The sequence below is a fragment of the Heteronotia binoei genome, chromosome 1 (assembly GCF_032191835.1).
Source record: "Heteronotia binoei isolate CCM8104 ecotype False Entrance Well chromosome 1, APGP_CSIRO_Hbin_v1, whole genome shotgun sequence".
Taxonomy (NCBI): Eukaryota; Metazoa; Chordata; class Lepidosauria; order Squamata; family Gekkonidae; genus Heteronotia; species Heteronotia binoei.
The window spans coordinates 274,167,595-274,311,773 of NC_083223.1; the positions used below are offsets into that span (position 1 = coordinate 274,167,595).

At 45.5% G+C, this 144,179-nt stretch overlaps 2 protein-coding genes and 1 non-coding gene across 3 annotated transcripts; 1 reads left to right on the forward strand and 2 right to left on the reverse strand.

Moving 5' to 3' along the window:
* Positions 1 to 23,263: 23,263 nt before the first annotated feature.
* Positions 23,264 to 23,335, reverse strand: TRNAT-GGU (transfer RNA threonine (anticodon GGU)). Its single transcript has one exon. It is a non-coding gene; the product is annotated as a tRNA-Thr (tRNA).
* An 8,365-nt stretch (positions 23,336 to 31,700) lies between these two features.
* Positions 31,701 to 87,811, forward strand: LOC132584125 (prisilkin-39-like). Its single transcript, XM_060255962.1, has 4 exons — positions 31,701 to 31,827; positions 31,897 to 32,019; positions 58,969 to 59,232; positions 87,282 to 87,811. The coding sequence occupies exons 1-4, from the start codon at positions 31,752 to 31,754 to the stop codon at positions 87,809 to 87,811; spliced, it is 993 nt and encodes a 330-aa protein (XP_060111945.1). The 5' UTR covers positions 31,701 to 31,751.
* A 13,032-nt stretch (positions 87,812 to 100,843) lies between these two features.
* Positions 100,844 to 105,518, reverse strand: LOC132584219 (keratin-associated protein 19-2-like). The gene is made up of 3 exons (XM_060256071.1): positions 105,412 to 105,518; positions 101,236 to 101,333; positions 100,844 to 101,166 (listed from the first exon to the last, which is right to left on the reverse strand). Exons 1-3 carry the CDS (start codon positions 105,516 to 105,518, stop codon positions 100,844 to 100,846), a joined length of 528 nt encoding a protein of 175 aa, XP_060112054.1.
* Between the last annotated feature and the right edge of the window lie 38,661 nt (positions 105,519 to 144,179).

Consider the following 144,179-nt stretch of genomic DNA (forward strand, 5'->3'; position numbering starts at 1 on the left):
ATGTGATGATAACCATTGAGAGCTGTATGGATAAGACATGTTTACACACCTATTGTAGCACTGAAAATTTTTACTGTAATTGTTGGAAACGTGGCCGATGGAAGGCTAGTGGTAACCAACTCGAATTTACAAGCTCTTCCCCAGTGATTTCAAAAGTCAACTTTAACTGCTCCAACATGGTGAACATGTAGTCAAAAATGCACAAATGGCCATTCAGAGTAGGTATTAAACTCATTCACAAGCTTGTTAATATGAAGAAAGAAAGAAAGAAAAAAAAAGAACAGGAGGGTGTTGGCAGGCCTTGGGTGCAGACTTGCCTTTGATAGACTAATAACTCCAAGGTTCAGACGGAGAACAATTAAAACAATTAGAACATTATTACTTTGTGAGCAAGCATGGGACATTGGGGCTCTTAATTAGAGAATTGTGAGGGTTATGCACAAGGGTGGCTCATGATCAAAAGGCTGTCGCGGGGAGAGTATAAAAAGGCGGTCCATCTTCAGTTTCGTCAGCAACTTCACGTGAACCCCCGTTCTTCCATAAACCAAGTAAGTTCCATTTTAGTGCTGCTTCTTGAAATGTCTTTTTGACAGTTCGTTTCTTTTTCTTTTTTCTTTTGTGGTTGTGTTCTCCATGAGAGTTTTTGTGGGTTCTTAGCGTGTTTCTTTCTGTTAAAAACTTCGTGCTCTTAAAAAAGTGACAAAAACGACGGCGATAGCCGTAGACAAAAATGTAGACAATAGAAGAAGTACCTTAATCAGGGCTTTTTTTGTAGCAGGGATCCCTTTGCATGTTAGGCCACAAACCCCTGATGTAGTCAATCCTCTAAGAGCTTCGTACTGGGCTCTTAGTACAGGGCCTAGGGTAAGCTCCGGGAGGACTGGCTACATCAGGGGTGTGTGGCCTAATATGCAAAGGAGTTCCTGCTACAAAAAAAAGCCCTGACCTTAATTCATCTGGCCAGAGAACATGATGATCTTACGTTAAGTTACCTGGTGGCGGGTGGAAAGGACCATCAAGTCACAATCAACTCATTGTCAGACAGTGGATGTTCAAAGTAAGCAGGCTTCCATTGGTTACAATTTGATAATTCCAAAAGCTTTATTTGATAATTCCAAAAGTTCTGGGCAATGATACATTGGAACTGATGCCAGTTGGCTGGAGCATGAATGCTTTATCCAGAATACATCAAAGGCTTTCTAAACAATTCTACATTCTCACACTAGAGTGTTACATGTAGCATCTTAGTTTTCCCTAACCCTAACCGTAACCCTACCTTTACCTTTTTATTTATTCTAAAGCTGCAATCATGGGAAAGTAAAGGATTAACACACAGGGGAAAGCTTTAGTTCTGTAAGTGTAAACCTTCTCAATAGCCAAAAGCATTAGAGCCTTAAGAACATAAGAGAAGCCCTGTTGGATGAGGCCAGTGGCCCCTCCAGTCCAACACTCTGTGTCACATAAGAACATACGAGAAGCCATGTTGGATCAGGCCTATGGCCCATCCAATCCAACACTCTGTGTCACATAAGAACATAAGAGAAGCCCTGTTGGATGAGGCCAGTGGCCCCTCCAGTCCAACACTCTGTGTCACATAAGAACATAAGAGAAACCATGTTGGATGAGGCCAGTGGCCCATCCAGTCCAACACTCTGTGTCACATAAGAACATAAGAGAAACCATGTTGGATGAGGCCAGTGGCCCATCCAGTCCAACACTCTGTGTCACATAAAAACATAAGAGAAGCCATGTTGGATCAGGCCAATGGCCCATCCAGTCCAACACTCTATGTCACACAGTGGCCAACAGGGTTGCCAATCCCCAGGTGGTAGCAGGTGATCCCTCAGTTTAGAGGCCCTCCCCCCGCTTCAGGGTCATCAGAAAGAGGGGGACGGGAAATGTCTGCTGGGCACTCCATTATTCCCTATGGAGACTGATTCATAGGATAGAATTGCTCTGAGGGTATATGGGACTCTGGGGGGGGGGCTGTTTTTTGAAGTAGAGGCATCAAATTTTCAGTGTAGCATCTGGCGTCTCTCCCCAGAATACCTTCCAAGTTTCAAAAACATTGGACCAGAGAGTCCAATTCTATCCATTGGACCAGAGAGTCCAATTCAGATAGCAGCCACTGCCAAATCCGCCTTTTTCCACCTTAGGCAGGCGAGGCAGTTGGCTCCCTTCCTGGAGTGCAATGACCTGGCAACAGTGATCCATGCAACGGTCACCTCAAGGCTAGATTACTGTAATGCCCTCTACATGGGGCTGCCCCTGTGCCGAACCCGGAAACTGCAGCTAGTGCAGAATGCAGCAGCCAGACTGCTATTGGGCCTACCTCAGTGGGAACATGTGCGGGCTGGGCTGCAGGAGCTGCATTGGCTGCCATTTGTTTACCGGGATCGTTACAAGGTGCTGGTTATTACCTTTAAAGCCCTATATGGCCGAGGACCTGTTTACCTTAGGGACCGCCTCTCTCCATATGTTCCCCAGAGAGCACCGCGATCCAGCTCACAAAACCTTCTGGAAGTACCTGGGCCAAAGGAGGCCAAACTAAAAATAACTAGAGAACAGGCCTTCTCTATAAAAGCACCGCAATGGTGAAACCAGCTGCCAGAAGAGGTGCGGGCCCTACGGGGCATTAGCCAATTCCATAGGGCGTGCAAAACCACCCTCTTCCGGCTAGCCTTCCAAGATGGAACCTGAAATAAACATCACGCCATCACTAACATCAATATAACTGAGATAGCAATGAGATGAGATTATTTTAGATTGATTTTAGACTTTTTATATTATGTAAAACTTAATGGTAAATTTAAATGGTTTAGAAATGTATAATTGTTTTATTGTTCAACATGGCTTTTGCCACACCCTGTAAGCTGCCCTGAGCCTGCCCCGGCAGGGAGGGCGAGGCATAAATAATATTTTTTTATTATTATTATTATTATTATTATTATTATTATTATTATTATTATTATTATGAGCCTCCAAAGGAGGTGCCCCTATCCTTCATTATTTCCAGTGGAGGGCAGGCATTTAAAAGGAGTGCAGTCCCTATAAACGTGATGGTCAAAACTTCCTTTGGAGTTCAGTTATGCTTGTCACACTCTTGCTCCTGGTTCCACTACAAAGTCTCCTGGCTCCGCCACAAAGTCTCTTGGCTCCACCCCCAAAGTTTTCTGGCTCCACCCCCAAAGTCCCCAGATATTTCTTGAATTGGACTTGGCAACCCTAGTGGCCCAAAAAAAAACCAGGGGCCATCAGGAGTTCCACCAATGGGGCCAGGACACCAGAAGCCCTCCCACTGTTGCCCCCAAGCACCAAGAATACAGAGCATCACTGCCCGAGACAGAGAGTTCCAACAATATGCTGTGGCTAATAGACACTGATGGACCTCTGTTCCATATGCTTATCCAATGAACATATGAAGCTGCCTTATACTGAATCAGACCTTTGGTCCATCAAAGTCAGTATTGTCTTCTCAGACTGGCAGCAGCTCTCCAGGGTCTCAAGCTGAGTTTTTTCACACCTATTTGCCTGGATCCTTTTTTGGAGATGCCAGGGATTGAACCTGGGACCTTCTGCTTCCCAAGCAGATGCTCTACCACTGAGCCACTGTCCCTCCCCAATCCGCTCTTGAAGCTGTCTATGCTTGTAGCCACCAGTTTGTGGCTCTGAATGCCATGTGTTAATCACTCTTTGGGTGAAGAAGTACTTCTTTCTGTTCTTGAATGCTGAGCTAAAATGGTGTGATGTTGATCTGAGATGTAAATGCAGAAAAGGCTGTTTATTCTAAAGCTGCAATGCGATGCACCCTCATGTGGGAGTAAAGGTAACTGAACTCAAAAGGATTAACTTCTGGGTAAATGCACAACAGGGGAAGCTTTCATTCTGTAAGCATAAGCGTGCTTATCGTTCCATCTCAAGCAGCATTACACCCTTCTAAGTTTATTGAGGCCAATTGGCTTTGAAGTGCATAGCTCTACTTTTGATGACATTGTCAAAGGGAAGCGAGTCACATGGCAATCAGCAAAGCGTCTTCCTCTAGAGGAGCTGGGTAAACAGAAGATGCTACTCCTGAAAAACCCAGCTCAGGCCAAGCATGTGTTAAAAAACCTTGTAGGCAGGTGGGACTCTTATCTGGGAGAACCGGGTTTGATTCCCCCACTCCTCCACTTGCAGCTGCTAGCCTGGCCTAGGGTCAGCCATAGCTCTAGCAGAGGTTGTCCTTGAAAGGGCAGCTGCTGTGAGAGCCCTCTCCAGCCCCACCCACCTCACAGGGTGTCTGTTGTGGGGGAAGAAGGTAAAGGAGATTGTGAGCCGCTCTGAGACTCTTTGGAGTGGAGGGCAGGATATAAATCCAATATCTTCATCTTTCTTTCTTTCTTTCTTTCTTTCTTTCTTTCTTTCTTTCTTTCTTTCTTTCTTTCTTTCTTTCTTTCTTTCTTTCTTTCTTTCTTTCTTTCTTTCTTTCTTTCGTTATGAAAGAAATTGCTTAAACATTTATTTGCAACATAAAAAAACATAAGAACATAAGAAAAGGCATTTTGGATCAGGCCAACGGCCCATCCAGACCAACACTGTGTCACCTAAGAACATAAGAGAAGCCATGTTGGATCAGGCCAGTGGCCCATCCAGTCCAACACTCTGTGTCACATAAGAGAAGCCGTGTTGGATCAGGCCAATGGCCCATCCAGTCGAACACTCTGTGGCACATAAGAGAAGACATGTTGGATCAGGCCAATGGCCCATCCAGTCAAACACTCTGTGTCACATAAGAACATAAGAAAAGCCATGTTGGATCAGGCCAATGGCCATCCAGTCCAACACTCTGTGTCACATAAGAACATAAGAGAAGCCATGTTGGATCAGGCCAGTGGCCCATCCAGTCCAACACTCTGTGTCACATAAGAGAAGCCATGTTGGATCAGGCCAATGGCCCATCCAGTCGAACACTCTGTGGCACATAAGAGAAGCCATGTTGGATCAGGCCAATGGCCCATCCAGTCACACACTCTGTGTCACATAAGAACATAAGAAAAGCCATGTTGGATCAGGCCAATGGCCATCCAGTCCAACACTCTGTGTCACATAAGAACATAAGAGAAGCCATGTTGGATCAGGCCAATGGCCCCTCCAGTCCAACACTCTGTGTCACATAAGAACATAAGAGAAGCCATGGTGGATCAGGCCAGTGGCCCATCCAGTCCAACACTCTGTGTCACATAAGAACATAAGAGAAGCCACGTTGGATCAGGCCAATGGCCCCTCCAGTCCAACACTCTGTGTCACATAAGAACATAAGAGAAGCCATGGTGGATCAGGCCAGTGGCCCATCCAGTCCAACACTCTGTGTCACATAAGAACATAAGAGAAGCCACGTTGGATCAGGCCAATGGCCCCTCCAGTCCAACACTCTGTGTCACATAAGAACATAAGAGAAGCCATGGTGGATCAGGCCAGTGGCCCATCCAGTCCAACACTCTGTGTCACATAAGAACATAAGAGAAGCCATGTTGGATCAGGCCAGTGGCCCATCCAGTCCAACACTCTGTGTCACATAAGAACATAAGAGAAGCCATGTTGGATCAGGCCAGTGGCCCATCCAGTCCAACACTCTGTGTCACATAAGAACATAAGAGAAGCCATGCTGGATCAGGCCAATGGCCCATCCAGTCCAAAACAGACCATCCAGGCCAATATATGTGTGTGTGTGTGTACACACACACACACATATATATATACACCTTGGCTAATAGCCACTGATGGACCTCTGCTCCATATTTTTATCCAATCCCCTCTTAAAGGTAGCTATGGTTGTAGCTGCTACCACCTCCTGTAGCAGTGAATTCCACATGTTAATCACCCTTTGGGTGAAGAAGTACTTCCTTTTATCCGGTTTAACCCGACTGCTCAGCAATTTCATCGAATGCCCACGAGTTCTTGTATTGTGAGAAAGGGAGAAAAGTCCTTCTTTCTCTACTTTCTCCATCCCATGCATAATCTTATAAATCTCTATCGTCACCCCGCAGTTGACGTTTCTCCAAACTAAAAAGCCCCAAGCGTTTTAACCTTTCTTCATAGGGAAAGTGTTCCAAACCTTTAATCATTCTAGTTGCCCTTTTCAGCACTTTTTCCAATGCTATAATATCCTTTTAGAGGTTCGGTGACCAGAATTGTACACAGTATTGCAAATGAGACCGCACGATATGTGCAGGTCTCTCTCTCTCTCTCTCTCTCTCTCTCACACACACACACACACACACACACACAGACAGACACCTCTAAACAAATTAATTAAGCTATCTCACAATTCCCCCAGGGCCCGATTCTAGTAGATTCACGATCCCTACTCCCTGCCCTGCCTGCTTGTGCCCTCCACCCTGTGCAGGAGGTGGGAGAGGAACGCACCGGACTCCATGCAAGCCCGTAAGCTGGAAGGCAGCCCTTGGGAGGCTTCAGGGCTCATGGACTGGGCTCTCCAGCCCAAAGAAGAAGAAGATATTAGATTTATATCCTGCCCTCCACTCCGAAGAGTCTCAGAGCAGCTCACAATCTCCTTTCCCTTCCTCCCCCACAACAGACACCCTGTGAGGTAGATGAAGATATTGGATTTATATCCCGCCCTCCACTCCGAAGAGTCTCAGAGCGGCTCACAATCTCCTTTACCTTCCTCCCCCACAACAGACACCCTGTGAGGTTGGTGGGGCTGAGAGGACTCTCACAGCAGCTGCCCTTTCAAGGACAAGCTCTGCCAGAGCTATGGCTGACCCAAGGCCATGGTAGCAGGTGCAAGTGGAGGAGTGTGGAATCAAAACCGGTTCTCCCAGATAAGAGTCTTTACACTTCACCACTACACCAAACTGGCTCTCCAAAGGGCGGCAGAGCAGTGCAAGTCCTCCACCAACAGCAGGGTCCCTTGGGGCACAGCGGTGTCTGGAAGGGCACCTGGGGATCTCTGAACCTGTCTACTGCCACTTCCGCAGGACTCCTTGGGCAAACTCTTGGGCCTGTGGGCCCCCTGGGTGCCCAGGAGGTGATGAGGAGAAGGAGCTGGAAGCAGGCAGGGGCTGGTGGCGGGGGCGGTGTGCTCAGAGGCTGGAGGGAAGCAACCAGAACGAGCGCACGAGAGTGAAGGGACTGGGAGTCACCCCAGCCAGAGTGCGACGGGCGAGCTGCGAAGGGCACAGCCAATCCATCCCCGCCACTGCCTTTTTGTTTGGTGTAGAGCCAGTTTGGTGTAGTGGTTAAGTGCGCGGACTCTTATCTGGTAAAACCGGGATTGATTCCCCACTTCTCCACTTTCACCTGCCGAGATGGCCTTGGGTCAGCTGTAGCTTTCATAGAAGCTGTCCTCGAAAGGGCAGCTGCTGTAAAAGCACTCTCAGCCCCACCTACCTCACAGGGTGTTTGTTGTGTGTGTGTGGGGAAGGTAGAGGAGACTGTGACCGCGCTGAGACTCTGAGATTCGGAGTATAGGGCGGAAGGTGAGAACTGCTTCTGCAGGGCCGGCGGCAGGGCCTGGAGCCATAGCAGACGCCCTGGGGGCTGGTTGGGGCCTCCAGTCAGGGGGGCTCGCCCAGAGTCAAGGGGCTGTGCCCCCACAGGCCCCCTCGTGGCTACAGGCCTGGTGCAGTGGCCACTCTCAGCATTTCCAGGAAAACTTTATGGTTTTCCCGAATGCTGTAGCCATTTGGGAGGGAAAATTCTATGGTACAATAAGTACTATAGAGTTTTCCCCTCCCAAATGGCTACAGCATCTGGGAAAACCATAAAGTTTTCCTGGAAATGCCTAGAGTGGCCGCAAACAACATTGCCAGTGCAATGATGTCACTTCCAGGTGAACTCTGGAGAACGGTGGGGACTTGGCAACCCTAGGTGTTTTATTTGGACAAATATGAAGCACATTTAGAATGTTTTTTTTTTCTGAAGACCAGGTAAACTTAGAGGGAAGGCAAAAACTGTTCTGCAATTGAGAGAGCCTCACAAAGCAAGCTATTCCTCCCCCCTTCCTCCCCATGGGCGGAGCCTCAGCCAATGGAGAAAATAGAGGTTTTGCTCTGTAGCTCCTGTGCAATTGAGCAAGCCTTGCGAAGCAAGCTGTTATGCAGAAAGAAGCAAGAGAAAGGAAGAAGGAAGCAGATGACAGCCAGTTGCTCGGGGGCATGATAGGAGCCCTTTGGGGGCCTGATTTGGCCTCCAAACTGCATGTTTGACACCCCTGGTCTAAAGGTCCCAACTGGGTCTCAGCAAAAGGAAAACAGCAGCAGAAATAAACAACACAATGTTGAATGTCCAATTAAATTTATTCTATGTTGTATCATTACAGATCCAACCCCTCAGCCAACATGAGCGGCTACAAATATCAAAGACAATGTAGCCCAGATTCCAGCAAAAACATCTCTTCTGGGAGCGGCTCCGGAGGCTACAAACAACGCAGCGGTTCCAGTTCCGGCAGCGGCTCCGGAGGCTATGGGAAGCGCATCCCTAGCTCCCCCAGCTGCGGTAGGGGCTACGGGCAACGCGGCCAAAATATCTCATCCTCTGGCAGTAGATCCAACCCCCCAATCAACTACGGCGGCTATGGCCGTAGCTACAGTCCACCAATCAACTACGGCGGCTATGGCCGTAGCTGCAGTCCACCAATCAACTACGGCGGCTATGGCCGTAGCAGCAGTCCACCAATCAACTACGGCGGCTATGGCCGTAGCAGCAATCCACCAATCTACTACGGCGGCTACGGCCGTAGCTGCAATCCACCAATCTACTACGGTGGTTATGGTAGCAATAGTCCCCCGCTGACCTACTATGGCGGTTATAGTGGTAGTTGCTCCCCACTGACCTACTATGGTGGTTATAGTGGTAGTTGCTCCCCACTGACCTATGATGGTGGTTACGGATCTGCTCGCTGTTATAACCCACCACAGTACTATGGAGGCTATAGTTATGGTGGGCTCTGTCATCGTCGCTCTAGCTGCTACGGATTGGGGTACGGACTGGGGCGTGGTGGCATCTGTTACATCCCCTGCGGCTATGGCGGTGGGGTCAACTACCCTCTCTCTCGAAGGCACAGTTGCAGCAGCATTTACGGACCCTACTAAGATCTGGAAGAGACTTCCAATGGAAACATGACATAGCCACACAGACCAGCGAATCAATCGCTGAGTTTTCCGGACACTGATTTCAAAGACACTGAGTTCTAGGGGTGCGGTTGGGTGCTCGGCGCTCGCCTCAGTCAGTCCCTCTCCTGCCTTTCCCAGAGTGCACTCTGCCTTTAATGAATGACTGTTTCTCTTTAACGAATGACGCTACTTGCATTTTCATGGAAGCCCAGTGCTGTCTTAACCAGGCTCTTTTTTTTAATGGTCAGTGGGACAACTGGGCAATAGAAATGTCCTCCACTTTTCTACCTGTTCTGCAATGTTTTGAATTGAAGCCTGCAGTTGTTTAGTACGGCAATCCGCTTTCTGCTCTCAAATTAAAGAAAAGCTTGCTTTGCATCGCAATTGTCCGTCTGGTTTTCTGTTGTTACCCATTCACAGTGTTCAGTTCTTGCTAGGTTAAAAAAAAAAAATCAAAAATGGAAAACGTATCTTCCCTCTTTCTAGTGGTGTACGATAAGTGTATAATCTATTATCACAGAATCATAGAGTTGGAAGGGGCCCTCAGGGTCATCTAGTCCAACCCCCTGCACAATGCAGGAAACCCACAAACACCTCCCCCTAAATTCACAGGATCTGCATTGCTATCAGATGGGCATCTAGCCTCTGTTGAAAAACCTCCAAGGAAGAAGAGCCCACCACCTCCTGAGGAAGCCTGTTCCACCAAGGAACCGCTCTAACGGTAGGAAGTTCTTCCTTATGTTGAGCCGAAAACTCTTTTGATTTAATTTCAACCTGTTGTTTCTGGTCCTACCTTCTGGGGCCACAGACAACAATTCTGCACCATCCACTATATGACAGCCCTTCAAGTCCTTGAAGATGGTGATCCTATCATATTAGAAGAGCTTTGTCTGTTCTAGTACAGCTTCCGTTCTAATGAGTATCTGGGGCAAATAAAGGCACACTGAAAGCTTTTCACTAACACAGCAGGAAGTTTTATTAATAATGATCGTTCTGATGTGAGCTTTTCAGAGTGCCCGAGCTTCACTAAAAAGAACAGGTACAAAATTCTTTCATAGAATAAGACAAAACAAAGAGGTCAGGGGCTGTTCTCAAACATAATTCACTCTATCCTCTGTTTAAGGCGTATTCTACACAGGGCTAAGAGCCTTGTAATCTTGGAGGATTGGTTACATCAGGGATGTGTGGCCTAATATGCAAAGGAGCTTCTGCAAGAACAACAAAAAACACACCAAAACCAAACACACACACACACACACCCCGATTCTACATGACTAAGAGGAACATAAGGAAAACCAGGGCTTTCTTAATAGAAAAAGCCCAGCAGGAACTCATTTGTATATTAGGCCACACCCCTTGATGTCACCATTTCCCCACATGGCCGTTCTGTAGAGAAAGCCCAGCAGGAACTAATTTGAAGAAGAAGAAGAAGAAGATGAAGAAGATATTGGATTTATATCCTGCCCTCCACTCCGAAGAGTCTCAGAGCGGCTCACAATCTCCTTTTCCTTCCTCCCCCACAACAGACACCCTGTGAGGTAGATGAAAATATTGGATTTATATCCCACCCTCCACTCCGAAGAGTCTCAGAGCGGCTCACAATCTCCTTTACCTTCCTCCCCCACAACAGACACCCTGTGAGGTAGATGAAGATATTGGATTTATATCCCGCCCTCCACTCCGAAGAGTCTCAGAGCAGCTCACAATCTCCTTTCCCTTCCTCCCGCACAACAGACACCCTGTGAGGTAGATAAAGATATTGAATTTATATCCTGCCCTCCACTCCGAAGAGTCTCAGATCGGCTCACAATCTCCTTTCCCTTCCTCCCCCACAACAGACACCCTGTGAGGTAGATGAAGATATTGGATTTATATCCCGCCCTCCACTCCGAAGAGTCTCAGAGCGGCTCACAATCTCCTTTCCCTTCTGCCCCCACAACAGACCCCTGTGAGGTAGATGAAGATATTGGATTTATATCCCGCCCTCCACTCCGAAGAGTCTCAGAGCGGCTCACAATCTCCTTTCCCTTCCTCCCCCACAACAGACACCCTGTGAGGTGGGTGGGGCTGGAGAGGGCTCTCCCAGCAGCTGCCCTTTGAAGGACAATCTCTGCCAGGGCTATGGCTGACCCATGGCCATGCTAGCAGGTGCAAGTGGAGGAGTGGGGAATCAAACCCGGTTCTCCCAGATAAGAGTCCGCACCCTTAACCACTACACCAAACTAGCTCTCTAATTTGCACATTAGGCCACACCCCCTGACGTCACCATTGCGTCACACAGAGCTTTTCTGTAGAAAAAGCCCCATGGGAGCTCATTTGCATATTAGGCCACACCCAAGCCAGCCAGAACTGTGTACCTGTGCATTCCTTCTTAAAAGATAACGGCACAGACTCTTGATAGGATTGCTTAGAGAACTGGACGTCAAAGAACAGGTTTGGTGCAGAGACGGAAGAAAATGCAGGGACATCTTAAAATACAGCAGATCAAGCTCAGGCTCGCCGATCGAAATCATTGCAAGAATCTTAATTGACTTACGATTTCATTAACTAACTCCTAGTGGTTAAATTACCCAATCTGGATAGCCCAGGCAAGCCTGATGCCATCAGATCTCGGAAGCGAAGCGGGGCCAACTCTGGCAAGTACTTGAAAGGCAACCTTCAAGGAATACCAGGGCTGGGACACAGAAGCAGGGAAATATAAAGCTCTGGCAGAGCTGGATTAACAATTAGGCCAAGTAGGCACTGGCCTATCGGCCCCCATGCCTTTTGGGGCCCTGGGTTGGTTTCCTTCCACAGTCCCTCCCCTACTTGCAGCCCTCCCAGTCTGCACACGCAGCCGGCAATTGAGCCGCTCTTTGCCTGACTTGCCGGGTGTGGCTACTGCCGGTATCATTGCCAAGTTTGCTTCTCCCCCCCCCCCCCCGCAGTTTAGTAGAAGGGGCTTTTAAGAAGGTTGTAGCAGGGGTCGTGGGCAACGGGGCAGGGGGGCTCAGACTCTGAGGTAATTTGTGATGGGGCCCCTAAGATTTTGACTGCCTGGGGCCTCCACATGGTTTAATCCGGAACTGCTCTCTGGAGTGTCCTAGCTCCACTAGGGGTCACCAGGACTTCCAGGAACATAAGCGCACACACACGCACAACTACCCCCCCCCCTAGACTTGAACATAATCCTCAGCTAGAGATCAAAGGAGAGCGTCAGCAATGGGTAACTTGAGCTGCAGTAGGAGGCTTTAAAAAATAAAAAAAACTGTAGAAGATAATTGGTGGAGGAAGATGTGGCCAAAATCTGTGATTGATTGATTGATTGAATGTTATCAAAGATTTCAGGTTTTCACGGCTGGTAACATCATTAGGGTTTGTAGAATCTTTCGGGCTCAAGTGCTGTGTTCTACTGGAGAAAGTTTTCCTTCCAGACGTTTCGTTCTCAGCTGCGGAGAACATCCTCACGCCACTGAGGATGTTCTCTGCAGCTGAGAACGAAACGTCCGGAAGGAAAACTTTCTCCAGTAGAACACGGCACTTGAGCCCGAAAGATTCTACAAACCCTAATGAATGAATGAACGAATGAATGCTATTTATAATCCACCTTTCTCTCTTGGATTCAAGGCAGATTACACAGAGTTAGTAATAATAATAATAATACTTTTTATTTATATCCCGCCCTCCCCACCGGGGCAGGCTCAGGGCGGCTTACAACATAAAAATACAATAATTGACAAGATGGGACCTACAGAAAGCAATGGTGAAAAGGTACCAGCTGGATATTAGGCAGACATTCCCCCCCCCCCCCAGGAGTTGTTCAGCAGTGGAATGAGCTATGGAGGAAGGTGTGAGCTCCACCTCTTTGGCAGTCATTAAGCAGCAATTGGATAGACACTTAAAAAAAAATTAATGAAGAACTTGCTTCCAGGTACAGTAGCATTAAAGTTCAACATTGAACATATAAGGAAGAAAAATACAGATGCCACACGGAGTACAATTGTCGTTGTTCAGTCGCACAGTCGAGTCCGACTCTTTGTGACCCCCATGGACAAAGTCACGCCAGGCCCTCCTGTCTTCCACCATCCTCCAAAGTCTGCTCAAATTCGTATTTGTTACATCAGAAATGCCGTCCAGTCATCTCATCTTTTGCTGTCCTCTTCTTCTTTTGCCTTCTGTCTTTCCCAGCATCAGGGTCTTCTCCAGTGAGCGCTCCCTTCTCATTTGGTGGCCAAAGTCTTTGAACTTCAGCTTCAGCATCCGACTTTCCAGGGAACAGTCTGGGTTGATTTCCCTTAGGACTGACTGGTTGGATCTTCTTGCAGTCCAAGGAACTCTCAAGATTCTTCTCCAGCACCACATCTCAAAAGCATCCATTCTTCTGCGTTCAGCCTTCCTTATGGTCCAGCTCTCACAGCCGTACATTACTACTTTTGTTGGACTTTTGGCAGGATAATGTCTCGACTTTTTATTATACTGCTCTGGTTTGCCATTCATTTTATTGTTCAGTATGAAGTACAATACTGAACAATAAAACATAAATCAATATGGCTGGATACAAGCCAAAATAACATCACTGCTAAAGGAAAGGAGGTACCAAATATTAACCAAACACACACTGGTCATAATGTATATCAATGGTAAACCATAATGAGTTAAATAATCAGGAAGAGAAGAAAGTAGGAGGAGTGATCCAAAGAATCAGCCAGTGAATAGCTAGTAAAGTGAAGTATTCCTCTTGTGGGTGAGCAGAGGTTATGGAAGAAGAACCTGGATTCCACCGTAAAAAGGGTTCCCATCTATGAAGGAGAGAGGCATTAGACCTCGACAAGGAATGCAAAGGTTGAGAACTAACAATAAAATAACTAGAATAAAATATGCCCATAATTTGGATGCCCAAACGTGGATAGATGGGGAGTCAGGCTTTTTCCAAGTTAATGCAATGCCATGTTTGGCAGTTGTGAATGGATGAACACTTGTCAGGGATGCTCTAGGTTGATCCTGCGTTGAGCAGGGGGTTGGACTAGATGACCTCTATGGCTTCTTCCAAATCCGTAATTCTATGATTCCGTGGAATAGGATTTGAAGCACAGCGTAAGCGTTCACTCGACACTTTAAACGTTCTAAAACTACACGACGGGAGCAAACCCGCAGCAAGCTGGACCAAGTCGTAAAGACCGCAGTCCCCAATAATTTTTTCCAAGTAAATTTCTGACTTTTGTACAGTGTGACTCTATTAACTACGTAGAAAAGCCCCCATGGAAAATTCAGTTTGGCATAATTTGTAGAAGGCCTGGAAAATGGGAGCCCTTCCCCCCCACACACACACTCACACCCAGTGACCGCCTGCTCCACACCGAGAGGATGGAAGGAAAAAAAATTCTCCAGAATCTCTGGCCAAACTGACCTGGAGAAAAATTGCTTTCTGACCGCAAAAGTGGTGCTCAGCTTTTGGGTGAGGCAATGGGCATCTACCTGTTAGATTGGCCTCCCCTACTGTACTATCTTACTGCACTGATCGGCTGCACTGCCTGCTACACCATCTTATCGTTCTGTTTGACTGGATTTTCCTGTTGTACTGGATATTGTAAATGGTTTTTATTGCTATATTGTTGCAATTTTTTGTGGTATTATCATTTTGTTGTACTCTGCGCTGAGCCCCTAAGGGGAATGGGCAGACTATAAATAAACAAATAATAAGAAGAAGATATTGGATTTATATCCCGCCCTCCACTCCAAAGAGTCTCAGAGCGGCTCACAATCTCCTTTCCCTCCTCCCCCCCACAACAGACACCCTGTGAGGTGGGTGGGGCTGGAGAGGGCTCTCACAGCAGCTGGCCTTTCAAGGACAAACTCTGCCAGAGCTATGGCTGACCCAAGGCCATGCCAGCAGGTGCAAGTGGAGGAGTGGGGAATCAAACCCGGTTCTCCCAGATAAGAGTCCGCACACTTAACCACTACACCAAACTGGCTATCCATTATTAATGGTAATGATAACAACAACAACAGCAACAATAATTATTATTGAGTGTGTAAGAAGGAGTCATGGGAACTAAGCACTGATGCAACCCTTCCTAACCTCCTTCTCATGAACTGCCAAAGTTCACAGAATCAGCATTGATGTTAGGTGGCCATCTAGCCTCTGTTGAAAAACCTCCAAGGAAGGAGAGCCCATAACCTCTCGAGGAAGCCTGTTCCACTGAGGAATCGCTCTAATGGTCAGGAAGTTCTTCCTAATGTTGAGCCAGAAACTCCTTTGATTTAATTTCAACCCATTGGTTCTGGTCCTACCTTCTGGGACCACAGAAAACAACTCCACACCATCCTCTAGATGACAATCCAAGTACTCGAAGATGGTGATCATATCACCTCTCAGTTGTCTCCTCTCCAGGAGATAATAGCCAAGCTGTGGCATTCTGCATCAAAGATCCCTTGGAAGCATAAAAAGGGCATAAAATACATCAACAGTATCCTTTTTAGATTAGACCAGGGTTTCCCAAACTTTTCTTTCCCATGGCCCATTTGCACCTGCTGGAATGGCCTTGGGTCAGCCATAGCTCTCGTAGGAGTTGTCTTTGCTAGAAGAGCTCTCTCAGCCCCACCTACCTCACAGGGTGTCTGCTGTGGGGCGGGGGGAGGTAAAGGAGTTTGTGACCACTCTGAGACTCTGAGATTCAGAGTATAGGGCAGGATATAAATTCAATATCTTCTTCTTCTTCTTTCCCCAGATACTTTCCACTATTGCCCTCCTCCTCTTGTATTTTCTGACAAACAAACCCTATCCTCACTTACAGTGCCACTCCACCTCTCCTCTTTGACCCTTTCATTTTTGCTTGAACAACTCATATTCATCCACTATTACATTCCAGTCATGGGAATCATCCCACCAAGTCTTTTTTTGCTACTGTGTGACACAGAGTGTTGGACTGATCCAACATGGCTTCTCTTATGTTCTTATGTGACACAGAGTGTTGGACTGGATGGGCCATAGGCCTGATCCAACATGGCTTCTCTTATGTTCTTAGGCCTCTGTAATGCCTAATAAATCTGTAATGTTCCCTGCCTGCATTAGAAGCTCATGCTCTTCCTTCTTATTGCCTGAACTTTGGGCACTGATACAATTACTACAATGTTTTCAAGACTGACTTTCAATAAATTGCTGAGCAGTGAGGTTAGAACTGATAAAATGTGGAATTCACTGCCGCAGGAGTTTGTGGTGGCTACAAGCACAGCCAGCTTCAAGAGGGGATTGGATAAGCATATGGAGCAGAGGTCCATCAGTGGCTATTAGCCACAGCGTATTGTTGAAGCTCTCTGTCTGGGGCAGTGATGCTCTGTATTCTTGATACTTGGGGGGTCACAGTGGGGGGGCTTTTAGCCCCACTGGTGGACCTCCTGATGGCACATGGGTTTTTTGGCCACTGTGTGACACAGAGTGTTGGACTGGATGGGCCACTGGCCTGATCCAACATGGCTTCCCTTATCTTCTTAACATTTACGAGGCCAATGCCTGAGGCTGAACAACTTCTTGCAGCTTATTCTGATTCCTCAAAAAGGACTGCTCTCTAAACTTCATCAGATCATATTGGTGACTGACAATAAGACCATCCTTAAATAGCCAGTTTGGTGTAGTGGTTAAGTGCTTGGACTCTTATATGGGAGAACCGGGTTTGATTCCCCACTCCTCCACTTGCAGCTGCTGGAATGCTCTTGGGTCAGCCGTAGCTCTCACAGATGTTGTCCTTGAAGGGGCAGCTGCTGTGAGGGCCCTCTCAGCCCCACCCACCTCACAGGGTGTCTGTTGTGGGGGGAGAAGATATAGGAAATTGTAAGCCTCTCTGAGTCTCGATTTCGCACGCAGCTTACCCCGCGGTCACGTTCCTGTTCTCGACGCAGTGCCCGTCAGATTTCCCACTATCTGCACCAGAGTTACAGGAAGTGCCGCAGCTTTTGCGTAGCAAACATAAACTGGATTTTAGCGGTTTACGTTTGCTATGCGAAAGCCGCAACACTTCCTGTAACTCCGGTGCAGATAGTGGGAAATCCGACGGATGCTGCATGGTAAGCTGTGTGCGAAATCGGTAAGAGAGAAACGCGGGGTATATATCTGCCATCTTCTTCTTCTAAATAACAAACGTTATTGCAGGATGACCTACTTTTGGAACTCCCCAGCAAATACATCAAAGGTGTTTAATATTCAAATTAAAGTCTTCAAACTCACTCCCAGATGGTATGACACCTCAAAAAGGCTGAATCAAACGAATTCCAAGCCGCTGTCTTGGGGAAAAAAACGCAGTCGGTAGTTATTATCGTTGTGGGCAGGACAGTAATACAGTAATTTTGGGAGAATTTATGGCTCATATTGGCAAGATTATTTCCTGCCAAACCAGATCTGATGCTCTTAGATCTCTGGGATTCCTCGAATTAGGATGACACACAAAGAACTCACCTCCTCGCTGATGCTAGAATGGTGATTGCGGCACTCTGGAAATCGCCTACATCCCTGCCTTTTTCCACCTGGTACAATAAAATATGGGATCAGTTCATTATGAGTAATGTCTCCAACACCCTATACTAGGGATGTCAAACTCATTTGTTATGAGGGCCAAATCTGGGCCACGTGTGTACCTATTCAAGATTATGTAGCAGAGATATAAACTTTATAAAGGACACAGACAAACACAATTAAAGATTTGTTAAAATAAAATAAAACATGCTTAAAACATTAGCACTTGTTGGTCTCAAAGGTGCTTTCTTTGTATTTCTGCCATGGGATCCAGGGAACTGGGCAAAGGAAGCTCTGGCTTTTCCTTCCTTCCCCAGGGGACCAGGAGGGGGAGGAGCCTCAGTCCAATGGAGAAAGTAGAGGTTTCGCTCTGTAGCTCCTGCGTAATTGAGCAAGCCTTCCAAAGCAAGCAGAGATGCAGAACAAAGCTAGAGAGAGGGAGAAGGAAGCAGATGACAGCCAGTTGCTCAGGGGACTGATAGGAGCCCCCCGGGGGCCTGATTCGGCCTTCGGGCCACATGTTTGACACCTCTGCCCTATACCAAGCTCAAGCTCAGTCAACTGCAATCTATTCTAAATGTGTTCTAACTTGGGCACTAGTATTGCAGTATATGTCTGAAATGGATCCCCTCCCTTCATATCTAAGTTATCAGACGTGGCTTCATTTTCAACATATTCATTGCTCTTCTATTGAGACTCCTTTCGGTTGGCATAGCTTCAGTGTTTTTGTGACTCATCGAGCTCATAATGGCATACCAGAGCTGTTTATGTTTTAAACTGAAGAAGAAGAAGAAGATATTGGATTTATATCCCGCCCTCCACTCCAAAGAGTCTCAGAGCAGCTCACAATCTCCTTTCCCTTCCTCCCCCACAACAGACACCCTGTGAGGTAGGTGGGGCTGGAGAGGGCTCTCACAGCAGCTGTCCTTTCAAGGACAACCTCTGCCAGAGCTATGGCTGACCCAAGGCCATTCCAGCGGCTGCAAGTGGAGGAGTGGGGAATCAAACCCGGTTCTCCCAGATAAGAGTCCACACATTTAACCACTACACCAAACTGGGGTATGTAAAATGCCTGTACACATGTAACGTTGTTAAAATAAAGTATTTTGTTGTTTTTTTAAAATTAAAATATGATTAACAATTCACACATACGGTTAAACTGCAACCAAAACACACAACTTCCTGAATGCAACAAGGGAAGGTGCTTGGTTTCCAGTCTCCAAATGGGCCTGGATCTCTCCTGTATTCAGGATTTATTTATTTTATTTTTTGGGGGGTGAAAGAGGTGCTGTAACTCTCAAGAAGGAAATGATGGGGGCTACAAGCATAGCCAGCTTCAAGAGGGGATTGGATAAACATCTGGAGCAGAGGTGCATCAGTGGCTATTAAGCATAAGAGAAGCCATGTTGGATCAGGCCAATAGCCCATCCAGTCCAACATTCTGTGTCACACAGTGGCCAAAAAAACCCCAAGTGCCATCAGGAGGTCCACCAGTGGGGCCAGGACACTAGAAGCCCTCCCACTGTTTCCCCACCCCACAAGCACCAAGAATACAGAGCATCACTGCCTCAGACATAACAACATAAGAGAAACCATGTTGGACCAGGCCAATTAGCTACAGGGTATTGATGGGACTCTCTGTCTGGGGCAGTGATGCTCTGTATTCTTGGTGCTTGGGAGGGACAATAGTGTGAGGACTTCTAGTGTCGTGGCCCCACTGATGGACCTCCTGATGGCACCTGGTTTGTTTGTTTTTTTGCCACTGCGTGACACAGAGTGTTGGATGGGCCACTGGCCTGATCCAACATGGCTTCTCTTATGTTCTTAAAGAGAAACATGAACTTTTAAACATTTTTTTGAGAATTTTGTTTCTACAAACAGGTTCTGGAACTCCATTTCACCACATTCCCCCAGAATGGAGGGGAAGCCCTGCCCATATTAACAATGATATCCAGATAATAGAGATCAGGTCCCCTGGAGAAAATGGCTGGTTTGGAGGGTGACATATAACCCAGTGAATTCCCTCCTCAGTTTAAACCCTTTCCTTTCCGGGGGGAATTTCCCAACCAAGGGTTGACCACCCAAAGGCTCCCACCACACCATCTCCTGCAGGTCATTATAGTGGAATGGACACACCACAGAGAAAGCCTCTAATTTAATTGTTGTCAGAAGAACCATCACAGAAGATGGTATCCTTAGAAGAAGGCTGTCTGTGGAGTGCAACTGGAACGTGGAAGTGTAGCAGGAGGTGTGTTTTGAATGAGGAATGAGCTAAGAAAACACACACAAGGTATCACAACCCAAAATTACTAAAGGCACTCTGAAGTGTTTATTTCTTCATATGTCCTGCAGTCAATCAGTAGTCCTAAATAATCCCCAAACATTCAAAGTATACATCCATTAAAAAATATCCAAAGTGAATTTATAATGATTAAGTAGAAGCAGAATTGGCCCAGGGAAAAAGATACAGGTGTATTGAAGTACAGTATATAGCAACAGCTTGGCCTCGTGGAATTATCAAGGCTCTTCATTTTTTTTTTAAAAAAATGTGTCTTTTCCTGTAGGAAAAGTGAGAAAGTGAGAAAACTGGGATGGAGTTAGCCATGAATGCAGTTAGACGATAGATTAGGCATATTATTTTATGCTCACTCAACCCTTCTAAGAATCCAGTTCTTGGCATGTTTCCTCAGATGGATCACCATGATAGAGCTGTTGAATCGTGTTCGAGATCTTCCTGACATTTTGCAGAGAACCTCTCTAATATCTCCTTGAGCTCCTGTCATAATAACAACAGGGGAGGTTGAGTACCTTTTTATGATCTATCTTCCTGTCTCCACAGTGAGATCCTTTCAAAGAAGAAGAAGAAGGCTGCAGATTTATACCCCGCGCTTCTCTCTGAATCAGAGACACAGAGCAGCTTACCTTCTCCTTTATCTTCTCCCCCCACAACAGACACACTGTGAGGTGGGTGGGGCTGAGAGGGCTCTCACAGCAGCTACCCTTTCAAGGACAACTCTCGTGAGAGCTATGGCTAACCCAAGGCCATTCCAGCAGGTACAGGTGGAGGAGAGGGGAATCAAACCCGGTTCTCCCATATAAGAGTCTGCACACTTAATCACTGCACCAAACTGGCTCTCTAGGTCTTTCATAGAGATGCTTTGGTCTTTATTTTGTATATTAAGTGTGAGGGCTTCTTGGTCTTTACTTGAGATGTTCTTCTGCCAATCTTTTGTTCCCTTCTTTACATCAACATTGGTAAAATGGGAGATAGCAACTTTGACAGAGTAGAGACGGATATTGATCAAGGTCATAAGAGAGAGCTGCAAACTGTTATCAATGCTGGGGATAGGGGATGAGAAATCAGCACTATAGTCTCATGTCTTTGGCTTATCGTTGGATGGTCATCTCACAGGGAGAAATAAATTCTGGTCACCGCACCTCAAAAAAGATATTATAGCATTAAGAAAGCACAGATAAGGGCAACTAGAATGATTAAAGGGTTGGAAAACTTTCCCTATGATGAAAGATTAAAACGCTTCGGGCTCTTTAGCTTGGAGAAATGTCAGCTGCGGGGTGACATGATAGAGGTTTACAAGATTATGCATGGGAGAGAGAAGGTAGAGAAAGAAGTTCTTTTCTCCCTTTCTCACAGTACAAGAACTCATGGGCATTCAATGAAATTGCTGAGCAGTTTGGTTAGAACAGATAAAAGGAAGTCCTTCTTCACCCAAAGGGTGATTAACACATGGAATTCACTGCAACAGGAGGTGGTGGCGGCTACAAGCACAGCCAGCTTCAAGAGGGGATTGGATAAACATATGGAGCAGAGGTCCATCAGTGGCTATTAGCCACAGTGTATTGTTGGAACTCTCTGTCTGGGGCAGTGATGCTCTGTATTCTTGGTGCTTGGAGGAGGCACAGTGGGAGGGCTTCTAGTCCCACTGGTGGACCTCCTGATGACACTGGGGTGTTTTTGTTTTTTTGTGGCTACTGTGTGACACAGAGTGTTGGACTGGATGGGCCATTGGCCTGATCCAACATGGCTTCTCCTATGTTCTTATGTGTGACACAGAGTGTTGGACTGGATGGGCCACTGGCCTGATCCAACATGGCTTCTCTTATGTGTGATACAGAGTCTTGGACTGGATGGGCCACTGGCCTGATCCAACATGGCTTCAATTATGTTCTTATGTTAAATTAAGAGGCTTGGCTGAAGCATGAAGGAACCTCAGTGAGATCTTCAGTTTCTCTGATTTAGAAGAAAGCTTTGCTTATTCTCCAAAAAGAGATATTCTCAGGGGGTTTGCCGGATATACACCTGTTCTATTAGAAGTGTACTTTTCTAATCTGATTTGCTTTTTAAGTATGCTTTTAAAATGTAAATTTGTATGCCGTAATTTTATATTGTAATGGCCAATGGCCGCATGCAATAAAACTATTACCAAAACAGCTGTTCCGTAAGATTTGGCACCTTGATCTTGCTGGAGTTGATATGCAGTAGGAGTAGGCTTGGATCATTCCCAATTGCCTTAGGAAGGGCTCCAGATTCAAGGGCAGAAGTGGGAGGTTACCTGCTTGTAGTCCATGGAATTAATGTCTGAACAGTTTCAGCTATGAAGGCTCTAGCTGTAAAGATTTCAAAGAAAGATAAAAAACGTCCCCATTTTCAAAAACATTGAAAGAGTTGTTGACTGATGGAACATTGTTGACTGATGAAATGTCTCCCAGGAGGCATTTTTGGAAGTCTTTCAACTCTCTCAAGGTCAACACGATAAATTTCTACAGGCAGAAGTTGACTCAGGGACTAGAGAATTGTTCTTTTATTTATCTAGAGTTGCCAATCCCCAGGTGGGGGCAGGGGATCCCCCGGTTTGGAGGCCCTCCCCCCGCTTCAGGGTCGTCAGAAAGTGGGGGGAGGGGAGGGAAATGTCTGCTGGGAACTCTATTATTCCCTAAGGAGATTTATTCCCATACAAAATCATGGAGAATTGATCCTCGGGCATCTGGGGCTCTCGCAGGAGGCTGTTTTTTGGGGTAGAGGCACCAAATTTTCAGTATAGCATCTAGTGCCTCTCCCCAAAATACCCCCCACGTTTTGAAAAGATTGGACCAGGGGGTCCAATTCTATGAGCCCCAAAAGAAGGTGCCCCTGTCCATTATTTCCTATGGAAGGAAGGCATTGAAAAGGTGTGCCGTCCCTTTAAATGTGATGGCCAGAACTCCCTTTGGAGTCACTGCTCAATGCACAACAGCCAAGAAGGTCAGAGCGCCTGCTCCGGCTGCAACGCCACTGAGGATGTTCTCCGCAGCTGAGAACGAAACGTCTGGAAGAAAAACTTTCTCCAGTAGAACACGGCACTTGAGCCCGAAAGATTCTACAAACCCTAAAGATGTTATAGTTTTTGCCGGAGCTGGTTGAGTTTATCAGCAATGCTATTCGGTTGCTGAAAAACAGCCAAAACCAGGGGTCGTTTTGTAGAAAAAGAGGTGCTGGAGCTCATTAGCACAGCTCATTTGTATATGAACATATATGAACATATGAAGCTGCTTTCTACTGAATCAGACCCTGGGTCCATCAAAGTCAGTATTGTCTACTCAGACTGGCAGTGGCTCTCCAGGGTCTCAAGCTGAGGTTTTCACACCTATTTGCCTGGGCCTTTTTTGGAGATGCCAGGGATTGAACCTGGGACCTTCTGCTTACCAAGCAGATGCTCTACCACTGAGCCACAGCCCCTCCCTGTGTCTCTCCAGAGTCTCAAGCTGAGGTTTTTCACGCCTACTTGCCTGAACCTTTTTAGTTGGAGATGCCAGGGATTGAACCTGGGACCTTCTGCTTACCAAGCAGATGCTCTACTACTGAGCCACCGTTCCTCCCAACTCATAATTCATTTGCATACGCTACCCACCCCTGACATCACTGGAAGGTTTACTAAATTCTATCAGCTCAGCATCTACCTTAAAAAGCTTATTGAATTATAACTGTCTTAATAAAAGCTTACTCCCATCACACTTTTTCAATTACTTTGTCCTATGTGGCTGCAATGGCACGATGAAGATTTCCATCTGTCTGCTGTATATATTTTGGTTATTTTCCCATTTTTGGTGGGTGTGTGTGTGGAAATTTTAGAAAGTTTGCCGAGAGTTCAGCAAAACTCTCACAGAGGGGTTTGAACAACGGAGCCCAGAAGCAAGTATCTGGGAGGAGGTAAAAAAGAAAGAGCACGGTATTTTTTTTTGTTTCAAACAATTTTATTAGTAACATATGGTAATAAATTTCAATTATTTACATCATTAATAATTACTTTTTTATCTATCCCATATATTACTTTCTACCCACCTCTCCCCCCATTACTAGATCCCCGCTGGTGTTATAAACTTAAAATCTTAATATTAAAGGTACCCTTAATTAATAACCAAAAATTGTCCAATGTCCTTTTATTTTCCACTCTTTTACTATGTATTTTCTGAACTTTTCCCACTACATCTTAAATACTTCTAAATCATAGTCTCTTAAGGTTCTTGTTAACTTCTCCATTTCACTCCATGTCATAACTTTTACAATCCAATTCCATTTCTCTGGTATTTTTTCTTGCTTCCACAACTACGCATACAATGTCCTAGCAGCTGAGAGCAAGTACCAGATTAAAGTTCTATCTTCTTTTGGAAATTTTTCCATTTGCAATCCCAACTTTTTAGGAGTCAAATACCATCTGTACATCATCTTAAAACAATTTTCTTTAATAATCTGACATGTTAAGAGTTTCATAGAGTTCTTCCACAAATATTCCCATGTGTCCATCTGTATTTCTTTATTTACATTAATTGCCCACTTAATCATTTGAGATTTCACTACTTCATCTTCCGTAGACCACTTTAAAAGTAACTTATAAGAACATAAGAACATAAGAGAAGCCATGTTGGATCAGGCCAATGGCCCATCCAGTCCAACACTCTGTGTCACACAGTGGCAAAAAATTTTATATATACACACACACTGTGGCTAATAGCCACTGATGGACCTGTGCTCCATATTTTTATCTAAACCCCTCTTGAAGGTGGCTATACTTGTGGCCGCCACCACCTCCTGTGGCAGTGAATTCCACATGTTAATCACCCTTTGGGTGAAGAAGTACTTCCTTTTATCCGTTTTAACCTGCCTGCTCAGCAATTTCATCAAATGCCCACGAGTTCTTGTATTGTGAGAAAGGGAGAAAAGTACTTCTTTCTCTACTTTCTCCATCCCATGCATTATCTTGTAAACCTCTATCATGTCACCCCACAGTTGACGTTTCTCCAAGCTAAAGAGTCCCAAGCGTTTCAACCTTTCTTCATAGGGAAAGTGCTCCTGCCCTTTAATCATTCTATTTGCCCTTCTCTGGACTTTCTCCAATGCTATAATATCCTTTTTGAGGTGCAGCAACCAGAACTGCACACAGTACTCCAAATGAGACAGCACCATCGATTTATACAGGGGCATTATGATACTGGCTGATTTGTTTTCAATTCCCTTCCTAATAATTCCCAGCATGGCGTTGGCCTTTTTTATTGCAAACGCACACTGTCTTTGACATTTTCAGTGAGTTATCTACCACGACCCCAAGATCTCTCTCTTGGTCAGTCTCTGCCAGTTCACACCCCATCAACTTGTATTTGTAGCTGGGATTCTTGGCCCCAATGTGCATTACTTTGATTTTCGAAATTAATTTTTCATTATCTCCAAGCAGAGCTTTTTCCATTTCTGTTTGTTCTCATCTTATTCCTTCAGTTTTAACATTGCTTTCCACCAAACTTTATTTGTTGCGAGTACAGTAAAATTGAGAGGTTCCGGAGCTCGGCTGCTATCAGCTCCTGCCCAAAACAATGCCTGGCCACAACTATTTCACCAGTAAGGAGTCAGTGCTCTCCTCTAGACTGAAGCAGAAGATCTCTTAGTGGGTCTTCCTCCTAACACCCTTTCTCAGAGATGTTGTCTTCCATCTCTGAGGAAGATGATCAAGGTGACTGTGAGTCTGCTAATCTATTCTTCTTTATCAGTAGAACAAAAATAGGCATCGACCAACACGGCTGCCTGCTTGGATCTCCTTTATTAGTTTTACCTTTAAAGAGGTGAAGGTAGATGGATAATTGGGTGGTTGGCTTAATGTCAGGGTCCAGGGTCTTGTATTTGTTAGGAGTAAGAAAACTGGAAAAATGGTTTATAAATTCTTTCATTGGAGGGTTGTTATCTAAATGAAACTACTTGAACATATGAAGCTGCCTTCTACTAAATCAGACCCTCAGTCCATCAAAGTCAGTATTGTCTACTCAGCCTGGCAGCAGCTCTCCAGGGTCTCAATATGAGGTTTTTCATGCCTAATTTCCTGGACCCTTTTTAGTTGGAGATGCCGGGGATTCAACCTGGGACCTTCTGCTTACCAAGCAGATGCTCTACCACTGAGCCACTGTCCCCTTAATCTCTGAGTTCCTCCTCATTCTTTATGCCCCTCAAATTCCTCTTCTTTTCCCCCAGTTCTGTGGGCTTTTTAACCAAAGCATCCAAGTCCTTTTATCTTCTCTGATGTGTTATGGTTGTTTAGACTGACTCATAGATTTTTTTTTTTAGTAAAATCTTCTCAACATATATTGGATGCTTTGGGGCTAATTAAGCCAAAAGGGAAACTCCTCAGAGCTATTAAATCACTCCACTGTTAAGCTTTATCTAAGACTTGTTTCTGTCATTTGAGCAGACTAGATATCAGGGAGTGGCTGCTAAATAAAATCAATGAGAGCTTCTCCAGGGAGTTGTTATTCTGATACCATCTTAACCGGACGCCCCAATTCCTTTTTCAAGTGCCCGTTCCTACCTCAGATTTCCCTTATCTCACTGTCTCTTGACAAGTTCATATCTGCATTGATTTGAAACAGCCCGGCTCTAACTAAGATCTAATTGTGATCTAGGGGCCATCTGGGCCATACCACTTCAGGCTTCAGATAGGGGTCACGTTGTGGCGGGGGGGACACCTTCCTACATATAGCTAACTAGCATTAGAACAGAAAGACAAAAGCGTGCATACATATCTAAGAAACACTCCAAGTACTCCATCATATCATTTCACACAGTGGCCAACAAGTTGCCCGGACGGGCCAAACGAAGAGGGCATGCCATGGAAGCTGATTGGCTTTGCTGCATTCCAGCAGTGATTTAACAGCCCTGAGGAGTTTCACTGCTCCAGAAGTTTTATGTCTTTGTATATGGAAAGTCACTTCAGTTATCATGGTTCCCATCATTGGTTCCTTGACCCAACGAGCTGTGGTTCAATGGTAGAGCATCTGCTAGGCATACAGAAGGTCCCAGGTTCAATCCCCAGCAATTCCAGTCAAAAGGATAAGGTAGCAGGTGATGAGAAAGACCTCTGGAGACCTGCTGTTAGTCTGAGTAGACAATACTGATTATGACGGACTAATGGTCTGAGTTAGTATGAGGCAGCTTCATGTTTTGATCCTAATATTTTACATAGAGGATGATTTCCCCCTGTGTAAAAAAAGAAGTCATTTGTGCTGCCTTCCACAACTTGAAATGGCCCAGTCTGGAAACATGTGGACCACCTGAAGGAGATAAAAACCAGGTGCCATCAGGAGGTGCATCAGTGGGGCCAGGACACTAGAAACCCTTCTTATGTTCTTCTCGGGAAGGCTTTGGCCACTATACCCTGTTGTTTGCCCACCAGAGGAACTAATTGACCACTGTATGAGCTAGGATGATGGACTAGATGGATCACTCAGCAGAGCTCTTCTTATAATCACAATTGGGAGGGGGGCATGATCAGTAGAAGGCCAGAGGTGACCAATTTGGAATTTTTAAATCTTCCCAAGTGATCTGCTTATTCCAACATGTTGAATGACAAGTCAAAAATGTACTAATGGCCATCCTGAAGCAGGTGTTAAACTCATGCACAAGTTTGTTAATACGGAAAAGAACAGGAAGGTGTTGGCGGGTTTTAGTTGCTGAGTTGTTTTTGATAGTCTAATAACCCCAGAAATGGGAGGAATACCAATTAATGCAATTAAGACGTTGCATCTGTGTGAGTGAGCGTTGCATGTATGGGTAGATAATTAGGATTATAAGATGTTGCACAAACAAATGGGTCATAACCAAAAGACTGTTCCTAGGAGAGTATAAAAGGGCAGTCCATCGTCAGTCCACCATCCAGCGAACTCACCTGAGATCCTTTCTTCAGAAAGCCAGTAAGTTCCATTCTGATCCACTTGCATTAGCACATCTTTACGTGCTTCTTCGACTATATATATATTTTAGTATGTGGTCTTAATGTCTTCCTTTCCTCAAAATGCTTCCTGCTTTCCCTCTGTCTCTCTGTTTTCCTGTCATTTACCACTCTCTTTCTCTGTCTCTGTCTTTCTGTCTCTCATTTCATGAGAATATTGACTGCAAATCTTAGAATGAATTCCTCCTGCTTAGGGACGTAGGGACAGCTTCAAGAAAGGATTGGATAGACATCTGGAGCAGAAGTCCCTCGGTGGTTATTAGCCACAAGGTATAGATGGAACACTGTCTGGGGAAAGTGATGCTCTGCATTCTTGGTGCTTTGGGGGGTAGCAATGGGAGGGTTTCTAGTGTCCTGGCTCCACTGGTGGACCTCCTGATGGCACCTGTTTTTTGGCCACTGTGTGACACAGTGTGTTGGACTTGATGGTCCATTGACCTGATCCAACATGGCTTCTTTCATGTTCTTATGTTTAACTTTGTAACCTTGGGTGACCAAGTTACAATCCCCAAAGTCGATATTCACTCCTTCCTTACAACTTTAAACTTTGAAATATTCATTCCATTTAGAATCTTGAAAGGGCTGTGTTGACTTGAGAAGTAAACTGAGAGGGGTTATTGATAATATCTGCGTAAATATGTTCTGGGTTAGGCTTTAAAGCTCTAAACCAGGGGTGGCCAAACTGTGGCCCGGGAGTCGCATGTCGCTCTTTCACACGTACTGTGTGGCTCTTGACGCTCCCACCAACCAGTTGGAAAAGGCTTGGAAAAGGCATTTCTCTCTTTAAATCACTTCTCCGAGTCAAGCCAGCTGGCAGCTTGGAGAATGCATTGAAAGTTAAAGTTGCTTTCTTTCCACCTCTCCTTCCGTCCTCCCATCTTTTTTTTTCTGCCTGCCTTCCTGTCTTGTGACTCTCAACTATCTGGTGTCCATGTCTTGTGGCTCTCAAACATCTGACATTTATTCTGTGTGGTTCTTACATGAAGCATGTTCGGCCACCCCTGCTCTAAACTTTCTGGACTATCGAAGTCAGTAGGGCGTCTTTGTCTAAGGTAGAAGCGCACGAGGGGACTGTAGTTAGGCTCAAGAATGGGTACAATTCATATCGGCGTGGCATAAAAAAGTGAGTTGATCCTAGAATAAAAATTGGTGTGCCGCACAGGGGTCACCCAGAACACCTGGAGGAGAAGGTAGTAGATTGAGTTTCAATTGAGTCCAGATTTTGCATGTTGGGGCATTCTGCGCATTCTCCTTTGTGGCCTCCACTTTATGGAACGCCCCCCCCCCCCCGATGAGGTTTTGGGAGGGTCCCGCTCTGCTGGCTTTCTGCAAACTATGCAAAAACAGAATTATTCAAGAGGGCTTTTGCACAGGTACCCGGGACTTTAGGTATGAACATATATATGAACCTATGAAGCTGCCTTTTACTGAATCAGACCCTCGGTCAAACAAACTCAAGTCTTGTCTACTCAGACTGGCAGCAGCTCTCCAGGGTCTCAAGCGGAGGTTTTTCACGACTAATTGCCTGGACCCTTTTTAGTTGGAGATGGTGGGGATTGAACCTGGAACCTTCTGCTTCCCAAGCAGATGCTCTACCACTGAGCCACCGTCCCTCCCCTAACTGGCAGTGGCTCTCCAGGGTCTCAAGCTGAGGTTTTTCACGCCTAATTGCCTGGACCCTTTTTAGTTGGAGATGGTGGGGATTGAACCTGGGACCTTCTACTTACCAAGCAGATGCTCTACCACTGAGCCACCGTCCTTCCCCACTGTAACAAAATGGTCAGGAAGTGGCATTGGTAAAGGGACTGCATCCTTCTCTACTGTGTTGCTGCCTATCATCGTGAGAATGCTCCAGACTAGGTAGTTTCTACATCATTTCAGCAGGGCTTCTTCTTCTTCTTTTCTTTTTTTGATCCGGAACGCACAGAAACGGCGTTCCAACTGGCTTGGTGTCAGGAGGCATGACCTAATATGCATATGAGTTCCTGAGGGACTTTTGCTATATAAAAAAAAAGTCCTGTCTTTCAGCTGGTTAATGTTCCATCTAAACTGCAGAATCTTGTGAGCAAAAATTGTACTTTGTGAGCTCCTGGCATTAAAGTGGTGAGCTCCTGCATCAATTACTGTACTCGGAGGTCATCCTTCCTGAGCTAAGACAAAAAGGTGTGAGCTGGAGGCTAAAAATCTGTGAGCTAGCTCATGCTAGCTCACAGAATCGCACTGCTACAGGACCAACCCTAAATCAGACTTTTCCCTGCAGCCGCTGTGGCCGGACCTGCCTGTCCCACATTGGTCTCGTCAGCCACCAGCGAGCCTGCAGCAAACGTGGACTATTGCACCCTTCTTAAATCTTCGTTCGCGAAGCCAAGCCGAGAGAGAGAGAGAGCTCATGCTAACTCAGCTTAGAAGGAACATTGGTTGAAATTTCTGGAAGTCTTCAGATTTCTGTAGTTCAAACCACTGTTCCCTCTAAGCTGAGTTAGTGTGAGCTAGCTCACAGGTTTTTAGCCTCCAGCTCACACATTTTTGTCTTAGCTCAGGAAGGATGACTCCAGAGCACACTAATTTACGCAATAGCTCACAACTTTAGCTGGTAGCTCACAACTTTAATGCTGGTAACTCACAAAGTAGAATTTCAGCTCGCAAGATTCCATAGCTTAGGGAACATTGGATTTCAAACCCTCTTCTACTATTCATTGGATGTCCCATCCTGTTGATTGCTCTTGACTTATGTTGTGTGAATCACCCCGAAAGGCAAACTGCAAAAAACCAAATAATAACAGTAATAATATTAGAAATAAGCATCTTAAGAACCACAAAAAGTGAGTACGCTGTTTCCCTTCCATCTTCCCCATATATCCAGATATTATCTACCTATTAAATACTGCTGAAGGTGCTGAATATTCAACCAGTCTATGACAAATGGAGTAACTGTGAGGCACACTACTAGGTATTCTTAAATTATTTGATAAATCTAAACTAGCTCGACCGATTTAGCACAAACCAGGCAGCTCAGGGCCTTCAGCAAAGTGTAAGAATGGCCCCTTTGGCTGTTGTCCATGCAGTAAAATAAGGTTCGTTTTGGCTGATTTGCTGAAGAGTGATTTCAGCCTATGAAATGCTGGAGGTCTGGCTAGCAGGGACTTGAAGGTCAATATCTTTTTCAAATTAGCTGATGAACTGAATGTGATGGATGCATGGAGGACAAGGTTCCCAGTTTCAAAAGATTTTACCTTCTATTCCACTAGACAACAATCATGGTCGGGAATAGATATGTGTTGGATGTCTCTTGGTTTGATGAAGACATTAGATGAAATTGAAATCCAGCCAAGAGTTACCTCAGATCACAGTCCATTAGCCTTAAAATCGAATGAAATTCCAAAAAGAAGTAGATGGTGTCTAAATAAACAGATTTTGAAAGATAAAGACTTTATCCAAAAGACTTTATCCAAAACAGGCATAAATTCTGTTCACTATTTGTTTTATTAGTACTAAAAAGTTGAATACTTTGACTGATTTATAGATAGAGAGACAGACAGACAGACAGCGAGAGATTGGCAATATGATTTATCTGTGACTTACAGTTATTGTTTTTCTTTGTCATTTACTTTGGCTGATATATTCTCTGTATATGTGCACTGCAGAAATGTACTAGCATATTTTCCTTTCCTTTCTCCCTTCCCCCTTCCCCAATTATACATTTGAAATTGATAAAATGGTTAAAAAATTTAAAAAAAGGTAAATCCCTGCAGAGACTAAACAGAACAATAGTGAATTGATCAGTGGTGTGACTTCATTAGACGTGCAAAGTTTCTGCTTCAGAGCCCAGAGTCCCCTTACATTTCTTCCGTGTTGTTTCATTTCAGATCGAACTCAACCTTAAACATCATGAGCTTCTGCAGACCCCAAAGCTACTGGGACCCATGCCGCCGTGGAAGTTTCTCTTCCGGCAGCTGCTATGGAGGTTCCGGCCAACGCATCTGCTACTACCCATACCGCCGCGGAAGTTTCTCTACCGGAAGCTGCTACGGAGGTTCCGGCCAGCGCATGGGCTATTACCCATCTTATGGCCGTAACTACTACCCACAGAGCTGTTATGGCGGTTATGGAAGTTATGGCGGTTATGGCGGTTACGGTGGTTATGGCAGTTATGGCGGTTATGGAGGTTATGGCCGTAGCTACTACCCCAAATCCTACTATGGTGGTTTTGGGTCCGGCCGGAGTTACTACCCACAACAATACGGTTACGGTCGTCAGTATGGATGGGGATACGGAAACAGGCGTGGCAGCATCTGTTACGAGCCCTGCTACCCCCTGAAACGAAGATACAGCTGCAGCAGCATTGACGGACCTTGCTAAATGCCCAAGTGGACTCCCGGAGAGATGTTAAATGGTAGACCCAACGAATCTCCAGATGAACTTTTTTTCCTTTCCCCTCCCCCAGAAATGCTGAACACTAAAGCATTTGTATGGTTAGTCTTATTTGTTACAGTTCAGCATTTCTCTAATTACTACTCTACCAATCTTTGTGCGCACCATATTGCCTTTAATCGCTGTTGCTCCAATGGACTCTACATGCAAGCTCATGAAAACCCAATGGTTCGCCCCCGCATCTGGCAGGACACCGTGACGACAGAATAATCCATCAACGTTTTATCTGTGCTGTTAATTGGTTTGAATCCAGCAGCAGCTCATTTTTGCAATCCACTTTCCGCTCTCCGATTAAAACCTTTTCATTGCATTAGAATTGCCTTTCTGGATGTCTCTGGTGTATATTCTTTCTGTCTCTAGTTCTCAGTTGTAAAGAAGGGCAGCCAATGTCCTCCGAGCAGGAGAAGAAAAAGAGAAGGAACGGGTTGCGTTTGCAGTGCAGAGAGATGAAATACTGTGTGGATGGCAGATAATATCAGGAGGCGAGTAGGTTGAAGTCAGGGAAAGCCGCTCCAATGAATAAAGCAGTGGTTACCAAACATCATTCCTAGTTGGCAGGATAAGTAATTCTGAAGCACTTCCCCTGAAAGAGTTTTCCCACAACTCTCAACCACCTCCTGCTATAGATAGCTTGAGGAAAGCTTTGCACACATTTCAAATCTTGATTTGCTGGGCTGCAATTATGTGTGCTACCCAAAGAAGACCCATGCCACAGGATAAAGGTTTAAACATCCCCACAGGTGTGAGTCTTTAACTCTGGCTGCAGGCTGGTGTTTTAGCCTGCATATTCATAGGTATAAAAAAATTGATACATACCAAAGGGGGGAAAAAAAGAAAGGGAGGGAGGGAGTCTAATGCTTCACAAAGCAGTCTTTCCAAAGTCTTTACCAAGAATTCAAAGAAGGGGAAAAAAAGAGAAGGAAGGTGACTTTAAGGTCAAATCCAAACTGTAAAACATGAATGGTAGTTCAGAACACAAGAAGAATTCTGCTGGATCAGACCAGTAGTCCATCTATTTCAGCATCCTGTCTCACACAGTGGCTAACCAGTTCCTCTGGAGGGCCAACAACAGGACATAGAAGCCAAGACCTTCCCCTGAAAAGAACATCAGAAGAGCCCTGCAGGATCAGACCAGTGAGGGTCCATCTAGTCCAGCCTCCTGTCTCACACAGTGGCCAACCAGTTCCTCTGGAGGGCCATAAGAACATAAGAGAAGCCATGTTAGATCAGGCCAGTGGCCCATCTAGTCCAACACTCTGTGTCACACAGTGGCCCAAAAAATTATATATATTTATATACACACACACACTCATATACACACACTTATGGACCGCTGCTCCATATTTTTATCTAACCCTCTCTTGAAGGTGGCTATGCTTGTGGCTGCCACTACCTCCTGTGGCAGTGAATTCCACAAGTTAATCACCCTTCCTTTTATCCAACAACAAGGCAGCGAGGGCATGACCTTCCCCTGAGAAGAACATCAGAAAAACCCTGCTGGATCAGACCAGTGAAGGTCCATCTAGTCCAGCCTCCTGTCTCACCCAGTGGCCAACCAGTTCCTCTGGAGGGCCAACAACAAGGCAGAGAGGTCATGACCTTCCCCTGAGAAGAACATCAGAAGAACCAACTGGAGCAGACCAGTGAGGGTCCATCCAGCCAGGCTCCTGTTTCACACAGTGGCCATTCAGTTCCTCTAGAGGGCCAACAGCAAGGCAGAGAGGCCAAGACCTTCCCTTGAGAAGAAGATCATAAGAGCCCTGCTGGATCAGACCAGTGAGGGTCCATCTAGTCCAGCATCCTGCCTCACACAGTGGCCAACCAGCTCCTCAGGATAGGGTCGGATCTAGGTAGGGGCGAAGGGGACACTTGCCCTGGGTGCCATCAGAGGGGAGGCACCAAATTGGGTATGGAGTCCATTCTATTCTAAAGGCCCATAAGATAGAATGGGTCCACAAGGGGGCACCATTTTTTAAAATTTTGCAACGCCTCAAAAAAAATGTAGATCCATTCCTGCCTCTGGAGGGCAAACCACAGGGCAGAGAGGCCAAGGCCTTCCTCTGATATTGCTTCCTGGCTCTGAGATTCAGAGGCTGAGTGTCTCTGAATGTGGAGGTTCCCTTTAGTCACCACGGCTAGTAGCCACGGATAGATGCATCATCTATGAATCTATCTAGACCGCTTCTAAAGCCGTTTATTCGTGTGGCCAATAGTGCATCCTGTGGCAGCGAATCCCATTTTAATCACTCTCTGTGTAAACAAATATTTCCTTTTGTCTGTCCTGAACCTACTGACCATCAGCTTCGTTAAATGCCCTTGAGTCCTAGTATTTGGGAGAGGGAGGGGGGGGAAGTTCTCTCTGTCAACTCTCTCTGCCCCGTACAAAATTTTATAAACCGCTATTATGTCCCCCTTAGTTGTCTCTTTTCTAAACTGAAGTGCCCCAGACTCTTTAGACTTTCCTCGCAGGAAATGTGCTCCCACTAGGCTTCCCAATCCCCAGGTCCCAGAGGGGGATCCCCCGGTTTTACAGGCTTCCCCCCTCCCCCAGCCAGCTGGCCAGCGGGGGAAGCCCCGCCCCCACAACCATCATGCACCTCCCATAGGGAATGATGGGGAATTGATTCGCGGGTATCGGGGGCTCTGGGGGGGATGTTTTTTTGAGATAGAGGCACCAACTTTTCAGTATAGCATCTAGTGCCTCTCCCCAAAATACCTCCCAAGTTTCAAAAAGATTGGACCAGGGGGTCCAATTCTATGAACCCTAAAAGAAGGTGCCCCTAGCCTTCATTATCTCCTATGGAAGGAGTCCATAGGAGATAATGCTTGTCACACCCTTGCTTTTGGCTCCGCCCCCAATGTCTCCTGGCTCCACCCCCAAAGTCTCCTGACTCCACCCCAAAGTCCCGAGATATTTCTTGAATTGGACTTGGCAACCCTAGCTCCCACCCCCTCATTATCTTGGTTGTCCTGAGCAGTAGTATGATAGCGATTCGTTCCGGGTCCTCAAAACATCCGCTGATGGCATTCCTTTAAAAATCGCTGATATCTAACCTAAAGTTTGCCTCAGCGGCTATTCGGTTCTGTTGTTGGCCCTCCAGAGGAACTGGTTAGCCACTGTGTGAGACAGGATGCTGGAGAAGATGGACTCTTGGTCTTATCCAGAAGGGTTCCTCTGATATTCTTATGAGGGGAAGGCCTCCGCCTCCCTGCCCTGTTGTTGGCCCTCCAGAGGTACTGGTTGAGGCCACTGTGTGAGACAGGATGCTGAAATAGATGGAGTGCTTCCGTATGGCTAGTTCAAGGAGGGGGCAGAGAGGTAGACTTGCCAATCTCCAGGTGGAGGCAGGGAATCCCCTGGTTTTGAAGCCTATCCCCCACTTCAGGGTCATCAGAAAGCGGGTCAGGGAAGGGAATGTCTGTTAGGCACTCCATTATTCCCTATGGAGACCAATTCCCATAGGGTATAGTGGAAAATTGATCTGTGGGTATCTGGGGCACTAGTGGGCTGTCTTTTTTGTTTAAAACAATTTTATTGATAACGTATGGTAATAATTTCCATTAATAACTTCTTTTCATCTATCCCATATGCTTCTTTCTAATCACCCCTCCCCCTGTTACTTGACTCCCGCCAGTGTTATTTACTCAAAATACTAACATTAAAAGGTACCCTTAATTCCTAAGAACTAAAATTAATATTCTTCTTTCTTCTAAAGTTTAATCATTATCAAAAATTGTCCAATGTCCTTTTACTTTACACTTGTCTTCTACATAACTTCAAAATTTTTCCCACTCCCTTTTAAAATCTTCTAAATCATAGTCTCTTAAAGTTCTTGTTAATTTGTCCCTCTCACTCCATGTCATAACTTTTACAATCCAATCCCATTTTTCTGGTACTTTTTCTTGCTTCCATAACTGCACATATAGTGTCCTAGCATCTAGTTCCTCTCCCCAAAATACCCCCTAAGTTTAAAAAAGATTAGACCAGAGGGTCCAATTCTATGAGCCCCAAAAGAAGGTGCCCTTATCCATCATTAATTCCTGTGGAAGGAAGGCATTGAAAAGGTGTGCCGTTCCTTTAACTGTGATGGCCAGAACTCCCTTTGGAGTTCAATGATGCTTGCCACAACCTTGCTCCTGGCTCCACCCCCAATGTCTCCTGGCTCCACCCCCAAAGTCCCCAGATATTTCTTGAACTGGGCCAGGCAATCCTATCAGAGTCCAATGCATGTGCTGCTAAGATTAAACCCTTTTGTTACAAAAGTCATTGAGAGAGCGGCACAGGCAGAAGTTTCAGAATATTCCAAGATAAGACAAACAAAGGAAGATTGAAATAATATGATCAAGTAGCAGATCGGGCCAGAATTGTGGACTGGATTAAAACACAAAACGGTAGGGTTGGCTGGTCCGACTCAAAAGATATCTGGGTCTATAATATGCTTAGCACATTTGTCGACTAGAACAGGGGTGGCCAAACTTGCTTAACGTAAGAGCCACATAGAATGAACGTCAGATGTTTTGAGAGCCTCGAGGCAAGCAGGCAGGAAGGCAGGGAGACTCTGACGTTAAGCAAGTTTGGCCACCCCTGGTCTAGCTCTTTGGCGTTACCGGGGTGCACCACAAGGAGGCAAGCTAGAGTCACACCCCAATTGAAGATCTCAGGGAGAACCTCAGAGAGTGAAGGACCTGATTCTCCTCTCTCAGCAGCAACACACCAGGTATTATTGTCCCACTAGAAGAACCTTAGCCTAGTTGTGGCTGCACTTCATCACTGTCTCCCTCTCCCTCCCACCCCCACAATTTTTTTTTAAAAAAAAAATTCTTCCTGATATTCCTGTGAGCAGTGCTGGCTTCCGTTTGGGGTCCGACCATACCCAGGTCCCACTATGGTGGGACCTGAAGGCTCCAGGCCACTCTATTTAACCCCCTCCCTTCCTTCTGGGGAGCCAGTTTGGTGTAGTGGTTAAGTGTGCGGACTCTTATTTGGGAGAACTGGGTTTGATTCCCCACTCCTCCACTTGCAGCTGCTAGCATGGCCTTGGGTCAGCCACAGCTCTAATAGAGAGCCAGTTTGGTGTAGTGGTTAAGTGTGCGGACTCTTATCTGGGAGAACCGGGTTTGATTCCCCACTCCTCCACTTGCAGCTGCTAGCATGGCCTTGGGTCAGCCATAGCTCTAATAGAGAGCCAATTTGGTGTAGTGGTTAAGTGTACGGACTCTTATCTGGGAGAACCGGGTTTGATTCCCCACTCCTACACTTGCACTTGCTAGCATGGCCTTGGGTCAGCCATAGCTCTGGCAGAGGTTGTCCTTGAAAGGGCAGCTGCTGTGAGACCGCTCTCATCCCCACCCACCTCACAGGGTGTCTGTTGGGGGGAAGGAAGGGAAAGGATATTGTGAGCCGCTCTGAGACTCTTCGGAGTGGAGGGTGGGATATAAATCCAATATCTTCATCTACCTCACAGGGTGTCCGTTGTGGGGGAGGAAGGGAAAGGAGATTGTGAGCCGCTCTGAGACTCTTCGGAGTGGAGGGCGGGATATAAATCCAATATCTTCATCTACCTCACAGGGTGTCCGTTGTGGGGGAGGAAGGGAAAGGAGATTGTGAGCCGCTCTGAGACTCTTCGGAGTGGAGGGCGGGATATAAATCCAATATCTTCATCTACCTCACAGGGTGTCTGTTGTGGGGGAGGAAGGGAAAGGAGATTGTGAGCTGCTCTGAGACTCTTCGGAGTGGAGGGCGGGATATAAATCCAATATCTTCATCTACCTCACAGGGTGTCTGTTGTGGCGGAGGAAGGCGAAGGAGATTGTGAGCCGCTCTGAGACTCTTTGGAGTGGAGGGCAGGCTATAAATCCAATATCTTTTTTTTCTGTAGAGTGCCTCCACTGGAGGGCCTCCAATATGCTTTTTTAAAACAGATTTTTATTAACAGATTTTCAATTTACGATAAAGAACGCTGTACTCTATCATCTCAAATAATGCAGCCTTCGTGAGGATCTGATTCACAAATTAAGAAAACAACAACAAGAAAAAGTAGTTCATAAACAAGAGAACCAAGAAGCGGTCTTACAATTATACTAAAGAGCATCTTAAAGAGCTTTATACTAAAGAGCAGTAAATATACATTCTATTGAATGATTTAACTGTAGGAATAAACAAAGAACTGTTCCAATATTGTATCAAAAGATCCAGTTCATCAAACTCAACGATTTAGAGCTCACAGTTTTTTGTATTCAGACCAGAGGAGAGAAAGTGAGCCCAAAACCTATTAGAAAGAGAGCATATCATGATACAAATGGTTTTTTTGGGGGGGAGAATATTATGTTTGGTGAGATATTCCACTATTTGGAACCAGAACACAATACATTTTTTCTGGAGCGCCTTCTATCAGAGCATCAGCGCTAAAAGTTGAGATTTTATTTAGTAGGAAATAATCCCACAGTTGGATTCTTCAAGCGTATATTGAAGGCAGAGCCTTGTCTTTCCAGTGTGCAGCAACCTCCAATCGTGCTACTGCCACAATATGCTTCCAATTCACGCGGCCAGCAACAGGACCCACAGAAATGGGAGGGAGAGAAAGGAAGAGCATGAGAGCGCCATGGCGAGAGAGAGCCACGGAGAGAGACAGAGAGAGAGAGCAACAGTGAGAGAGCACAAGAGTGTAAGAATGACAGCGAGAGAGGGAGAGAACGAGAGAGAGAGAGAGTGTACAAGAGAGAGAAATACAGAGTGTGAGAGAGCAACGGTGGCCCTCCACCAAAAATGTATCCCCTAGCCCCCACCCACCCCAAATTTTCTGGCTGTGAGCGTGACCATGCCCCTTTCATGATCTACTTTATGATGTGTGGATAGGAATATTTTCTTGTGGTGCTGTTTTTAATCAGCATTCCATTTCAGTTGGGGGTTGGGGGTGGGGAGCAGTGGGTATTTTTCGGCCAGTTATTACACTGATTAATAGGCTGTTGCTCTCTCTAGGCTCTAGTGTTAATTTTGGGAAGAGTGTTTCACACCAGCTACTCACCGCAGCCTTAGAGAGAACGCAGGCACGGGGTACACAGAGCTTCCATTTCTAGTCGAAACTAAACAATATCTGCTTTATTGCAGAACTACATGCCAGATAGTGCGGGTTAAGAGCAGGCTCGGTGCTAGGGGTTCTGGTGCCCGAGGCCAAGCCCTGTGCCGCCACCCCCCTCCTGACATCATCAGGCCCCACGTTCTTTATGCAAGTGCTCAGCCCGGCCTTCTCCCACTTCTAAGGGAGCCAGCAAGAAGCCATGCCCTTCTTTCTTGTAAAGAATGAAGGAAGCAGTCTCTTTCTGGGTCCCTCTAAAGTAGGAGAGGGCTGGGCAAGGGGTGGGGCAGGCTGCACATTCTTTCTTCGAGAGCTTGCGGCTCGGCCTGACCCGCCCCTTGCTCAATTCTCCAGTTTCAGAGAGGCCCAGAAAGAGGCTGCCTCCTTCTTCCTTCACAAGGAAGAAGGACACAGCCTCTTGCCAGCTCCCTTCGAAGCGGGCGAGGGGCAGGCCGGGACAAGCCGTGCATTATCAAACAAAGAACATGTGGTCTGCCCTACCCCTACCCCTCCCCAGCCCTGTCCTGCTTCAAAAGGAGCCAGCAAGAGGCCGTGTCCTTCTTTCTTGGCTCTTTCTGGTTCCCTCTGATGTGGGAGAGTGCCAGACAAAGGACCTTTGGGTCAGCAGGGATGGGGAGAGGGCTTCTGCCCTCACACCCCCATCCACCACCCTTGTAATGAAATGGCGCCCCAGGCAGCCACCTACTTCGCTGACTCCCTCGTGCGGCCCTGCTTAAGAGCTAAAGATCTTATGCTAACTACGTGGCAGATGGGATCAGATGCAGAGAGGAGCATCCTGATTCCCCATACTGTGTGCATGGAAGGAAGGTCGTGGAGAGAGAGAGAGACAGACACAGAGAGAGACAGACACAGAGAAGGAGAGACAGAGAGACAGAAACAGAGACACACAGAGAGAAACGGAGAGAGAGAGACAAAAACAGAGACACACAGAGAGAAACGGAGAGAGAGAGAAAGAGAGAGAGAGAGAGAGAGACAGAGAGACAGACAGAGAGAGAGACACAGAGAGAGAAACAGACTGACACAGAGAAGGAGAGAGACAGAGAGACAGACAGAGAGAGGGACACAGAGAGAGAGAGGGAGAGGGAGGGAGGAAGGAAGTTGCTTTTCCTAGAGTAAACAGAAAGCAGCTTTTTGCCTGCCTGACCTGCCTGAGGCTCAGGGACCAGAACCTTCCAACATCTAATTCATCTGTGGTTTCCTCACAGAGTTTCTGCATGTGTTGGGCAAAAGAGTCCCAGTCGTCGAAGGCCACCCACAGTGCCCATGAAGCATAAGTGCCTCTTTTGGAGCTACCAGTTTTAGCCTTTAGCAGAAGTCTTGAAAATGACACTTAGACTGATAACAGGCTGGCATTTGGGTGCGGTTGGGAGGCGTCCTGAATTGGGCCAGCTCAAAAAGAGCTGTCTAGAAGCCTCCACATGCTCCCCCGGAAGGCGTCCCCATCCCATCCTTTCAGGGGAAGTGCCTCAGAAGCCGGACCACTCTTCCCCCAAACACACAAGTTAAGCACTCAAGAACTCCTATAGAAGAAGAAGAAGAAGAAGAAGAAGACTGCAGATTTATTCCCTGCCATTGTCTCTGAATCAGAGACTCAGAGTGCCAGAGGCAAGGAAAAGACAAGTAAAGTTCAGGTTCTTTATTCCAGCATCATAGGCAGATACAGACATTGTCAGAACTGGCTCTCCCACCAGTTCCTTGCACTTATAACCCTTTAGTTTGGCCATTACAATTCAAACCAGGTGCGCCAAGCAGAAGCTCTCCCACTGTGCCTCTCCAAGCACAGAGAATAAAGAGCATCCCTGCCCCAGACAGAGTGCTCCAATGATAAGCTGTGGCTAATAGACACTGATGGACCTCTGCTCCGTATGTTTATCTAATCCCCTATTGAAGCTGTCTATGCTTGTAGCTGCCACCAGTTTTTAAGAAAAAGGCGGAAGCGGCTGGGGGCGGCTTGGCGCTTGCACACTGTCAAGTCGCCTCGCTTGCACCCTTCTGCTTTCAGAAGGCAAGGAGGCAACTGGCATTTAGAACAAAAAGTTGCTATCACTTGGGAAGTGGTAGCGTTTTGAGCTACTCTCAGGATGCGGGAGGATGAGATGAGTGCGGGACGAGAACAGGTGTCAGATGTTTGCGTGTGGAAGGATTTTTGGCAGTCGATTTCTGAGGTGACTCTGAGTCGGCCCAAAGTGTCGGTCTGTTCACAGCCTTAGAATTTGTTGGGGGTACAGTCCCTCAAAGGAGCCAGGCTCTCATATGTTCTGGCCTTTCGGGACAAGCCTGTTCTCAAGTTTGTCCGGGCTCTGCTCTTTCCTAGTAGAAGAAGAATTGCAGATTTATACCCTGCAATATATATATTTATACCCCGTGGCGCAGAGTGTTAAAGATGCAGTACTGCAGTCCTAAACTCTGCTCATGATATTAGTTCGATCCTCAGCAGAAGCTGGGTTTTCAGGTAGTCAGCTCGATATTGACTCAGCCTTCCATCCTTCCAAGGTTGGTAAAATGAGTACCCAGCTTGCTGGGGGGGAAGTGTAGATGACTGGGGATGGCAATGACAAACCACACCATAAAAAGTCTGCCGTGAAAACGTTGTGAAAGCAACATCACCCCAGAGTCAGAAACAACTGGTGCTGGCACAGGGGACCTTTCTTTTCCTTCTCTCTGAATCAGAGAGAGTGACTTACAATCTCCTTTATCTTCTCCCCCCACCACAGACACCCTGTGAGGTGGGTGGGGCTGAGAGGACTCTCACAGCAGCTGCCCTTTCAAGGACAACCTCTGCCAGAGCTATGGCTGACTCAAGGCTATTTCAGCAGCTGAAAGTGGAGGAGTGGGGAATCAAACCCGGTTTTCCCAGATAAGAGTCCATGCACTTAACCACTACACCAAACTGGCTCTCCTAACGATTGAGGTTTCTGTATGCTCGTGGTAGGGTTGCCAACCCCCAGGTGGGTAAATTAGAAAGAAAACACTGTGAAATTAACAAGCTTTGAAACCAATGCGCATGGATACTTTATATAGCCAATTCGTTGGAACTAATAAAAAACAATTATCAGGCAGAAATCAAAGTGGCTCAACGGAGCTCAAAGTTCAGCTATTATTTCTCTAGTTCCAAAGAGATATTTTCAATGCCGTGATTGACTGGTACTATGGCCTGCTGCCTGTAAATTTCCTTTCTGAAAGACTCAGGGATCCCATATGTTCAAATGGTGCAGGGGCAGCAGTCCTCCGTTAAACAGGTGCGGCTACACGAGTCCAAGGTTCTGCTCGTGTTTCATCTGCCACTTCCACTGGCCGGCTGCATTTTTTATCAGGAGCTTAACATGAAATAAATATTAAATAGACTGCTTCCCAAAGTTGAATACAAAAATAAACCAATTATTCCTACATCAATTTCACAACAAGATTCTTACCCCGTGCTAAGGCAACAGCTCACTTCCAATAGCTTACATTCTTGTTTGCACAAACGGTTCTCAATACAAAACCCCACCAGGCATGCATTTAATGGTCTCATACAGCTGTTAGCAATGACATGGATTCAGCCCACTTTCCCAAATAAAGCAATACATACATGCTCTTTTTCACAATTTAGACAAATACTGATAAATCCAGAGAAGCATCCCCAGGTGGGAGTAGGGGATCCCCTGGCTTGGAGGGTCTCACTCTGTTTCAGGGTCATCAGAAAGTGGAGGGAGGGGTATCTGCTGTGCACTCATCATTCTCTATGGAGACCGATTCCCATAGGGAATAATATAGAATTGATCCACAGGGCTCTGGGGCTTTGGAGGGGGGGGTGTTTGTTTAGGTAGAGGCACCAAATTTGCAGCATAGCATCCAATGCCTCTCCTCAAAAGACCAACCAAGTGTCAAAAAGTTTGGACCACGGGATCCAACTCTGTGAGACCGCAAAGAAGCCCTATCCTTCATTTTTTTTCAATGGAGGAAAGGCATTTAAAAGGTGTACGGTCCCTTTAAATGTGACGGCAAGAACTCCCTCTGGAGTTCCATTATGCTTGTAACAACCTTGCTCCTGGCTCCACCCCCAAAGTCCCCAGATATTTCTTGAATTGGACTCGGCAACCCTAGCTCTTGGTATTAATAAAAGGGATTAATAAAAGGGAACACAGACAGTGGCAAATCAAATGCAAGACTGTGATCAGGCAGGCAAAAAGGGACTATGAGGAGCATATTGCAAAAAACATAAAGACCAACAATAAAAATTTCTTCAAATATATTAGAAGTAGGAAACCAGCCAGGGAAGCAGTGGGGCCCTTGGATGACCATGGGGTAAAAGGATTACTGAAGGAGGATGGGGAAATGGCTGAGAAGCTGAATGCATTTTTTGCCTCCGTCTTCACCGTGGAAGATGAGAAGTGTTTGCCCGCCCCAGAACCACTAATATTGGAAGGGGTGTTGAAAGACCTGAGTCAGATTGAGGTGACAAAAGAGGAGGTTCTACAACTGATAGACAAATTAAAAACTAATAAGTCACCGGGTCCGGATGGCATACATCCGAGAGTTCTGAAAGAACTCAAAGTTGAACTTGTGGATCTTCTAACAAAAATCTGTAATCTTTCATTGAAATCTGCCTCCATTCCTGAGGACTGGAAGGTAGCAAATGTCACCCCCATCTTTAAAAAGGGTTCCAGAGGAGATCCGGGAAATTACAGGCCAGTCAGTCTGACTTCAATACCGGGAAAGTTGGTAGAAACCATTATCAAGGACAGAATGAGTAGGCACATTGATGAACACGGGTTATTGAGGAAGACTCAGCATGGGTTCTGCAAGGGAAGATCTTGCCTCACTAACCTGTTACATTTCTTTGAGGGGGTGAACAAACATGTGGACAAAGGAGACCCGATAGATGTTGTTTACCTTGACTTCCAGAAAGCTTTTGATAAAGTTCCTCATCAAAGGCTCCTTAGAAAGCTTGAGAGTCATGGAGTAAAAGGACAGGTCCTCTTGTGGATCAAAAACTGGCTGAGTAATAGGAAGCAGAGAGTGAGTATAAATGGGCAGTCTTCGCAGTGGAGGACGGTAAGCAGTGGGGTGCCGCAGGGCTCGGTACTGGGTCCCATGCTCTTTAACTTGTTCATAAATGATTTAGAGTTGGGAGTGAGCAGTGAAGTGGCCAAATTTGCGGATGACACTAAATTGTTCAGGGTGGTGAGAACCAGAGAGGATTGTGAGGAACTCCAAAGGGATCTGTTGAGGCTGGGTGAGTGGGCGTCAACGTGGCAGATGCGGTTCAATGTGGCCAAGTGCAAAGTAATGCACATTGGGGCCAAGAATCCCAGCTACAAATACAAGTTGATGGGGTGTGAACTGGCAGAGACAGACCAAGAGAGAGATCTTGGGGTCATGGTAGATAATTCACTGAAAATGTCAAGACAGTGTGCGTTTGCAATAAAAAAGGCCAACGCCATGCTGGGAATTATTAGGAAGGGAATTGAAAACAAATCAGCCAGTATCAAAATGCCTCTGTATAAATCGATGGTGCGGTCTCATTTGGAGTACTGTGTGCAGTTCTGGTCGCCGCACCTCAAAAAGGATATTATAGCATTGGAGAAAGTTCAGAAAAGGGCAACTAAAATGATTAAAGGGCTGGAACACCTTCCCTATGAAGAAAGGTTGAAACGCTTAGGGCTCTTTAGCTTGGAGAAACGTCGACTGAGGGGTGACATGATAGAAGTTTACAAGATAATGCATGGGATGGAGAAAGTAGAGAAAGAAGTACTTTTCTCCCTTTCTCACAATACAAGAACTCGTGGGCATTCGATGAAATTGCTGAGCAGACAGGTTAAAACGGATAAAAGGAAGTACTTTTTCACCCAAAGGGTGATTAACATGTGGAATTCACTGCCACAGGAGGTGGTGGCGTCCACAAGCATAGCCACCTTCAAGAAGGGGTTAGATAAAAATATGGAGCAGAGGTCCATCAGTGGCTATTAGCCACAGTGTGTGTGTGTGTGTATATATATATATATATATTTGGCCGCTGTGTGACACAGAATGTTGGACTGGATGGGCCATTGGCCTGATCTAACATGGCTTCTCTTATGTTCTTATGTTCTTATGTATTCTAAAGCCAAGAGTTTTGCTCTTCACAAGCACTGCTATGACTGGTGAGGGAAGTTTTTTGACATGAAGTTGGAAGGGGCTATACAGGCCATCTAGTCCAACCCCCCTGATCAATTCAGCCTAGAACATCCCTGACAAGTGTTTGTCCAGGCGCTGCTTAAAGAGCTGCATGGATCCATGTTGTAAAGAGTAGAGCTGTGGCTCCACGTAATATCGGGAGAAAGAGGCTGAGGAAGAACTAACTATTGAAACCGTGAGGACTGTAGGAATGTCACACGACTCAGCGTTGAGGATCTTGCACTAGTCTGTCTCTCCCCTGACAGTGCTAGTTTTATTTTATACATTCTTCTATACACAATCATTTACTAGGAGCATGCAGAGTAAGGAGACCGATGTTTATCTTAGCTTTTTACCCCAAATGTGCATTCCAGGAATGAGGTGAAAGGACAGAACATTCCGAGGCCCTCAGCATTCTTGCATAGGGCAAAGTATATAAAGGCTTAAGGCTGCCTTCTAAGTCTATAGGAACAGACTGCACTAAAGACAGTCGAGGATCTTTTGGAAGGCGATACCAAATTTCTCCAGCAAAATCAGCCAAAGCAATTTGGAAGGGCAGGGACATGTGCATTAACTGATCAAACTCTGCCTTTGGGAAAGGCATAGTGATTGACAGCAAATCACTGCCAATTCGTTCCAGAGATCTTTCTCGGGCTTGGGCACACAGATCCGCAAGTGCTTGTGGATATGGGAGGATACTTCGATGAGACCCATGAGAGAGATAAAGCCATCCAAACAAAAACACTTGAGGCCCTTCAAGGGCAGCCAAAACAGCAGTAGGGGTCTGAGGCATGGAAAGGATTAAAAGAGACAGGCCTTTGATGTTAGAGGGCAGGCGATCCACACACTGCTGCCCTAAGACATGGTTAATGTCTTGTAAGGCCTGATGCCTTGATGGGGGCACCACAATCACATCACTTGGATGATGAGCGGTGGTTAACAATGAAAATAATGGGCTCAACAGGCTGGTGGATAACGAAAAATAAGGTCGGACCCAATTTAAGGCTCCCAGCAATTGTTGTAGAGTGACTAGGGTCAGTGGAGAAGGAAACTGCAAATGGGGGACCACCGGGGCTGCAAAGGAGTGCAGCATTCGATGACCCAAATAGAGATAAGGTTCTGCCATTTGCACCTTTTCGGGAGCCACCCTGAGACCAAAAGACTGGAGGGACTGGATTAGCTCACCAAGCCATTCTGGGGGAATTTGGGGGGCAGCCACAAGGTTATCATCCATATAATGATAAATTCAGGCATTAGGGTGCAGTTTCCGAAAGCCTGATCCACAAAATGTTGGCAAAAAAGTTGGGCTTGGGGTAAAACCTTCCAATGGTAATGTTGTGTGGGGTCTTGATGATTAACTACGGGAACTGTAAAAGCAAACCGTGGACGATCGGCTTCACTGAGAGGGATTGTAAAAAATCAATCAATCCTTAAGATCCACAATAAATATCTGGACATCGTGGGGCACCAAATTTGGATTTGGAATACCACATTGAAGAGGACCCATTGGCTCGATGCAAGAATTTACAGCTCTGAGATCGTGTAACATTCTCCACTTTCCACTTTTCTTTTTTATCACAAAGACAGGGGCATTCCAAGGGCTGGTTGTCGGCTCAATATGACCAGCATGAAGTTGCTCTTGAACCAAAGAGTGCAATGCCTGAATCCTTTCAGCAGGCAAGGGCCACTTATCAACCCACACAGGTTCATCAGTTAGCCAAGTCAAGGGCAATGTAGTTAAAGACATGGCTCTTCAATACTCAAAGTAGTATCGAATTGACCAAGAAGATCTCGGCCCCAAAGATTTACATGAATATTTAATACATAAGGCCGAAATTGTACCTGATATCGTGAATCTGGTAAGGAAGCGGACAAAAATCCTGAACTTTGGCGTGCTCCCTGCTTTCCTCCCACACCCCACACGCTAGGGCAGTTTTCCGGCGGCCATTCAGGGGGCCATTGAAGGTGGCTGATTACAGTAACATCTGCCCCAATATCAATAATCCGTTCAAAGCGCTTACCCTGAATAATGACACTTTGAGTTGGCCGCTTTTGTGTAATAGTGGAGGTGATGCCCACCACTGGAAGGCTCAGTAGACCCAAAACCACCAGTTCCATGCTCCCGATCTGCCCCCCCCCGTGGGTAGCAGACAGGGAATGAGAATCAGCTGAGCAGGGGCCATGCCTTTAGGCAGCACCTGTGGGAGATTTGTCCACAATTGTAGTTGAAGAATGCCCATATAATCTGAATCTATTACACCTGGAATCACAAAGACACCCCGCTTTCCTCTCGAAGAACGGGGCAAAATTAAACCCACATGACCATCAGGAAAAGGCCCAGTCATTTGCGATGGGGCTATTTGGACCTCCCCTGGAAACTCAAATTTTACATCTTGCTGTAAGATTAAATCCATACCAGCACTACCTGTCATAGCACTGGGAGTATTCATCACAGTCGATGGGGGATATATTCGCTGACAGTCTCTGTTTGGACTAGGGCCAGAGATGGGCCTGCTCAAGAGTTTCCCGAACGACACCTACTGGCCCAGTGAAATCCTTTCCCACATTTTGGACACTAAGTTCGAGGCTTTCCTTGGTTACCGCCCTGGGGTTTCGAGGCTCCTTTCTGGGCTATCCCACCCAGGGCTTGACATTCTGCTTTAAAATGACCAGGCTTCCCGCAGTTAAAGCAACTGCCAGCTGGCCGCCCCCCTTGACGAAGCAGAGAAGCCTGATGAGTGGGGGTCCCCACGTCCTGGCAAGCTTTAAGTATGTCTGCATACTTGCCCTGTGGCACTCAGAAGTAGCATTTTCTTTGGCAAGTTTCATAAGCAACTCGCTCTGTACATCAGGGTTGTCAATTTGTCTTTTGAGAGCCTCCTGCAGATGGTTAATAAAATCAGCATAGGGCTCTGTTGCCTTTTGATGAATGTTAGAAAAAGTCTGAACAGGTTTGCCAGATGAGGGCACCCGCTGAAATGCTCAAAAGGCACACTCTGAGGAAACCAGTAATGTGGCATCCATCAAGACTATCTGATTATCAGTAGCAGAAAAGTCACCCGCTCTGTAAAGTTGCTCAGCTGTATAAGCTCCCCCCGAATTAGCTCCTTGAAGCATGTACAGATGGCGAAATTCACTATCCCATACCACATATTGTGTGGGTGTTAAAAGCATGCGAACAGTGGTTTTCCAATCCTCTGGGACCAAGGTATGATTTCCCATGGTAGCTTCTAGCATGCCTTGCACATAAGTGTTGCTAATCCCCATGCCCCTAATGGCTTTTCAAAGTTCAGTAAGCATTGGGTAAGATAGGGGTTTATACTCCACAATGCGTCTAACTTGGTTGTCAACCTAATCTGTCAAATGAACAGGGCAAATAGACAACATCTCTGCCAATTCTGGGACATCTTCCAATTTAGTTGGAAGGGGCCAAACAGGCCATCTAGTCCAACCCCCTGATCAATTATGCCTACAGCATCCCTGACAAGTATTTGTCCGGCCGCTTCTTAAAGAGCTGGTAGCAGCAAATTAGAGCATGCGTGGATCCATGTTATAAAGAGCAGAGCTGTGGCTCCATGTAATGTCGAGAGAAAGAGGCTGAGGAAGAACTAACTATTGAAACCGTGAGGACTCCTTTTAGAAACGGTTCCTTATTCTCTCCACACCATGACAAGTGGCACACTAAGAATTTAAAGATTTCACCCACGTCTTCATTAAGTCCTGTTTGAAGAGGCTATCATTCTTTGTGATGGTTGAGAGATTTTGTGGGGAAAATTTCAAGAATGTTCAGTGTTCCTTAGTCCTTTTTGTGTTTAACTTCACTAAAAATGCATATTTACACGCATGGCATGAAACTTTTTTTGCTTCCGGTGGTCATCTTATATTGCTTATGCAGCTTAAAGACTGTCTTTTGAGGAGGAGTTCACAACCTCCCTCGGGAGCTAATTCCACTGTTGACCAAATCCTACTGTAAAAAATAAAAGTACTTCCTCTTATCCAGCTGGTATTTTCCCACTCTTAATAGAAACCCATTATTACGAGTCCTCTCCTCTGCAGTCAACAGGAACAACTACCTGCCCACCTCTAAGTGGCAACTCTTCAAATGCTCAAAGAGAACAATCATTAGTCTCTGTGATGGACTCAGGAACTTAAGCTGAATAGCTGGGGAACAGGTTTGCAGTGATTGGCTGGAATATTGCCCAAGCAATGAAGAAGTATCCATTTTGGAGGTTGGCTTAGCTGTGGAACATTTCAGAATTGGAGATTTTGCCAGGGAGTCTTTGAGAGAAGTCTTCAGAGAACCAGTCTGAAGTGAAGATGGTGGGCTTAGGCCGGTCAATTGTAAAGGCAACTGCACAAGGAGCTGAGACCAGCCAGTGAAGCTGGACTCCTTGTGAGAGACAGAGCTGAGTGGTCTCTGTCTGAAAGAGGGAGTTTTCAGGCAGTTTGAGACTCTCTGAGGGAAATTTTGCCAGCACATCGGGCAATCTCCAAGTACAAACTAGATCGCACAAATACACACTGAGGGGAGAACTGGATTCTGGTGGTCAGCAGGGTTACCGAAGACTCAAACCAGAAGACTTGCTGTGGAGCTGACACGCATTGGTATTGAGGGGTGCGAGTCCTGGAAGATAGCTAGTGTGAGAGGTCTGTGAGGGAGAATATACTGACACCAGTCAGGAGTTCTCTATGTGTGTGTCTCTGTATTTTGTAATTGATTCATTCTACCAACCATCTGTCAATTGATTCGCCTTTTAATATTGAACAATATTGAAAAATCAATATTATTTTATTTCTCTCCTTTGCCTGTTGTTACCTAATAAACATTTTGTGGTTTTTGACTTTAAAACCATCTGGTGCCAATTATTAAGAGTTCTGACAGGATTTCTGTGACTCTGACGGAGGGAAAGTGACTGGGGAGAAATTTAAAGTGGTTGCCCTCCTGAGTAAGCCTCTGACTGGATCCTTCACAGCCTCCTCTTCTCCAGACTGAACATTCCCAAGTTCCTCCAACTGTCCTTATAGGGCTTGATCTCCAGGCCCCGAATCATCCTCATTACTCTCCTCTGCACCCGCTCCATAATATCTACATTCTTCATGAAGTGAGGCCTCCAGAACAGTAAACAATACTATAAGTACAGCCTGACCAATGGAACTAAGAACTCTTGCAATTTGGATAAGAACATAATGTAAGAAAATAAAAGAAGCCATGTTGGATCAGATCAATGGCCCATCCAGTCCAACACTCTGTGTCCTATCGTGGCAAAAAAACCCACAGGTGCCATCAGGAGGTCCATCAATGGGGCCAGGACACTAGAAGCCCTCTCACTGTGGCCCTCCTCCCAAGCGCCAAGAAGACAGAGGATCACTTGCCCCAGAAAGAGAGCTTCAATATTATGACATGGCTAATAGCCACTGAGGAACCTCTCCTCCATATATTGGTCCAATCCCCTCTTGAAGCTGTCTATGCTTATAAAACTGCAATCCCATGTTGTTGCTGTTTCCACCCAGTTTGGTGTCATCTGCTAATTTAATTAGTAGCCCCTCCATAGCCCCATCCAGATAAGAACATAAGAGAAGTCATGTTGGATCAGGCCAATGGCCCATCCAGTCCAACACTCCACACACAGATTTCAGGTTTTCACGGCTGGCATCATCATTAGGGTTTGTAGAATCTTTCGGGCTCAAGTGCCGTGTTCTACTGGAGAAAGTTTTTCTTCCAGACGTTTCGTTCTCAGCTGCGGAGAACATCCTCAGTGGCATTGCAGCCGAAGCAGGCGTTCTGACCTTCTTGGCTGCTGTGCATTGAGTGAGGCCAGGGCTGCTGGAGGGGGTGTGGTGAGAGGGCAATTGGTTTGTGAATGTACCCATTGTTTGGTGGGGCTTCCTGAAAGGGTGGTGATAAGGAAACTGGCTGTAGAATGTGACCATTGTTCTGTGTTGATTGCTGGGAGGGTTGGAAGGGGTGTGAAGATAAGGAAGATGGTTGTTGATTGTGCTGATTGTTCTCTGAAATGTGCTGGTTGTTCTGTGACCTTCTGTAATTTCTGCAACTCCATACACACAATGGCCAAAAAACCCAGGTGCCATCAGGAGGTCCATCACTGGGGCCAGGACACTAAAAGTCTTCACACTGTTGCACCTCTGAAGCACCAAGAATACAGAGCATCACTTGCCCCAGATAGAGAGTTCCAACAATCATTGATAAAAATACTGAAAAGTACGATGTCCAGAACCGAAGCCTTCAGCACCCTACTTGACACCTCCCTCCATTCAGAATAAATGCTATCCTTTTAATACTGTTCCCCAACCAGTTTCCTATCCACCTAACTATCCTAGAGTGCAGTCCACAGGCTTCTAGTTCACCCATCAGATCATGCTTCCCGTCAAGCTTGTCAAAAGCTTTACTGAAATCCGGGTAAACGACATCAACAGCATTCCCTTAATCCAGTAAGCTTGTCATTTGATCAACGAAAGATATGACGTTGGTCTGGCAGGACCTGTTGGGGACAAATCCATACTGACTTCCCCGGATCACCAAGTTGTCCTTCAGAAGCTCGCAGGTTGATCCCTTTAAAATCTGCTCCAGTATCGTCCTTGGGACAGAGGTCAGACTGACAGGCCTGTAGTTTCCCGGGTCATCCCTCCTCCCTTTTTCGAAAACTGGGATAACATCTACCCTCCTCCAGTCTTTTGGCATGTCTCTCATCCTCGAAGATGTCTGGAAAATGATGGACAAGCTCTCTAGAATGTTCCTTGAGCACTCTTGGATGCATACAATCTCTACAGGGGAATTTGCACTCATTCAGTGCAGCCAGGTGCATCCCAACTGTGTCTATGTCCACCAGGATCCTGGATGCTATGTCTTGCCTACTACCATCTATAGATGAGCCTGTACCCTTCTTTTGGGGGTGGGGGGGGTGGGACTGAGGCAAAATAGGCATTACACCTTTCTGTTTACTCTCTGTCTTCTGTCAGAGTTTCTCCATTTGTACCCAGCCGTGGGTCGATGCCTCATCTTACATTTGCTCCTCACATATCTGAAGTTTGTCTTGTTGTAGGAAACTTCCCTGGCCAGCTCTAGTTCACCATGAGCTTTGGCCTCTCTGATGGCTGACTTATGGAGTCTAGCAACCTGCAGCTACTCTTCTTCAGAGGTAGGTCCTTGCCTCCATTTCTTGAACATTTCCTTTTTCTCCCTTAGCACATCATGGAGCTCTCTGTTCATCCACATTAGCTTTCTGGATCCCCTACCAAGTTTGCTTCTTGTTTAAATAGTGATGGCTTGAACTTGCTGGATTGTGAGCACTCTTATTTTAGGAGAACCCACCCTTCAATTGCTGCTTTCCCTTCCAGCAGTCTTGCCCATGGAATGATTCTAATCATGTCTCTGAGTTTTTTAAAATCTGCCCTACTGAAATTGTTTGACCACAAACTTTCTTGGTCCTTCACAGCAAAAGGAATTCTAGCAGGAAATGGTCATTTCCCCCTAAATTCCTCATCACCTTCATCCCATCTACCATCTCTTTTCTGTTGGTCAATATTAAGTCAACTTTGGCCATTTGACAGATGAAGTCGTTGTACAGACATGTTAGAAAAGTGTGTGACTCTAAATGCTTTGCAGAGTTTGTCTCCCAGCAAACAGAATCATAGAGATCGAAGGTACCTCCAGGGTCATCTAGTCCAACTCCCTGCGCGATGCAGGAAATTCACACAAGCAGTGGTCATTTTGTAGAAAAAGAGGTGGTGGAGCTCATCCAGGGATTGTTCTGTAGCTGCACCTGCTATTCAATGGACAGGAAGGTGGAACTCTCAGAAGGAGGAGGTGGAACTCTCAGAAAGGTTCAGGAGCTGCGCTCCTGTGAGCTCCCACTGAATCTTGCACACAAGTACCTCCCACTTAGTCACACACCGGTGTCCCATGCTCCAAGCGAAGAAGAAGAAGAAGAAGAAGAACCACCTCAGGCAAAACTGGCTTGGAGAAAAATTGCTGACCCTCCAGTGGTGAAAAGTGGCAATTAGCATTTATCTGGGTATGTAAGAAGGGCAACAAAAACTAAGCACTGAAATAACGCCTCCTGCCTTCTTTCTCATGATCTGCCCAAGTTCACAGAAACAGCATTGCTGTCAAATGGCCTTCTAGCCTCTGTTTAAAAACCTACAAAGAAAGAGAAGACACCACCTCCTTTGTAAACCTCTTCATCTTAGGAACCTCTCTAACTGTCAGAAAGTTCTTCCTAATGTTTAGGCAAAACCCTTTTTGATTTCATATCAATCCACTGGTTCTGGTCCAACCTTCTGAGGCAACAGACAACAACTCTGCACCACCTTCTATATGACAGCCGTCCCAGTGCTTGAAGAGGGTGATCATATCACCTCTCATCATCTCCTCTCCAGGCTAAACATTCCCAGCTCCTTCAACCTTTCCTCATAGGACTTGGTCTTCAGAACTCTCACCATTTTTGCTTTCCTCCTCTGGACTCATTCCAGCTTGTCTAGATCCTTCTTACATTGTGGTGACTAAAACTGAACACAATACTCTAGGTGAATTCTAACCAGAGCAAAGTGATACCATCGCTTCACTTGATTTGGGAAGAAGAAGATGGTGGTGGTATTGGATTTATATCCCACCCTCCAAATTTCAGAGTCTCAGAACAGCTCACAATCTCCTTTATCTTCCTCTGCCACAACCGACACATTGTGAGGTGGTTGGGTCTGAGAGAGCTCACCCAGAAACTGCCCTCTCAAGGACAGCTCTTGCGAGAGCTATGGCTGGCCCAAGGCCATTATACTTCCTTTGATCTAATTGTGATCTAGGGGCCATCTGGGCCATACCACTTCAGGCTTCAGATAGGGTTCACATAGGGGTGGGGACCTTCCTACAGATAGATAACTAGCGTTTGAACAGAAGCAAAGACAAAAGCGTGCATACATATCTAAGAAACACTCCAAGTACTCCACCATACCATTTCACACAGTGGCCAACAAGTTGCCCAGACGGGCCAAACGAAGAGGGCATGCCATAGAAGCTGATTGGCTCTGCTGCATTCCAGCAGTGATTTAATAGCCCTGAGGAGTTTCACTGCTCCAGAAGTTTTATGGCTTTATATATGGAGGCTCACTTCAGTTATCATGGTTCCCATCATTGGTTCCTTGACCCAACGAGCTGTGGTTCAATGGAAGAGCATCTGCTAGGCATACAGAAGGTCCCAGGTTCAATCCCCAGCAATTCCAGTTAAAAGGATAAGGTAGCAGGTGATGAGAAAGACCTCTGGAGACCTGCTGTTAGTCTGAGTAGACAATACTGATTATGACGGACTAATGGTCTGAGTTAGTATGAGGCAGCTTCATGTTTTGATCCTAATATTTTACATAGAGAATGATTTCCCCCTGTGTGAAAAAAAGAAGTCATTTGTGCTGCCTTCCACAACTTGAAATGGCCCAGTCTGGAAACATGTGGACCACCTGAAGGAGATAAAAACCAGGTGCCATCAGGACACTAGAAGCCCAGGTGGGGCCAGGACACTAGAAGCCCTTCTTATGTTCTTCTCGGGAAGGCTTTGGCCACAATACCCTGTTGTTGGCCCACCAGAGGAACTAATTGACCACTGTAAGAGTTAGGATGATGGACTAGATGGATCACTCAGCAGAGCTCTTCTTATAATCACAATTGGGGGGAGGGCATGATCAGTAGAAGGCCAGAGGAGACCAATTTGGAATGTTTAAATCTTCCCAAGTGATTTGCTTATTCCAACATGTTGAATGACAAGTCAAAAATGTACTAATGGCCATCCTGAAGCAGGTATTAAACTCATGCACGAGTTTGTTAAAACGGAAAAGAACAGGAAGGTGTTGGCGGGTCTTAGTTGCTTTTGATAGGCTAATAACCCCAGAAATGGGAGGAATACCAATTAATGCAATTAAGACGTTGCATCTGGGTGAGTGAGAGTGGCATGTATGGGTAGATAATTAGGATTATAAGATGTTGCACAAACAAATGGGTCATAACCAAAAGACTGTTCCTAGGAGAGTATAAAAGGGCAGTCCATCGTCAGTCCACCATCCAGCGAACTCACCTGAGATCCTTTCTTCAGAAAGCCAGTAAGTTCCATTCTGATCCATTGGCATTAGCACATCTTTATGTGCTTCTTCGACTATATATATATATATTAGTATGTGGTCTTAATGTCTTCCTTTCCTCAAAATGCTTCCAGCTTTCCCTCTGTCTCTCTGTTTTTCTGTCATTACCACTCTCTTTCTCTTTCTCTGTCTCTGGCTTTCTGTCTCTTGTTTCATGAGAATATTGACTGCAAATCTTAGAATGAATACCAGAGTTCCTCCTGCTTAGGAATGTAGGGACAGCTTCAAGAAGGGATTGGATAAACATCTGGAGCAGAAGTCTATCGGTGGCTGTTAGCCACAAGGTATAGATGGAACACTGTCTGGGGAAATGATGCTCTGCATTCTTGGTGTTTTCCTTCCATCTTCCCCATATATCCAGATATTATCCACCTATTAACTACTGCGGAAGGTGCTGAATATTCAACGAGTCTATGATAACAGGAGTAACTGTGAGGCACACTACTAGGTATTCTTGAATTATTTTATAAATCTAAACTAGCTCGACCAATTTAGCACAAACCAGGCAGAGCAGGGCCTTCAGCAACGTGTAAGAATGGCCCCTTTGTGTGTTGTCCATGTAGTATGAATAAGGTTCGTTTTGGCTGATTTGCTGAAGAGTGATTTCAGCCTATGAAATGTTGGAGGTCTGGCTAGCAGGGACTTGAAGGTCAATACCTTTTTCAAATTAGCTGATGAATTGAATGTGATGGATGCATGGAGGACAAGGTTCTCAGTGTCAAAAGATTTTACCTTCTATTCCACTAGACAACAATCATGGTTGAGAATAAATATGTGCTGGACGTCTGTTGGTTTGATGACATTAGATGAAATGGAAATCCACCCAAGAGTTATCTCAGATCACAGTCCATTAGCCTTAAAATCGAATGAAATTCCAAAAAGAAGTAGATGGTGTCTAAATACACAGATTTTGAAAGACAGACTTTATCCAAAATACTTTATCCAAAACAAACGAATTCTGTTCTTTACTTGTTTTATTAGTAGTAAAAGCTTGCATACTTTGTCTGACAGACAGACAGAGAGACAGTGAGACAGACAGAGAGAGAGAGAGACAGAGATAGATAGATAGATAGATAGATAGATAGATAGATAGATAGATAGATAGATAGATAGATAGATAGATAGATAGATAGATAGATAGATGGAGAGATAATGATGATGGATGGATGGACAGACGATGATAGATAGATGGATGGATAGATAGATAGATAGATAGATTTATAGATAGATAGATAGATAGATAGATAGATAGATAGATAGATAGATAGATAGATAGATAGATAGATAGATAGATAGATAGATAGATAGATAGATAGGAAATATGCTTTATTTATGATTTACAGTTAGTGTTTTTCTTTGTCGTTTACTTTGGCTGATGTATTCTCGGTATATGTGCATTGCAGAAATGTACTAGCATATTTTCCTTTCTCCCTTACCCCTTCCCCAATTATACATTTGAAATTAATAAAATGGTTAAACAATTAAGTAAGTAAGTAAGTAAAATTTTATTTATATCCCGCCCTCCCCCACCAATAACAATACATTTAACAAAACATTAAATTAACCCCAAACCGATTAATCCATTAGTTAAAACAGTTACTAAGTCTAAAAACATTAAGTTAAATCTGACAGTACCGTTATTAATCGACGCTATGCCCGTCAATTTGTGTAATGATGGTGGATCTCCAGACTGGACCATTTTGATGCTTCTTTGTGGACTTGGTCAGCCGTTCATGAATGCCTGTTTGAAAAGGGTGGTCTTGCAGGCCCTGCGGAACTGATCAAGTTCCTCCTCTGGGAGTTGATTCCACAAACATGGGGCCGCGGTAGAGAAGGCCCGTGCATAGGTAGTCCGAAGTTTAACTTCTTCTGGCCCAGGGGTGGTCAATCTGTTTTTACCTACTGACCTCAGTGCTCTCTGGGGCTCATACAAGGAGAGACGGTCCCTCAGGTAGGTCGGTCCTCGGCCATATAGGGCTTTAAAAGTAATCACCAGCACTTTGTACTGGACCCGGTATACAATCGGCAGCCAGTGCAGTTCGCGTAGCCCCGGCCGTATATGCTCCCATCTTGGGAGACCAAGCAGCAGCCTGGCCGCCGCGTTCTGCACTAGCTGCAATCTCCGGGTCCGGCACAGAGGCAGCCCCATGTAGAGGGCATTACAGTAGTCCAATCTTGAGGTGACCGTCGCATGGATCACCGTTGCTAGGTCCCGGCGCTCTAGGAAAGGGGCCAACTGCCTCGCCCGCTTCAGATGAAAAAATGCTGACTTGGCAGTGGCTGTTATCTGGGCCTCCATTGATAATGAAGGCTCCAGTAAAACACCCAAGCTCTTTACCCGCTGCGCCGCCTTCAGCGGCGCACCGTCAAAGGTCGGGAGAGATATTTCCTTCCCCAGAGCGCCACGACCCACACAGAGAACCTCTGTCTTCGCTGGGTCCAGCTTCAGCCCACTCAGCCTAAGCCATGTTGCAACAGCCTGTAGGGCCTGATCTAGGCTCCCCGGGGCAGAGGCGGGCCGGCCGTCCATTAGCAGATAGAGCTGGGTGTCATCTGCATATTGATGGCAACCCAACCCAAACCTCCGGACAATCTGGGCAAGGGGGCGCATATAAATGTTAAATAACATTGGGGAGAGAACTGCTCCCTGAGGCACCCCACAATCTAGTGTGCGCCTCTGGGATTGTTCACCCCCAATTGCCACCCTTTGTCCCCGACCCATGAGGAAGGAGGAAAGCCATTGTAAGGCCAACCCCCTAACCCCTATGTCGGCGAGGCGATGGATCAGCAGCTGATGGTCGACTGTGTCGAATGCAGCCGACAGATCTAATAACATCAGCACTGCCACACCGCCTCGATCCAGTTGCCGTTGGAGGTCATCTACTAAGGCGACCAGGACCGTCTCTTAAAAAAGAAGGTAAATCCCTGCAGAGACTAAACAGAACAATAGTGAATTGATCAATGGTGTGACTTCATTAGACGTGCAAAGTTTCTGCTTCAGAGCCCAGAGTTCCCTTACATTTCTTCCGTGTTGTTTCATTTCAGATCTAACTCAACCTTAAACAACATGAGCTTCTGCAGACGCCAAAACTACTGGGACCCATGCCGCCGCGGAAGTTTTTCTTCCGGCAGCTGCTATGGAGGTTCCGGCCAACGCATCTGCTACTACCCATACCGCCGCGGAAGTTTCTCTACCGGAAGCTGCTATGGAGGTTCCGGCCAGCGCATCTGCTACTACCCATCTTTTGGCCGTAATTACTACCCACAGAGCTGTTATGGCAGTTATGGCGGTTATGGAGGTTATGGCCGTAACTACTACCCACAGAGATGTTATGGTGGTTTTGGCAGTTATGGAGGTTATGGCCGTAACTACTACCCACAGAGCTGTTATGGCGGTTATGGCAGTTTTGGCGGTTATGGAGGTTATGGCCGTAACTACTACCCACAGAGATGTTATGGTGGTTTTGGCAGTTATGGCGGTTATGGCAGCTATGGCGGTTATGGAGGTTATGGCGGTTATGGAGGTTATGGCCGTAGCTACTACCCCAAAACCTACTATGGTGGTTTTGGGTCCGGCCGGTGTTACTACCCACAACAATACGGTTACGGTCGTCAGTATGGATGGGGATACGGAAACAGGCATGGCAGCATCTGTTACGAGCCCTGCTACCCCCTCAAACGATGGTACAGCTGCAGCAGCATTGACGGACCTTGCTAAATGCCCGTGGACTCCCAGTGAGATGTTAAATGGTAGACCCAACGAATCTCCAGATGAATTTCTTTTCCTTTTCCATCCCCCAGAAATGCTGAACACTAAAGCATTCGTACAGTTAGTGTTGCGTGTTACAGTTCAGCATTTCTCTAATTACTACTCTACCAGTCTTTGTGCACACCATACTACCTTTAATCGCTGTTGCTCCAATGGACACTACATGCAACCTCATGAAAACCCAGTGGTTTGCCCCCGCATCTGGCAGGACACCATGACAACAGAATAATCCATCAATCTGTGCTGTTAATTGATTTGAATCCAGTAGCAGCTCATTTTTGCAATCCACTTTCCACTCTCTGATTAAAACTTTTTCTGTGCATTAGAATTGCCTTTCTGGATGTCTCTGGTGTATATTCTTTCTGTCTCTAGTTTTCAGTTGTAAAGAAGGGCAGCCAATGTCCTCCGCGCAAGAGAACAAAAAGACTAGGAACGGGTTGCGTTTGCAGTGCAGAGAGATGAAATACGGTGTGGATGGCAGATAATATCAGGAGGCGAGTGGGTTGAAGTCAGGGAAAGCCGCTCCAATGAATAAAGCAGTGTTTACCAAACATCATTCCTAGTTGACAGTAATTCTGAAGCACTTCCCCTGAAAGAGTTTTCCCACAACTCTCAACCACCTCCTGCAATAGATAGCTTGAGGAAAGCTTTGCATACATTTCAAATCTTGATTTGCTGGGCTGCAATTATGTTTGCTACCCAAAGAAGACCCATGCCACAGGATAAATGTTTAAGCATCCCCACAGGTGTGAGTCTTTAACCCTGGCTGCAGGCTGGTGTTTAGCCTGCATATTCATAGATAAAAAGCTTAATACATACCAAAGCGGGGAAAAAAGAAAGTCTAATGCTTCACAAAGCAGTCTTTCCAAAGTCTTTACCAAGAATTCAAGGAAGAAAAAAAAAAAGAGAGAAGGAAGGTGACTTCAAGGCCAAATCCAAACTGTAAAACATGAATGGTGGTTCAGAACACAAGAAGAATTCTGCTGGATCAGACCAGTAGTCCATCTATTTCAGCATCCTGTCTCACACATTGGCTAACCAGTTCTTCTGAAGGGCCAACAACAGGGCATAGAAGCAAAGACCTTCCCCTGAGAAGAACATCAGAAGAGCCCTGCAGGATCAGACGAGTGAGGGTCCATCTAGCCAGGCTCCTGTCTCACACAGTGGCCATTCAGTTCCTCTAGAGGGCCAACAGCAAGGCAGAGAAACCAAGAACTTCCCCTGAGAAGAACATCAGAAGAACCCTGCTGGATCAGACCAGTGAGGGTCCATCTAGTCCAGCCTTCTGTCTCACCCAGTGGCCTTTCAGTTGCTCTAGAAGGCCAACAGCAAGGCATAGAAGCCAAGACCTTCATCTGAGAAGAAAATCAGAAGAGCCCTGCAGGATCAGACCAGTGAGGGTCCATCTAGCCAGGCTCCTATCTCACACAGTGGCCCTTCAGTTCCTCTAGAGGGCCAACAGCAAGGCAGTGAGGCCAAGACCTTCCCCTGAGAAGAACATCATAAGAGCCCTGCTGGATCAGACCAGTGAGGGTCCATCTAGTCCAGCATCCTGCCTCACACAGTGGCCAACCAGCTCCTCTGGATAAGAACGGATCTAGGGAGAGGCGGAGGAGGCATTTGCCCTGGGTGCCATCAGAGGGGAGGCACCAAATTGGGTATGGAGTCCATTCTATTCTATGGGCCCATAAGATAGAATGGGTCCACAAGGGGGCACCATTTTTAAAATTTGGCAACACCTCAAAAAATGTAGATCCATTCCTGCCTCTGGAGGGCCAACCACAGGGCAGAGAGGCCGAGGCCTTCCTCTGATATTGCTTCCTGGCTCTGAGATTCAGAGGTTGAGTGCCTCTGAATGTGGAGGTTCCCTTTAATCACCATGGCTAGTAGCCGTGGATAGATGCATCATCTATGAATCTATCTAGACCCCTTCTAAAGCCGTTTATTCGTGTGGCCAATAGTGCATCCTGTGGCAGCAAATCCCATTTTAATCACTCTCCGGGTAAGCAAATATTTCCTTTTGTCTGTCCTGAACCTACTGCCCATCGGCTGCATTAAATTTTATAAACCGCTATTATGTCCCCTTTAGTCGTCTCTTTTCTAAACTGAAACGCCCCAGACTCTTCAAACTTTCCTCATAAGGAACGTGCTCCAACCCCCTCATCGTCTTGGCTGTCCTGAGCAGTAGAATGATAGCAATTCATTCAGGGTCCTCAAAACATCCCCTTATGGCATTCCGCTGTCGTCTAACCTAAAGTTTACCTCAAACTTGAGTGCTTCGGTATGGCTAGTTCAAGGAGGGGGGAGAGAGGTAAGCTTGCCAATCTTCAGGTGTGGGCAGGGAATCCCCTGGTTTGGAGGCCCTTCCCCCACTTCAAAGTCATCAGAAAGTGGGTCGGGGAGGGAAATGCCTGTTGGGCACTCCATTATTCCCTATGGAGACCAATTCCCATAGGGTATAGTGGATAATTAAAAGCATGGAGCATGGAGGCACACCATCCACCAGGCTGTCTCTTCCTTTGAGAACGCACGCATAGCTGGTCTTGAGGACAAAAGGAGATTGAGGAAGAATCGCACTGCTGCAGCACCAACCCTAAATCAGACTTTTCCCTGCAGCCACTGTGGCCGGACCTGCCTGTCCCGCATTGGTCTTGTCAGCCACCAGCGAGCCTGCAGCAGACGTGGACTATTGCACCCTTCTTAAATCTTCGTTCGCGAAGCCAAGCCGAGAGAGAGAGAGTGGATAATTGATCTGTGGGTATCTGGGGCTCTGGGGGGGGCTGTCTTTTGAGGTAGAGGCTCCAAATTCTCAGCGTAGCATCCAGTACCTCTCCTCAAAATACCCTCCAAGTTTCAAAAAGATTAGACCAGAGGGTCCATTTCTATGAGCCCCAAAATAAGGTTCCTCTATCCTTCATTATTCCCGTTGGAGGGAAGGCATTTAAAAGGTGTGAGGTCCCTTTAAATGTGATGGCCAGAACTCCCTTTGGAGTTCAATGCTGCTTGCCACATCCTTGCTCCTGGCTCCACCCCCATTGTCTCCTGGCTCCACCCCCAAAGGTCCCCAGATATTTCTTTAATTGGGTCTGGAAACCCTATCAGAGTCTAATGCATGCGCTGCTAAGATTAAACCCTTTTGTTACAAAAGTCACTGAGAGAGCGGCACAGGCAGACGTCTCAAAATATTCCAAGATAAGACAAACAAAGGAAGATTGAAATTATATGATCAAGTAGCAGATCGGGCCAGAATTGTGGACTGGATTAAAAACCAAAAGAGTAGGGTTGCCTGGTCCAACTCAAAAAATATCTGGGGACTATAATATGCTTAGAACATTTATTGACTAGAACAGGGATGGCCAAACTTGCTTAACGTAAGAGCCACATAGAATGAACGTCAGATGTTTTGAGAGCCTCAAGGCAAGCAGGCAGGAAGGCAGGGAGACTCTGACGTTAAGCAAGTTTGGCCACCCCTGGTCTAGCTCTTTGGTGTTACCGGGGTGCACCACAAGGAGGCAAGCTAGAGTCAACCCCAATTGAAGATCTCAGGGAGAACCTCAGAGAGTGAAAAACCTGATTCTCCTCTCTCAGCAGCAACACACCAGCTATCATTGTCCAACTAGAGGAACCTTAGCCTAGTCGTGGCTGCCCTTCATCACCGTCCCCCTCTCCCTCCCACCCGCACGTTTTTTTTTTTAAATTCTTCCTGATATTCCTGTGAGTAGGGCTGGCTTCTGTTTGGGGTCCTACCATACCCAAGCCCATAGCTATGGCGGGGCCTGAAGTCTCCAGGCCACTCTATTTAACCGCCTCCCTTCCTTCTGTAGCGGCCCCGTGGCGCAGAGTGGTAAAGCAGCAGTACTGCAGTACTTTGGGTCTGAACTCTCTGCTCACGACTGGAGTTCGATTCCAGCGGAAGCTGGATTCAGGTATCCAGCCTAAGGTTGACTCAGCCTTCCATCCCTCCAAGGTTGGTCAAATGAGAAGGTGTAAATGACTGGGGAAGGCAGTGGCAAACCATCCCGTAAAAGGTCTGCCGCGAAAACTTTGTGAAAGCAACGTCACCCCAGAGTCGAAAATGAGTGGTGTTTGCACAGGGGACCTTTCCTTTCCTTCCTTCAGTAGCGGCCCTTCCATTGGAGGGCCTCCAATATGCTTTTTTTCCAAACAAATTTTTATTAATAGATTTTCAATTTACAACCGAGAACGCTGCAATCTAGCCCCTCAAATAATGCAGCCTTCGTGAGGATCTAATTCACAAATTAAAAAAAAAAAACAAGAAAAAGAAAAAAAGTACTCCATAAACAATTATACTAAAGAGCATCCAGCCGCTCTGAGACTCTTTGGAGTGGAGGGCAGGATATAAATCCAATATCTTCTTCTTCTGTAGAGTGCCTCCATTGGAGGGCCTCCAATATGCTTTTTTAAAACAGATTTTTATTAATAGATTTTCAATTTACAATCGAGAACGCTGCAATCTAGCCCCTCAAATAATGCAGCCTTCGTGAGGATCTAATTCACAAATTAAAAAAAAAAAACCACAAGAAAAAGTAATTCATAAACAAGAGAACCAAGGAGCGGTCATACAATTGTACTAAAGAGCATCCAGTGAAAATACATTCTATTGAATGATTCAACTGTAGGAATGAACAAAGAACTGTTCCAATATTGTATCAAAAGATCCAATTCATCAAACTCAACGATTTAGAGCTCACGGTTTTTTGTATTCAGACCAGAGGAGAGAAAGTGAGCCCAAAACCTATTAGATATAGAGTATATCATGATACAATTTTTTTTTTTGGGGGGGGGGAAGAATATTACGTTTGGTGAGATATTCCACTATTTGGAACCAGAACGCAATACCTTTTTCTGGTATTCTGTCAGAGTTCTGGCGCGTTCTGTCAGAGCATCGGCGCTAAAAGTTGAGATTTTATTTAGTAGGAAATAATCCCACAGTCGGGTTCTCCAAGCATGTATTGAAGGCAGAGCCTTGTCTTTCCAGTGTGCAGCAACCTCCAATCGTGCTACTGCCACAATATGCTTCCAATTCATGCGGCCAACAACAGGACCCAAGGAAATTGGGGGGAGAGAAAGGAAGAGCAAAAGAGCATGTGAGCACCATGGTAAGAGAGAGCCACGGGGGGGGGGGGGGGGGGAGAGCGTCATGGAGATAGACAGAAAGAAAGAGACAGAGAGAGCAACAGTGAGAGATCACAAGAGTGTAAGAGAGGGAGAGAACGAGACAGAGAGTGTACAACGGAGAGAGAAAGACAGAGTGTGAGAGAGCAACGGTGGCCCTCCACCAAAAATGTATCCCCTAGCCCCACCCACCCAATTTTGGGGGTCTATGAGCCTGACCATGCCCCTTTCACGATCTGCTTTATGAAGTGTGGATGGGAATATTTTCTTGTGCTGCTGTTTTTAATCAGCATTCCCTTTCAGTTTGGGGTTGGGGGTGGGGAGCAGTGGACATTTCTCTGCCAGTTATTACACTGATTAATGGGCTGTTGCTCTCTCGAGGCTCTAGTCTTAATTTTGGAAAGAGTGTTTCACACCAGCTTCCCACCGCAGCCTTAGAGAGAACGCAGGCACGGGGTACACAGAGCCTCCATTTCTAGTCGAAACTCAACAATATCTGCTTTATTGCGGAACTACGTGCCTGATAGTGCGGGTTAAGAGTAGGCTCGGCGCTAGGGGTTCTGGTGCCCGAGGTCGAGCCCTGTGCCGCCCTTTCTTGTAAAGAATAAAGGAAGCAGCCTCTTTCCGGGTCCCTCTAAAGTAGGAGAGGGCTGGGCAAGGGGTAGGTCAGGCTGCACAATCTTTCTTCGAGAGCTTGCGGCTCGGCCTGACCTGCCCCTTGCTCAATTCTCCAGTTTCAGAGAGGCCCGGAAAGAGGAAACCTCCTTCTTTCTCCACAAGAAAGAAGGACACAGCCTCTTGCCAGCTCCCTTCGAAGCGGGCGAGGGACAGGCCGGGCCAAGCCATGCATTATCAAACAAAGAACATGTGGCCTGCCCTACCCCTCCCCAGCCCTCTCCTGCTTCAAAAGGAGCCAGCAAGAGGCCGTGTCCTTCTTTCTTTCCTGCCTCCCTCCAATGCGGGAGAGTACCAGACAAGGGACGTTCAGGTCAGCAGGGACGGGGAGAGAGCTCCTGCCCACCCCCCCATCCCCCACCCTTTTGGTGAAGTGGCACCCCAGGCAGCCACCTACTTGGCTGACTTCCTCGTGCCGGCCCTGCTTAAGAGATAAAGATCTTATGCTAACTACATGGCAGATGGGATCAGATGCAGAGAGGAGCATCCTGATTCCCCGTACTGTGTGCATGGAAGGAGGGTGGTGGAGAGAGAGAGACAGAGAGAGACAGATGCAGGGACAGAGAGACAAAGATGGAGAGAGACAGACACACACACAGATAGACAGAGATACAGAAACAGAGACACACAGAGAGTCAGACACAGACACACACACACAAAGAGAAGAGCGAGAGACACACAGAGAGACAGACTCAGACACACACAAACAGAAGGAGAGAGACAGAGACACAGAGAGACAGACACAGAGAGAGACACACACACACAGAAGGAGAGAGAGAGAGAGACAGAAAGAGACAGAGAAACACAGAGAGACACACATAGAGAGAAGGAGAGAGAGAAGAGAAGAATATATTGTATTTATATTCGACCCTCCACTCAGAGTCTCAGAGCAGCTCTTCCTCCCCCACAACAGAGACACCCTGTGAGGTGGGTTGGGCTGAGAGGGCTCCCACAGCAGCTGCCCTTTCAAGGACAACCTCTGCCAGAGCTATGGCTGACCCAAGGCCATTCCAGCAGGTGCAAGTGGAGGAATGGGGAATGAAACCCCATTCTCCCAGATAAGTGTCCTCACACTTAATCACCACACCAAACTGGCTCTCTACAGAGAGACAGACACAGAGACACAGAGGTAGACAGAGACAGACACAGAGAAGGAGAGAGAGAGAGAGAGAGAGAGAGGGAGGGAAAGAGAGAGGGAGAGAGGAAGTTGCTTTGCCTAGAGTAAACAGAAAGCAGCTTTTTGCCTGCCTGCCCTGCCTGAGGCCTGAGGCTGAGGGACCAGATACTTCCAACATCTAATTCATCTGTGGTTTCCTCACAGAGTTTCTGCATGTGTTGGGCAAAAGAGGCCCAGCCGTTCAAGGCCACCCACAGTGCCCATGAAGTGCCTCTTTTGGAGCTACCAGTTTTAGCAAAAGTCTCGAAAATGACACTTAGGCTGATCAGGCGGGCATTTGGGGGCGTTTGGGAGGCATCCTGAATTCGGCCAGCTCAAAAAGAGCTGTCCAGAAGCCTCCACACGCTTCCCCGGAAGGCGTCCTCATCCCATCCTTTCAAGGGAAGTGCCTCAAAAGCCGAACCACTCTTCCCCCAAACACACAAATTAAGCACTCAAGCGCTCCTGTAGAAGAAGAAAAAGTAGTAGACTGCAGATTTATTCCCCGCCATTCTCTCTGAATCAGAGACTCAGAGTGTCAGGCCCAGAGGCAAGGAAAAGTCGAGTAAAGTTCAAGATCTTTATTCCAGCATCATAGGCAGATACAGGCATTGTCGGAACTGGATCTCCCACCTGTTCCTTGCACTTATAACCATCTGGTTTGGCTGTTACAATTCAAGCCAAGCGCGCCAAGCGAAAGCGGGGGTTTTCTGTGAGTTAGGGTAAAATGAGTACCCAGCTTGCTGTGGGGAGAGTGTAGATGACTGCAGATGGCAATGGCAAACCACTCCATAAAAAGTCTGCCGTGAAAACGTGAAAGCAACATCACCCCAGAGTCAGAAACAACTGGTGCTTGCACAGGGGACCTTTCCTTTCCTTCTCTCTGAATTGGAGAGAGCGGCTTACAATCTCCTATATCTTCTTCCTCCACAACAGACACCCTGTGAGGTGGGTGGGGCTGAGAGGACTCTCAAGGCAGCTGCCCTTTCAAGGACAACCTCTGCCAGAGCTATGGCTGGCTCAAGCCCATTCCAGCAGCTGCAAGTGGAGCAGTGGGGAATCAAACCGGGTTCTCCCAGATAAGAGTCCATGCACTTAACCACTACACCAAACTGGCTCTCCTAACGATTAAGGTTTCTGTCTGCTCTTGGTAGGGTTGCCAACCCCCAGGTGGGTAAACTAGAAAGAAAACACTGTGAAATTAACAAGCTTTGAAACCAATGCGCATGGATACTTTATATAGCCAATTCGTTGGAACTAATCGAAAACAATTATCAGACAGAAATCAAAGTGGCTCAATGGAGGTCAAAGTTCAGCTATTATTTCTCTAGTTCCAAAGAGATATTTTCAATGCTGCGATTGATTGGTAATATGGCCTGCTGTCTGTAAATTTCCTTTCTGAAAGACACAGGGATACCGTGCGTTCAAATGGTGTAGAGGTAGCAGTCCTCCATCCGACAGTTGCGGCTACACGAGTCCAAGGTTCTGCTCGTGTTTCATCTGCCACTTCCACCGGCCGCCTGTATTTTTATCAGGAGCTTAACATGAAATACATATTAACTATCCTGCTTCCCAAAATTATATACAAAAAATAAACCAATTATTCCTACATCAATTTCACAACAAGATTCTTACCCCGTGCTAAGGCAACAGCTCACTTGCAATAGCTTACATTCTTGTTTGCACAAACGGTTCTCAATACAAAACCCCACCAGGCATGCATTAAATGGTCTCATACAGCTGTTAGCAATTACATGGATTCAGCCCACTTTCCCAAATAAAGCAATACATACATGCTCTTTTTCACAATTTAAACAAATATTGATAAATCCAGATAAGCATCCCCAGGTGGGGGGAGGGGATCCCCTGGTATGCAGGGTATCCCCCTGTTTCAGGGTCATCAGAAAGCAGAGGCAGTGGTATCTCCTGGGCACTCATTATTCCCCATGGAGACCGATTCCCATAGGGAATAATGTAGAATTGAGCCACGGGGCTCTGGGGCTTTGGGGAGGGCTGTTTTTTTTAGCTAGAGGCACCAAATTTGCAGCATAGCATCCAATGCTTCTCCTCCAAAGACCTTCCAAGTGTCAAAAAGTTTGGACCAGGGGATCCAATTCTGTGGGACCCCAAATAAGGTGCCCCTATCCTTCATTTTTTTCCAATGGAGGGAAGGCATTAAAAAGGTGTGCGGTCCTTTTAAATGTGATGGCCAGAACTCCCTCTGGAGTTCCATTATGCTTGTCACAACCTTGCTCCTGGCTCCATCCCCAGGATCTCCTGGCTCCACCCCCAAAGTCCCCAGATATTTCTTGATTTGTTCTTGGCAATCCTATCTCTGGGTATTCTAAAGCCAAGAGTTTTGCCTTCACAAGCACTGCTATGACTGGTGAGGGAAGCTTTTTAAAATCCCAGAGTTGGAAGGGCCCATACAGTCCATCTAGTCAACCCCCCTGATCAATTTAGCCTGCAGCATCCCTGACAAGTGTTTGTCTAGTCGCTTCTTACAGAGCTGGTAGCAGCAAATTAAAGCATGCGTGGATCCATGTTGTAAAGAGCAGAGCTGTGGCCCGTGCATGTCGTAAGAAAGAGGCTGAGGAAGAACTAACTATTGAAACCGTGAGGACTCCTTTTAGAAGCAGTTCCTTATTCTCTCCACACCATGACAAGTGGCACACTAAGAATTTAAAGATTTCACCCACGTCTTCATTAAGTCCTGTTTGAAGAGGCTATCATTCTTTGTGACTGTCGGGAGACTTTGTGGGGAAATTTTCAAGAATATTCAGTTTTCCTGTTTTTGTTTAACTTCACTAAAAATGCATATTTACACGCTTGGCATGAAACTTTTTTTGATTCCGGTGGTCATTTTATATTGCTTATGCTGCTTAAAGACTGCCTTTTCAGGAGGCGCTCACAACCTCCCTCGGGAGCTAATTCCACTGTTGAGCAAATTGTACTATAAAAAAAAGTATTTCGTCATATCCAGCTGGTATTTTCCCACTCTTAATGGAAACCTATTATTACGAGTCCTCTCCTCTGCAGTCAACAGGAACAGCTCCCTACCCACCTCTAAGTGGCAACCCTTCAAATGCTCTAAGAAACCAATCATGCCCCACATTAGCCTCTATGACGGAACTTAGCCTGAGTAGCTGGGGAACAGGTTTGCAGTGATTGGCTGGAACGTTGCTCGAGCAATAAAGAAGTAGCCATTTTTGAGGTTGACTTAGTGGTGCAACATCTCAGAATTGGAATCTTAGCCAGGGAGTCTTCAAGAGAAGTCTTTGGAGAACCAGTCTGAAGTGAAGACAGTGGGGTTAGGCCTGTCAGTTGTAAAGGCAACTGGACGAGGAGCTGAGATCAGCCAGTGAAGCTGGGCTCCTTGTGAGAAGCAGAGCTGAGTGGTCTCTGTCTGAAAGAGGGAGTTTTCAGGCAGTTTGACACTCTTTGAGGGAGATTTTGCCAGCACATCAGGCAATCTCCAAGTACAAACTAGATCACACAAATGCACACGGAGGGGAGAACTGGATTTTGGTGGTCAGCAGGGTTACCCAAGATTCAAACCAGAAGACTTGCTGTGAGGCTGAGACGCATTGGTATTGAGGGGTGCTAGTCCTAGAAGATAGCTAGTGTGAGAGGGTCTGTGAGGGAGAATATACTGACACCAGTCAGGAGTTCTCTACGTGTGTGTGGAAAGAGTGATTGTGGTTTGTTATTTTTATGATTTGGCTTTGCCGAAGCTGGGGCTAAACATCAGAACTAACAGCATTCTGAGTGCCCAGAAGGCACAGCCTACCTGTAGAATCTAGTAGGATTCTGAAGCCTGCTTGGTTATTGTTTATTTTAAAAATCTTCCACCAAAACGTTTGTTATATTTTACCTCAGCCTGATAAGTCTCTTTATTTTATAATTGATTCATTCTACCAACCATCTGCCAACTGATTTGCCTTTTAATATTGAACAGTTAAAATCAATATTATTTTATCCCTCTCCTTTGCCTGTTGTTACCTAATAAACATTTTGTGGTTTTTGACTTTAAAACCATCTGGTGCCAATTATTAAGAGTTCTGACAGGATTTCTGTGAGTCTGACTGAGGGACAGAGGGAAAGTGACTGGGGAGAAATTTAAAGTGGTCACCCTCCTGAGTAAGCCTCTGACTGGATCCCTCACAGCCTCCTCTTCTCCAGACTGAACATTCCCAAGTTCCTCCGACTGTCCTTATAGGGCTTGATCTCCAGGCCCCAAATCATCCTCATTACTCTCCTCTGCACCCGCTCCATTATATCTACATCCTTCATGAAGTGAGGCCTCCAGAACGCTACACAATACTACAAGTACAGCCTGACCAGTGGGACTATGACCTCTTGCAATTTGGATAAGAACGTAACATAAGAAAATAAAAGAAGCCATGTTGGATCAGGCCAATGACCCATCCAGTCCAACACTCTGTGTCACATAAGAACATAAAAGAAGCCATGTTGGATCAGGCCAATGACCCATCCAGTCCAACACTCTGTGTCACATAAGAACATAAGAGAAGCCCTGTTGGATCAGGCCAGTGGCCCATCCAGTCCAACACTCTGTATCATACAGTGGCAAAAAAAACCCCACAGGTGCCATCAAGAGGTCCATCAGTGGGGCCAGGACACTAGAAGCCCTCTCACTGTGGCCCTCCCCCCAAGTGCCAAGAATACTGAGGATCACTTGCGCCAGAAAGAGAACTTCAACAGTATGACATGGCTAATAGCCACTGTGGAACCTCTGCTCCATATATTGATCCAATCCCCTCTTGAAACTGTCTATGCTTACAAAACTGTAATCCCATGTTGTTGTTGTTTCCACCCAGTTTGGTGTTGTCTGCTAATTTAATGAGTGCCCTTCCATAGCCCCATCCAGATAAGAACATAAGAGAAGCCATGTTGGATCAGGCCAATGGTTCATCCAGTCCAACACTCCATACACACAATGGCCAAAAAACCTAGGTGCCATCAGGAGGTCCATCACTGGGGCAGGATACTAAAAGTCTTCACACTGTTGCCCCTCTGAAGCACCAAGAATACAGAACATCACTTGCCCCAGACAGAGAGTTCCAACAATCATTGATAAAAATACTGAAAAGTACCATGTCCAGAACTGAAGCTTTCAGCACCCTACTTGACACCTCCCCCCCATTCAGAAGAAATGCTACCCTTTTAATACTGTTCCCCAACCAGTTCCCTATCCATCTAACTATCCTAGAGTGCAGTCCACAGTCTTCTAGTTCACCCATCAGATCATGCTTCCTGTCAACCTTGTCAAAAGCTTTACTGAAATCCAGGTAAACAGCATTCCCTTAATCCAGTAAGCTTGTCATTTGATCAAAGAAAGAAATGAGGTTGGTCTGGCAGGACCTGTTGGGGACAAATCCATACTGACTTCCCCGGATCACCAAGTTGTCCTTTAGATTGATCCCTTTAAAATCTGCTCCAGTATCGTCCTTGAGACAGAGGTCAGACTGAGAGGCCTGGAGTATCCCAGGTCATCCCTCCTCCCTTTTTTGAAAACTGGGATAACATCTACCCTCCTCCAGTCTTTTGGCATGTCTCTCATCCTCCAAGACGTCTGGAAAATGATGGACAAGCTCTCTAGAAAGTTCCTTGAGCACTCTTGGATGCATATAATCTCTACTGGGGAATTTGTACTCATTCAGTGCAGCCAGGTGCATCCCAGCTATGTCTATGTCCATGTCAACCAGGAGCCTAGATGTTATGCCTTGTCTACTACCATCTATAGATGAGCCTGTACTCTTCTTTTTTTTGGGGGGGGGGGGACTGTACTGAGAACTGAGGCAAAATAGGCATTACACCTTTCTCTGGGCATGTAAGAAGGGGCAACAAAAACTAAGCACTGAAGCAACCCCTCCTTCTCATGATCTGCCCAAGTTCACAGAAACAGCATTGCTGTCAAATGGCCTTCTAGCCTCTGTTTAAAAACCTGCAAAGAAGGAGAAGACACCACCTCCCTAGTAAGCCTCTTCAATTGAGGAACCTCTCTAACTGCCAGGAAGTTCTTCCTAATGTTTAGTCAAAACCCTTTTTAATTTCATGTCAATCCATTGGTTCTGGTCCAACCTTCTGGGGCAACAGACAACAACTCTGCACCACAATCTCCTTTATCTTCCTCCCCCACAATGTGAGATGGTTGGGGCTGAGAGAGCTCTCCCAGAAACTGCCCTCTCAAGGACAACTCTTGTGAGAGCTATGGCTGGCCCAAGGCCATTATACTTCTGTTGATACATCAACAGTTGAAGTTACCCATAACTGTCAGGTCATGTTGTTAGACATCCTGTCAAACTGTTCAAAGAGGGCAGCATCCACCTCCTCTTCTTGGTCAGGAGGTCTGTAGCAGATTCCAAGCACGTTTGTTCTTCCTTCCCTTATCCGCATCCAGATACTTTTCGCTGGGCTGTCGGCCTCCTCCTCCTGTATTTCCTGACAAACAAATCCTCTCCTCACCCACAGCACCATTCTGCCCTCCTCTTTGACCCTTCTGGTTTTTGTTGAACAACTCATATCCATCCACTTTGTTGTTGTTCTTGTTCAGTCGCACAGTTGAGTCTGACTCTTTGCGACCCCATGGAAAAAGTCACGCCAGGCCCTCCTGTGCAGAGGGCAGAAGAATAGATGCTCTTGAGGTGTGGTGCTGGAGAAGAATCTTGAGAGTCCCTTGGACTGCAAGAAGAAGAAGAAGATATTGGATTTATATCCCGCCCTCCACTCTGAAGAAGATCAAATCAGTCAGTCCTAAGCGAAATCAACCCAGACTGTTCACTGGAAGGTCAGATGCTTTGGTCACCAAATGAGAAGGGAGCACTCCCTGGAGAAGATCCTGATGCTGGGAAAGACAGAAGGCAAAAGAAGAAGATGACGGCAAAAGATGAGATGGCTGGACAGCGTTACTGATGTAACAAAAATGTCCATCCACTACCACATTCCAATCACAGGAATCCTACCACCTAGTCTCTGTAATGCCTACTAAATCGTATCCCTCCGTCTGTGTTAGAAGCTCTTCCTTCTTATTGTCCAAGCTTTGGGCATTGGTACAACTGGTACAATCTTTTCAGGATTAGCTTTCAATAGACAAGGGGTGGCCAACGGTAGCTCTCCAGATGTTTTTGCCTACAACTCCCATCAGCCCCAGCCAGCATGTCTGATGGCTGGGGCTGGTGGGAGTTGTAGGCAAAAAACATCTGGAGAGCTACCGTTGGCCACCCCTGCAGTAGACCATCCCTTTGATCTGGTGAAACATTTTAAGATGAAGGGGAAAGCCTACTTTGAAAGGCTGTTGGGAAAACAAACCCTGTGAACATAAGAATCTAAGAGAAGCCTTGTTGGATCAGGCCAATGGCTCATCCAGCCCAACACTCTGTGTCACACAGTCATCAAAAAACCGAAGTGCCATCAGGAGGTCCATCAGTGGTTTCGCTATTTACAGCTGAAAAGTCTAATGGAACACCTTGCTATTTCAGGGGCATTTAAGCGGTCAGCGTCTGAGTCTGAACAACTTCTTGCAACTTATTCTGATTCCTTGAAAGTGCTGCTCTCCAAACTTTATAAGATCATATTGGCAATGAACAATAAGACCATCCGGAAATACCAAAAGTTATGGCAGTATGACCTACAATTAGAGCTAATACACTCCCACTGGATCTCCATCTGGAATTCCCCAGCAAATACATAAAAGGTTTCTAATATCTGAACACAATTCTTCAAACTCACTTCCAGATGGCATGACATTCCAAAAAGACTGAATCGAGTGAACTACAAGCACAGTTCGCTCTCTTGGAAAAAATGCGGTCGCATTGGTAGCTATTATCATTGTTGGCGGGACCTCCCGGTAATACAGCAATTTTGGTGAGAAGTTATGGCTCATATTGGCAAGATTGCAGCACGAACACTTCCTGTCCAACCAGATCTGATGCTTTTAGATCTCTGGGATTCCTTGAATTAGGATGACACACGAAGAACTCACCTGTGTATTCCTCGCTCCTGGTAGCTTGGTGATCATGAAGCAAGAAACAAACAACTGTGCCAAAGAATAGATATGGATTTTATATACCCTAGTATCCAAATCCAAATAGAGTTAATAGAGAGAACAATTTATAGTCATCATATACAATACAGGTTGCACATAATTTATCCTCTTGGTTAAGCACGACAATAACACTAAGACACTGTATACTCTAAAGTAGTAGCTCCCTGGGATTTCATAATAAAATTCAACAATATAATTTCACAAGTCTTTCAACAATAAAATTTGAAAGTTCAAGAATCCTTATTATTGATATTTATGGTGGAGTCCCAGTGAGGAGTCAGTTCTGTAATGGTTCAAGCACTCCAGTTTTGTTGTTGTTCAGTCGCACAGTCGAGTCCGACTCTTTTCGATCCCATGGACAAAGTCACACCAGGCCCTCCTGTCTTCCACTGTCCTCTGAAGTCTGTTCAAATTCTTTTTATGGGGTGGTTTACCATTACTATTCCCCTTCCCCCATCATCTCCACCATCAAAACCCTGTGGCTATTAGCCAATGATGGAGCTCTGTTCTATACGTTGATCCAATTGAAACAGTATTTATAAGTAGTGATATTTTATTGTACAGCTTGGATGAAGCTCTTTGCGAAAATGAGGCCCTAGTATCCAGAGATGCTCATTTAGTGTCTTTTGGTCTTCTGCTGGACTATGGGTCTTATTAGGTTCCAAGTGGAACAGAAGACATTTCATTCAGTGTATTTTGAAATGTTAAAGTAATAATAATTTTTTGTAATTATAGTGGTTGTGATTTTCTACAACTTTTAGAAGCACACTTTAGACTGATACGTACATGGAAGCTGTCAAGACGTGGAACTTCAAACAGAGACGGATCATATTGTTGCAAAATTAATCCATTTATTTGAGAACAGTCTAGTAAGGAGCCAAGTTGAGTTTGATAACTCTCAAGGCTGAAGCCAGCCTTTTTGTACATTTCAAAGGAAGGAAACAATACAGCATTTTCACACTCCCAGAGACAGTCGGCGCTTCCCATACCCCTTATCTCCTTCCCAGGAAGCGATTCACTAATCACCTTGAATATGCTAACTTCAAAGACCCCAGATGGTTTCTAGGCCAGGTGTGAAATTCTTCTCCTTGCGGTTACAGATTGCTTTGGGGAAAGATGCATGTTACTGTTCTCACGGTTAGTAAAGCAGGGGTCACAATAGAGTACAATATGGCGTTAGTCATGTCAAGCTATTCTATTATACAGTTCACTTTACTATAAGCAAGTTACACGTCTGACAGAAGTGCTGTTCCAGATCCTTCTGTTGATACTCCTTTTGGTTGGCATTGCTTCAATATTTTCTTGAGTCATCTACCTCATAAAAGCACACCAGAGCTCTTTAGTGTTTTAAACTTGCGTATGTAAATTTTTGTGCTTTATTAGCACATGTAAAGTTGCTCTTGTTCAAATGAAGTTTTTTTTAATAAAAAAAAATTAAAACACATTTAATAATTGACACACACATTTAAACTGCAACCAAAACACATGACTTCCTGAATGCAGCAAGGGAAGGTGTTCTGGTTTCCAGCCTCAAGATGAGACCTGGACATCTCCCATATTATAAATGATCTCTGGATTACAGAGATCAGGTCCTCTGGAGAAAATGGCTGCTCTGAAGGGTGACATTTGCCCCAGTGAATTCCCTCCTCGGTTTAAACCCTGCCCAACCTAGATTTGATCACCCACAGGCTGCCAACACATCAACTCCAACAGGTCATTGCAGTTGAATGGACATGCCACAGAAAAAGTCCCCAACTTAACTGTTGTCAGAAGAACCATCATTGGTGGTCTGTCTTCCATTGGGATAAATTTCCAAAACTTCGTACAACATTCTCAGTGCAATCAGAAGCAGTCTCTCAATAGAATCCAAAGCCTTCTCTCATTTTGTGTTTCTTGAAAAGAATGGGGGTTGTGAGCCAGGAAAGAATAATTTTTTAGGTCATAACCCACACTTTGAGTTGGATCAGAAAAAATATGAATTCTGAATAACATAGAATATCCATATAGATTGTGTTCTCAAAATTGAAACTCGAAAAATATCAAATTCTTTTCATTTTTTTTCTTTTTAAAATAACAACTTTTATTTAAAAAGTTTAAAATTCACATACAGTACATTTTGGGAGAAAAAGAAATAAAGGACACAACATTTCAAAATTGTTTCATAAGCCAGTTTAGTGTAGTGGTTAAGTGCGCAGACTCTTATCTGGGAAAACCGGGTTTGATTCCCTACTTCTCCACTGGCACCTGCTGGAATGGCCTTGGGTCAGCCATAGCTTTCACAGGAGTTGTTCTTGGAAGGGCAGCTGCTGTAAAAAGCTCTCTCAGCCCCTACCTCACAGGATGTCTGTTGTGGGGGGGAAGGTAGAGGAGAGGATTGTGACCACTCTGAGATGCAGAGTATAGGGCAGGATATAAATCCAATATCATCATCATCATCATCATCATCATCATCATCCGATAGCAGTGATAAAATAAAATTAGAAGCACTATGAGTCCCCTCAATATGGGGGAGGGGGAGATAAAGCAAATGAGAACACTTCCTCATCTCCCATTTTGAAAATAATATGTCAAATCTATTGTCTAACTACATTCATGACTATCGCCTCCCAGCTTTCTCACTTTTCCTACAGGAAAAGGCACATTTTTTTAAGAACTACAACTCTAGATACAGAGCCTAGATAATTCCATTAGGTCAAGCTGTTGCGTCTTTATTTTATTTCCCTGGGCCAATTCTGCTTTTACTTAATAATTATAAATTCACTCAACCCTCCTTAGATTCAAATTATTTACATGTTTCCTCAGATGGACCATGATAGATCCGATGAATCTTGTTGACTTCTGCCACCCTGTGCCCACCTCGGTGGGGAGGGCGAGATATAAATAATAATAATAATAATAATAATAATAATAATAATAATAATAATAATAATAATAATAATAATAATAATAATAAAATTTTGCAGAGAACATTTCTAATATTTCCTTGAGCTTCTTATTCCGTTTTTCTCCCAGTCTCTGATTTGTTCTCATGCTTCCATATTCCAGAGGTTTCAGAACTCACTTGTTCCTCTAGGACTTGCATAGAAATGCTTTGGTCTTTACTTGGTATAATTGAAGCCTCCGATGAGGGCTTGTTGGTCTTACTTGAGATAAGAACATAAGAGAAGCCATGTTGGATCAGGCCAATGGTCCATCCAGTCCAACACTCTGTGTCACACAGTGGCCAAAACCCAGGGAGCATCAGGAGGACCACCAGTGGGGCCAGAACTCCAGAAGCCCTCCTACTCTTGCCCCCCCAGGCACCAAGTAGATAGATTATCACTGTCCCAGACATAACTGAAGGGAAGCCATGTTGGATCAGACCAATGGCCCATCCAGTCCAACACTCTGTGTCACACAGTGGCCAAAACCCAGGGAGCATCAGGAGGACCACCAGTGGGGCCAGAACTCCAGAAGCCCTCCTACTCTTGCCCCCCCCCAGGCACCAAGTAGATAGAGTATCACTGTCCCAGACATAACAGAAGGGAAGCCATGTTGGATCAGACCAATGGCCCATCCAGTCCAACACTCTGTGTCACATAAGAACAGAAGAGAAGCCCTGTGGGATCAGGCCAAAGGCTCATCCAGTCCAACACTCTGTCACATAAGAACAGAAGAGAAGCCATGTTGGATCAGGCCAATGGCCCATCCAGTCCAACACTCTGTGTCACACAGTGGCCAGAAAACCAGGTGCCATCAGGAGGTCCATCAGTGGGGCCAGGACACTAGAAGCCTTCCCACTTCTTCTGCCAGTCTTTGGCTTTCCCTTTGATACATCAACTTTATAGGCAGTTGGTAGAATTGGAGAGAGCACCTTTGATGGTGGCTATCAATTAATCAAGGCCATGAAAGCTGCCAGCTGTTATCAATGTTGGGGATAGGGGAGGACAAATCAGCACTATAGGCTTCTTCTTCTTGGTTGTCTTACAGGCTTGGCTGAAGCACGAAGGAGCTGCAGAGAGTTCTTCAGTTTCTCCAATTTAGAAGAAATCTTTGTTTGTTCCCCTAAAAGAGATACTGTCCGGGAGTTTGCAGGATACAGCTATTCGGTTTGATCGTGCGCTTGATCTTACAAACTTTTGTCCGCATTCTGTGGTATCCTTGGATCGTGGCCAGTTGTGTTAAAAAGTGTTCCAGATTCAAGGCCATAATTGGGAGTTTTCCTGCTTGTAAACCCTGGAATTAATGTCTGAACAGTTTCAGCTACGAAGCCTCAAGTTGTAAAGATTTCAACGAAAGATAAAAACTTCCGCATTTCCAAAACCATTGAAGTTGTTGACTGATTGAATGTTAGGAGAAGTCGACTCTCAGAAGGTGTGTTTGGGAGGCTTTCAGCCCTCTCAAGGCCAATACGACAAATTTCTACACGCAGAAGTTGACTCAGGAGCAGAGAATTCCTCTTTTATTTATCCAACACCCCCGGTTCACAAAATTATCTTTAATAAATAATGCGATGCGATGGTTCTGCCATCTGCCACCCAGCTTGTATACCTTCTTCACCATTCCTCCTGCAATGGGAAGCTGTATGTCTTGTGTTTTTAAGCTGAGAGGTTGGTTATTATTTAAGGCAGGGGTGTCAAACATGCGGCCTGGTGGCCGAATCAGACCCCCAGAGAGCTCCTATCAGGCTCCCCGAGTAACTGGCTGTCATCAGCTTCCTTCTCTCCCTCTTGCTTCCTTCTGCATCACAGCCTGCTTTGCAAGGCTTGCTCAATTGCACAGGAGCTACAGAGCAAAATCTCGATTTTTCTCCATTAGTTGAGGCTCCTCCCCCTCCTGTTCCCCTGGGGGAGGAAGGAAAGAGCCAGAGCTTCCTTTGCTCAGTTCCCCGGATTCCATGGGAGAAATACGAAGAAAGCACCCTTAAGACCAACAAGTGCTAATGTTTTAAGCATGTTTTATTTTATTTTATTATCATGTTTGTCTGTGTCCTTTAAAAAGTTTATAAATTTGCTACCGAAACGACTCAGGGCTATTAAAACACTTATGAACATATGAAGCTACATTATACTGAATCAGATCCCTGGTCCATCAAAGTCAGTATTGTCTTCTTAGACTGGTAACAGCTCTCCAGGGTCTCAAGCTGAGGTTTTTCACGCCTCTTTGCCTGGACCCTTTTTTGGAGATGCCAGGGATTGAACGTGGGACCATCTGCTTACCAAGCAGATGCTCTACCACTAAGCCACCGTCCCTCCCCTAACTGGCAGTGGCTCTCCAAGGTCTCAAGCTGAGGTTTTTCACACCTATTTGCCCGGACCCTTTTTTGGAGATGCCAGGGATTGAACCTGGGACCTTCTGCTTACCAAGCAGATGCTCTACCACTGAGCCACCGTCCCTCCCCTAACTGGCAGTGGCTCTCCAGGGTCTCAAGCTGAGGTTTTCCACACCTATTTGCCTGGACCCTTTTTAGTTGGGGATGCCAGGGATTGAACCTGGGGCCTTCTGCTTCCCAAGCAGATGCTCTACCACTGAGCCACCGTCCCTCCCCAACGATTTTTTCTTTAAAAAATCCCATTTTATTTTGTTTTTATTCACTCCGCTTTTATAACAACCTTATCTACGACTTGTTTCTGTCATTTGAGTAGACTATATATCAGGGGCCAACTGAGAGCACCACAGTCGAGTTCACAACATCATCTATCTGTCCCCGGCCCGAAAGATGCCAGGCTGGCTTTGACTAGAGTCAGGGCTTTTTCAGCTTTGGCTCCCAAACGGTGGAATGAGCTGTTGGAAGAGACCAGGGTCCTGCGGGACTTGCTAGAGTTCCACGGGGCCTGTAAAACTGACCTCTTCTAGATGGCTTTTGGTTAACAGCTCGAGACCACTGACAAGAGCGATCTGGCTCCCTGTTGGTGTTACTGTTAATAAGAAACCATCTCTATGGATATGCTACATGGTCACTATTACTGACTGTAGCCTGTAGAGTTTTAACACCTTAATGGATTATGTTGGAAGCTGGTCCGAGCCATTCACAGGGGGAGCTGGGTAAAAATTAACCATAATAATAACAACAACAATAATAATAATAATAATAATGGCTTCTCCAAAAAGAAGTACTTTTCTCCCTTTCTCACAATACAAGAACTCGTGGGCATTCGATGAAATTGCTGAGCAGACAGGTTAAAACGGATAAAAGGAAGTACTTCTTCACCCAAAGGGTGATTAACATGTGGAATTCACTGCCACAGGAGGCTGTGGAAGCCGTAAGTATAGCCACCTTCAAGATAAAAATATGGAGCACAGGTCCATCAGTGGCTATTAGCCACAGTGTGTGTGTATATATAAAATTTTTTGCCACTGTGTGACACAGAGTGTTGGACTGTATGGGCCGTTGGCCTGATCCAACATGGCTTCTCTTATGTAATGAGTTGTTATTCTGACGCCTTCTTAACTGGAAGTCCAAATTCCTTTTCAAGTGCGCGTTCCAACATCAGATTTCCCTTATCTCATGGTATTTCTCTCTTGACAAGTTCATATCTCCAATAATTTGAAATGGCCCAACCTTAACAAATTCTAAGAGACCCTAACTAAGATCTAATTGTGATCTGGGGGCCATCTGGGCCATACCACTTCAGGATATTATTTTCTGTGTAAAAAAAAGAAAAAAAATAGTCATTTGTTATGCGTTCCAAAATCTGAAATGGCTCCATCTGGAAACATGCGGACCACCAGAAGGTGATATATTTTCCTGAGATATTTGTGAATAGGTAGGCTTAGGAGTTATCCTTTAGAGAGAAACTGATAAAGAGAATAGCATTGGCTATTTAAAAACAAGACAGGTAAAACTGCCTTATACAGCGGGGGTGGCCAACGGTAGCTCTCCAGATGTTTTTTGCCTACAACTCCCATCAGCCCCAGTCAGCATGGCTGATGGCTGGGGCTGTTGGGAGTTGTAGGCAAAAAAAATCTGGAGAACTACCGTTGGCCACCCCTGTTATACAGCATCACACCATTGGCCCACCATCTTCAGCACTGTCCATTTAGATTGGCAGCATCTCTCCAGCATCTCATTCGGAGGTCTTTCACATCACCAACCTCCTGATCCTTTTAGCTGGAGATGTCAGGGATTGAACCTGGAACCTTCTGCATTCCAAGCAGATACGATACCACTGAGCCGCAGCTCCTTCCCATTTTTTACTTCCGAAAGCCTATAGTGGTCATAGCGAAATAAATCTGGAGGGAAGCAAAAAGAGGAATTACCTGCTTCAGGAAGGGTCTTTATCATACACATGTCCAGAAACTGGATGGAAGACGCGTACGAAGACTTCCACAACTACATTCCCGATTCAGCTGGACTTCACGAGATAAAAGGGGAGAGCAAGTCTGCATTCGTTCTGACTGTTGTGGGGCACGTTCTTCCACTGGTTCAAGGCTTTTATTGGTTGTTCTGAACATGAAAACCTGAGTGAAAAACTTTCTTCTGTCCTGAGGCCTCTTGGTGAATTAGAACAATTATATATATATATATTTTTCCTCCCTCACAAAATTTATTCATTTCCAGGTGAGGGGAAAACAAAATTAATGTCGGAATAGATAAGTGATTATGGACCAAAACACGAAACTGAAAATTAGAATTTTCACTTTCAGAGGCATAAGAACATAAGAGAAGCCATGTTGGATCAGGCCAATGGCCCATCAAGTCCAACACTCTGTGTCACACAGTGGCAAAAACATTTATATACACACATACACTGTGGCTAATAGCCACTGATGGACCCGTGCTCCATATTTTTATCTAAACCCCTCTTGAAGGTGGCTATACTTGTGGCCGCCACCACCTCCTGTGGCAGTGAATTCCACATGTTAATCACCCTATGGGTGAAGAACTACTTCCTTTTATCCGTTTTAACCTGTCTGCTCAGCAATTTCATCGAATGCCCACGAGTTCTTGTATTGTAATAAAGGGAGAAAAGTACTTCTTTCTCTACTTTCTCCATCCCATGCATAATCTTGTAAACCTCTATTATGTCACCCCGCAGTCGACGTTTCTCCAAGCTAAAGAGTCCCAAGCGTTTCAACCTTTCTTCTTACGGAAAGTGCTCTAGCCCTTTAATCATTCTAGTAGTCAAGGCAGTCAAGCTCTGAATCTCAATGTCAGGAGGCAGCATTAAGGGAAGACCTTGGCCTCTATACCCTGCCGTTGGTCCTTCAGAGGAATCGATTGGCCACTTTATGAGACAGGATGCTGGACTAGGGGGCTCGCTGGCTTGATCTAGCAAGACTCTTCTTATGCATCAAAAAAGAAGTCATTTGTGCTGCCTTCCACAACCTGAAATGGCCCAGTCTGGAAACACATGGACCACCTGAAGGAAATAAAAACCAGGTGCCATCAGGAGGTCCATCAGTGGGGCCAAGACAGTAGAAGCCCTTCTTATGTTCTTCTCAGGTGAAGGCTTTGGCCTCTATTCCCTGTTTTTTGGCCCACCAGAGGAACTAGTTGGCCACTGTATGAGCTAGGATGATGGACTAGATGGACCCTCGCTGGTCTGATCCAGCAGCTCGCTTCTTATGGGGGGACATGATCAGTTGAAGGCCAGAGAAAACCAACTTGGAATTTTTAAATCTTCCCAAGTGATTTGCTTATTCCAACATGCTGAATGACAAATCAAAAAAATTATTAATGGCCATCTTGAAGCAGGTTTTAAACTCATGCTCAAGTTTATTAATGCGGAAGAGAACAGGAAGGTGTTGGCAGGTCTTGGTTGTTGAGTTGTTTTTGATAGCCTAATAACCACAGAAAAGGGAGGAATACCAATTAATGCAATTAAGACATTGCATCTGTGTGAGTGAGCATGGCATGGATGGGTATATAATTAGGATTTTAAGTTGTTGCATAACCAAAAAACTGTTCTTGGGAGAGTATAAAAGGACGGTCCATCTTCAGTCCATCATCCAACGAACTCACTTGAGATCCTTTCTTCAGAAAACCAGTAAGTTCCATTCTGATCCAGTGTCTTCAAATGCTTCTTTGAAGATACAGTTTTTAGTATGTGGTTGGGTCTTACAAGATATGTTTCCATGGTCTTAGTTTCTTCCTTTCCTGAAAGTGCTTCCTATTCTCTTTCTCTCTCTCTTTCATTTCATGAGAACATTGGTTGCAAACCCTGAGTTCTTCCTGCTTGGAAAGTTTGTGGCCTTGCGTCACTGAGTTACAATCTGAAAAGTTCAATTTTCACTTCTCCTTATAACTTTAAAGAGCCAGTTGGTGTAGTAGTTAAGTGTGCGGACTCTTATCTGGGAGAACCGGGTTTGATTCCCCACTCCTCCACTTGCACCTGCTGGAATGGCCTTGGGTCAGCCGTAGCTCTGGCAGAGGTTGTCCTTGAAAGGGCAGCTGCTGTGAGAGCCCTCTCCAGCCCCACCCACCTCACAGGGTGTCTGTTGTGGGGGAGGAAGGTAAAGGAGATTGTGAGCCGCTCTGAGACTCTTCGGAGTGGAGGGCGGGATATAAATCCAATATCTTCTTCTTCTTCTTCTTCTTCAATTAGATTCTTGAATCTTGAATCGCAAACAAGCTGTGTTGATTTGAGAAGAAAAATTGAAATGGGTTATTAATAATATCTCTGTAAATAGGTTCTGGGTTAGACTTTAAAGCTCTAAGTCTCAACATTCTTGACAGGAAGTATGTCCTATTGAACTCAGCCCGGTGTCTTCTCAGAACTGTACTTAGGCTCAAAAATGAGTACAAATCGTATCAACATGGCATAAAAAGTGAGTTGATCAACCTGGAATAAAGACTAGTATGGAGTTCAAGAATTACCCAGAACACCTGGATGATAGTAGATACCTGTTTAAATAGAGTCTATATTTTGTATGTTGCGGTATGCTTTGTGGCCCACACTTTATGGAATGACTTCATGATGAGATTATGAATGGTCACACTCTGCTGGCTTTCTGCAAACTATGCAAAACCAGAATTATTCAAGAAGGCTTTTGCACAGGTACCTATGAGAATACTGTAACAAAATGGTCAGGAAGCGGCATTGTTAAAGGAACAAAGAAGGAGGAGGGCAATGAAGATGGTGACGGGTCTGGAGATCAATTCCTATGAGGAAAGATTAAAGGAGCTGGACATGTTCAGCCTGGAGAGGAGATGACTGAGAGGCAATATGGTCACCATCTTCAAGAAGAAGAAAAATAAGAAAGCATTGGATTTATATTCTGCCCTCCACTCTGAATCTCAGAGCAGCTCACTTTCCTCCTCCACAACAGACACCCCGTGAGGTGGTTGGGGCTAAGAGAACTCTCTCAGAAGCTGTCCTTTCAAGGACAAGCTCTGTGAGAGCTATGACTGACCCAAGACCATTCCAACAGCTACAGGTAGAGCAGTGGGGAACCAAACCCAATTCTTCCATATAAGAGTCCACACACTTAACCACTGCACCAAACTGGGTCTCTTTCCCAGTTCCAAAAATCCCTTTAATATATAGTCCTCAGATAGAGGACATATTAGATATTAAACTCGAAGTACTTGAAGAGCTGTGATGCAGAGCATGATACAGAATTATTTTCTGTTGCCCCAGAAAGTTGGACCAATGGGTTGAAATTGAATCAAAAGAGTTTCTGGCTCAACATTAGGAAGAACGTCCTGACAGTTAGAGCGGTTCCTCAGTGGAACAGACTTCCTCGGGAGGTGGTAGGCTCTTCTTCCTTGGAGGTTTTTAAACAGAGGCTAGATGGCCATCTGGCAGCAATGCTGATCCTGTGAATTAGGCATATCATAAGAAAGAGGGCATGAAGGGTGTGTGTGTGGGAGGTATTTGGGACCCCTGCACTGTGCAAGGGGTTGCACTAGATGACCCTGGATGTCCCTTCCAACTCTATTATTCTGTTACTGTGGCTTTCACTACTGTGTTGCTGCCTATCACTCCAAGAACGCTCCAGACTAGGTAGTTTCTACACCACTTTCAGCTGGTTGAGATTTCTGTTTGTCTTCAGATTTCTGTAGTCCAAACCCAATTGCACTGTTCATTGGATGTCCCATCCTGTTGATTGCACTCGGCTTGTGCTAGGTAAATCACCCTTAAGCAGGCCTTGAATTCAGCAGGAGCTCACAGGAGCACAGCTCCTGAACCTTTCTGAGGGTTCCTCCTCTTCCTCCCCACCTACCTTGTCCGTTGAATAGGAGGTGCAGCTGCATCACAATCCCTGGATTTGGGGAGTGAGCAGCCACCCAGCCACCAGGAGCTTTGCCACGCTCCCATCGGCCCTCATTAAGCACTGTTATTACCCACCACCCCACCCTTTCTCCACTTCTTATGTGATTTTTGGACAGTGGGTGCCTTGCTGGCCTTTTGACTGGGAGGGGGCAGCCAAGGAAAGCCCTAAGCGAGCCAGGCCTGCTTGGGCTGGCCGGATCGCTAGCCAGCCCAAGCAAGCCTTGCTTGTCTGGGGCTCTCCTTTCTTGTGTCAGGTTGCTTTTGGCTGGTGGTGGGTTATGTTAATGAGTTCCACCATCTATTTTGCTACAAAACGGCCCCTGGCCTTCAGTCACCCAGAAAGGAAAACTACTACTAATACTACTATTACTACTACTACTACTAATAATTATAATAATAATAATAACAGGCATCTTGACCATAAAAAGTGAGGACACTGCTTCCTTTCCATTCCCCCATATATCCAGATGTTATCCAGATATTAAACGTTGTCAAAGGTGCTGTATGTTCAACGAATTTACAGTAACAGGATTATCTGTGAGACATGCTACTAGGTATTACTAAACTACATTATAAATATGAATTAGCTTGACCAATTTAGCATACACCAGGTAGAGCAGGGCCCTCAACAGTGTGCAAGAAAGGCCCCTTCAGCTTCTATCTATGCAGTACAAATAAGATTCATTATGGTTGAAGAGTGATTTCAACTTGTAAAACACTGGAGGATCTGCCAGCAGGACCTTGATGAAGGAAATCATCGGCAGAGATGAAACAAGTCAGCCAGTATCATAACGGAAAACAAATCAGCCAGTATCAGAATGCCCCTGTGTAAATCGATGGTGCGGTCTCATTTGGAGTGCTGTGTGCAGTTCTGGTCACCGCACCTCAAAAAGGATATTATAGCATTGGAGAAAGTCCAGAGAAGGGCAACTAGAATGATTAAAGGGCTGGAACAGTTTCCCTATGAAGAAAGGTTGAAACGCTTGGGACTCTTTAGCTTGGAGAAACGTCGACTGCGGGGTGACATGATAGAGGTTTACAAGATAATGCATGGGATGGAGAAAGTAGAGAAAGAAGTACTTTTCTCCCTTTCTCACAATACAAGAACTCGTGGGCATTCGATAAAATTGCTGAGCAGACAGGTTAAAATGGATAAAAGGAAGTACTTCTTCACCCAAAGGGTGATTAACATGTGGAATTCACTGCCACAGGAGGTGGTGGCGGTCACAAGCATAGCCAGCTTAAAGAGTGGTTTAGATAAAAATATGGAGCAGAGGTCCATCAGTGGCTATTAGCCACAGTGTGTGTGTGTGTGTATATATATATAATTTTTGGGGGGCCACTGTGTGACACAGTGTTGGACTGGATGGGCCATTGGCCTGATCCAACATGGCTTCTCTTATGTTCTTATGATCAAGTGAATGGTTCAATGGTGTATCTTCATTAGACCTGGGTGACGTTTCGACTTCAGAGGCCAAAGTCTCCTTTTATTTCTTCTGTGTTGTTTCATTTCAGATCTAACTCAACCTTAACCAAAATGAGCACCTGCAAACCCCAGAAGTACAACCCATGCCGCCGCGGAAGTTTCTCTTCTGGTAGCTGCTGCGAAGGTTCCGGCCAACGCATCTGCTACTACCCACAGAGCTGCTATGGAGGTTCCGGACAACGCATCTGCTCCTACCCACAGAGCTGCTATGGAGGTTCTGGCCAACGTATCTGCTATTACCCATACCGCCGCGGAAGTTTCTCTTCTGGTAGCTGCTACGGAGGTTCCGGCCAACGCATCTGCTACTACCCACAGAGCTGCTATGGAGGTTCCGGACAACACATCTGCTCCTACCCACAGAGCTGCTATGGAGGTTCTGGCCAACGTATCTGCTATTATCCATACCGCCGCGGAAGTTTCTCTTCTGGCAGCTGCTACTACCCACAGAGCAGTTATGGTGGTTATGGCCGTTGCTACTACCCAAAAAGCTACTATGGTGGTTTTGGGTATGGCCGGTGTTATTACCCACCACAATATTGTGGGGGCTACGGTTATGGATGGGAGTACCCATCTAGGCGTGGCAGCATCTGTTACGAGCCCTGCTACCCTCTCACTCGACGGTACAGCTGCAGCGGCATTGGCGGACCCTGCTAGATGCCTGAGTGGAATTCCAACGAGATGTTAAATGGCAGATCCAAGGACTCTCCAGCATTTCAACATTTCTCTAAATCACTCCTGTGCCTGCTTTTGTGCACGCCACACTACCTTTAATGACTGTTTCTCTAATGGGCACTTCTTGCAAGTCCATGAAAACCTAGTGGTTCGCCCCTACATCCCGCAAGACACCTTGACAACGGAATCATCCTTCAATGTTCTATCTGGGCTGTTATCTGGTTTGAATCCTGCAGTTGCTCATTTTTTGCAATCCACTTTCCGCTCTCAAATTAAAAGCTTGCTTTGCATCAGAATTGCCTTTCTGGATGTCTCTAGTGTATCTCTCTCTCTCTCTCTAGTTCTCAGTTATAACAATCAATGTCCTCAGTAGAAGGAAATAGAAGGAAAAGGGGAGGGACCGTGGCTCAGTGGTGGAGCATCTGCTAGGTAAGCAGAAGGTCCCAGGTTCAGCTCCCAGCATCTCCAACTAAAAAGGGTCCAGGCAAATGGACATGAAAAACCTCCGCTTGAAGACCCTGGAGAGCCGCTGCCAGTCTGAGTAGACAAGACTGACTTTGATGGACCCAGGGTCTGATTCAGTAGAAGGCAGCTTCATATGTTAATAGAGGGTGCAGCAGAGGAACTATTTGGGGAAGGATGGTGGCTCAGTGGTAGTGCACCTGCTTGGTAAGCAGAAGGTCCCAGGTTCAATCCCCGGCATCTCCAACTAAAGAGGGTCCAGGGAAATGGATGTGAAAAACCTCAGCTTGAGACCCTGGAGAGCTGCTGCCAGTCTGAGTAGACAAGACGGATTTTGATGGACCGGGGTCTGATTCAGTAGAAGGCATCTTCAAATATTCATATATGAGAAAGCAACTGGTTGTGTTTGCAGTACAGTGAGATGAAATACTGTGTGAGTGGCAGATAATATCAGGAGGAGGGTAGGTTGAAGTTAGGGAAAGTTGCTCCAATAAAAAAGCAGTTGTTACCAAGCATCCTTCCTAGTTGATAGGATCAGTAATTCTGAAGCACTTCCCCTGAAAGAGTTTCCCCATGACTCTTAGTCATCTCCTGCACTGGATAGCTTGAGGAAAGCTTTGCATACCTTTCAAATCATGATTTGCTGGGCTGTGATCAGGCCTCAGATTCAGTGGGAGCTCACAGGAGCGCAGTTCCTGAACCTTTCTAAGAGTTCCACCTCCTCCTCTTGAGAGTTCCACTTCCTTGTCCACTGAATAGCATTACAGCTGCATAGCAATCCCTGGATGAGCTCCACCACCTATTTTTTCTACAAAATGACCACTGGCTGTGATCATTTGTGTTTAAGAATCCCAACAGGTGCAAGTCTTTAACCCAGGCTGCAGGCTGCAGGCTGGTGTTTTAGCCTGCATATTCATAGATATAAAAATATTAATGCATACAAAACAAAAAAAAAAGGGGAGGGGGGAGAGTCTAATGCTTCACCAGGCAGTCTTTTCAAAATCTTTACACAGACTTCAAGGAAAGAAAAAAAAGAGGCAGAAGTTGACTAAGGTCAAATCTAAACTGTAAAACATAAATAGTAGTTCAGAACACAAGAAGAGTCCTGCTGAATCAGACCAATAATCAATCAAGTCCAGCATCCTGTCTCACACAGTGGCCAACCAGTTCCTCTGGAGGACAAACCACAGGGCTTAGAGGCCTTCCCCTGATGTTAGGAGAGGGACGGTGGCTCAGTGGTAGAGCATCTGCTAGGTAAGCAGAAGGTCCCAGCTTCAATCCCTGTCATCTCCAACTCAAAAGGGTCCAGGCAAATAGGCGTGAAAAACCTCCGCTTGAGACCCTGGAGAGCCGCTGCCAGTCTGAGTAGACAAGACTGACTTTGATGGACCGAGGGTCTGATTCACTAGAAAGCAGCTTCATATGTTCATATGTTGCCTCCTGGCTCTGAGATTCAGAGGCTTAGTGCCACTGTGTGTGGAGATTTCCTTTCGTCACCACAGCTAGTAACCATTGATATATATATCATCCATGAATCTATCTAATCCCCTTTTGAAGCTATTTATTCCTGTAGCCATCATGGCATCCTCTGGCAGCAAATCCCACATTTTAATCCTTCTTTAAGTAAAGAAGTATTTCCTTTTGTCTGTCCTGAATCTACTGCTCATCAGCTTTGTTAGATGCCCTTGAGCCCTAATATTTAGGAGAGGGAGGGGGGGAAAGTTCTCTCTGTCAACTTTCTCTGCCCCATGCACAATTTTATAAACCTCTATCATGCTCCCCTTAGTTAACTCTTTTCTTTTTAAACTCAAATTTTTTTTGAAACATCACTAATCAAAAAAATACAGACATTACAATAGTGTATCTACCATAACATAAAATAGACCCAGTTCACACACACACACACTCTCTCACACACACACAAACTAAACTAAACTAAACTAAAATGTCCCAGACTCTTCAGACTTTCCTCATAGGGAATGTGCTCCGACCCCTTAATCACCTTGGTTGCCCTGATTAATAATAATAATAATAAAATTTTATTTATATCCCGCCCTCCCCGCCTAGGCAGGCTCAGGGCGGCTAACAACATGTCCATACGATAGTTATACAAAAACTTTAAAATCAGCATTATCTTAAAAACCGTTCTAATTCGCATTTAATATAATTGACATAATGTAACAATAACAATAACAGTGGTATTTTTGGCGCTATTCTGTCAGTTAAAGTCACTTGGGCGAATCCATCAGTTCAGCAGTCCTTAATCAGCAGTCCGCAAAGGCCAACCTAAAAAGGATGGTCTTGCAGGCCCTGCGGAATTGGTCAAGGCTCCGCAGGGCCCACACCTCTTCCGGAAGCTGGTTCCATAGGCATGGAGCTTCAATAGAGAAGGCCCGTGTGCGGGTGTTCTGCAATTTCACCTCCTTTGGCCCAGGGATAGTCAGCTTGTTCTTCCCCGCTGACCTCAGTGCTCTCTGTGGCTCGTATGGGGAAAGACGGTCCCTCAGGTAGGCGGGTCCTCGACCATATAGGGCTTTAAAGGTAATAACCAGCACTTTGTAGCGAACCCGGTATGTAACTGGCAGCCAGTGCAGTTCGCGCAGCCCTGGCTGTATGTGCTCCCACTTCGGGAGTCCCAGTAACAGCCTTGCCGCCGCGTTCTGCACCAGCTGCAGCTTCCGGGTTCGACACAGAGGCAGCCTCATGTAGAGGGCATTACAGTAATCCAATCTTGAGGTGACCGTCGCACTATCATTAGTAGGATGATAGTGATTCATTCAAGGTCCTCAAAACATACAATTATAGCATTCATTTGAAAATCACTGATATTTAATCTAAAGTTTATCCCAAACGTGAGTGCTTCCCCAAGGCTAGTTCAAGGGGGGAAGGGGGGGGAGTATTTGTTTGCATCTGGAGTAGCTGGTCTTGAGGACAAAAGGAGATTGAGGAAGAATCGCACTGCTACAGCACCAACCCCAAATCAGACTTTTCCCTGCAGCCACTGTGTCCGGACCTGCCTGTCCCGCATTGGTCTTGTCAGCCACCAGCGAGCCTGCAGCAGACGTGGACTACTGCACCCTTCCTAAATCTTCGTTTGCGAAGTCAAGCCGAGAGAGAGAGAGAGAGAGAATAACAGGGCAGGTGGGAAAGGAAAGATTGAAAGAAGAAAGGAGACCCTGATTGGAAAAGTAAGGCCATCAGTATGTAATTTATTTATTTTATTCAATTTTTAGCCCACCCTTCCCACAGAACAGGCTCAGGGCGAGTTACATCATAAAAGCAATCAACCATAAAAACGAAAAAAGATCACATATAACATCTAAAACTACAGAACGACAATAGACTAAAACGGCAGGTTCTGCCCCACAGACGTGGCCTATTGTCCAGGTCCAGCGGATCTTATAGCACTGGGATGGAATTAAAGGGGAGGCCAGTAACAAGTGACGTCCAGTATTAGAGTTACCAAGTCCCCCTTGGCCACCCGCAGGGAAGGAGCAGGGGAGGGTTGCTAAATCCAGGTTGGGAATCTCCTGCAAATTTGCGGATTTACATTGGGGAAAACATTGACCTCAGTAGGGTACAATGACACAGAGTCCAGCCCACAAAGCATCAATTTTCTCCACGGGAATTGATCTCTTGAGATGAACTGTCACCCCAGGGGATCCCCAGATCCCACCTGGAAGCTGGCGTTTCTCATCTGATGGTAACGGTAAGAAAATAAGAGAAGCCATGTTGGATCAGGCCAATGGCCCATCAAGTCCAACACTCTGTGTCACACATAAGAACAGAAGAGAAGCCATGTTGGATCAGGCCAATGGCCCATCCAGTCCAACACTCTGTGTCACATAAGAACATAAGAGAAGCCATGTTGGATCAGGCCAATGGCCCCTCCAGTCCAACACTCTGGTCGTTTTCGCACTCACCTCCAGCCGGCGCGACCCCCCTCTTCACCGCGCAGGATCTGCGCGGATTTCCCACTAAATGCCGCGGAGCAGCCTTTTGCGCCGGAAACTCCCGTCGCAAAAGCCTTTTGCGCCGGAAACTGCTTTTTGGAGGTTTACGTTTGAGCGGCTTTTGCGCCGGGAGTTTCCGGCGCAAAAGGCTGCTCCGTGGCATTTAGTGGGAAATCCGCGCAGATCCTGCGCGGTGAAGAGGGGGGTCGCGCCGGCTGGAGGTGAGTGCGAAAACGACCTCTGTGTCACATAAGAACATAAGAGAAGCCATGTTGGATCAGGCCAACGGCCCATCAAGTCCAACACTCTGTGTCACACACTGGCAAAAATTTTTATATACACACATACACTGTGGCTAATAGCCACTGATGGACTGATGGATAGCTGCAAGTCAGTTAGTTCAGAGCTAAAGAAGTAGAGAAGGAAATAAAGTTATGGGGATGAGCTTCAGGAAAGGAAAGTAGAAAAGGGGAATTTAATCCATACTAGGACTGCAGTACTGCAGTCCTAAGCTCTGCTCATGACCTGAGTTCGATCCCTGGTGGAAGCTGGGTTTTCAGGTAGCCGACTCAAGATTGACCCAGCCTTCCATCCTTCCGAGTCAGTAAAATGAGCACCCAGCTTGCTGGGGGGGAAGCGTGACTGCGGAAGGCAATGGTAAACCACCCTGTAAAAAGTCTGCCATGAAAAACGTTGTGAAAGCAACGTCACCCAAGAGTCAGAAACAACTGGTGCTCACACAGAGAACTTTCCCCTTCCTTTCCCTACTTCTTGTGTAAAGGGGTGTTGTCTCAGCATTGGTGGAAGAGGGTCAAGGGATGGAAATCGACTCAAAATGGCATAGCCAGTGATGTCCCTTTTTTACTTTGCTGAGCTCTTGTCCCACAAACAGCAATCTTGTAAGCTCCCTTGGGCAGGTTCCCTGCAGAGAAGGGACATAACTTTTCAAAATAAATGAATAAACCACTAAAATCATACCCTGTATGTGAAGGGTCCTTTAGGAGTCACAGAATGTGATGTTGACTGGCGCTTGACCATGTTTTCAAAGTGTTCAAGACAATTCTGGTCAGGTATGATTTAGGTACAGATATGGATTTAAGTGTCCATGGGTTTGTAGCTAGCTTTCCTTTATCAGATCATTTAATTCCTGGAAAGGGCTATGGCTCAACAATATTTTTTTTTTTTTTGTTATGAACATATGAAGCTGCCTTATACTGAATCAGACCCTCGGTCCATCAAAGTCAGTATTGTCTTCTCAGACTGGCAGTGGCTCTCCAGGGTCTCAAGCTGAGGTTTTTCACACCTATTTGCCTGGACCCTTTTTGGGAGATGCCAGGGATTGAACCTGGGACCTTCTGCTTCCCATTATAATACACAATTAATACAATTAGAGAATCTTTGTTTGCAACATAGGCATTTGCAGCTTGGCTACTCCAAGAAAATTATGCCATCTATTACTGCTCCACAGATAATTAAAGGAGAGCAATTACATGTGGTGCTGGAGAAGAACCTTGAGAGTCCCTTGGACTGCAAGAAGATCAAATCAGTCAGTCCTAAGTGAAATCATCCCAGTCTTTTCACTGGAAGGTCAGATGCTGAAGCTGTCAGACACTGGAAAAATACTGTAATGAAATGCTTAAGCTTAAAAGAATGTGATGAAATGCTTAGCTTAACTGACTCCATTTTCTAGCCTATATTACTAACCATGGGAAGAGACCTTGCATATCAAAGTAGAAGCATAGTATTTACTAACCCTGGTGTGAATTCCTGTCCCTGGAACTAACAAACGCAATTCCCCTTTGAAGATAAAATGCCTCTGGGGATGGCAGCTCAGCCATTCCTGTGAGATCAAGGACCGCAAGGAGATAAGTAAAAGTTACTGTGTGAAATGTATCACTTCATGCTAAAGAATGCTTGGGAATGTAGTTTTGTTTAAAAACCTTTTGATGTGCAATTCCTTAAAGTGAATCCTCACTGGTAAGAATGTATCAGTTCCAATCTTTTCACGCTCAGAAACTATGAACACTCAAATGAAGCCTTAAACTTTGTATCCAATGGAGTCTGGTTGATTTTAAGTTCCATTGTCTGACATTTTGGAACTGATCCAAGAACGGATTTATCCGAACTGGCCACTTTTAAGCCAGATGGCTGCAAAATTTCCAGATAACGGAGAACCTACCAAACCTGTGGAGAAGCCGAAGACCCCACCCGGCGTCACCACCACCCGATGAATGGGAGAGTCCCCGCTACACTTCCAGACACTTCTCATTACCCCGCAGAAGTGGAAACCGTGCACCTCGACCACCCTAATGGACGAGGCGGCAAGCCGTTACGAGAACATAATCGTTAGACTGGACCCAGGGGGGAATGGCACCATGAAGGAGGCCGAGGAGGAGTGGGGCCGAGGGGACAACCACAACCGAGAAGAGGGCTGAGTCCCGAGAGGTGAAGGAGGCATCGAATAACTGAGGAACGAGATGCGAGGTTGGGTGAGGGAGCTTCAGAACAAGATCCAGGTCAACACAGTGCACATCACCAGAGAGGTCCCCAGACCATGGAATGGGGGCAGAGGCAGGGGTCTGGACATAACATTCGAAGGCGACCCCGAAGAAGTAGAATACTTCACCATCCAGGCCAACAGCTACATGCATTACTGGGGGAACACATTCCCTGATGAACCCCACTGAGTGGACTACCTCAGGTCGAAGCTGAAGGGGGCAGCCCGACAATTGTACGTGAGCCTGTACAAGAGCCGGGGCCCCAAGCTGACCAGTGTGGAGGGTTTCTTACAAGCGATGCTGCGGCAGTACGGAGACCCCCTCCAAGAAATGAGAGCTCTCACTGCACTACACGACTTGCAGCAGGGTTTGAGGTCAGTGAGAGAGTAAACGGCGGACTTCAGAGCCCACTGCACCAAGGTTCGAGGCTGGAATGAGAGGATGAAGATTGAAGCCTACCAGCGGGGCCTCAACGCAAGCTTGCTAGACAGGGCCTTCCACCAAGCCTGTCCCACCACACTGGTGAGGTGGATGCAGCTAGCGGGAGAGGTCGAGACCAACATGAGGCACATAGCCCTACAGCGACAGCAGCAGAAAGGGGTGAAGGGGGGACGAGAGGCTCGGCAAGGGACCAAAGCTGAACCAAGGAAGGCGCCAACTCCAGGGGGGACCCCCGAACCAGTGCAGAGCCGGAAATGCTTCTGGTGCGGCGATCCAGGACATCCGGCAGCCAACTGTCCAGAGAAGCCTCGAGCCCCCCCCTTAACCTGAAGCCCACAGCAGCAGGACCGAAGAAAACACTGGGGAAGCCCAAAGAGCCCAATCAGGGCAGTGTCGCCGCTTCGCTGGTGCTTGACGAGGATACTATAATTATTGATGACTCGGGCAAGGAGTTGTGGGAACCAGAACCGACGGGAAACGGGAGCGACCTGACGGCAGTTCGTGGATCTAACGGCACCATTTCAGGTGAGAATAACCAGGGCCCTACTTTTTGTGCCTTTGACTCTGTTGAACCCAAAACTCAAACAGTTTATGCACGCCTGGGCCTTGATCGACTCGGGGTGCACCCGCGAAATCATAACCCCAAGACTGATAGGTGCATTGGGGCTGTCTAGAACTCCCTTGCCCCACCCGATCCAATTTGAGCAAATGGATGGGACAGCCATGAGGGGAGAACCCTGCATGGAAGAGACCCAGGGGTTACCCGTAGGAAAAGAGGAACACTGGGAGGTGGAAGTCTTTGTCATCGCCCCCTCTTCCTCTTTTGATGTGGTGCTGGGCTGGGCTGGCTCACCCAGCACCAGCCGGACATACAGTGGGGGGAACAGACAGTAGACTTTACCGACCGAAGGTGCACCCAGCACCCAAAGGAGTATCGGGACTTGCGCAAGGTTTTTAGCGAGAAGGAAGCGGATAAGTTACCGCCCCACCATGACACTGACTGTGCGATTGAATTAATCCCAGGGCAAGAGTTACCAAAAGCAAAATTGTACTCCATGGGGTGGGCCAAAAAGGCAGAGTTAAGGAAGTTTATTGACAAGAACCTGAAACGGGGGTTCATTAGGCCGGCCACCGCCCCGCATGCCACCCCAGTCCTTTTCAGGAAGAAGAAGGACGGGAGCCTCCGGCTTTGCACAGATTTTTATGGGATAAACGGGATTTCAATGTCTAACGCCTACCCCATCCCGTTGATCAAAGACTTACTAAGCACAGTATCAGAAGGGTCCATTTTCACAAAACTAGACCTGAGTGATGCCTACTTCAGAGTGAGAATCAAAGAGGGGGATGAGTGGAAAACGGCGTTTAATACACCCATGGGACAGTTCGAGTATTTGCTGATGCCGTTTGGTCTACAAGGGGCCCCTGGGGTCTTTATGAACTTTCTAAATGAAGTGCTCAGAGAATACCTGTACAAGGGCGTGGTGGTGTACCTGGATGACACCATTATCTATTTGAAAGATCTACCTTCCCATGTGCAGCTAGTGAGGAAGGTACTCTCCACCCTGTATCAGCATAAACTGTATGTGAAACTGTCTAAATGTGAATTTCACCAAATGGAATTCGATTACCTAGGATTTCAGGTGTCCGGGAAGGGGTTGGCGATGGACCCAGCAAAAATACAAGCGGTGTTAGACTGGGAACCCCCGAGGACATGTACACAGCTCCAGTCCTTCCTCGGGTTTGCAAATTTTTATAGGGAGTTCATTCAAGGGTTCGCCCAAGTGATGCTACCCCTGACGGACTTACTCAAAACCAAGGGGAAGGGACCGGAAGCTAAGAGACCCGGGACCCGACTACCGTGGTCACCCAAATGCCAGGCGGCCTTTGATGAGCTAAAGCCCTTCGTGGTCCAATGCGACGCCTCCAATGTAGCCGTCGGAACCATATTAATGCAGAGGGACGACGATGGGAGGTTGAAACCATGTGCTTATATCTCCCGAAAATTCTCACAAGAGCAGCACAACTGGTCGGTCTGGGACAAAGAAGCGTTCGCAGTAACATTCGCCTTAAAAATCTGGCGGTCCTGGCTGAAGGGGGCAAGAGTGCCATTTGAAATCTGGACTGACCGTAAAAACTTAGAGGTGCTCACTGGCCGACGGAAACTGACTGCCAAACAGAATCTGTGGGTGGGGTTCTTTGCAAAATTCGATTTCACCCTCCGGCACATCCCCAGCTCAAAAAATTTCTTGGCCGATGCCCTATCTAGACTGCCCCAACGTGAGAGTCAGAGAGAAGTCACAGACTCTATTATTCCCCCCTCAGCCATCGCCGTGGGGGTGACCACCCGTTCTGGAAACAAAACGGGGCAAACGGAACCATTGGGGGGCAATAGACTGATTGAGGAAACTGAAAAGGAAGGGGAAGAAAGACCGGTGGGGATTGTTAAAGGAGAGGGAGGGTTCTGGTACTATGAGGGGAAATTGTATGTGCCCAAAGCCCTCCGCCAGGAAGTACTGCAGCACTGTCACTGCAGCAAATTGGCCGGTCACTTCGGCTACATAAAAACGTTACATCTAACGAATCGCCAGTTCTGGTGGCCACAAATGAAAAAAGACATTTCCGAATTTGTAGGATCATGTCCAATTTGCATCATGGCGAAACGAAGGGGGGGGGAACTGCCGGGGCTTCTCCAACCCACTCCCACGGCCACGAGACCCTAGTCAGTGGTGTCAATGGACTTTATAGTGGAGCTTCTGGCTTCACGGGGGAAGACAGTAATTCTGGTAGTGGTGGACACTTTCTCAAAACAGGCGCATTTCATTCCTTGTGAACAACTCCCCACTTCTAAGAAATTGGCTTATCTATTTTTTCAGCATATTGTTAGGCTACACTCATTTCCAGACAAGGTCAGTAGCGACCGCGGGCCACAGTTCGTTGCCATCTTCTGGTGGGAGTTTTGCAAGGTGGCAGGCATAGAGCAGGGGTTGAGTTCCACCTATCACCCACAGACGGACAGGCGGAACGCGTGAACAGCCTTCTCGAACAATACCTAAGGTGTTATGTAAACTATTAGCAGTCATCAAAGATTTCAGGTTTTCACGGCTGGTAACATCATTAGGGTTTGTAGAATCTTTCGGGATCAAGTGCCGTGTTCTACTGGAGAAAGTTTTCCTTCCAGACGTTTCGTTCTCAGAGAAATGTCTGAGAACGTCTGAGAACGAAACGTCTGGAAGGAAAACTTTCTCCAGTAGAACACGGCACTTGATCCCGAAAGATTCTACAAACCCTAATGATATTAGCAGTCAAATTGGATGGAGCTGCTCAGGTTTGCAGATTATGGATACAACAACAGTTTGCACAGCTCCACCAAAGCATCGCCATTTCAAATAGTGAATGGCTACGAAGGGAAGCCCTTCCCCTTACTGCCCAGCAGTGAGGGAACAGCGCCACCTACCTCCTGCCAACAATGGTGGGAGAACATTAAGAAAGGCTGGGCAGCCATTCAGGAGAATCTGGAAGTGGCCAATAGACTATAAAGCTTATTTTGATAAGAAACACTCCCCAGAATGGGACTTCAAAGATGGGGAGAGTGTATTCCTATCCACCAAAAACCTACCTTTACCACAGACTTGCCGAAAACTGGCATACAAATTCCTGGGCCCATTCAAAATAAAACGGGTGATAAACAAAGTGACTGTAGAATTGGAACTTCTTAAAATGTTTAGTAAAATTCACCCAGTTTTCCATTGCAGCCTTCTTCGCAAAGATCCTGGAATTACGTCATGGCACCCCGGCCCTCAAGAGCCCACACCTATTCAAGTGGAGGGTCAGAGTCACCATGAGGTGCAGGAGGTGCTGGATGCAAAGTTAAAAAGGGAGATATTGTACTACCTAGTCTGTTGGAAATATTTCTCCCCAAGCTGTGATGAATGGGTCAAGTCATCAGACCTTCGGGCCCCCCTCCTCCTCAAGAGATTTTACCTACTGCACCCAGACAAACCCCGAGCAAGAGCTTAGGGGGGGCAGTATGTCAGACACTGGAAAAATACTGTAATGAAATGCTTAAGCTTAAATGGATGTGATGAAATGCTTAGCTTAACTGTCTCCATTTTCTAGCCTATATTACTAACCATGGGAAGAGCTTCATATGTGCTTCATATGTTCATATATGCTTCATATGTTCATATACCTTGCATATCAAAGTAGAAGCATAGTATTTACTAACACTGGTATGAATTCCTGTCCCTGGAACTAACAAAAGCAATTCCCCTTTGAAGATAAAATGCCTCCGGAGATGGCAGTTTAACCATCCCGGTGAGATCAAGGACCGCAAGGAGATAAGATTGTGAGTGGAGGGTGGGGTATAAATCCAATGTCTTCTTCTTCATCATCATCATGGGAAGGAAGGCAGGAAGGGCTGCATCAGTTCTGAGTTCTTGTGGCCCTTTCTTACACACCCCAGGAAATTTTGATCACCGCTTTGAGGGCAGGCAAGAATTTGTCTCCAGGCCAGTTTTGCCAGGGATCCTGAAGGGTTTTTGCCACCTTCTGGGCATGGAGCAGGGGTCACTGGGTGTGTGTACATGTGGAGGATGTATTTGTGGATGTCTGTCATTGTGCAGCAGGTTGCACTAGATGAACCTGGAGGTCCCTTCCAACTTTATGACTCTATGAATACCATATGCTGAGAATGAACAATTGGCTATCCATCAAATTCACACCCCGATTGTATATGAAGAGGCATAAAACTATCTGCAGCTGGACACAGGACCAGATGGACCTTATTGTGTTCTAATAGGATACATTAGGTTATATTAGATATGAGAGGCAAAGGGAATTTCCATCTACAGAGGAAATCACCAATGAATAAAGTGCATCGAAGACAACAAAGATCGGATGACATGCATCTTCCTGCCCATTCATGTGTTTTTCTTTCCAGCACCATCAACATATTTACAGCTGGAAGCAGGAAGCTGGAGTAGATGGCCTGATCTAACAGGAAGCTATTGAGTCATATTTCTCTTCCACCATCCAATGAGCCTCTCAAGATGTCTTTTGGAGTTGCCATACTATTTCATGTTCTCTTGCTCCATAGGTTCCCCATCTACCCATTGCAGTTTCCTTGGAGGGCAGTCTTCATCAACATACAAAACTATATAGAGAGAAGATGTGTTTTTCCCTTTCAGTCCCTCCCCCTTACCTCTCTCTCACACACAAGAACTGGGCATCAAGAATAAATAACCAGAGAAATCAAAAAGATACTTGTGTTGCAAAGGAAGCCTTTAATTTGAGAGCAGAAAGTGGATTGCAGCACTGATAAAGTGCAGGCTTCAATCCAAATGACATAACCCAGATAGAACATGGAAAGAGGTCTCAGTTGTCAAGGTATTCTACAGAAGATCTTAAAAAGGACATGACAGGAACCTTTAGGCCTTCATAGACATTCAGGAAGTGTCCATTAGAGAAAGAGCCATTAACTGAAGACAGAGTGCGGGGTGAGCAAAGGCGGGCTTAGGGTGAACTTAGAGAAGTGCTGAGGACACAGTAGTAACCATAGGAATTCTATATGGTTCAGCACTTCAGAAGGGGGAAAACTTCATCAGGAGAGTCGTTGGGTGCGCCTTTCCATTTAACATCTCACCAGAAGTCTACTTGAACATTTAGCAGGGTCCGTCAATGCTGCTGCAGCTGTACCTTCGAGTGAGAGGATAGCAGACGCCAGAACTGTAGCCACAGGGCTCGTAACAGATGCTGCCACGCCTGGACCCGTACCCCCATCCATATCGGCGACCGTAGAGGCCGCCGTAACCGAAGCCCCCATAATATTGTTGTGGGTAGCAACCCCGGCCATAGCCGTAACCTCCGTAATAGAATGGTGGGATGTAGTTACGGCCATAACCCTCATAGCAGGTTTGGGGGTAGTAGCTACGGCCATAACCACCATAACAGGACTGTGGGTAATAGCCCATGCGTTGACCGAAACCTCCATAGCAGCTTCCGGTAGAGAAACTTCCGCGGCGGTATGGGTAATAGGAGATGTGTTGGCCGGAACCTCCATAGCAGCTGCCGGAAGAGAAACTTCCACGGTGGCATGGGTCCCAGTACTTTTGGTGTCTGTAGAGGCTCATTTTGTTTAAGGGGGAGTTAGATCTGAAATGAAACAACATGGAGAAATGTTAAAGTACTTTGGGCTCTGACAGGTTATCTTATCAGACAGGTTAAAACTCTTATCAGACAGGTTAAAACGGATAAAAGGAAGTACTTCTTCACCCGAAGGGTGATTAACATGTGGAATTCACTGCCACAGGAGGTGGTGGCGGCCACAAGCATAGCCACCTTCAAGAGGGGTTTAGATAAAAATATGGAGCAGAGGTCCATCAGTGGCTATTAGCCACAGTGTGTGTGTATATATAATTTTTTTTGCCACTGTGTGACACAGAGTGTTGGACTGGATGGGCCGTTGGCCTGATCCAACAGGGCTTCTCTTATGTTCTTATGTGACACAGAGTGTTGGACTGGAGGGGCCACTGGCCTGATCCAACATGGCTTCTCTTATGTTCTTATGTGACACAGAGTGTTGGACTGGAGGGGCCACTGGCCTGATCCAACATGGCTTCTCTTATGTTCTTATGTTCTGAATTAGAAACTTCATACATGGAGAATGGAGTAACATCAGTGAACAATTCACCATTACTTTGTTCATTTCTGCTGTCATTTTCCTTCACTGGGACCCTGCTAGCTGAACCTCCAACATTTCGTAGACTGAAATCACTCTTTAGTACTTCAACCTAATATATACATATTATAGAACAACTGCTTTATGGCAAGTGTCACAGTGGATCCTTTTGGTACAAATTGGCAGGAAGTCCAGCAGGATCAATAGTATTTAATTATCCAGACAAGCAGCTACAGGGAAAATGGAAAAGAAGCAGTGTATGACATAGAATCATAAAATCAAAGAGTTGGAAGGGACCTCCAGGGCCATCTAGTTCTAGTCCAACCCCTGCACAATGCAGAAAACTCACAAATACTTCCCCCTAAATTCACAGGATCTTCATCGCTGTCAGATGGCCATCTAGCCTCTGTTTCAAAACGTCCAAGGAAGGAGAGCCCACCATGTCCTGAGGAAGCCTGTTCCACTGAGGAATTGCTGTAACGGTCAGGAAGTTCTTCCTATTGTTGAGCCAGAAACTTTTTTGGTTTAATTTCAACCCATTGATTCTGGTCCTACCTCCTGGGGTCACAGAAAACAATTCCACACCATCCTCTGCATGACAGCTCTTCAAGTACTTGAAGATGGTGATCATATCACCTCTCAGCCACCTCCTCTCCAGGCTAAACATCCCCAGCTCCTTCAACCTTTCCTAATAGGACTTGGTCACCAGACCCCTCACCTTCTTTGTTGCCCTCCTCTGGACCCGTTCCAGCTTGTCTGTATCCTTCTTAAAATGTGCTGCCCAAAACTGAACACAATACTCCAGGTGAGGTCTTTCCGGAGCAGAGTAAAGTAATACCATCACTTCACATGATCTGGACACTAGACTTCTGTTGATGCAGCCCAAAATTGCATTTGCCTTTTGAGCCACCAGATCACAGTGTTGACTCATATTCAGTGTATGATCCACTAAGACCCTGAGACCCTTTCTAGGGATGGGCATGAAGAAGGAAAATGGAGGTTTGTGGTGGTTTGTGGGTTGTGAGAACCATGAACCCCCACGAACTTTTCAGTTTCCTGAACCAATTAGTGATTTGTTGGTCTTTGAGGTGAGAGGAGAGCTTCCAGGGGGGGGGGAGTATTTAAATATCCTTCCTTCACTTGCTGAGTCATGCTTCCATGGTGGTGGATTTAAAGAGACCACAAACCGAATGAACTGCCACAAAAACATGGCAGTTGGCAAATCACAGTTTGCAAACGAACAAACCGGCTCAGTTCCTCACAAACTTTGATTCGTAAGTCGGTTCTTGCCCAGCCGTAGTCAGAGTTCTCTTCATCCTCAAACACTTATAGATATTGGATTTATATCCCGCCCTCCACTCTGAAGAGCCTCAGAGCAGCTCACAATCTCCTTTCCCTTCCTCCCCCACAACAGACACCCTGTGAGGTGGGTGGGGCTGGAGAGGGCTCTCACAGCAGCTGCCCTTTCAAGGACAACCTCTGCCAGAGCTATGGCTGACCCAAGGCCATGCCAGCAGGTGCAAGTGGAGAGGTGGGGAATCAAACCCGGTTCTCCCAGATAAGAGTCCGCACACTTAACCACTACACCAAACTGGCTCTCTGAGTTGCTACTGGACTCAAATCTTACTGGCATAAATGAAGTGAATAGACAATCTAATATATTTTGATTCAGGTGGGTAACCATGTGGTCTGAAGCAAGAGAACAAAGTTTGAGTCCAGTGGCACCTTTAAGACCCACAAAGTTTAATTCTGGGCATAAGAACATAAGAGAAGCCATGTTGGATTGGGCCAATGACCCATCCAGTCCAACACTCTGTGTCACATAAGAACATAAGAGAAGCCATGTTGGGTCAGGCCATTGGCCCATCCAGTCCATCACTCTGTGTCACATAAGAACATAAGAGAAGCCATGTTGGGTCAGGCCATTGGCCCATCCAGTCCATCACTCTGTGTCACAGAAGAACATAAGAGAAGCCATGTTGGATCAGGCCAATGGCCTATCCAGTCAATCACTCTGTGTCACAGAAGAACATAAGAGAAGCCATGTTGGGTCAGGTCAATGGCCTATCCAGTCCATCACTCTGTGTCACATAAGAACATAAGAGAAGCCATGTTGGATCAGGCCAATGGCCTATACAGTCCATCACTCTGTGTCACAGAAGAACATAAGAGAAGCCATGTTGGGTCAGGCCAATGGCCCATCCAGTCCATCACTCTGTGTCACATAAGAACATAAGAGAAGCCATGTTGGATCAGGCCAATGGCCTATCCAGTCCATCACTCTGTGTCACAGAAGAACATAAGAGAAGCCATGTTGGGTCAGGCCAATGGCCCATCCAGTCCATCACTCTGTGTCACATAAGAACAGAAGAGAAGCCATGTTGGATCAGGCAATGGCCCATCCAGTCCAACACTCTGTGTCTCATAAGAACATAAGAGGAGCCATGTTGGGTCAGGCCAATGGCCCATCCAGTCCATCACTCTGTGTCACATAAGAACAGAAGAGAAGTCATGTTGGATCAGGCAATGGCCCATCCAGTCCAACACTCTGTGTCACATAAGAGAAGCCATGCTGGATCATGCCAATGGCCCATCCAGCCCAACACTCTGTGTCACAGAAGAACATAAGAGAAGCCATGTTGGATCAGGCCAATGGCCCATCCAGTCCAAAACTCTGTGTCACAAAGTGGCCAAAAATTATATATATATGTATATATACATATGTATACACACTGTGGCTAATAGCCACTGATGGACCTCTGCTCCATATTTTTATCTAATATTTTATCTAATGTCCAAACGTATACCCAGAATTAAACTTTGTTGGTCTTAAAGGTGTCACTGGATTCAAACTTTGTTCTAAAAATTTTTTGAGTTCCCTTGACCTTAATCCCAGTAAACATGCACAGGACTAGAGCCTTAGAAAAAGCTCCTTGAATGTCCTTCTTCAATCAAGATAGGCCCCCCTTGCAATTCAATAGCCAACACTTTCATCCTCTCAGTTGTCACAGTGGTCAGAAGTTTAAAGCTATGAAAGGAAGCGAATATGAACTTGGATATTGTCACTTCATGGCAGAAGGTCACCCAATCCTGAAGCAGGGAGGGACGGTGGCTCAGTGGTAGAGCATCTGCTTGGGAAACAGAAGGTCCCGGGTTCAATCCCTGGCATCTCCAAAAAAGGGTCCAGGCAAATCGGTGTGAAAAGTCTGAGAAGACAATACTGACTTTGATGGACCAAGGGTCTGGTTCAGTATAAGGCAGCTTCATATCTTCATATATGAACACTACACTTCATATGTTCATATATGAACACTACACAGGAAAGAAATCAAGTATTTCTTTTAATGCCTGCAGACAAATTCATATATTAAAGAGAGTGTGTGTGAGAGAGAGCAGGAAGCATTGTAAATAAAAAAATAAAACAAGGCCACAGCAACCTGCTTCGCAAGGCCTGACAGCCTGGGATTTTAAAACAAACCGACAAGCAAGCAAACGATGTCAAAAGAGGCATCTGAAGATACACTAAAGCAAGTAGATCAAACTGGAACTTACTTGGTTTTCTGAAGGAAGAGCAGCTCAGGTGAAGTTGCTGGAGGACCTGAAGACGGACCTGTCCTTTTATAACTCTCCCAGGGACACTCTTGATGCTTAGCATACATAATTTCATACAACATTTTTTTTAAAAAAAATAGTAATTAATTATCGACCCAGTTACGTCACATTCAGTCAAACAGATGCCACATCTTAATCGTGTTAATTGTTCTTCCTCCCTCTGTTGAGGTTATTATCCTATCAAAGGCAGTTTAGGATCTAAATCTGGACAACGCCTTCCTGTTCTCTTTGATATTAACAAGCTTGTGAATACGCTAAACACCTACTTCAGAACATGTAATTTTGACTACCCATTCAGTTTTCTGGACCAGGTCAGGGTGACATCGGAAATAATTCAGGAGAGCTGTAAATTCTCATTGGTTACATCTAGCCTGTAAATTCTCATTGGTTACATCTAGCCTTAGGGGGGGAGGGGTGGGCTCCCTCTTGGGTATCCTGACCCCCAGGGAAAGTGTATGTGCAATACATAGCCTCTCCTCTCCCGGTGTAGTGAATGCCGCGTGGTCACTGTCCGGCTATGCCTGGCAGATGGTCACTGCAATGGCCTTTCCTGCATTACTGCATCCGTGGCAACACCTTCCTGCTGGTCCCCCCGTTTTCACAGAGATTGCCACGTCATGGTGCGACCGAATGTCCGGCGGAATAACCGGATGGGCAGGCTGGGCTCACCAACCTTGCCAGCCAAGAGAAGGAAAACTCTAACATCAAACCTGGGCAGATAGAGCTCGTTAATGTAACACCTACAACCTGGAGGACTCGCTGCCGGCGTCCCGGCTTACTGGGCCATGGCAGATGACCCCAAGGTGAAAGGGTGGAGCCAGTACCGCGCACACTGTGCTTCACCTAAAAATTCCTCTGCGCAGACCTGAAGGGCATATCCACATCCACAACCCACAACACACCAAGTCCTGCAGCGATGGGCAAGGGGTGAAACGGCAGGTGGAAGATGCCACTGGAAGCCGCAGTCCTGATCCTGAATGTAGGCAGTTCAGGGTATTGGTCGCCTGATGCTGACCCAGAGACAAAAGCATTTTTCGGCAGCACCCTGAACGACCAAGCAGCCTTATCTAGGGACAGCACTGCTTGCTCCACACGGAGAGGGGCCTAGAAAAGGTGGCCTAAACAAAGCTCGTCTCCCCCACCCCAGTTGTCTAACCGCGGTCAATGGGCATCCTTACTTGCGGTCAAAAAATAACAACAAAGAAAAGGCATGCACCTGCCTCACAAAGTGTGCAAAGACTAAAGCTTGTGTGTTGGAACATCAGAACCATGCTTGACACAGTAGACAGTGGTTGCCCTGAATGATGCTCTGCTGTAGTTGCCCACGAACTTCTCAGGTTGAATATTGACATAGCAGCTCTCAGTGAGGTCCGTTTCCCTGAGGAAGGTGGTCTTCAAGAACATGGTGCTGGCTATACCCTCTACTGGTCGAGTAAGTAAAAGGCTGAGAGCCGCCTTTCTGGCGTTGGCTTCATGGTCAGGAACTCCATTGCCTCCAAACTCGAAAACCTGCCAACAGGTCACTCAGATCGCATCATGTCCATGTGCCTCCCACTTCAAAACAAGCAGCATGCAACACTCTTCAGTGTGTACGCCCCAACCCTTCAAGCAGATTCTGCAGAAAAGAACAAGTTCTATGCTGATCTACGCAACCTCGTACGGAAGACCCCTACAGAGGACAAGGTGATCATCCTTGGCGACTTCAATGCCAGAGTAGGTAAAGACTCGGAAGCCTGGAAGGAGTACTTGGCAAACACGGCATTGGCAACTGCAATGATGACGGGCGCCTCCTGCTAGAATTCTGCACGGAGCACCAGCTCACCATCACCAACACTATCTTTCAGCAGAAGAACAGCCTGAAGACAACCTGGATGCACCCACGGTCCAAGCACTGGCACCTTATCGACTACATTCTGGTGCGCCAGAGAGACCTTCGAGATGTCTTACACACCCGAGTAATGCCCAGTGCGGAATGTCATACGGATCATCGTCTTGTACGCTGCAATCTCCGTCTTCACTTTAAACCCACACCCAGGAGAGGAGGTATCCCTCGGAGGAAGCATCAGGTTGGCAGCCTTCAGTCAGCCGAAGTTAAAGCTGCCTTCCAGGCAAAACTCCAGTCAAGAATTGAGGACCCCAGTTGCCCCACAGACCCTTCTCCAGAAGCACTCTGGGAACACCTAAAAACTACCATCCTGTCGATCTCTGAAGAAGTCCTCGGGTTCTCCACAAGGAAAAAACAAGGACTGGTTTGACGAGAACAATCAAGAGATCCAAGAATTACTAGCGAAAAAGAGATCTGCCTACCAAGCACATCTTGCTCAGCCCTCCTGTCCCGGGAAAAAAGCAATCTTTCGCGCTGCATGTAGCATCCTCCAGCGCAAGCTTCGAGACATTCAGAACGAGTGGTGGACCAAGCTTGCAGAGAGAACCCAGCTGTGTGCAGACACTGGTGATTTAAGAGGGTTCTACGAAGCCCTGAAGGCAGTATATGGCCCATCATATTAGGCTCAGAGTACCTTGCGTAGTGCAGACGGCCAAGTACTACTCACAGACAAGGCATCCATACTGAATCGGTGGTCGGAGTATTTTCTGGCTCCCTTCAGTGCCAACCGCGTAGTTCAAGATTCAGCAATCCACCTCACCCCACTTCAACCAGTGAAAACAGAGTTGGATGAGATCCCCACCCTAGAAGAGACTGTTAAAGCCATCAAGCAACTGAAAAGTGGCAAGGCAGTGGGAGTTGATGGAATCCCACCAGAGATCTGGAAGCATGGGGGCACAGTACTACATAGCACACTTCACAAAGTACTTGTCACCTGCTGGGAACAAGGCAAACTACCACAGGACTTTCGCGATGCAATCATCATCACTCTACACAAGAACAAAGGAGAAAAGTCAGACTGCTCCAACTACCGGGGGATAACCTTGCTCTCCATCGCAGGCAAAATCCTTGCCAGAATACTCCTGAACAGACTGGTGCCCACCATTGCAGAAGAACTCCTCCCAGAGAGCCAGTGCGGCTTCAGAGCTAACAGGAGCACCACTGACATGGTATTTGTTCTCAGGCAGCTCCAAGAGAAATGCAGGGAACAGAACAAGGGTCTATATGTGACTTTTGTCGACCTTACCAAAGCTTTCGATACCGTTAGCAGGAAAGGCCTGTGGCAAATCTTGGAACGTTTAGGATGTCCCCCAAGGTTCCTCAGCATGATCATCCAGCTACATGAAGACCAGCGAGGCCAAGTCAGACACTGCAACGACCTCTCGGAGCCCTTCCCAATAGGCACAGGTGTAAAGGAAGGCTGAGTTCTCACGCCAACTCTCTTTACGATCTTCTTTAGCATGATGCTTCAAAGAGCCGCAGTAGATCTAGATGATGACGATGGTGTCTACATCCGCTATCGCACTGATGGCAGCCTGTTTAACCTGAGGCGACTAAAGGCTCACTCCAAGACAATGGAAAAACTCATCCGAGAGCTACTATTTGCTGATGATGCTGCACTCGTCTCCCATTCGGTATCAGCTCTGCAGTATATGACATCCTGCTTTGCAGAGGCTGCCAAGCTATTCGGCCTAGAAGTTAGTCTGAAGAAGACAGAAGTTCTCCACCAGCCTGCACCCCAGGAAGATTATCACCCTCCCTGCATCACTGTGGGTGAATCAGTTCTGAAGACAGTCCAGCAGTTCAGCTACCTCGGGTGCATCATCTCCTCAGATGCCAAGATCGACAAGGAGATTGACAACAGGCTGGCAAAGGCAAATCGTGCATTTGGCCGACTGCACAAAAGAGTGTGGAGCAACAAGCATCTGAAAAAAGGCACAAAGATCAATGTTTACAAAGCGGTTGTGATGACAACCCTCATCTACGGCTCTGAATCGTGGGTTTTATACCGTCATCACCTGCGACTCCTTGAGCGCTTTCATCAGCGCTGCCTTCGCACCATCCTCAACATCCACTGGAGTGACTTTGTGACCAACACTGAAGTCCTCAAGAGGGCGGAGGTTACAAGCATCGAGGCACTGCTGTTGAAGACGCAGCTGCGCTGGGCAGGGCATATTTCTAGGATGGAAAACCACCGCCTTCCCAAGATTGCTCTGTATGGCGAACTTTCCACTGGCCATCGAAATAGAGGGGCACCAAAGAAGAGGTACAAGGACTCCTTGAAGAAATCGCTTGGCACCTGTCGCATCAACCATCACCAGTGGTCTGACCTAGCCTCAGATCGCAAAGCATGGAGGCACACCATCCACCAGGCTGTCTCTTCCTTTGAGAACGCACGCATAGCTGGTCTTGAGGACAAAAGGAGATTGAGGGAGAATCGCACTGCTACAGCACCAACCCCAAATCAAAGTTTTCCCTGCAGCCACTGTGGCCGGATCTGCCTGTCCCGCATTGGTCTTGTCAGCCACCAGCGAGCCTGCAGCAGACGTGGACTACTTCACCCTTCTTAAATCTTCGTTCGCGAAGTCAAGCCGAGAGAGACATCTAGCCTTTTGTGGACCATGCTTTGAAAAAATGCATAGAAATTTCTTATCCATTCTGGTTCCTAATAGATATTTCTAAGCTGGAGATATATATATATTTTAAAAAGAATTTTATTGGTTTTGCTTTATAACATAAAATAATATAAAGCAAAACCAATAAAATTCTCTCTTAACATAATGATGATGATGAAGAAATTGAAAATATAAATATTGTATATGTGTGTGTTCACATAAGCCATATAAATACCAGAAGGGTTCACCCTATAAAAGAATAAGTTATTAAATCCAGTCGGTCAGTCAGTGTATGTACGTTCACAGACCAAGTAAAAAAATCCAAGAATTTAAAAGCTTCAACACAGAAGATAAAATCTGTGCTATAATAAGTATTAGGATAGACCAGGGGTGGCCAATGGTAGCTTTCCAGATGTTTTTTGTCTACAGCTCCCATCAGCCCCAGCCAGCATGGCCAATGACTGGGGCTGATGGGAGTTGTAGGCAAAAAAAAATCTGGAGAGCTACCACCGGCCACCCCTGGGATAGACAATTGTCTTAATATGTTCAGTATAAGAGTTACATCAAGACGCAACTTAAAACAGAACATCTTAAAACCGAGAAACCGTAAAACGAGTCTTTTGGATGCTATAGCAGGCAGTGCAAAACTTGGCAGCGGCTTCGGAAGTGGGCTGGTTTTCATCCGAAAGCATGGGATTAAGACATTCTGATTCCAGCAGCCCAGAATTTGCCCTTAATGTGGGCTCTTCATATTTCACACGGGCCTCTTTATACCAGGAACACCTAAGAATGAAGTACATAGTGGAATCAAATCCAAATTAAATCCAAAGCGATTTTACAACTTAACAAGAAGACAATGGTGTAAAAAAATAAAAAAGGGAAAAAAAAACAGGATAGGGAATGAATTTAATGTGAATCTAGATTAGCAGATAATGACAAGCACTGTACTCCTATAGTCAACTAAAGTGTCCTCGAAATCCAAAGATCAGAAATATGCCAAAAAGCTATAGTATCTATTAGTTGACTTTTTTAAAAAAAATGAACAATCATTTATAGTTAAGTATCAAGGAAGACAAGAGCCCAGTGGCGCAGAGTGGTAAAGCTGCAGTACTGCCGTCGGAACCCTCTGCTCACAACCTAAGTTTGATCCCAGCAGAAGCTGGTTCAGGTAGCCAGCTCCAGGTTGACTCAGCCTTCCATCCTCCCGAGGTCGGTAAAACGAGTACCCCGCTTGCTGGGGGGAAAGTGTAGATGACTGGGGAAGGCAATGGCAAACCACCCTGTAAAAAGCTGGGTTCAGGTAACCGGCTCCAGGTTGACTCAGCCTTCCATCCTCCCGAGGTCGGTAAAACGAGTACCCCGCTTGCTGGGGGGAAAGTGTAGATGACTGGGGAAGGCAATGGCAAACCACCCCGTAAAAAGCTGGGTTCAGGTAACCGGCTCCAGGTTGACTCAGCCTTCCATCCTCCCGAGGTCGGTAAAACGAGTACCCCGCTTGCTGGGGGGAAAGTGTAGATGACTGGGGAAGGCAATGGCAAACCACCCCGTAAAAAGCTGGGTTCAGGTAACCGGCTCCAGGTTGACTCAGCCTTCCATCCTCCCGAGGTCGGTAAAACGAGTAGCCCGCTTGCTGGGGAGAAAGTGTAGATGACTGGGGAAGGCAATGGCAAACCACCCCATAAAAAGCTGGGTTCAGGTAACCGGCTCCAGGTTGACTCAGCCTTCCATCCTCCCGAGGTCAGTAAAACGAGTACCCCGCTTGCTGGGGGGAAAGTGTAGATGACTGGGGAAGGCAATGGCAAACCACCCCATAAAAAGTCTGCCGTGAAAACATTGTGAAAGCAACGTCACCCAGAGTCGGAAACAGCTGGTGCTTGCACAGGGGACTACCTTGAACTTTTTATCAAGGAATACAAAGGCAACCCAGGTTGGATTGTGTTCATGTTTATATCAATGCAGTTGAAGAATGTATTAGGATTGACAGACCACTCCCCCCCCGCCAATGGAAGGCAGGGATCCCCTTGCCACCTGATATGGCTAGACCCCACTGCCCTGCCACCAATGATTTTCATGGGCCCTAGGCACTTATGCCTCCATGGGCCCCTCCCACCATAATTGTATCTATATTAAAAATTATTTTGATATGACTTTAAAGAGTGTGACATTTGTTGAACTATTTCTCACAATACAGGAACTCGTGGGCACTCGATGAAATTGCTGAGCAGTCGAGTTAGAACTGAGAAAAGGAAGTCCGTCTTTGCCCAAAGAGTGATGAGCACGTGGAATTCACTGCCGCAGGAGGTGGTGGCGGCTACATGCATAGATGGCTTCAAGAGAGATTGGATAAGCGTATGGAGCAGAGGTCCATCAGTGTCTATTAGCCACAAGATATAGATAGAACTCTCTGTCTGGGGCAGTGATGCTCTGTATTCTTGGTGCTTATTGGGGGGAGCAACAGTGGGATGGTCCATTGGTGGACCTCCTGATGACACTTTTCTTTTGTCACTGTGTTGGAATGGATAGGCCATGGGCCTGATCAAACACGGCTTCTCTTATGTTATTGTTTCTTTCTTTGTTTTAGGCAAAATGTCATGATTTTTTTTGTGTGGGCCCTAAACAATTCATTTTTTTTTTCAGATGTGAGGGGAAAAATATAAAACCTTTTCTTCTACTCTAAAAGTTTGGTTTTTTTTTCCTTCTAATTTTTTTTTAAAAATCAAGGCATTTCCATGGGCCCAGGGTTTTTGTGTTTTTTTTGAGCAGGAACACACAAGAATGCAAACAATGGTGACATCAGGGGTGTGGCCTAATATGCAAATGAGTCCTTGCTGGGCTTTTCCCCAAAAAATAGCCCTGCATGGGCCCCTAAAAGTGTCATGCCTAATGGATAAGCCGGCCCTTATCCCAACAAAGAAGAATTCACTGAAAGTATTTCCTTATTCTTGGTTCGTTTTTGACCAATTCTGATTATTTGTTGGCCTATCTGATCCAGAGGTTAGCAAATCTGGCACTGTGAGACCTGGATATCGGCCAGACCTTGGATGTGCCAGCTCACTACAGTAAGAAATTTGATTGCTATCTGGGTGCTTATTTACTCCATCAATCTTGTTTCATCGGCATCTGCATTTTGAGTTTGGGTCCCACCCCACTGAAAGGATCTTGTACTTCGTTGGTGTTCTAGGTGTGGCACCCTTGTAGTTATCCTTTGCACCGCTTGACCTTTTGCCCTTCCTTTATAAAACTACAAAAATAAAATAATGGTTCTCTTCTCTCCTCTACATTTGCCACATGTCCCTCCACACACATCTTCAACTTCCATCCTCACCTCTTCTGAAGGGCAAAATGTTTTAATTCAGAGCCAGTTTAATTGAAAGCCAGTTTGGTGTAGTAGTTAAGAGTGGTGGACTCTAATCTGGAGAACCGAGTTTGATTTGGCTCCCTCCACATGCAGCCAGCTGGGTGACCTTGGGTCAGTCACAGAACTATCTCATAGGGTGTCTGTTCTGATGAGAGCAAGGGAAGCTGATTGCAAGCCACTCGGAGACTCCTTTGGATAGTGAAGGGAAGGGTACAAGACTTCTTCTTCTCCTCAAAGCCCAAATGTAAATTGTTGATATACTGATGCATAATATTGGGGGGGGGGGGGTCTATGTGGGAAGATATTGTAAGAGCAAATGATAAAAGAATGCTCCAAGATTTGATTTATACATGAGGTCAGCAAAATCAGAAAGGAAAGATTTGAATCAACGTAGCGAATGTGTGAAATTAGATCACATGCACTTGATTGAAATTTGATAACATGAGCAAAATGTTTTGTTTTGTTTTTTTGAGGAGGAAATATAATACCATATCTGTCCGTGATATACAAAATGCTATGCCATAAGAAGATAATTGATTTTCACCCACAGCAGAGAAATAAAATAGCCTAGATTAACTTGAGCTTGATCAAAGAATTGATTGCTGAAGGGACTCCCAGCAGGAACGCCCATGAATACACAAAGCTGTTCATTACTGAATCAGACTATAGGTCCATTGGACAATTGGTATTGGGCATTTTCCCACAGAGCTTACCGCGGAGCGACGTCCCTCTTCACCGCGCAGCGTCTGCGCAGATTTTCCACCAACTGCTCTGCAGAACCAGGAAGAACCGCGTCGCTAACGTAACCTGGTTTTTAGTGGTTTACATTGGAGACGCAAAAGGCCCGGCACTTCCTGGTTCTGCGGAGCAGTTGGTGAGAAATCCGTGCAGACGCTGCGCGGTGAAGAGGGACGTCGCTCCGCGGTAAGCTCTGAGGGAAAACGCCCATTGTCTACTCAGATTCGCAGTGGCTATCCAGGATCTCAGGCCGAGGTCTTCACCATCGCCTCTGGGCTGGATCTTTTAACTGGAGATGCCGCGAACTAACCCAGGGACCTTCTGCATTCAAAGCAGAGCCACAGCCCCCTTGCATGGAGGGCGAGGTCCCCATATGTCATGTGCTATGTAGTGGAAGGCAATGGCAAACCACCTCTGCTCATCTCTTGAAAACCCCATGAAGGGTCGCCATAAGTTAGTTGAAAAATGTTAATAAATGAAAACTGTGTTAAGATGCATCTGTGGCTATTAGCCGCAAAGTATAGAGGGAACACTCTGTCTGGGGCAGTGATGCTATGTGTTCTTGGTGATTAGGGGCCGCAGTGGGAGGGCTTCTAGAATTCTTGACCAGTTGGTGGACCTCCTGGTGCATGACAATGTTGAACTTCATAGGCCATTGGCCTGATCCAACATGGCTTCTCTTATGTTATATTCTAATTGTATCTGAGTATCATATGCTAGAGCAGTGGTGCCAAACATGCAGCCTGTGGGTCAGATCAGGCCCCTGGAGGGCTCCTATCAGGCTGGCAAGCAACTCACTGCTTCTTTCTCCCTCTCTTGCTCCCTTCTGCATCACAGCTTCCTTTATCAGGCTTATGCAGTTAAGCTACAGAGCAAAGCTTCTATTTGCTCCATTAGCTGACCAGCACGCGAAGCAACTTATGTACAAAAACTCACAATGTCCAGCCATTTCATGTTTTCCTCTGGGTCTTAGGCTCAAAGCGTTGACCATTAGATTTCTGTAATGAATGTCAGTGTATCAAAAGTAGGTTTGTAACTTACAGATACACACCTGAACAGCATACTCAAGGTTGCTACAGCACAGACATTGTCTCCAGATTTTGATGCAGAGCAAAAGGTGTCAGTTATCAGAGATGGATAAATAAACAGAATATTGCAAGAGTGCTAATGTTTGAAGCATGTTTTATTCAAAGTTTCGTTTTTAAAAGTCTTTAGTTGTGTTTGTCTATGTCCTTCACAAAGTTTATATATCTAAGAACATAAGAGGAGCCATGTTGGATCAGACCAATGGCCCATCCAGTCCAACACTCTGTGTCACACAGAGGCCAAAAAACCAGACAACATCAGGAGATCCACCAGTGGGGCCAGGACACTTGAAGCTCTCCCACTGTTGCCCCCTCGCCAGGCACCAAGAATACAGAGCATCACTGCCCCAGACAGAGAGGTCCATCAATATGCTGTAGCTAATAGCCACTGTTGGACCTCTGCTCCATATGCTTATCCAATCCCCTCTTGAAGCTGGCTTTGCCTGTAGCCGTTGTCACATCCTGTGGCAGTGTTAATTACCCTTTGGGTGAAGAAGGACTCCCTTTCATCCGCTCAGCAATTTCATCGAGTGCCCATGAGTTCTTGTATTGTGAGAAAGGGCAAAAAATTGCTTCTTTCTCTACCTTCTCCATCCCATGCATTATCTTGTAAACCTCTCTCATGTCACCCCGCAGTCGACGTTTCTCCAAGCTAAAGAGCCCCAAGCGTTTCAACCTTTCTTCATAGGGAAAGTGTTCCAGCCGTTTAATCATTCTAGTTGCCCTTTTCTGCGCTTTCTCCAATGCTATAATATCATTCTCGACCACCTGGCAACTGCTACCTGGCATTACTTTTTTTATGACGCAGGTGGCCCTGCCTGAGAAAGTCTCATTTCTGTCAGATCTGGCCCTTATAAGAAATGAGTTTGACATCCCTGTGCTGGAGATTAGTAACAGGGGAACAGGGTTTCCAGCACGCCTTACGTGTTGGCTTGCCAGAGGCAACTTTCTGGCTATTGTTACAAACAGGATACCAGACTAAATGACCCCTTGCTTTGATCCTGCAAGGCAGTAGTTAAGTTTTCGCCCACACAGAACTAATGTATGTACAAGAGACGTTTCGCCATCAGTCACTCCTCCAACAGGGCTGCATGAAGCAAAATTTCCACAGCTTCATAATCATATTGCAGCTCCAACGACCTGCATGCAAAACATCCCATACGGGCCAGGCCCCTTACAACCTAAATGACACAGCATAAAGATTACTCCTGTGCTGTTCTTGAGTAGATAAAATCATCTGGTGGTAGGATGATGAGTGCCGAAATGACAGGCCCGGTGATAAGGATGGGACGTAGGATGAAAGTCAAGCAGAAGATTGTTGACAAGATGGAATTGGAGTGGGGGCGGGCAGGGGGCGTGGTTCTACCAACTGACTAATGCAGGGGGTGGAGGGACCAGAGCTGTACGCAAGGGTTAGGGACTGGCAAGGTGGGGATTTTTCTGAAAACTTGAGGAGGTAACCCAAGTTAGATAGGCTGATAGACAGTGCTGGGGAGGAGCCAGTGGTCGTGGTGCATGTTGGCACCAACGATGTGGGGAAATGCAGTCGTGAGGTCCTGAAGGAAAAACTTAGGCTGCTAGGCGGGAGACTGAAGGTCAGGACCTCCAAGGTAGCCTTCTCAGAAGTGCTACCTGTTAAGAACATAAGAGAAGCCATGTTGGATCAGGCAAACGGCCCATCCAGTCCAACAATTTGTGTCACACAGTGGCAAAAAATTTTATATATACACACACACTGTGGCTAATAGCCACTGATAGACCTGTGCTCCATATTTTTCTCTAAACCACTCTTGAAGGTGGCTATACTTGTGGCCGCCACCACCTCCTGTGGCAGTGAATTCCACATGTTAATCACCCTTTGGGTGAAGAAGTACTTTCTTTTATCCGTTTTAACCTGTCTGCTCAGCAATTTCATCGAATGCCCACAAGTTCTTGTATTGTGAGAAAGAGAGAAAAGTACTTCTTTCTCTACTTTCTCCATCCCATGCATTATCTTGTAAACCTCTATAATGTCACCCCGCAGTCGACATTTCTCCAAGCTAAAGAGCCCCAAGCGTTTCAACCTTTCTTCATAGGGAAAGTGCTCCAGCCCTTTAATCATTCTAGTTGCCCTTTTCTGGACTTTCTCCAATGCTATAATATCCTTTTTGAGGTGCAGCGACCAGAACTGCACACAGTACTCCAAATGAGACCGCACCATCGATTTATACAGGGGCATTATGATACTGGCTGATTTGTTTTCAATTCCCTTCCTAATAATTCCCAGCACGGTGTTGGCCTTTTTTATTGCAAACGCACACTGTCTTGACATTTTCAGTGAGTTATCTACCACGACCCCAAGATCTCTCTCTTCGGCAGTCTCTGCCAGTTCACACCCCATCAACTTGTATTTGTAGCTGGGATTCTTGGCCCCAATGTGCATTACTTTGCACTTGGCCACATTGAACCGCATCTGCCACGTTGACGCCCACTCACCCAGCCTCAACAGATCCCTTTGGAGTTCCTCACAATCCTCTCTGGTTCTCACCACCCTGAACAATTTAGTGTCATCCGCAAACATGGCCACTTCATTGCTCACTCCCAATTCTAAATCATTTATGAACAAGTTAAAGAGCATGGGACCCAGTACCGAGCCCTGCGGCACCCCACTGCTTACCGTCCTCCACTGCGAAGACTACCCATTTATACTCACTCTCTGCTTCCTATTACTCAGCCAGTTTTTTGATCCACAAGAGGACCTGTCCTTTTACTCCATGACTCTCAAGCTGTCTAAGGAGCCTTTGATGAGGAACTTTATCAAAAGCTTTCTGGAAGTCAAGGTAAACAACATCTATCCGGTCTCCTTTGTCCACATGTTTGTTCACCCCCTCAAAGAAATGTAACAGGTTAGTGAGGCAAGATCTTCCCTTGCAGAACCCATGCTGAGTCTTCCTCAATAACCCGTGTTCATCAATGTGCCTACTCATTCTGTCCTTGATAATGGTTTCTACCAACTTTCCCGGTATTGAAGTCAGACTGACTGGCCTGTAATTTCCCGGATCTCCTCTGGAACCCTTTTTAAAGATGGGGGTGACATTTGCTACCTTCCAGTCCTCAGGAACGGAGGCAGATTTCAATGAAAGATTACAGATTTTTGTTAGAAGATCTACAAGTTCAACTTTGAGTTCTTTCAGAACTCTCAGATGTATGCCATCCGGACCCGGTGACTTATTAGTTTTTAATTTGTCTATTAGTTGTAGGACCTCCTCTTTTGTCACCTCAATCTGACTCAGGTCTTTCAACACCCCTTCCAAAATTAGTGGTTCTGGGGCGGGCAAAAAGCTCTTGTCTTCCACAGTGAAGACGGAGGCAAAAAATTCATTTAGCTTCTCAGCCATTTCCCTATCCTCCTTCAGTAATCCTTTTTCCCCATGGTCATCCAAGGGCCCCACTGCCTCCCTGGCTGGTTTCCTGCTTCTAATATATTTGAAGAAATTTTTATTGTTGGTCTTTATGTTTTTTGCAATATGCTCCTCATAGTCCCTTTTTTCCTGCCTGATCACAGTCTTGCATTTGATTTGCCACTGCCTGTGTTCCCTTTTACTAATCTCACTTGGACTGGTTTTCCACCGCTTAAAGGAGTCCTTCTTACTTTTTACAGCTTCCATTACTTTGTTTGTTAACCACGCAGGCCTTTTCTTATGCCTGTTTGTGCCTTTCCTAACTTGTGGTATGTATTTTATCTGAGCTTCTAGGATTATAGTTTTAAATAGTGTCCAAGCTTCCCCAAGGGCTTTGACCGTATGTACCTTTCCTTTCAGTTTCCTCCTCACATGCCTCCTCATCTCAGTGTATTTACCCCTTTTAAAGTTAAACGTGGTTGTGGCGGTCTTTCTGGACAACTCCCTATTTATACAAACAGTAAAATCAATAACATTATGGTCACTGCTCCCAAGTGGCGCAATCACTTTTACATCTCTCACCAAGACTTGGGCATTACTTAGGACCAAATCCAGGATCGCCCCACCCCTGGTAGGTTCTGAGCCCATCTGCTCCATAGCACAGTCATTGAGAGCATCAAGAAACTCAATCTCTTTCTCTCGACCAGAACACATATTGACCCAATCAATCTGCGGGTAGTTAAAATCCACGTGCAGGGCTGGAGAGACAGGCACAAATTAGATGTCTCAATGTGTGGATGAGACGATGGTGTAGAGAGGGAGGGTTTAAGTTTGTTAGGCACTGGGATGCTTTCTGGAACAAGAGGGAGCTGTACAAAAGAGAAGGTCTCCACTTATCCCGAGATGGAACCAGGCTGCTGGCGCTTAAAATCAAAAAGGTGGCAGAGCAGTTTTTAAACTAAATCTTGGGGGAAAGACGACAGCAGATGAAATGTCTCTGGTTTGGGAGGACTCATCTCAAAGAGATGAAGGGTTAGGTGTTACTTTTCTACCGGGGAATGGATCAGAGTTGTCCACTGAGGTGACAATGGTATGGACTCTCTGCCAAAGTCTCGAGGCAGCAGGAGGAAGGTTGTGGGCCTAACTTGCCTGGGAAATTATAGATGTTTGTATACAAATGCTAGAAGTGTCTGAAGTAAAATTGGTGAGTTGGAATGTTTAGTGTTGGGGGAAATCATAGACATTTTGGGAATTTCAGAAACTTGGTGGAATGAGGAGAATCAGTGGGGCATGGTGATTCCTGGATATAAGTTATATTGGAAGGATAGGGAGGGAAGGGTTGGAGGTGGGGTGGCTCTGTATGTCAGAGAGGGTATACAGTCCAGTAAGACTGAGGTCAGAGAATTAGATTCCCTTCTAGAAATGCTTTGGGTCGAAATTGAGATCTGCCTCCATTCCTGAGGACTGGAAGGTCACAAATGTCACCCCATCTTTAAAAAGGGTTCCAGAGGAGATCCAGGAAATTACAGGCCAGTCAGTCTGACTTCAATACCGGGAAAGTTGGTAGAAACCATCAAGGATGGAATGAGTAGGCACATTGATGAACAAAAGTTATTGAGGAAGATTCAGCATGGGTTCTGTAAGGGAAGATCTTGCCTCACTAACCTGTTATGTTTCTTTGAGGGGGTGAACAAACATGTGGACAAAGGAGACCCGATAGATATTGTTTACCTTGACTTCCAGAAAGCTTTTGATAAAGTTTCTCATCAAAGGCTCCTTAGTAAGCTCAAGAGTCATGGAGTAAAAGGACAGGTCCTCTTGTGGATCAAAAACTGACTAATTAATCAAAAGCAGAGAATGAGTATAAATGGGCACTCTTCACAGTGGAGGATGGTAAGCAGTGGAATGTCAGGCTCAGTACTGGGTCCCATGCTCTTTAACTTGTTCATAAATGATTTGGAGTTGGGAGTAAGCAGTGAAGTGGCTAAGTTTGCAGATGACATGAAATTATTCAGGGTGGTGAGAACCAGAAAAGATTGTGAGGCACTCCAAAGGGATCTGTTGAGGCTAGGTGAGTGGGCGTCAATGTGGCAGATGAGGTGCAATGCGGACAAATGCAAAGTAATGCACATTGGGGCCAAGAATCCCAGCTACAAATACAAGTTGATGGGTGTGAACTGGCAGAGACTGACCAAGAGAGAGATCTTGGGGTCGTGGTAGATAACTCACTGAAAATGTCAAGACAGTGTGCGTTTGCAATAAAAAAGGCCAACGCCATGCTGGGAATTATTAGGAAGGGAATTGAAAACAAATCAGCCAGTATCATAATGCCCCTGTATAAGAAGAATAAGAATAAGATATTGGATTTATATCCCGCCCTCCACTCCGAAGAGTCTCAGAGCGGCTCACAATCTCCTTTACCTTCCTCTCCCACAACAGACACCCTGTGAGGTGGGTGGGGCTGGAGAGGGCTCTCACAGCAGCTGCCCTTTCAAGGACAACCTCTGCCAGGGCTACGGCTGACCCAAGGCCATGCTAGCAGGTGCAAGTGGAGGAGTGGGGAATCAAACCCGGTTCTCCCAGATAAGAGTCCTCACACTTAACCACTACACCAAACTGGCTCACCATATAAATCGATGGTGCGGTCTCATTTGGAATACTGTGTACAATTCTGGTCACCGTACCTCAAAAAGAATATTATAGCATTGGAAAAAGTCTAGAAAAGGGCAACTAGAATGATTAAAGGTTTGGAACACTTTCCCTATGAAGAAAGGTTAAAATGCTTGGGACTCTTTAGCTTGGAGAAGCATCGACTGCGGAGTGACATGATAGAGATTTACAAGATTATGCATGGGATGGAGAAAGTAGAGAAAGACGTACTTTTTTCCCTTCCTCACAATACAAGAGCACTCATGGGCATTCAATTAAATTGCTGAGCAGTCAGGTTAGAACGGATAAAAGGAAGTCGTCTTCACCCAAAGGATGATTAACGTGTGGAATTCACTGCCACAGGAGGTTGTGGCAGCTACAAGCATAGCCAGCTTCAAGTGGGGTTTAGATAAAAATATGGAGCAGAGGTCCATCAGTGGCTATTAGCCACTGTGTGTGTGTGTGTGTGTATGTGTGTGTATATATATTGGCCTATTGGTCACTGTGTGACACAGAGTGTTGGACTGGATGGGCCATTGGCCTGATCCAACATGGCTTTTCTTATGTTCTTAAGTTTGCAGAAGAATCTGTTTTGGGTAAGCACAGCACCAATCTATGGATTTAGGTACTTGCAGATAGAGACCACACTTAAGGATTCGATAAATAGATGGATGGAAGGAAGGAAGGAAGGAAGGAAGGAAGGAAGGAAGGAAGGAAGGAAGGAAGGAAGGAAGGAAGGAAGGAAGGAAGGAAGGAAGGAAGATAGATGATAGATTTGTTGTTGTTCAGTCGCACAGTTGTCCGACTCTTTGCGACCTCATGGACCAAGTCACGCCAGGCCCTCCTGTCTTCCACCATCCTCTGAATGATGGATAGATAGATAGATAGATAGAAAGATAGATAGATAGATAGATAGATAGATAGATAGATAGATAGATAGATAGATAGATAGATAGATAGATAGATAGATAGATAGAAATGAATCTTTAATAGTAACAATAAATGATCCAATTGTCCGTCCATCCATCCATCCCTCCACCTATCCATCCACATGTCTGAACATAAAGTGAGGAGTATCAAAACTGACCAAACTTCATGATGATCATGGGGATTAAAAATGGCAGACCTGAAGGGAATCAAAACATCCTGCCTCATGCATTCTCTGGACCTCCAGCCCCATGCTATTTGCTCTCAATCTCGAAAGGGATGTTTAAGAGCTGGCTCTCATCACAGCCGTTGCACGCACACCTGCGTCATTTGCTTGTCCCCTGGTCTTCTTGGCTTTGAAATGTTGTCTTGCAGCACAACAGCCTGCCAGCTGGTGGAGGCACTTCCAGCTTTCTTTGAAGCTTTTATCCACACTGGAGAATTCCACCGTCTGCTAGACTTTAGAGCATCCACTGGAGGTCAGCAAAGTGTAAGACATATGAGGAAAGTTGTTGTTTACAAAGGAGTTATTTCAATGAAGGGCTATGATTAAGAAGCAAGAGATCTTTGGGGTATGAGCAGGCCGGTTCCCTCTTTCCTTAACATTCTTTAAACTGCTCTCAGTATTCTAAGAGCAATTAATGTACTTAAACCCCAATCAGTCCACTGGGGAAAGACTAGATCCCAAAGTATGTAGAGAACTACCAGAGGGTTGTTACTTAAATACATCTTGGCATGTTGGATGCCACCCTCTCCATGGAGGCCCAGATTATATCAGTTGCGCGATCTGCCTTTTACCATCTTCGGCCGGTCAAACAGCGAGCGCCCTATCTGCCCCCCCCCCCAGGACATAACTACAGTGATCCACGCAAAGGTCACTTCCAGGTTGGACTACGGTAACTCGCTCTACGCAGGCTGAAGTTGAATCCAATGAAGACTGAGGTCCTTTGCGTGGGCCGGGACGGACCAGGAGGAGAGATCATTCTGCCGGCTTTTGACGGTGCGCCACTGTTACCAGTGCGCAGGGTCAAGAGCTTGGGAGTGCTACTGGAATCCTCACTATCAATGGAGGCCCAGATAGCCGCCACTGCTAGATCCGCCTTCTTCCATCTCAAGAGGGCGAGGCAGTTGGCTCCCATCTTGGAACGCGATGACCTAGCAACTGTGATCCACGCAACGGTCACCTCAAAACTAGACTACTGCAATGCCCTCTACATGGGGCTGCCCTTGTGTCGAACACGGAGACTTCAGGTAGTGCAGAATGCAGCGGCCAGGTTGTTGGTGGGACTACCTAGATGGGAACACGTACGGCCTGGGCTGCGGGATCTGCATTGGCTGCCGGTCGTCTACCATGTTCGCTATAAGGTGCTGGTTATTACCTTTAAAGCCCTATATGGCCGAGGACCTGCCTACCTTAGGGACCGCCTCTCCCCATATGTTCCCCGGAGAGCACTGAGATCTAGCTCCCAAAACCTCTTACAAATCCCTGGGCCAAGAGAGGCTAGACTGAAGACAACCAGGGAGCAAGCCTTTTCAGCAATGGCCCCTCGATGGTGGAACCAACTTCCAGAGATGGTGCGAGCCCTGCGGGACTTGAATCAGTTCCGCAGGGCTTGCAAAACCTTTCTCTTTCAGCTCGCATTTAAGTCAGGACCAGACCAAATTGACTAAATTGTTTCGTAGCCTTAACCATCTTATGCATAACTGTAACTGACAGTAATGATTGTATGACAGTATGTATAATTGTGATTGATAGTAGTTATAGCACCTGTTTTATCTATTTTAATCAATTTATGTAATTGAACTGTATTTTAAATCACTGTTTATTTTGTATTTTATCGAAATCATGGCACGCCATGTCTGTGAGCCGCCCTGAGCCCGCCTTTGGTGGGGGAGGGCGGGATATAAGAATAGAACTTACCTTACCTTGTCCTTGGGATTGATCCGGAAATGCCAGCTGGTGCAGAACGCAGCAGCACAATTGTTGACTGAACTACCTGTACGGGCAGACAGTTGGCTGATGCTGTACAATTTGCACTGGCTACCAACTGAGTACCTGATCGCTATGATCATCAAATCAACATCTTCTGACCATCTCTGCCCCAAAGGACGTCTGGCTTGCCTCGGCCAGGGCCTTCTTAACCCTGGCCCCGACCTGGTGGAATCAGTTCCCTGTGGAAATTCAGGCCCTACTGGACTTACTACCATTCCATAGGGCCTGCTAAATGGTGCTATTCCGCTGGGCTTTTGGTTGAGGCAAGCGAGCATCCTCACCTTACTGCTCGTATCATCTAACAGACCTCCCTGCTCTGACCAACTATTCGGATGGACAGATATCGGGCCTACAGCTATGACATCGATGACACTCGTGATATCTATATCTTAACTCTATAAAACACGTTGAACCATCTATGCCGCATATTTTGATTGTTTTCTGATTGTTTTTTTGTGGGGTTTTTACTGTTTTACCGTTTTATCGTGTTTGTGATCCGCCCCGAGCCCGTTACAGGGAAAGGCGGACTATAAATCTACTAAAATAAACAAACAAATAAGATTGTCACATGGGAGCATGCTCTATGCATGAAAACCCAAAGGGAACATTTAAGTCTGCTCCTCCTTACATCAATCTGTGAGTTAAAAACATAAGTGTTGGATCAGGCCAATGGCCCATCCAGTGCAATACTCTGTGTCACACAGTGTCCAAAAACCCAGGTGCCATGAGGTGGTCCATCAGTGGGGCCAGAACTCCAGACACTCTCCCACTGTTGCCCACAAAACACCAAGAATATAGAGTATCAGTTGCTTTATTTCCACCTTTCCCTCCTCCCATCTATTTGCCTTCCTTCCTTCCTTCCTTCCTTCCTTCCTTCCTTCCTTCCTTCCTTCCTTCCTTCCTCCCTCCCTCCCTCTCTCCCTTCCTTCCTTCCTTCCTTAATTCCTCCCTCCTTTCTTTCCTTCCTTCCTTCCTCCCTCCCTCTCTCCCTTCCTTCCTTCCTTCCTTCCTTCCTTCCTCCCTCCCTTCCTTCCTTCCTTAATTCCTCCCTCCCTCCCTCCCTCCCTCCCTTCCTTCCTTCCTTCCTTCCTCCCTCCCTCTCTCCCTTCCTTCCTTCCTTCCTTCTTTCTTTTCTTCCTTCCTTCCTTCCCTCCTCCCTTCCTTCTTTCCTTCCTTCCTTCCTCCCTCTCTCCCTTCCTTCCTTCCTTCTTTCCTTCCTTCCTTCCTTCCTTCCTCCCTTCCTTCCTTAATTCCTCCCTCCCTCCCTCCTTTCCTTCCTTCCTTCCTCCCTCCCTCCATTCCTTCCTTCCTCCCTCCCTCTCTCCCTTCCTTCCTTCCTTCCTTCCTTCCTTCCTCCCTCCCTTCCTTCCTTAATTCCTCCCTCCCTCCCTCCTTTCCTTCCTTCCTTCCTTCCTTCCTTCCTTCCTTCCTTCCTTCCTTCCTTCCTTCCTTCCTTCCTTCCTTCCTTCCTTCCTTCCTTCCTTCCTTCCTTCATCTGATGTTGATGTCTTTCAGCTCTCAGACATCTGACTTTTATTCCATGTGGCTCTTGTGTTGAGCAAGTTTGACCACCCCTGACTTAGAGGGATCACTGGATGGTCTCTTCTTAGGTTCTTATGAAGGCCTCAGCCTCAACGTCCTGTTGCTGGTCCTCCAGAGGAACTGGTTGGCTGCTGTGTGAGACAGGAGGCTGGACTACATGGACCACTGGTCTGATCCAGCAGGACACTTCTGGTGTTCTTACCTCCTGAGGGGCAATGAACATCTTCAGTTCCCATCAGAGAACTGTGAGGAAGTTGCTTGAGCATGTAGAAAACTCCAACCTGAAGGTGGCTCCATTGCACTGCTTTCCTGGCAGGTGTTCAGTTATTAACTTAGTGTCAGAGAAAACAAGGTGTGTGTGTGTGTGGGGGGGGAGTATTATCCCAGCTATTGCTCACACAAAGATCTCATTGGTTTGTTTTGCACTTGCATCTTGGAATGCTGTAATATTCACCACAAATGTCCTTGACAGTCCCGTGTACCACGTTTGAAGGTGTCAATCAGATTTGTGCTGATTATCAAGCCTCTTTGGCTTATGCCCCAAAGCTTCAAATGCCTGCTTATATTCAGCGTTACATTTTGTTGGTCTTGAAGGTGCTACTGGACTCAAACTTTGGGGAGGGATGGTGGCTCAATGGTAGAGCATCTGCTTGGGAAGCAGAAGGTCCCAGGTTCAATCCCTGGCACCTCCAAAAAAGGGTCCAGGCAAATAGGTATGAAAAACCTCAGCTTGAGACCCTGGAGAGCCTCTGCCAGTCTGAGAAGACAATACTGACTTTGATGGACCAAGGGTCTGGTTCAGTAGAAGGCAGCTTCATATGTTCAAACTTTGTTCAGGTCTGCATTGGGTTCCTGCAAAATTGTACACGTGTAAAGGAATGGCCAATTCAAACTGATCAGCAGCCATTGCTGTCACTAGGAACTATTGATAAGAGCGTCGAAAGGTCGGGTTCTAGTAGAGCATGACAGATATTTAAAAAATGATTTGTGGTGGATTTCATTGTCAGTTTGGTGTAGTGGTAAAGTGGGTGGACTCTTATCTGGGGGAGCTGGGTTTGATTCCTCAGTCCTCCACTTGCAGCTGCTGGAATAGCCTTGGGTCAGCCGTAGCTCTCACAGGAGTTCTCCTTGAAAGGGCAGCTGATGTAAGAGCTCTCTTAGCCCCACCTACCTCACAGGGTATCTGCTGGGGGGGGGGGAGATAAAGGAGATTGTGACCACTCTGAGATTCAGAGCATAGGGTGGGATAGGAAGGCAATGGCAGACCACCCGGTAAAAAGTCTGCCGTGAAAACATTGTGAAAGCAACGTCACCTCAGAGTCGAAAACAACTGGTGCTTGAGATTACCTTTACCTTTTTTTATAAATCCAATATCCTTCTTCTTCTTTGGTGTAGCCAGTTTGGTGTAGTGGTTAAGTGTGCGGACTCTTATCTGGGAACATAAGAACAAAAGAGAAGCCATGTTGGATCAGGCCAATGGCCCATCCAGTCCAACACTCTGTATCACACAGTGGCCAAAATTTTTTTATATATATATTTATACACACACACACACAGACACACTGTGGCTAATAGCCACTGATGGACCTGTGCTCCATATTTTTATCTAAACCCCTCTTGAAGGTGGCCATGCTTGGGGCCGCCACCACCTCCTGTGGCAGTGAATTCCACATGTTCTGTTTTAACAATTTATTGACAACATATGGTTACAATACTTAATTATATCCTTTCTATTGAATTCCACATGTTAACATGTGAATTCCACATGTTAATCACCCTATGGGTGAAGAAGTACTTCCTTTTATCCGTTTTAACCTGGCTGCTCAGCAATTTCATCGAATGCCCACGAGTTCTTGTATTGTGAGAAAGGGAGAAAAGTACCTCTTTCTCTACTTTCTCCATCCCATGCATTATCTTGTAAACCTCTATCATGTCACCCCGCAGTCAACGTTTCTCCAAGCTAAAGAGTCCCAAGCGTTTCCACCTTTCTTCATAGGGAAAGTGTTCCAGCCCTTTAATCATTCTAGTTGCCCTTTTCTGGACTTTCTCCAATGCTATAATATCCTTTTTGAGGTGCGGCGACCAGAACTGCACACAGTACTCCAAATGAGACCGCACCATCGATTTATACAGGGGCATTATGATACTGGCTGATTTGTTTTCAATTCCCTTCCTAATAATCCCAGCATGGCGTTGGCCTTTTTTATTGCAAACGCACACTGTCTTGACATTTTCAGTGAGTTATCTTCCATGACCCCAAGATTTTTCTCTTGGTCAGTCTCTGCCAGTTCACACCCCATCAACTTGTATTTGTAGCTGGGATTCTTGGCCCCAATGTGCATTACTTTGGGAGAACTGGGTTTGATTCCCCACTCTTCCACTTGCACCTGCTGGCATGGCCTTGGGTCAGCCCTAGCTCTGGCAGAGGTTGTCCTTGAAAGGGCAGCTACTGCGAGAGCCCTCTCCAGCCCCACCCACTTCACAGGGTGTCTGTTGTGGGGGAGGAAGGGAAAGGAGATTGTGAGCTGCTCTGAGACTCTTCGGAGTGGAGGGTGGGATATAAATCCAATATCTTCTTCTTCTTCTTTTTCTGCAATGGCATGCTGAGCAGAGCGGTTATACAGCAAAAACAGGGGAGCAGTGTTCATTCCTTCGTTCATTCATTCATTTAAGAATGGCATCCTGAGCAGAGAAGAAAATATTAGATTTATACCCCGCCCTCCACTCTGAATCTCAGAGTTTCAGAGCGGCTCACAATCTCCTTTACCTTCCCCTCCCCTCCCTACAACAGACCCCGTGAGGTGGGTGGGACTGAGAGAGCTCTCTCAGAAACTGCCCTTTCAAAGACAGCTCTGCGAGAGCTATGCCTGACCCAAGGCCATTCCAGCAGCTGCAAGTGGAGATGTGGGGAATCAAACCCGATTCTCCCAGATAAGAGAGCGATGGCTGATCCAAGGTCATTCCAGCAGCTGTAAGTGGAGGAGTGGGGAATCAAAGCCAGTTCTCCCAGATAAGAGAGCGATGGCTGGCCATTCCAGCAGGTGCAAGTGGAGGAGTGGGGATTCAAACCCGGTTCTCCCAGACAGAAGTCCACACCCTTAACCACTACACCAAACTGGCTCTCACTCAGTTATGCAGCAAGAACAGGAGAGCAGTGTTTGTTCATTCATTCATTTAAAACATTAATATGTCACCTTTCTAGGCAGCTCAGGGTCCTGAAGGCGGTGAACAATTCAAAATTAAAATAGGTTTTAAACCATACACCTATTATAATATATTTAAAATGATGAAATAAATCACAGACACACAAACAGGGAGGCGGCTAATAAGAGTCAATGAGGGATACCAAATAAACTTTTAAAGCATATTCTTCACCCCCTGGCAAGAGAATGATAGATGAATGCTGCTGCGGAGGTACTTTCAAAGTTTTGGTGCCATGACTGAGAAGATCCTTCCTAGAGATGCCAAAGAATAATATTCCAAATTAGGACACAGATGTCCAAGAGTGGTTCGGATAAATATATTGAGCAGAGGTCCATCAGTGGATATTAGCCACAGCGTATTGTTGGAATTCTCTGTCTGGGGCAAGTAATGCTCTGTATTCTTGGTGCTTGGGAAGGGCAACTGTGTGAGGACTTCTGGTGTCCTGGCCCCACTGATGGACCTCCTGATGGCCCTTGGGTTTTGGCCACCGTGTGACACAGAGTGTTGGACTGGATGGACCATTGGCCCAATCCAACCTGGTTTCTCTTATGTTCTTATGTGACACAGAGTGTTGGATTGGATGGGCCATTGGCCTGATCCAACATGGCTTCTCTTATGTGACACAGAGTGTTGGACTGGATGGACCATTGGCCCGATCCAACATGGCTTCTCTTATGGTCTTATGTGACACAGAATGTAGGTCTGGATGGGCCACTGGCCTGATCCAACATGGCTCCTCTTATGTTCTTATGTGACACAGAGTGTTGGACTGGATGGGCCATTGTCTTGATCCAACATGGCTTCTCTTATGTTCTTAAGATGGAAGAGACTTAGAATCAGTTGGAGGCAAATAAATGTTATTTGTTAGATTTCATGTCAGCTTGGCAAAACAGACCAAATGAATTATGTTGTCTTCTGCAGCAGATCTACAAATGGATGCCATCTTCTGACACATACATTTTCAATTGATGAGGAGTAATTTTCTTTAATCAACTAGGAGGAATGGAATTGCTGTCTTTATTCAGAAGATGTATGGAATTTACGAAGTTAATTGCAAAGGTTTCCTCACAATGCGAAAGAGCACTGTCCATTTTCACTGTTTTGGACCCATCTTTTGCCATTTCTGAACTCCTCCACTCAGCACTTGGATCTGCTCACAAGAAAATGCCAGATATATTTGATCACTACTACATATTTGATCACTATAGTGCTACTAGTATCCTGTTAGTAACAGTGGCCCTCCCCAAGACCCTAAGAATATAAGAGAAGCCATGTTGGATCAGGCCAATGGGCCATGCAGTCCAACACTCTTGTCACACAGTGGCCAAAATCCAGGTGCCATCAGGAGGTCCACCAGTAGGGCCAATTAAAAAAAAACACACTATTAGAAATAGAACACATTGGAGACCAAAACCTCATATTATTCAGCATTACATGTCTACAAGTGGCTTTTCAGATGTTGCAGGGATGCTTATTAGGTCACTTCTACAGGAGCCCATAGCCACGGGGGGACTGGGTGTGGCCATACTCCCCAACTTATTACGCAAGCTCTTGACCTTTTGCTGAGCCATGCCCAAGAGAAAGAAGCAGTGGGTTGCGGGGGGGAATCTGCTTACACCTGCAGCCATGGCTCAGTGGCAGAGCATCTGCTTTGCATGAAAGGCCGCAGTTTTAGTCCCTAGCTTCTGCTGTCAAAAGGATTAGGTGCTGCGACAGACCCAGAAGATGTTCTGCCAGTCAGATTAGACAGCATTGAACTTGATAGACCAATAGTTTGACTCTCAACAGGAGACAGCTTGTTGTACTGATCACTTTAACTGCTTCTCTCTCATTGTAGTGGTTAAGTGTGCGGACTCTTCTCTGGGAGAACCGGGTTTGATTCCCCACTCCTCCACTTGCAGCTGCTGGAATGGCCTTGGGTTAGCCAGAGGTCTTGCAGGAGTTGTCCTTGAAAGGGCAGCTGCTGTGAGAGCCCTCTCAGCCCCACCCACCTGCTGTGTCTGCTGTGGGGGGAGAAGATATTGAAGATTGTAAGCCGCTCTGACTCTCTGATTCAGAGAGAAGGGCGAGGTATAAATCTGCAGTCTTCTCCTTCTTCTCTCTCTCTCTCTCTCTCTCACACACACACACACACATACACACACACCCCTCCACTTTTCTGAGATTCTTCTTGAGACAAAGCCATTAGAACCATGACTGCTTGACCACTTGTGGTCCTTAACAAGAGAACATAAGAGAAGTCATGGTCACACATGGTCAACAACGTGGTCATCTCATCTTCTCTTAGCACCTTTGCTGCCTTTGGAGTTGGTTGATGGTACTTTGGCTCTGATTAGGTGTTTGCACATGTATTCCCCAGATCAACATCAGAAGGCATACAATAGCAACATCACTCAGCATGTATGCATCTGACTAAGATGGAAAGCTAGACTCCAGGAGGTCTCATAAACATGCCTCTGCCTTGGGTCAATTGTTACTATAAAACTTTTTTTTGGTTCTGGTCCTACATAACTTGTTAATTGTCTTACTATTGTAGAAGAAGATATTGGATTTATATCCTGCCCTCCACTCCAAAGAGTCTCAGAGCGGCTCACAATCTCCTTTACGTTCCTCCCCCACAACAGACACCCTGTGAGGTGGGTGGGGCTGAGAGGGCTCTCACAGCAGCTGCCCTTTCAAGGACAACCTCTGCCAGAGCTATGGCTGACCCAAGGCCATGCCAGCAGGTGCAAGTGGAGGAGTGGGGAATCAAACCCGGTTCTCTCAGATAAGAGTCCGCACACTTAACCACTACACCAAACTGGCTTAACCACTGAAGAAGACCTGCTAGGGCTTAAATGTGTTGGGTTGGAATAGTTCCCACTTGTGTACATTGTATACTTTGATCCTGCAATGAGGCTACAATTGAGCCTATACATGTTTTAACCATTTGATAATAAATAGATGCATACTTTGGCCACCAAATGAGAAGCGTCACTGGAGGGGATCCTGATGCTGGGAAAGACAGAAGGCAAAAGAAGAAGGGGACGGCAAAAGAGGAGATGGCTGGACAGCATTACTGCTGTAACTAACACAAACTTGAGCAGACTTCGGAGGATGGTGGAAGACAGGAGGGCCTGGCGTGACTTGGTCCATGGGGTCGCAAAGAGTCAGACTCGACTGTGCGACTGAACAACCACAAAACATGCATTCTTTGTAATATTCAAGTATTTTGATAATATTCAGGCGTTACATATCGTTTTTAATAATTGGCCCTATGATTTCTTTGTAACTAACCTTTCTGGTTCGATTATAATTATTATTATTTTGGAGGTTAAGTCCCCCTCTCTTTTTTTCTCTTCTCTTAGTATAACAGCACCAATGTGTTTACTGCAGAACTCAATATACTTCCATATGCTTTCATCAGACCAAAAGATAAGTAGCACTTGCTTCCAGCCTGTAGCAGTCCTACATAATGTTACTTGGCCCCGGAAAGCCATGTGGGTGTGGTATGTGACATAAAAACACGTTGATTCTTGTTTTGTAAGTTTACGTTAAGGAGAGGTAGATCAGACTGAGTTTTCATCTTGTCTGTCCCGACAATGGCCACCTACATACTTCTGAGGATCCCAGAAACTGAGTTCAAAGAAGAACATCTTCCTCTGTTGTGCCCTCCAATAGCAGTCCTGTAGAGTACACTGCTTCTAAGTATGGAGGTTCCATAGTATGGTCTTGCCTAACAGTCATATGTATATCCAACTCCCAGACTTTGTATGATTGCCATTTAATCTAAGTATACTGTGACTGTGCTTTGAAGATACAATTTAGTAAAGTGAAAGTGATAATGTTGTAGAAATTGTCAAACAGATTTAATTAAACAGAGCTTTCATTTAATGGTCCTGGTTAACAACAATTGATGTACCACGTCTTGTCCCCTAAATTTGTTACTATCTGTATCAATAGAGGAGGAGGATAATGATGACGACGATGACAGTGATATAGATGGTTTGACAGACAGACATACGGAAAGATAGATAGATAGACAGACAGACAGACAGACAGACAGACAGACAGACAGACAGACAGACAGACAGACAGACAGACAGATAGATAGATAGATAGATAGATAGATAGATAGATAGATAGATAGATAGATAGATAGATAGAAGATAGATGATGGATAGATAGAAAATAGAATATGGAAGATGATGAAAGATGGAAGATGGAAGATGATAGACAGACAGACAGACAGACAGACAGACAGACAGACAGACAGATAGATAGATAGATAGATAGATAGATAGATAGATAGATAGATAGATAGATAGATAGATAGAAGATAGATGATGGATAGATAGAAAATAGAAGATGGAAGATGATGAAAGATGGAAGATGAAAGACAGACAGATCTTGGCTTCCGGGGAGGAAAATGGCGGGCTGAGTTGTCTCTCACATCGGGAGCAAGCTGAAGATCTTGTTCGGGGTAGTGGAGGGCAATCTAAGCCCACTGCCTACCTTTCTCAGTGAGAGAAAGGACCAAGACATGCACTTAAAACTTTGGAAGAGATTTACCTTGGCTGAAAAGGAACCCTGAAGGGGGTTCCTTTGAGGCTTTGAGGGGTCTCAGAAGTTTGCATAGTTATCGTCTGCAAGATCTTTCAGAGTCATCGATTTGGCATAAGCCCGTCAAGATCCTAACCTTCTGGGACAATTCTAAACAACTAAAGTTTTGGAAGACCAGTGGAACTTGGATAAGTGAAGAAAAAAAGGTACAGAAGCTCTCTTTTCACTCCGGAGTTATTTACAGACTAAAGGGATATATTAAAGGTGGGAAGAAAGGGAAAATATAAAACTTGCAATTAGAAGAAAGAAGTTGAGAAGTTGGGACTGTTTTAATACAAAAGACAGTGTTAAAAACTGCTAAAATTCGAAAAGGAAATTTAGTTGTGTCTACTTGCAGTTTGCGGTTTCCTGGAATGTAAATAGCCACGTTGCACTGGAATATTACTGGAATACTTCTTCAACCCTTCTGAGCAAGACAGGAAGTGCGTCAAGTATCGTGAGATTTCCATGAGAGTTGAAGCTGATACAGACAGGAAGCAGTAAAGAAAAAAGCCTACTCTACATCATAGAGAAACATCGGCAGCCATTGCTGGGAGGTCCGATTTAAAATATTGTTTTAAAAAGAACTGGGACTTTAAAAATTGACAGAATCGACGGGAAAGAGGGTAAGAGGACAAGATCTATTGACTACATTACTGGTGGGCTCCTGGGAGGACTTTAAAAGGGGAAAAAAAATTTTTTAAAGGGGAAAAATCGCGGCCGCCATCTTGGAATTTTTGAAGGCTTTTTTGATAAATATCTTGGCTTTGGAGGCTCAGAAACCAGCGAAAATAGGCTTGCTGGAAAGGGCAAGCTCTGCTCTATTGAACCTGACTGTCAAATTTCAAATTGGTGAAGCTAAAAATTTCGTCATTTTTTAAAGGGGAAAAATCTCTTTAAAAATATATATCTGGGCTTGGGAAGCTCAGAAAAGAACAGAACAAAGACTAAATAAGAGAGAAAATTTAGACCTTTTGAACTTGGTAGCCAAATTTGTAAATTGTGAGACGGAAATTTTTGGTATTTTTATTTTATTTCCCTGCTTCTTGCCTAAATGTCAGAGCCCAGGCAGCCCCGAACAAGAGCCCTCTCATTAGAAAAAATGCAGGACCAAATGGAGGCTATGGAAGCCAGGATTATGAAGGGAGTTAATAAAATGATGCAAGAAATGAAGGAAGAACTTATTACAGTAATTAAAAAAGAAGTGGATGACCTTAAAGGCCAAATTGGGAAAATAGACAAGAAAGTACAGGAAGTGGAGGAGAAAGTTAAAGTACATGATACCACCTTGCTGAAAGTCCAAGAAAAAGTGACGATCCACGAATGCAAATTAATGGAAAATCAGATACGCTTGAGAGGAGTACCTGAGGAAGAGAATGATGATCTGAGAGGATATATAATAAACATAATTGCAGAATTCTTAGAAGAAGACCCTGGCAAGACTAAGAATATGTATGATCATATGTATAGAGTCAATTCGTTACACGCCAAAAAAAACAACTTACCAAGAGATGTTGTTGTAAGATTTATGACAAAGGAAATGGTGGGAAGGATCATTAAGAAAAACTTTGAACAGTCATTGATAATAAGAGGTAGCAGAGTGAGAATAATGAAGGAGCTACCCAAAGAAGTGATAAACGACAGGAGAACATACAAAAAGTTGACAGAAAAACTGAAAGACAATGGCACAAGGTACAGATGGTTAATCCCTGAGGGTTTGAGCTTTGAACTTCAGGGGAAGAGAGTAACAATTACAAATGCTAGAGAGTTGAGGAGATTTTTTGAAGAAAATAAAGAATTTGCACCATGATGGATTACAAATTACTGTCTTGGAATGTTAATGGACTAAATTCACCACAAAAAAGAAGGGCAACTTTTCATTGGATTAAGAAGCAAAATTGTAACATAATTTGTCTGCAAGAAGTCCACATCAAACAAAAGGATTATAAATTTTTATGGAATAAACAATTGGGAAGGGAATTTTTTTCATTAGCCAAACAGAAAAAAAGGGGAGTAGTCATTTATGTTAAACAGGACTTGGAGCCAAAACTGATGTTTAAAGATAAAGATGGAAGATTTGTAGCAGTGGAAATAACATCAAATGGGAAAAAAATGCTGTTATTGGGACTATATGCACCTAATGGTGCAAAAGATGTTTTTTTTAAAGACATTATACAACAACTAGATGAGTTGACCTACGATCAAATACTCTTAATGGGAGATTTTAATGGAACAGTTGAGAACTCATTGGATAGATCCGGAGGGAAAAAAAATAGTGTGAAAGAAGGGAAATTGCCAAAGTCTTTCTTTGAGTTAGTTAAACAGGAAAACTTGGAAGATATATGGAGAAAGTTCAATCCTGAAGTGCGGGACTATACTTTTTTTTCTGCAAGACATAAGACCTTTTCTAGAATTGACATGTTGTGGGGAACTAGAGACCTAGGCCTTATAACAAAGAAGATAGATATTTTGCCTAAAATCGGTGCCGACCATAACCCAATAATGTGGATTACAAAATTGTCCAAAAGACTGAGAAGATGGAGACTGAATGAAGATTTGCTACAGAACAAAGAAACAGTGACTTTCCTAGGAAAAGAGACTAAGGAATTTTTCCAAATGAATGATAAAGAAGATATTGACTTCCAGACGGTCTGGGATACTTATAAAGCAGTAATGAGAGGGTTGTTGATTACATTGAACAACAAAGATAAAAGGGAAAAAGAAAAACAATTATTGGACATTCAAAATGAAATAAAGAAAAAAGAAGGTGCGTTGAGGAAAAGACCAGGGAAAAAGAAGATTCTAAGGGAAATATCAATATTACAAACTCAACTAAGACATTTACTAAACAAAGAAGTGGAATGGAACTTGAAAAGGCTTCAGCAGAAATCGTTTGAAGGAGCAAATAAGACGGGGAAATACTTGGCGTGGCAGCTGAAAAAAAAGAGAGAAAACAAAACAATTAGTAGAATTGTAATAGATGGAAGAGATATAGTTACTCAAGAGGGAATAAAAAGAGAATTTTTTAAGTACTATGCCAAGCTGTTTAAAGGTGCTGAAGTAAAGAGAGAAAAAAGATAGATGAATACTTACAGAAAATAAAAATTGAGCCTTTAACTGAAAATATGAGAAAAATTTTGAATGACCCAATCGAAAAAATAGAAATTGAAGCAGCAATTAATGTGATGAAGAATGATAAAGCTCCCGGGCCAGATGGTTATACAGCTAAATATTTTAAAATTTTCAAAGATGAATTAATACCAAAATTACAGAAGCTGATGAATGTAATAAGAGCTAAAGGGAAGGTACCAAATACATGGAAGGAAGCCGTTATTTCTTTGATACCTAAAGAAGAAAGAGACGTCACAAATGTGAAAAATTATAGACCAATTTCACTTTTGAACAATGATTATAAAATATTTACAAGAATTCTGGCGGAACGACTTAAGCAATATCTGATAAATTTTATAAAGGAGGACCAAGCTGGTTTTCTCCCCAAAAGACAAATAAGAGACAATATTAGAACTGTTGTAAATATTGTAGAATACTATGAAAGACATCCAGAAAAGGAAGTAGCACTATTCTTTGCGGATGCAGAAAAAGCATTTGACAATTTAAATTGGGACTTTATGTTTGCAGTGATGGAAAAAATGGAGCTTGGAGAAAGTTTTATAAGAATGATAAAGGCAATATATTTTGAACAAAGGGCGAGGTTGTGCATCAATGCAGATCTTACAGACGAAATGAAAATTAGTAAAGGTACTAGACAAGGCTGCCCGCTTTCGCCATTGTTGTTCATAATGACTCTTGAAATTTTACTGATGCAGATCCAAGATGAAAAAGATTTAGAAGGACTACAAATAAAAGGGTATACCTATAAATACAGAGCATTTGCGGATGATATAATGTTTATAAATGAAAATCCCCTACAAGCTACACCGTTGTTGCTAACGAGAATACAAGAGTTTGGGGAGTTGGCGGGACTTTACATAAACAAAGAAAAATCAAAAATTTTATGTAAGAATATGCAGAAAAATAGACAACAAGAACTACAAAGACTAACGGGTTGTGAAGTTACCTCTAAGGTAAAATACCTAGGGGTAGAGATAACAATGAAAAATATTGATCTGTTTAGGAACAACTATGAAAAGCTCTGGCGCAAAATAGAAGAAGATATGCTAAAGTGGAACAAGCTCAATTTGTCATTGTTGGGCAGAATAGCTGCAGTAAAAATGAATATCTTACCAAGGATTATGTATTTGTTTCAAACTATCCCCATTGTGAAAGATGCTAAGCAATTTGATAAATGGAGAAGAAAAATCTCGGAATTTGTGTGGGCCGGGAGGAAACCTAGAATTAAAATGAAAGTCCTGATAGATGCAAAAGAGAGAGGTGGGTTTCAATTACCAGATTTGAAACTGTATCATGAAGCAATTTGTTTAGTATGGTTGAAAGAATGGATAACGTTATTAAATAAAAAACTTCTAGTGCTAGAAGGCCATGGGAAAAAATTCGGCTGGCATGCCTACTTGTATTATGGGAAAAAGAAGATGGACGGTCTTTTCTCTCACCATTATATAAGGAGCAACTTACTAAATGTGTGGATAAAGTACAAGAAATATGGCGATGAGAGAAGACCTCTGTGGATAGTGCCGGCTGAAGTGATAAAGTTAACGGCCAAAACAGTTAAGGAAAAACAACTATCATACAACCAACTATTAAAAATACAAAGTGGGAAAATAGAAATGAAAACTGCAGAAGAATTGAATTATAAATATGATTGGTTTCAAATGCAACAAATAAAAAGCTTGATGGAGAATGATATCAAAGCTGAAGGAATAAGGAAAGAGCAAACAGAAATGGAAAGAGTTCTGCTTGGAGATAATGAGAAATTAATTTCAAAAGTGTACAAATTACTTTTACAATGGACCACAGAAGATGAAGTAGTGAAATCTCAAATGATAAAATGGGCAATTAATGTAAATAAAGAAATAAAAATGGAATCTTGGGAACATTTGTGGAAAAAACTCTATGAAACTCGCAACATGTCATAGTATTAAAGAGAACTGTTTTAAGATGATGTATAGATGGTATATGACTCCAAAAAAATTAGCAAAGATGAACAATAAGATGCCAGATAGGTGTTGGAAATGTAAAAAGCATGAAGGCTCTTTCTACCATATGTGGTGGACTTGTGAAAGAGCTAAAATGTTTTGGCAGATGATTCAACAAGAGATATCTAAGATCCTAGGATATGAATTTAAAAAAGAAGCAGAGACATTTTTGCTGGGATTACAAATGGAGAATTTTCCAAAAGAAGATAGAACTTTAATATGGTACTTGCTCTCAGCTGCTAGGACATTGTATGCGCAGTTGTGGAAGCAAGAAAAAATACCAGAAAAATGGGACTGGACTTTAAAAGTTATGTCATGGAGTGAAATGGATAAGCTAACAAGAAAATTAAGAGACTGCGATTTAGAACTCTTTAATCGGGAGTGGAAGAAATTCAGAAGATATGTTGAAAAAGAGTGGAAAATAAAAGGACACTGGACAATTTTTGAAGATTAAGACCTTTAAGACAAGAATATAACTTTTGAAGGGTTTTTTTTTCTCTTTTTTTCTCTTTCTTAATCAATTTTTGTTTTTTCTTGATAGTTAAAGGTACCTTTAATATCTGTTTTTTAAAAAATAACACTGGCGGGGGTCAATTATTGGGGGGTGGGGTGGGAGGAAAGTAAGATGTGGGGTAGAATGATGCTTTCATCTTAAGGCTTTTTTTTATAAGCTGTAGAAATAGTTCTACTACCATATGTTACTAATAAAATTGTTTATAACAAAAAAAAGAAAGACAGACAGATAGACAGACAGACAGACAGACAGACAGACAGACAGACAGACAGACAGACAGACAGACAGACAGACAGACAGACAGACAGACAGACAGACAGATAGATAGATAGATAGATAGATAGATAGATAGATAGATAGATAGATAGATAGATAGATAGATAGATAGATAGATAGATAGATAGAAGATAGATGATGGATAGATAGAAAATAGAAGATGGAAGATGATGAAAGATGGAAGATGAAAGACAGACAGATAGACAGACAGACAGACAGACAGACAGACAGACAGACAGACAGACAGACAGATAGATAGATAGATAGATAGATAGATAGATAGATAGATAGATAGATAGATAGATAGATAGATAGATAGATAGAAGATAGATAATGATGGATAGATAGAAGATAGATGATGGAAGATGATGAAAGATGGAAGACAGAAAGATAGACAGACAGATGATAGATAGATAGATAGATAGATAGATAGATAGATAGATAGATAGATAGATAGATAGATAGATAGATAGATAGATAGATAGATAGATAGAAGATAGATGATGGATAGATAGAAAATAGAAGATGGAAGATGATGAAAGATGGAAGATGAAAGACAGACAGATAGACAGACAGACAGACAGATAGATAGACAGACAGACGGACGGACAGACGGACAGACAAACAGACAAACGGACAAACAGTACTTACTATATTACAGTTTCAACCCCGGTTTGCCAAGGTGGGGTTTGAAAATTCTATTGAATTACAACTCATCTGCAGTCAGAGAACAGTTCTAGAGAAAAAAAAATGGTTGTTTTACAGAGTGGAATTCATGGTATTATACCTTGCTAGCATCTCTCCCCAAAAACCACTCTCCACAGGATCCACCCCCAAGTCTCCAGGAAGTTCCAACACAGAGTCAGGGCCAGCCCTAGACTGTCTGGCCCCCTTGGCAAGGCTAACTTCGGGTGCTCCCCCCCCTCACACATTAAGTGTCCCCAGAAGGCTGGCACCCTAGACAATCACCTAGTTTGCCAAGTGGCAAGACCAGCCCTGGACAGAGTTGACAACTCCATAAAGTACATGCCAAAATTCCCAGCTTCAGTCTGGGTTATCTCCATGCATGTAGAAGCCGCTGGAAAGAGACCCTGGAGAGCTATGGTTAGTAAGTGCAGATAGTACCATGCATATGGCTGAATGGTGTCAGTAACTATAAGGAAGCTATGGAAGCAAATTAAAAGCTCCCCTTTCAACTAATCCTGAAAATAGGAGATGAATCAAATGAACAGTTACCTGGATCTCTGAGCTGGCACTTGTGGAGATGTCTTGGCTTGTGTGGTTCTTTGATATGGTTTTGTAGGTATTTAACACTCATTTTTGACCATAAAGATCCTCATTAGCTGCTACAAGCTTAAAAGGATAAACTCCATTGGTCTCACCATAAATTGCGGCTTACCCCATCCGCAGCGCTTGTTCACCCTACGCAATCCCACTATAACTTCATGAACTCGTTACACCCTGAGGATTGGGCTGATGTTACGTTATTAAGTCTTAGACCACCCGATTTGACATGGAGGTGAGAGCCAAATTAGGGATGAATTAATCTTTTCTACTCTCCCCCCACAGAATAATAGAGCGGGAAGGGGCCATACCCCAACCACCTGCTCCATGCAGGATAAGCCTAAGTAAGAACATAAACGTCAGAGACGCCATGTTGGATCAGGCCAATGGCCCATCCAGTCCAACACTCTGTGTCACATAAGAACATAAGAGAAGCCACGTTGGATCAGGCCAATGGCCCATCCAGTCCAACACTCTGTGTCACATAAGAACATAAGAGAAGCCATGTTGGGTCAGGCCAATGGCCCATCCAGTCCAACACTCTGTGTCACACAGTGGCCAAAACCCAGGTGCCATCAGGAGGTCCACCAGTGGGGCCAGGACACTAGAAGCCCTCTTACTGTTGCCCCCCCAAGCACCAAGAATACAGAATATCACTGCCCCAGATAGAGAGTTCCAACAATAAGCTGTGGCTAATAGCCACTGATGGACCTCTGCTGCATATATTTATCCAATCCCCTCTTGAAGCTGGCTATGCTTGTAGCTGCCACCACCTCCTGTGGCAGTGAAATGTGTTCATCCAGCAGCTTCTTGAAAACTGCCACTGCTGGGGAACTCACTACCTCCCTAGGCAGCCTATTCCACCACGGAACTACTACTTTTTAAAAGAATTCTAATATTCATCCAGCACCTTTCCACCTGTAATCTAAAGCCAGCTTGGTGTAGTAATCTAACCCAGTTTGGTGTAGTAATCTAAAGCCAGTCACCCAGTTTGGCGTAGTAATCTAAAGCCAGTGTGGTGTAGTGGTTAAGTGCGCGAACTCTTCTCTGGGAGAACCAGGTTTGATTCCCCGCTCTTCCACTTGCAGCTGCTGGAATGGCCTTGGGTCAGCCATAGCTCTCACAGAGGTTGTCCTTGAAAGGGCAGCTGCTATAAGAGCTCTCTCAGCCCCAGCTACCTCACAGGGTGTCTGTTGTGAGGGGGGGAAGGTAAAGAGCTCTCCCAGGAGCTGCCCTTTCAAGGACAACTCTGCGAGAGCTATGGCTGACCCAAGACCATTGCAGCAGCTGCAAGTGGAGGAGTGGGGAATCAGACCTGGTTCTCCCAGATAAGAGTCCATACACTTAACCACTGCACCAGACTGGCTCTTCTGGAGCGACCCTCCAGAAGAAGTGATTGGCCACTATGTGAAGTAGAGAAGTAGGAACTGATGCATGCCCTCCTTCTCATGATACACCTAAGTTAATAGAGTCAGCATTGGTGTCTGACGGCTATCTGGCCTCTGTTTAAAAACCTCCATCACCTCCTGAGGAAGCCTGTTCCACTGAGGAACCACCCTGACAGGAAGTGATTCCTAATTCTTACTCTAACATCCATTTTATTTAATTTCAACCCACTGGTTCTAGCCCAACCTTTGGGGACAACAGAAAACAACTCCATGCCATCCTCTATATGACAGCCCTTCAGGTACTTGGAGATGGTGATCATATCACCTCTCAGTTGTCTCCTCTCCAGGCTGAGCATACCCAGCTCCTTCAACCTTTCCTCCTAGGACTTAGTCTCCAGACCCCTCATCATCTTCATCTCCCTCCTCTGGACACATTCCACCTTGGAGAGCTGCTGTCAGTCTCACTAGATAATACTGACTTAGTGGACCAGGGATCTGATTTAGTATGAGACAGCTTCATTTGAAGTTACATGAGTTCTTCATCCTAGTTGGTATGCTGAACCAGCCTCCTGCACCAAATTCCTGTGCCAGTGGTGACTCCCTCTTCCATCTTCTGATTTGGTGCTGAACTACTGTTCACACTACAGATCCTAGGGGGAAATTGCATACTTCTATTGAAGTCAACAGGCTTACAAGGGTGTAATTCAATTTAGGGTAAACCTGAGAACTTAAGAACATACAAAGAGCCCTGTTGGATCAATCCAATAGTCCATCTAGTCCAGCATCCTTTCTTACACAATGGCCAATGCCTTCTTCTGGAGGGTCAACAAAAGGGCAGAGAGGTTGAGTCCTTCCCCTGAGAAGAACCTAAGAAGAGCCCTGATGGATCAGACCAGGGGTCCATCTAGTCCATCTAGTCTCACAATACAAGAACTCGTGGACATTCAATGAAATTGCTGAGCAGTTGGGTTAGAATGGATAAAAGGAAGTACTTCATCAGCCAAAGGGTGATTAACATGTGGAATTCACTGCCACAGGAGGTGATGACAGCTACAAGCACAGCCAAATTCAAGAGGGGATTGGATAAATATATGGAGCAAAGGTCCATCAGTGGCTATTAGCCACAGCATATTGTTGGATCTATCTGGGGCAGTGATGCTCTGTATTCTTGGTGCTTGGGGGGGCACAGTGGAAGGACTTCTAGCCCCACTTGTGGACCTCCTGATGGCCCTCGAGATTTTGGCCACTGTGTGAGACAGAGTGTTGGACTGGATGGGCCATTGGCCTGATCCAACATGGCTACTCTTATGTTCTTATGGTCTTATGTCCAGCATCCTCTCTCACACACAGTGGCCTCAGCCAGTTCCTCTGGAGATCCAGCAAAACGGCATAGAGGCCAAGGCCTTCCCCTGATGTTTCCTCTTGGTTCGGGGACTCAGAGGTTTCATGCCTTTGAATATTGAGGTTCCCCTCAGTCATTATGGCTAGTACTCATTGACATGGCTAGCAGTCTTAAGTAGCTACTGGACTCTTACTGCTTTCTGCTTCTACAAACAGACTAACACAGCGACCTATCTTGATCTTGTTTTCTTCAGACAGCCTTTTCCTTCAGGTGCCTTCCCTTAAGACTTTCAGTATGGCTACACCAAGATCATGGATTCCACACACCCCTCCACTAGGAGGGCATGTGAGGCAATCTAAACCAGAGACCATTTGATGGAGGGGGAATTCTTCCAGCAGATTTGACAGCTATTCCATATGCAAAGAACCTCCTCAGGAAAGCTCCATGTACAAAAGAACCTCCCCAGGAAAGCTCCTCCATTAACAACAAGCTGCTTTATTGCACAATCTGCAAGGGAGAAAACATATATTACCCTGACATTTGAAACATTCCTCTCCTCTTAGAAGCATAGCACAGATATTTAGCCATAGTCTCAATAATCTCAAGATTATGAGAGGACAATAGGACGAGAGTCCTATCGCCATCAGATTGTCCCTCGTGATTTCGAAGAAGACGATCTAAGTACATGGCACAAATATAACAGTGAAATGTACAATGCAGGAGAACTTGTTCAGTACTTTCTATATCCCTTGAACCACAACCACAAAACCTGTTGGAATGTGGATTTTTCTTAAACCTCCCATACAGCACAGCAGAACGAAGGACATCAAAGC

Coding starts and splice junctions, on each gene's coding strand:
- LOC132584125 (XM_060255962.1), top strand. CDS start 31,752: ATGAGCTTCTGCAGACCCCAAAGCTACTGGGACCCATGCCGCCGTGGA. Junction 31,828..31,896: donor TTCCGGCAGCTGCTATGGAG/GTTCCGGCCAAC, acceptor GCTGCTACGGAG/GTTCCGGCCAGCGCATGGGC. Junction 59,233..87,281: donor CCCCAAAACCTACTATGGTG/GTTTTGGGTCCG, acceptor GCTGCTGCGAAG/GTTCCGGCCAACGCATCTGC.
- LOC132584219 (XM_060256071.1), bottom strand. CDS start 105,518: ATGTATGCTAAGCATCAAGAGTGTCCCTGGGAGAGTTATAAAAGGACA. Junction 101,334..105,411: donor CTCTTCCTTCAGAAAACCAA/GTAAGTTCCAGT, acceptor GTTTCATTTCAG/ATCTAACTCCCCCTTAAACA. Junction 101,167..101,235: donor TTCCGGCAGCTGCTATGGAG/GTTCCGGCCAAC, acceptor GCTGCTATGGAG/GTTTCGGTCAACGCATGGGC.